This window comes from Lates calcarifer, linkage group LG8, assembly GCF_001640805.2.
Source record: "Lates calcarifer isolate ASB-BC8 linkage group LG8, TLL_Latcal_v3, whole genome shotgun sequence".
In the NCBI taxonomy this organism is placed as follows: Eukaryota; Metazoa; Chordata; class Actinopteri; family Centropomidae; genus Lates; species Lates calcarifer.
Window position 1 is genome coordinate 7,235,194 of NC_066840.1, and position 144,179 is coordinate 7,379,372.

Consider the following 144,179-nt stretch of genomic DNA (forward strand, 5'->3'; position numbering starts at 1 on the left):
TCTTCCAGAGTCAGCAGGTTTCCCTCAAGTTCTTCGAGAATGTGCTTCTTAATTTCATGCACAGTCACATTTTTAAGCAGGTGCTTCAGCTCCCTGGTAACGACACCCACACAGGAAGACTGCAGTGGAGAAATGACAGGGTATTGTCAGGTTATCGTGTCAAACAACATGCAGTACCATCACAAACTGAGCTCAACACATTGAGAAGAAACAAAGCTTGGTCCAGACCATTTAGATGGTGTTAAAATGCAACACTTACCACAAGTTGATAGTTAATCAGTGGCATTTTCACCTCCTCTGGCTGTGGGAAGAAAATATTAATTTCATTAATGTACTAAACACTGGGGGACCACTAATTGACAGATTATTACATTAACAGTAATTGAGAGTGAAGAGTTTCACAGCAGGCACATGACAGTGTAAAATGAAATAAAGCATTACAGTATCAATGCATTATACTTACATGTGTGAGTTTATTGGCTCTGTAGAGGTTATGGAGTTCCCCCAGTCCTTGTATAATCTCCTGGTTCACATTAATACTGTTGCAGAGGTGCCACAGGACAACAAGAGCAAATATACACTTCATCATACTGCAGCGTTGTCTCTCTCACTCTTCCTTCACAGTCTCTTTTTGTTTTCTTAAGTGTGACTTCTGATGTGATTGGTATCTGTCCTTTGCGTTTATATACAGTAAAAAAAAGGAAGTCAGTGATGTCAGCATTATACACCTCCGTGGAAATGCAAATTACTCAGTTTTTTTATGCAACGCAAGGTGCAAATTGCACATCACAAAGTTATAACAGATTGGGCTATTTACTTTTTTAAAAAAATTTAATTACAGTTAGAATTAGAAACCAGGGCTGACAGTCTTCCACAAGTAGGTGAATGTTAAACAAATAGATTAATTTGCTGTGTTTTCAAACCTAAAGAAAGTGAGCGCTCTCTCTGCTGACATCATGGCAGGAAGTGGTGACCATATGAGCTCATTCACTGGATTAGTGCAAGAGATGTTCCCATTAGGTCAATACTGTGAACAGCAAATATATATGTGCACCACACCTAAGGGATAATATATCTACACAATGAACTGATTGCAATAGATACCTGCCCACCAATATAACTGTAAGAAGTGAACTTGAAGTGACTGAATTGGTGGTCTTGACCAGAGGAAGTATGATCGAAAGCACAATATTGCATCTTAGAGGGAAAGTATTACAATGGGCAACCCCTCAGCTTTTCCCCCTTCCTCGCTCTTAAAACATCTTCATGACTCAGTTTCAGTGATCAGGAGAACATAGCTCATGATTGTCTGTCAGACTGCTATGGGCAGAAATATGTTCATATTTCAATCTTAAATGTTGCTGGTCAGATTTAGTTTTCAGTGCAGTTATTCAAATTCAATAATATTCAAATTATTATTCAAATTCAAATTATGTGATTCACACTCAGTTTTATTAATGCAGTTATTCAAGTTGAGCAAATCAAATTAAAATACAGATGAGTCAAGTTCAATTTCTAGTGACACATATTACTATCTATAGACCAAGTACTTATTAATCGAGGGTGATGTCATAGTTTCTGTCTCTGATGTCCAGTGGGTGACTAATGCTGATGAGATATGTCAATTCTAAATATGTAATTTCAACCACAGGGTGGGAGGCATATGGGGAGATCCCCTGTGCTGAGTGTGACTTGTAAAGTCATGTGTAGTTTAAATTGGCACAGCTTCGCTGGGTAAGTCATATGAAGCTGAGAACACGTTCAGTGTCTAATTGCTTTTTATTTGATTGAATATATTTAATAAACCAAATGTGCAGTCTGCTCTGATACTTCCTGTAAACATGTCTCATGTTTGCAGACATGTTAGTGTGAGTGTTACATACATATTTGCACATCTTGTGCACATTCACAGACTGACACTCAGATTAATGAAGCTATAAACATAGAGGAAGTACCATCGATGCAGGCCTTATCTGACCCCAGTGAGTCCTATAAGTCTCACATCATGTGAGTTGGGTTGTAGGCGCCATGTCCCAGTTCAGCATCCTCTTGCACTGCACACTGTGTTTGTTGCAGTTCATACAGGTTAACATATCAGGTTCAGGTTTAATGTTTGGCAACCAATCTATAGGTAAATAATGTCATGTTCACAATGTGAGTATGTCTTCATTCCATTAACACGGCCTCAGGCAACAAAAACAACAAGCGTGTAAAATGTGTAAGATGGATACAATCTTGTACACAATCCATATCAGACTGTACAATATCAGTTTGTGGCATGTCCGGTTGTGCAATGAATGAGCAGCACTGCAATGTAAATAGAAAACAGAGCAGTGACGCACCATAATCTTACGTCATCCATCTCATCCATCAGTTTAGTTTGTGTGTATGCTGGTTTGTTTTTACATTTTTGTCCAAAAAATGTTTTTTAAATTGGTGTTTATGAAATGTTACACTGGCCAGTGTATTTGGTGTCACTACATGGCATATTCTTGATATATTCTGGTTACACTCATTTTGTCTCCCAGTACAAGGTGGACAATCGTTTGGGATTGACGTCCAAAGATTCTAAGTTTTTAAGTCCTGAATGTCAGCTTTAATATCAGACAACCCACCACAGCACAATATAAATGGGCCTTCCAGCAACTTGACCTACCATCTCACCTACACTGACCTTTACCTGGAATTCTCTCAGCCCATGCATAGGACATCAGCCTCCACATTAGTCTTGCCTGAAATGTGCTTGACTTCAGTGATGTATGGCTCCCACACAAGGCCCCATATGAACACACCAGAAAAACTATAGCTATAGGACTAAAGCCTCCTTCTCAGTGGTTGAACACATTTGGTAATGTTTAGAATAGTATGCCTCTTATCTTCGGTAACCATCTCCAGACTGAAGGACAACAGCTCTGACCCCTGCACGACACACATCCACAACAAGAGAAAATAGCAAGCTACAGTCCAGAGTGTTACTAAAGACTGGGGTTTGATCAAAGTGAACTCCTTCGTTTGACTTGTTTGCCAACTACATCCGAAGGCAAAAGTGTTTATAGCCTGCCATCATAGAGAGGTAGGCTTTCATAAAATCATCAGTGTTTCCCATACATACAGTGGAACATTGGTAATGTAGCATCTATCATGTGTGGCGTTTAGGGGACATCTGTAAATTGCAGCTACAGAAAATTCCCTGGGTTACGCTCTCCCACTCTAAACCACACAAGCCTCTGCATGTACATCGGTTACATGCCCCGCCTCCCAATCGACATGCATATTAAATTGTCCGGTTCAGAAAGGTACCAAAATAGGTGCAGCCTCCTCAAATCTGCAATGGAAAAGTGCGGTGGGAGGGGGGTTTTAGACACTCTTTCAACAAATACAGTTGAAGCATACAGATGCCTTTTTGGCGGCAACATTGGAGGCAAACAAAGATAAAAACTAGACATACCCAAGTACCACATGAGCTGTGTTTGAATGGAGTAGGCCGGCTCACCTCTTATCCCACATACATAATTTTACCCTTTCCAGACTCACATTTTGGCAAACTGTCTACTGATACTGATGTCAACTGATACTGATGTTGTTCAGTGGACGTCACCATGAACATGCTGAAAGTATTTTAAGATAGGCATTGAGATAGGCATTAATCAAACTGCACGTGGCCTTCCTTTAAATAACTGAGAATTACTCCTCTTGCTTGAGTATTATACAGCTTGGTGGTGATGATAAAAATGTGAACATGGTAAACATTACTAAACATCAGCAGTTAGCATTGTCATGAGTTTGTTAACACGCTGCCTCACATGGCTGTAGACTCAGTCTTGTTTAGGGCCTGTCTGACAGCTTTATACTACTTTCTGTTATCTATTGTTGAAACTGCTGGACTCTCACATATTTATATTTCTATATTTAAAGGTGCTATACGCATGTTTTCTCTATCGCTATATAGCCAACATTAACAGCTGTTTACATATCAGTCTAGAAGAAACATTGGTATTGCTGTCTACCACTGTCTCCAGTGTTGGAAAGCCAATGTTAACTCTTGTTTGGCCTCTATTTCTATCACTTTTCTTCTACTGAAGTTAGCATGCTAACCAGTTAGCCCCGGCCCGTCCTGTCTCATAATACCACTTTTCGATAGTGAGTCACTGTAGCGTCCAGTCTGCCCTCAGTCCAGAATGAGAGGATGAGGAAGTAGCGCTAATCAGAGGAAGTTTTCTAACCCCCGTCTTTAATGCAACAATAGCTGAAGCTCTCTGTAAGTAAACAGCAATGCTAACGCTGGCTATGTAGTGATAGCAAAAACTTACATATTGCACCTTTAACTACTTTCTTTTTTTTTTCTTCCCTCTGTTACTATTTGTTGTTACCACCATGTCACAGTTTTTACAGAGGCATCACAGTGTTACATAATACTCCAATTACTGTACATTGTTGGGAACCCTGCAAAACAATTTTATCTTATACAGAGACTCAGATGTTGGCAGGCTTTGACAGACTAATTAAATGTTTACCTGAATATTTTTGACAGATGAAACTCAGTTTAAGCAATTTTAATAGTATCTGCTAAATTCTTAAATCACTGTGATTTCCAAAATTGCATCCAGACTCTGAGGATTAATTTAAGGTTCATGCTTGAAGAATGGCCAGTTGTTTTTATAAATGTATTGATTCACTCCCTGGAAGTAGACCAAATTAGATGAGGATGACTGAAACTTGTCTAAGTGAAACTCACAAAGGCAGTCAGATGAAAGAACAACACAGAAAGTGCAGTGTCATTAAAATTAGTTTCTAAATTTACAGAGTGCTGTAACTTGACCATAGTTTGACCTTTCTTCATATTAGAACAAGTCATTTTGAGTGAATAATCTGATGCTGTACTGAAAACCAGATCAGGTTAGTGTTGCTGTGGTGAGCAGAGGTAAAAGAGGATATAGTCAAAAAAGAAACCACCATTTGATTTGAATCTTTACCCAATTTCTAAAAATATATTCAGAAATCTCCCAACTACATTTCTCCAAAAGGTTACCAACTGTATTTCTTTAGATGTTTGTGGAGCTGTGACTTCATGACTCACACTGCATCAAGTGTGTGGCTGTGGTTGCACCATTTTGCAGCTGTCATCATGGAAGTTACTGAGGTGCTTTTGTCTGTAACACCATCAGTTAGATATGTGTGCAGGTGTCAGTCTCTGGATGATTGAGGGGAACATCGCTTTTCTTATATGCACAGGAGGGGAATCTTCGCACAGAGGAAAAGCAGCCGAAAAGACAGAAAAATCTACAGCCGTCAGTCTGCCATCACAATTCCAGGACTAAGTTCCGCAGCTAATTCTTAACTCAAATATGCACATAAGTGCTGTTTTCTTTAGTTTTGTTGACTTTGCAAGTGTTGATCAGAAACCCGATAAAGCTTGAAGCTGACTGCTCAAGAGTACCAGTGGGCACTGATGCCCCAGAGACCCCCTGTGCTACCTTAAGAAGGTGTCACAATTGTTTCTTGTTCTGATGTCTTCAAAGTGAAGACGTGTTTATTAAACCTTTCAACTCTCACATACATATTATCTCACACGGTGGCCTCTGACATCTCGGGCCTGTTCAGCAATTCATCCATGGTGATGGCTGTAGACAAACACTCATACATTCATGGTGCTTCTTAACACTGACCGGTGACATCACCACCTCACACTGATCACTGATCATGTATGTGGTTGGACTTTCTGCTCATGTGGGAAACTCTCGCTGCTCACCCCTGTGCGCAGAGGAGATTCACAGAGGAAAAGACCTTTACCCTTATGTATGCAGTTTTAGCTCATGGAGGAAATAGGGGCCTGTGTGTTGTATTGCTTGTAAATGTAAATGTGGGTGAACCTGAGACTGCTGACTATGAGTGTGGAAAAAAGTTTGGTCAACTCATGAGAGATCGTGTTTGATAAAACATGAATCTTACATTTCCGTTGAAACAACTTAACTTTGAGCTTGGCACATTCAAAACTTAACTCATTACTGGATGGATTTTAAAGCTATTTACCCAGAAAGTACAGGGCTGTAAACGTGTTTGTAGAAAAACATGATTCCTGGAAAGTCTGCTTCACACCTTACCTGTTTGGTGTGTCACAGTGCGTGCTGTCTACTTACTGACAAAAACAACACAATAATCCAAGTTTGATTGTGTGTGTGTGTGTGAAGCTTTAACACCTTTTTTATTCACCATAATGTTACAGGGTTATTCCAAAAGATAACGGCTTTAAATTATGAATAGTTTACTGATAAAGAGAAGGAACGTAGGACATTGAAAACTTAAGAGAATATTACATACGTATTAGCACATAATGTGGAGTCCTACAGGCAAAGGGAGACAGAAGCCACGTGGCGTTGAGTTCGTTGTTTTCAAAATGAGTACAGCTCGGAGTGTATGGTTACGCGCCTGACAGAAGCTTATTTTCTTGTTTGTTTGTTCAGTTTAGCCCATGGTTAGTGGGCACAGTAGCACGAGTTAAAGGTATTTAATGAGGAGTTTTCTAGCCTCCAAAATGACAGTGACTTTTTGCCACTGAATAGGAGTAAAAACCAAAGTCATGTTCCAGCATTTCAGAAAAAACAATGAGAGAAACCGTCAGTGATGTTAATTTGTCACTCATATGTATTTCCACATTACTGGACCAAGACCATTACTGGAATTTTCTTAATTGCAGGGAGAAACTGGAGCATCAGGCGTATGACTGTAAGGTTCAGCATGCTGAATCTGAGAGGAGAAAGTAACTACCACTGAGGTGCTGTTGAGCAAGACTATTAACCCTGAAGTGCCCAGTAGCCAGTTCTGTAGTGAGTTGTACTCACTCATGTGAGTGTGATAAGGTCAAAATTTTAACAAGAAAATCTAAAAATCAAAATCAGAAATCTTTTCACTTTTACTGAATTGAGTTTTTTCAGTCATCAAATGCGTATCAGCCAGTTAATTGTTTCAGTCACTTACCCATCACATCTCTAGTAATCATATATACTGTTTGGACATGAATGGTGCAACATACACAGAGAAACAACAGGGCTAAGGAGAATGAGCCATTTAATTCAGTGTTCCTCCCAGGATCCAGTTCTGCCAATATGAAGGTATTTCTCCTGGGATAATTCATGAAGGTCAAAACTCCAAGACTTGTAGTATATAGAACAACTTTATTGTTATACCAAAATGTTTTGGCTTGTGGCCTTCATCAGGGTCATCATAAAACATACTTAAAGACAACATTTAAATAGGATAAGTATGAAGCAGCAAAATTAAAAACAAACAATCATATGCATCCACATACGTATCAGCCAATGGGGTTCTTACATATATACGGGCTCAGCATGTAGATATGTAGCTTTAGGCCATTCTTCCCAGGCTTGCAGAGCTAGGAGGAGTGTCCAACAGAGGACATGGTGAAACCATGGTCCATAAGCTGGAGAAGTGATGTAGCATAGCCCCACTTTAAAAACACTTTTAGAAAATGCTATAAATCGACAGAGTAACAACATACGTACACCTTTTGTTGGAGCAACAGAGTTTCTTGTATCAATAAAATACATCAACAAAAAGCTCAATATTAGCTTACCTTTGGATGATCAAAAACAATCCACAAAATAGACACAAAATTGCAGCATCTCAGGCCAAAACAAAAGAAGTGTTTCAAATGTATTTTTTTTATTTTTTTTATTTGTATTTTTTTTATTTTTAATTATTAATTTTTAGACCTTATATTATATTATATTTAAAGTTCAATTTGCACTTTAATTTCAGTTTGCATGTGTTTCCAGTCCCTTATTTTTTAATCTTGATTTGCGTTACATTATGTGTTATCATAATATCTTTGTGGCAGCTGCATACACCACAGACTTCCTTTGAAGGCTTAGCTGCATGCATATTTGTGCTTTTATCTCATTTTGAACCAAAGATAAAAACTAAAAAAAGAACGTTTCATTTCAGATGTTTTAACACTGACAGAACATTGGAAGAATATGACACATAGATTATGAAGTACTGATACATGTAATAGATATGAAGAAACCCAAATTAAACCGTTAGACTCCCTGTTAGTGCTTTTAAATCATTTCTGAAAGTTGTGATGTAATATTTTTACCTGTGCTATTGTAATATGATAATCTAAGAGTAATTATAGTCCTAGTAGTAACTAGGACTATATACTATTATAAAGTAGTAGTCTAGTAACTTATTTTGTCATTATTTGTCACTGATCAGCTGCACCAGCAGTGCACACTGAGCAGGACTTCATTCATTTTCTCTAGCCCCACCAAGTGTGAACATCATCTAGCAATGAAACATCAGCACACTCTCAGGCTTATCTGTGGCAGTAGATGTTTCTCAAACAGAGAAGGCCCTTTGGAAAATTAAATGAACATTAACAAACAGCCACTTGTTTTGATCACGTTAACAGCTTCTAACACTCCAGCTGATAAGGTCCCTGTATTTCACATCACAGTCCATTGTGATAGAATCGTGTTTTTAAGGCTGTAAAAGTGTTTTTAGCCCTTTTCCTTCAATGCTTTCAGTGTAATGATCAATCCTCCAGCGTCACGGAGCTGAAACTCCTCCTCCACTCCATCATCATGTGGCTGCTCCTCCTCAGCAGCTTGGACTAAGTCCTCTTCATCCTCATAATCATCCCTCTCCTCATCTTCCTCAAAGTCATCTGGATAGTCACCTTGTTCTGAAATGTCAGGAACCTCTGGAAATACTGTAAGAGAGAAAGAAGCTGCTGAGTCATTCACCACTGAGCTACCTAAGAAAAATTTATACCAGGATTGAAAGGTTTTGTTTTGATCACACAATGGCTTCTATATCTCGAAACTCATTGTAAAACTATCACATGTTCATCAAAAGGCACAAAGGTTAAAAATATATAATACGTTTTTTTTTTTTAATGTATGACAAAACATTTTAAAAACTTGTAGGATGTTTTATTTTTGCATTGATTAATAAGTGAAATAACTTCTTTTTTGTAGAAAATATATTATAAATCAGACTAAAAGGACAAAATAAGGGTATTTTTCATTAAATCTTGTTGGTTTTTTCCCAACAGGTCAAAACTGGACTTTCATATTGCTTGTTTTGTCCAACCAACTGTCAAAAACTCAAAAGTGAATCAAAAAATGTTCACATTTTTGCTTGACAGATGACTTTTGATTACTATTGTCACTATTTGGGAGCTTGTTCAACAAGTCTCATAAGGTTTCATCAAAAAGCAAAACTAATCTTGAGATCAAAGCATTTTGAGGCATCTAATATTTACATTCTGTAATGCCAGAGCGTAGTGCTAATAAAACAGAGAAACAAAAAAACATTAGAAAACTACACTTTTTATGTGCAATATATTATCCAAGATTAAACCTGTGGTTCCTAACTTTTTTGTCCTGTGATCTCTTACAAAAAAAGCAGAAGCTAAACTTAAACCTTGACACTTCTCTCATTGTGTTGGTTTCATTTTATGGCCAAAAGGAGTAGAAATATCCAGTATTTCACAAATAAGCAAAGATTAGGGAAATCCTGAAAATGAATAGGAAAGTTTTGTTTTTCATCTTTCCTACAGCATCAATCATCTCATGACCTCCCTGATTTACCTTGTGGCTCTCTGGAGGGTGCCAACCCAGGCTTGGGAACCACTCAACTAAAAACTACTTAACTGGGTGTAAATAAGTCTTAAATTGCTTCACTTTGACCAGCTACAACAGAATAAAACATGGGAAAATAAAGCCCGGGTTCAGAAATACTGGAGCGATCCTTTAGCTGAAGGAGCTGACTGCTTCTTCCACCACTTTTAGGATGTTTCACTTCATGTTCCCAGCAGTACATTACCAGTGGGCTCAGCAGAATCGCTCCTCATCGGAGAACCTGGGTGTTCGCTGTGTTCCTCCAGAGAGGACACACTTTCATCCTCATCAAAGTCCTCAGGATAGTGGCAGTCACACTGTTTTTGTCCTGCAGCACACAAATAATCACAATCTTCATCCTGCCCCACATCACTGAGACTGCCCTCCATGGTGTGTGTTTTCTCCTCTATATTAATGTCACAGCTCTCCCCTTTAGATTCAGTCACAGGGGCACAGTCTGTTTCTCTGTGTGAGATATTCTTTAGGTGATCCTGCACATAGGCACTGCTGAGTATACAGGCAGCACTTGGCCTGTTTTCTGGCTGAAGGCAGAGCATCCTTTTTATCAAGGAGGAGGTGTTGTCCGAGTATATGTAAGGCACGGGGTCGAACTCCCCTTTGGTGATCTTGTACAGCAGACTCAGGAGGTTTGAGGCTGCAAACGGTGGTCTGAGAGCACAGACCTCATACAGCAGACAGCCAAGAGCCCAGATATCGGACTTGGAGCTGTATGGGACGTCCTGGCAAAGCTCAGGACTGAGGTAGCTGGGTGTCCCAACACATGTGGAGGCCATGTCAGCTGTGTTGTTCATTACTTTGGATATCCCAAAGTCCCCTAATTTTACCACACCTTGCTTTGTGAGCAGCACATTTGAGGTCTTTATGTCCCTGTGTAGTATTTTAGCCCTGTGTACATAATTTACAGCCACAGTCACCTGCACGAACCACCCCATCACAATATCCTCTGTGAAAAACTCCCCCGGCTTCCTCTCTTTCACTTTGTCATCTAATGTCCCACCATCACAATAGTTCATCACAATGTAAATAAATCCATCGTCTGAGTTCACAAAGGCATCGCTACATGTCACAATATGAGGGTGCTCCAACCTCCTGATGATCTCAGCCTCCTGGAGGACAGCTCTGTGTGTTTTCGCCGCCCTCCCTTCCTCCACTTTCACCCTCTTGACTGCGTGCAGGCTCCTCCGCTCTACATGCCTCATGAGGAAGACGTCTGCCGCTCCTCCTCGGCCCAAACACAAAATCCTCTCGTACTTCTCCATGTTTTGTCGTGGGGAGTCGACAATCAAGGTCGTTTTGAATAAGCCGTAAAAAAAAACAACAACAAAACTGTCGGGGTACGAAGGCACTTTACAACGAAAGACAGCTGTCAACACACGTTTGTGTACAGTGTCGTCGCCATGGTAACAGTCTCGCGCTGAAAGCTGTGAAACTGGATAGGACCAGAGAGTTGAAACTGTACTTTACCTTTGGTTGCTAATAGTTTTATCGCTAACTCCAACTGTTTAAAAGTTACACATACATGGAAATGAGGTGAATGGTTTTTATGGTTTTTGTGCCAGAGGGTTTTTTTCCCCTTTGTATTCATGTATGTATTGCTTGCACGGTTTTTACACAACCTTTTATTTGTTTTAGCATTAATGTTTCCATTTGTATTGCAATGGATACCATTATGGCATGTATGATATATGGCTACTACGCAGGACAAGTCATTCCTACTATGCATGCATGCAGAGTTGCGTAGCACAAATATCTGGGCCCCATATGCAGTCTCAGCGGGTCCACTTTAAAGATAACCATTGCCAGGCCTCCATAAATGGATAACTGATGGATAACTGTATCAGAAAAACCCATACATCTGTGATGGTAATCAGTAATGACGTGTTTTAAAGTCTGCACTATCTGAACCTATTTCGCCATCTTCTCTCAACACACTGTGATTATTGTTATTGTTATTGACGCTGTCAGTGTGAGATTTTACATTTTTTCCCCATCAGTTTTCCATCTCTCCATTTTAACCTGAGTATAAAACATTGTGCAATCCATCTTACTCTGCTTTCCCAGAGGATTACTGTATTATTGTATTGAATAATAAAAGAAAACCAGATGAGACCTCACTGGAACCATCTTTTACATTCTTATTTATTTTATTTGCAGAATTATAGTAAATTAGTTTCCAACAACTGCTAACCCAGACTGCTGCAACATACTGTTGAAGTGGCTTAATAAAACTTCAGAAACCCAAAGGCTCAATCTATAGACAAACAGAACAGAGTATTAACACTGAAAACTCAGTATTAGACTGTGGCTCTCAAAATAATTTACTGGCATAACACAGAAGTGGTGTTAACAGCTCAGTCTGAATTATTAAACTTTTCAGATGCTGCTGGAAGTTTAGTAGAACTAAGCAAAACACTACTAATGTTTCAGAAGTCATGACTGTGTGTTAGACACATTTGGAAAATTGAATAATACTGTAAAATACTTATTATGTACAATAAAACCATGAAATTACTTTTGGTAACACCTTTCTGAACTCATCTTGTGTGACATCATCAGCGACATGAGAAGATGGTGTCAATGACCCTTCAGCTGACTCACTCTCTGTGGGTGTTTCTGAAACAGAGCTGCTTCATTTATCATCAACTATTATAATATTAGCTGGCTGTGACACATACCGGTATTAAACTATTCTGAAATACTGCTACCAAGTTGTATCTACAAGAACACGTGTATCAGCTGTTGTCCTCATGATGGTTTTATGTCTTTTCTCCATAGCTTCATTTTACGTTGTAGTAAAAAGTTAGCATTAGAAGGGGGACAGTCCTCGGGACCTGTATTGTTTTAGATACAAGAGATGGTCTGTCAAACTGTTTATTCAGCCAACAGTAACAGTTTGCTTACTGTGCTAATAATGTGAAAATCAAAAACATTATAGATAAAAACAATAAATGAAAATAAATAAATAACACGTTCCTGCTAAATAAAGCAATATAGAATACATTTTAAGTAGGCTTGCATGTGAAGGCAGTATTATTCGTAGGTCTTGGAATGAACTTGAAACTGAATAGAAGGGAAGTTATATTTTCTTCATATGAGAAAAATAATGGCCCATTTGAGCTTCTTTTAAAATGTAACGTTTAAATATAAGGTATTTTTGTGAACTGCAACAAGGCTGTATCATTTCCGGCACTGGGAGGCGGTATTGACGGTAACTGGCTACAATCTGCCAGTAACAGACTAAAGAAGAAGAATCGTTCAAGCTTTCTGCGCATGTTACTGCGCATGTTAATCACAACATAGCATGAACGCATGCTATTAGTTTTCCTTATTCATTATTCTCTGAATTTCAGTATACTTTAATCTAAAATGCCACCAAAGGGTAAAGGTGGCAAAGGTGGTAAAGGTCAGTGGCCGTCAGTTATCTACTGTTTGTTTTGTGTTGTGTATCTTAAAGTCAGCCACATTTACCCGCCTGTCGCATACAACTGCAGTGTATGTTTCTGTCTAGTTATTTAATATCTCTCCAGGTCGTGCAGTACTGCTTGTTTTAATATCTTTGTCTGTTCCTGTTTCTGTTGTGTTGTCACGGTGTTGAACCTGGGGACTGTGTAGCAGCTGCTTCAGGAAGTGCAGACGCTGATAAGAAAGAAAAAGCACCCAAGGGAGGCACTTCAGTGAAGGTAATATTAATAGATGTATTTTTTTTTTTTTTATCTACAGCTGAATGCTTTAGTCAGATGTGATATACCGGGAAATTTAACCATCCGTCAACTGCCCTCTCCTACTTCCACTACGTCAGTTTTGAATGAGCTGGCTGTGCGGAGTTGAAGGTGTGAGCGTGTGGTTGAGTTGGTCTCAATTCTTGCACTTGAGCTTGATGACAACTGCGTGCAGCCTGTTGTCACCTTTCATCTAGAGCTTTCCCATCACTAGATAAGTTGAGAGGTAATGAAACTTGACATTAAAACTGAGAAAACAATCTCTCTTGAGATTGTGGTCCATGTGGACGTGGTTGCATCAGATAATTTCTGATTTATTAGCTGTGCATTCATGCTGTCACTAGATTCAGATTTGGTGACTGTGGAGGCCACTGAAGTTTACTTCATTGTCATGTTCAATGACAGTGTGACATGGTGCATTATCCCACTGGAAGCAGCCATTTGAAGATGGGTAAATTGTGGCCATAAGGGCATTCACATTGTCAGCAGTAATACTCAGACAGTATTCATATATGATTGATTGAGGGGGCACAGACTGTGCCTAGAAAACATTTCCCACACCATTACACCACCACCACCTGCCTGGACTATTGATACAAGGTCATGTTGGGTCCCTGGTTCATGCTGTTGATGTCAAATTCTGACCCTACCACCTGCATGCCTCAGCAGAAATCCAGATTCATCACACCAGGCTGTATTTTTCCAGTCTTGCAGTCCAGTTTCTGAGTCTGTGTCCTCTGCAGACTCAGATTTCTGTTCTTGGCTGACAGGAGCGGAACCTGACATTGTTCTCTGTTGTTGTAGCTCATCAACCTTTGACGTGTTCTGAGATGCTTTTCTGCTCACCACAGTTGTAAAGACTGGTTTTCTGAGTTACAGTCCGTCTGTCCTCTCTCATTAACAAGGTGTTTGAGAACTGCTGCTCACTGGATGATTTTTTTCCCCACACCATTTTGAGTAAACTCTAGAGACTGTTGTGTGTGTATATCCCAGGTGATCAGCAGTTTCAGAAATACTCAGCCCATCTGTCATCAACAATCATGTCACAGCCAAAGTCACTGAGATTTTCCTCATTCTGATATTTGTTGTGAAGCTCCAGACCTCTATCTGTGCTGATTTTGTGCATTGTATTGCTGACCATGTGATTTGCTGATTAGACAATTGCATGAATAAGCAGGTGCACAGGAGTTTCTAAGTGCTCAGTGAGTGTGTATTTGCTAACTTATGCTGCAAATTGGCACTATATAAATATATATTTTTTTAATTAAAATTTTCAAAGTTTACAGTCATATTAAATACCTATAGTTTGCATTTCATCCATTGTTTATTCCTGAAAGCCTAACTGTGTATTTATGGTTTGTGTTCTCCAGGTTCGGCATATTCTCTGTGAAAAACATGGAAAATGCATGGAGGCGATGGAGAAACTGAAAGCTGGGGTCCGCTTCAGTGAAGTAGCATCACAATACAGTGAAGACAAAGCTAGACAAGGAGTAAGAACATGTTTACATAATCACTTATACGCTTTTGGTCAGGTTCGACTCCTTTACTGCTCTTTTATTACTTCATTCAAATGATCTATTAACTGCAGTGATGGTCTCTTTGTGTTGCTGGGTTAACATTTGGGTGTGGGTAAGGGCGTTGTTAGACACCTAAACTTCATAATGAGTCCTCAAGGGTGATGAATTCCAGACTGATAAATGATTTATTCATTCATGTGTTATTTTCCCCCAACCCTCTTACGGTTAGATGTCAGTGGAGATTAAGAGTATTTTCAGCCTTTGTTGCTCAGTCACTTTTTCCTTTAACCACATTAGATGCTTACTGTGTGTTTTTTCTCATGACGGTTACGTTGATGACAGGGTGATCTGGGGTGGATGACGCGAGGATCGATGGTCGGACCTTTCCAGGATGCAGCATTTGCCCTCCCTGTCAGTTCCATGGATAAACCTGTCTACACAGACCCTCCTGTCAAGACTAAGTTTGGGTACCACATCATTATGGTAGAAGGAAAAAAGTGACCTGGGATGGCACAACATTTGAATTTTCACAGTTTGCTATATGGTAAAACTGATGACTTCCTGATTTCACACCATCATGTTTTGCTAAATGTTTATGAAAACAAAATGGTCTTGTTTTGAAATACCATCAGGTTTGTCTTTGTTAAACGTACTGACAATTTAACCTGAAGGTATATTTCTACATTCACATAATCACCTGGGTTCTCCTTTTCAGTTTAATAAAGTTTGTGGAACTCAAACCACAAATGGAAAAAAATGCATTGTCATTCATGTAGTACACCATGTGTGTTTGTGTGTGTGAGTGTGATAAAGACTTAGTGGAGGAAATGCTGGCCTCACTAACGACAACATCTGCTTTAAAATCTCTCATAAAGGGCACACACATGCACACAGTTAATCTGCTGATTATTTTTCTCAATCTCTTTCATTTGGTCTATGAAGTGTTGGAGAAGGGTGATGTCATCAAATTGTTTTGTTTTGTCCAACTAACTCTAACCTGAGGATGTTCAGGAAACTATCACATAAAGACAAAGAAAAGCAACATATAAGGCTCACAGTCAAGAAGTCGTCAAACTAGTGCATGTGAGTGAAATAGTTTATTTTTAAAAAGTAGTTGATTGTTTTTCTGTTGATCATCTAATAAATAAACTATTAATCAGCTAATTTTTCAGCACTTGGAGGCACTGTATCACCTGATACAGACCTCATTAATCTGCATCACTGAAACACTGCTACCACTTTCCTTTAAGGCCCTGGTTCCAGTTACAATCTGTTAGTCATGTTTGGGAGCACGATTACAATAACGCAGGTCGGTGCGGTGACATCCGGACGGCTAGGCGGCGCAAGCCCGCTGAGGCTGTGACAGCGCGGACCGCACCGGGAAAAGGCAGTTGACGTTGTTACGCCTTGCTAGATGATTGGCGAGGTAAGATGGCGGCGCCAGAGGAGCCAGAATTATCCCAGGCGCAGACCGAAAAACTCCTCCAGTTTCAGGTAGACAGACTAAATTCAGCACTAACACGTGTCCATTTGAAACCTCATATGTTAATGTGTTACCGTTGATAGTGAATCACTGTAAACAGGACAAATCGTGCCCGTTAAAGCGCTTTTTGCACTGTCAACTTCGGTAACGTTACCCCCAGCCCCCCTAACGTTACCCGTCAACTGGAGTCACAGCTAACGTTAGCTAAGCTAGCTAACATTAGCTACCCTAGCTAACAAGTTAGCACACTTTAAAGGCCATGGGTGGACTTAAATAGCATAACGTTTGTTATATTTTACGTAAAGACATATATCCAACCCAGATTTGTTCATCAAGATCACCCGTGCTGCGTTTTTGATGTAATTTTTGACTTTACGTCAACTTGGCTAACGTTAGGTTTCCACTGACGCTCCCTTAAACACTTGCTGAGTTAACATTAGCAGAGCAGTCATGATCGGGCTGTCACCGAAGTTTCTCAACGACACAACTGTTTTAAGATAAGCTAAATTAAATTGTCAATATTATGACAATAAGAGTGATGCAGCTTTCCTCACCCTTTGTAGCCCGTTGTACCTCTTAGTTTTCCCACTGTAAAGTTAGCTGTTAAAAGCACTCGATATTTTGGACACCTAGCTAACCTTAAATGATGCCTTGAGTCAACGATTTTTTCCTCTGTTGACGTTAAGGTTGAGGAAATGTAGCTGCGTAACTAAGGAGTAGTTAATCAGCTATACTAATAATCTCATCCTCAGCTTTTGACAACCGAGTTAGTTTCGTTTTGTATGATTATTGCAAACTTTTTTCCATGAGGAACTTGACACAGCAAAGCAGTAGCATGTGAGCTACGGGAGGAAGCACTGGCTGAACGTGTACAAACGTACTTTTCTGCCTTTCTGAGCAACCTGAGGCCTTGAGTCTCTCTGTCTTTTGTTGTCTAACAGGACCTAACTGGGTTGGAGTCAATGGACCAATGTCGTCGAACATTAGAGCAGCATAATTGGAACATAGAGGTAAAGTCTTAATCTGTTTACATTTTGATACCCATACAGATTATTTGAACTGTGCTGGTTTGCTCTGATTCATCTGCCACTCTTGATTTATTGAAGGACTTGACTAAAGTATGATGGCCTTAACTGTGTGTGTTTCAGGCTGCAGTACAAGACAGACTTAATGAGCAGGAAGGAGTGCCCAGTGTGTTTAACCCTCCACCATCCAGACCATTACAGGTCAATACAGCAGACCATAGAGTATATAGTTACATCGTGTCAAGGCCACAACCCAGGGTAGGTCTGCAGGCTTTCATATTTGTGCTCATCAGTAAGTTAGGTGTCTGTGTGTTCATTTTAATTCCCTTGAACTGTTACTGCTGAAAACCTAGAAACACCATGATATCTTGTTTTGTTTGTTTGTTTGTTATTTTAAATAAATTGTATTTGTTCTTCTTATCAGGGGTTACTAGGATGGAGTTACTACTTGATAATGCTACCATTCAGATTTACATATTACACACTTCTGGACATATTCAGGTAATTAAAGCTCACTGATATAAACTTGTAACTGCTGGATAGAGGAAGGTAACTGATGGCCAGCATGTCTTTTTCTTCAAGGTTTGCCCTGCGGTTCATCAGACCAGATCCTCGTGGTCGCGTGACAGACCCTGTCGGAGATGTTGTGTCTTTCATTCATAGTTTTGAGGAGAAGTATGGTCAGGCACACCCTGTATTTTACCAGGGAACATACAGCCAGGTAAGTTCAGGCTCATGCAGTGCAAATATCCCAGAAACACACGTTTTTTTCTGCTGTGAATCAAGTTCAGTCATTCAACAAGATAAAACTGCAACATGTTGTATTGTTTTGTTTACTGTGGTGCATGTAGGCACTGAATGATGCCAAACGGGAGCTCCGCTACCTATTAGTGTACCTTCACGGGGATGATCATCAAGACACGGATGAGTTTTGCCGGTATAATACTTAATTTTTTTTTATACCTACATCAGAGTTTATTTTTACTCACGGTTTGGTTTTGGTTTTTGCTACATGTTTGAAAGCATATTTATATATGAATGTAGCCTTGGTGTTTCCTAACCATGTACACACAAACACTCTGTTCTTTGTTAAATTGTTTGTTCTGTGCTACTGATCTCTTACCTTGTAGCTCCACATTATGTACAGAAGAGGTCATAACCTTCCTCAACACACGAATGCTCTTTTGGGCATGCTCAACCAGCAAGCCTGAGGGCTACAGAGGTATGCAAATTTATTGTTATTTAACTCACCAGTTGTTGTGAATCAGCTGTTATTGTAACATTGGTTACTAGTGATCATGAAAAAGTCCTGTAAGAAACAGGTCTGAGACAAAGTCAAAGTAGAGGAAGTCTGAAAGTCATTCATGTTTTCATTCTCAGGTTTTGATGTCTTCATTGAGAACTCAGGACTTTGGCACATAAAACTTTTAAAACCATTGGCATGCTAGCTACCACAAGGTCCTACTGGGATATAGTTTGTTGAATGAATGCAATAAAATGCGTAGTAATAGCAGCTCTGTGGAATCCGAGAGATTTGACTATAGAATATTTGGGTGTGTTTCAGTGTCCCAAGCATTGCGCGAAAACACCTATCCATTCCTGGCCATGATAATGCTGAAGGACCGCAAGATGACAGTGGTGGGGCGGCTCGAGGGCCTGATTCAGCCAGAGGACCTCATCAATCAGCTCACCTTCATCATGGATGCCAACCAAACATATCTGATGTCAGAGCGCCTTGAACGGTATGGGAAATCCATAAATTTTATTTTAGATTATTTTTATGTCAGACATTTAATCTCACTTAATGGAAGGTACATGTTCTCCTGGTTTTGATTGAAGTTCTAAAGTATGACTGTCTGGAACAGTTTGACTTCATTTTCTGTTTAATGATCACACTCTGCTAGTGTATCACAATGGGTAAATTGTACACAGCTAATGCTAATCACTTATATTTTTGTGTCAGAGAGGAGAGGAACCAGACCCAAGTGCTAAGGCAGCAGCAGGATGAGGCTTATCTGGCCTCCCTCCGTGCCGACCAGGAGAAGGACCGAAAGAAAAGGGAGGAGCAGGAGCAGCGCAGGCAAGAGGAGGAGAAGGTCCGACAGAGTGCACTTGCTGAGGAGCGGAGACGAAGAGTGAGTCTTATTTTCCATTTATTGCGAAATGCCAATTTAGACACAGAGCCCTTAACTGATCTTTTTTTTTTAACAACATAAAAGTCTTTCTTTCCGATTCATGTTGTTACTTGTTGTATGACTCCAGACACTCGAAGAGGAGAAGGAGAGGAAGTCAGAATGTCTTCCTCCAGAGCCGCCTGCAGATGATCCAGAGAGTGTCAAAATAGTGTTTAAGCTTCCCAATGATACACGAGTAGAGAGACGATTCCTCTTTGGGCAGTCTCTGACAGTGAGTACCAGAGTTATCAAGACTTTGCTTTCCAGGTTGACCCTGGTTGATTTATCTCATCCAGTGGTTTTCAGTAGGTTTGACTATGAAATAAGATTTATGTCAAAGCTAAAAACAAATTTTAACCATTGGATTTCAAGCCATGTGCTTTGTATGGAATATTAGCTAGATTTTCATTACAGCCTAACACCACATCATATAATAATGTTACTGTTGGGCTGGAACAAAACCCTGCACTATCAAAGCATGCTGTCCATGGCAAATGATTTCACACCATTGTTAAGAAGTATGTTCATCTAATACAGACTTGGTCCAGACTTATTCTCTTCGCTGACTTGTCTCATCTGTTTAATAATTAATTACCCTTTCATTTGCCTTTTAATTTCACAGGTAATATACGACTTCCTTTTCTCTTTGAAAGAAACCCCGGAGAAGTTTCAGATAGTTACAAACTTCCCTCGCCGAGTCTTGCCCTGCCTCCCGACTGAAGAGCAGCCCAACCCACCCACACTGAAAGAGGCAGGACTCAGCCGCTCCGAGGTCCTTTTTGTTCAGGACCTTACGGACGATTAATAGATGACATACCTCCTCTACGTGGAAACACATTTTCCTTCGATGCCCACCCACCCCACCCTTTTTTTTCCCTTTTACTTCTTTTGTTAAATGGCCATAATGCACAAGGGATCATTGAGATAAAATCCTGACCTGGAAAAATTAAAACCACCCTGCATCCAGTCCTTCATTGGTTGTGTTTACAGGGTTCCCAATAGCCTGGAAAGTCTTGAATTTTATCAAATAAATATTTCTTGAAGTCCTTCCTTGAACTCATCTTTGTACCCATGTGGAGAAAGAAGTTTGTTTTCCATTGTCTGTACTAGTTACCAGTTAATTCTTGTCTTTCCTCACCAGTAATTGTTGCAGCAACGGATTAATCATCTACTGAAATATATACTGAAACAGTAGCATAGCTTTGTGCAAAACCAGAACCACATCCCAAATTAGTTCATGTCAACTGGGCAACTGAGGAAGGCAGGTTGTAGTAATACCTACTGATATACACAGGATGCAGCATGGAAAGGTATGGATTTCTACGATGGTGTGAATGCCTTGGCTATTTTTTCTTTGTCAAAGACTTGATGTTTGCTCCATTTGTCCCAATTCAACACCCTTTTTGCCTTAAGTTTACACATGCTTCCTCCACAGTGACTGACAAGCACAGAACTGGTCTTAAGTTTGGTTTGGTGCAGCTGTGATTGTTAATTCATGTGGTGTAGAGAGCAAATGTACTACTTCAGCGAGCAGGTTGGTGGATTTGGACATAGAGGAAATATGGGAACCCTGTTTTAAATGAGCCATGACCTGTACATAAGTTAGATATTTAAAACCCAAATTTACCTTGACTCCTTATTTTTGTTGTTTTTTTTGTTTTGTTTGTTTTTTTGTTTTTTGACTCATCTGTGTCATAAAATGACCAAATGCAGGTTGGTTACTATGTAAAGCAGACTGCCTCAAGCTCATGAAGTTTAAAAAGACAATATTTAACAGAGGCCACAGCTTTTACATGTGGCTTTATCTAGTATAGTACAAGTCTGCCCATAGTGTGCCTGTGGTTACTCATAGATGCCTGTTTTGCCTGTAACATCTAAATGGGCTCATGTAAAGATGTAATTTTCCAACTATAAATTAAAAACATTTTAAAAACGCGGTTTTATTGAGAATGTACGACTTTGCTTGTTTGTGACGATCAGATGATTTCATGAGTTGGAACACATTCACAGGAGAGACTAGTTTTGTTAAGTGGGATATTTTAAGCACTTTTGAGACTCAACAGTTTTCACCAGAACAACATTTAAAGTAGGTTAGTGTCATAAGTACTGCAGCGTAACCTTTCAAATGAGACAAGTGTGATATTGGTATACATCATACATTTATTAGTGAACAACCCTCTCAGATCAGCCACAACAATTGAAAAAAAATATGATTGCACTACTTGGTAAAGCATAACTAGCAACTTTCATTTAAAAAAAGTACAAATCTTAAAAATTTCAAACAGTATACAGATGTATATATAATACACTAACTAGTTATGTTAAATGCTACAAACAATATGATTCCAATGGAATGAAAAATTATAACATTAATAAGAACCATTTCCTATATATAATATATATTAGTTGTTTTCTTCCCCCCCACCCCCCTCAATACAAACATGGAAAAAATGAGGTAACTGTAAATGTGCAAGTACCAAAGCAAAATATCTGCCTAACACAGAACACATGCCCCTGGCTCTGTTGGCGGGTGGGTAGTCTGGTGTTCAGGCAAGGGCCCCTAGAGGCCAGGGAGAGTAAGAACAGTAAACCACTATCCCACCACAGCAAAAAATCATTGGTAAACAATAAATGGCATCTACGGAGCAATCAATCACAAATCCTAAATAAATTTTAGCTGCTTATTGGAACACATTTTTGCACCACACAAGCTGTGAGATTATTCAATAACTCTTAACAGAAAGACTACAAGACTCTATTCTCAGTTGTCATTAAAAATTACCTCATTACCTAGGCCTTAATGGGAGGGTCTCTTTTTATTTAAGAGGGTAGCTGGATATTGTCAATTAAATATTTACTCCAAAAATAATAGTGCTAACATCAACATGAATTAAGGTATCTATATGTGAACAATACATTTTAAGATATTGATACACTGAGAGGAAGAGCCTGATAGGCAGGTACAGTACTACACTGAAATAAGTATGACAACACTTTATTCTTTTTTTAATCCCTTAAACTATATTGTTTTTCACTGACATTGTTTAGGGGTATTAGTATAACATGCTTTAAGAATACATGGGATCCATGACAAACTATTGCATTCACGCAAGTGAGTTTTCATACCTAAAAGCAGAACATCTAGCACCTTTTCACTATGGCTTTTGATAAACTACAGTAGTTTCAGAGCATGTTATTTTCAGTCGTTAGGGCAATAACAGTAACACAATGTATGTAAGAATTTCTGGATTCAAGACCAGTTTTTTTTTTCTATAAAATGAAGTTAGCGCAATAAAATCTTGTAGTCATTCAGTTCTATTACAAATGTGTGCAGTACAATGCATGGCAGTTATCAGCTGAGCGTTAAGATCCAAACCCCCAGAACCCAAAGCCAACTAGAGCTAAAAATTAGTTGGGATCTGGTTGACGAGCATGCATATTGTGCACCATTAAATAGGTCCCCACCAGATTTTGAGATACCCTCCACTATAACACACTTGTTTAACTTTTTTTTAAGTCATGCAAACACCTCTGAAGTAGATTTGGGAGTGAATTAGGTAGGATAGTGTGCACTGCCGCACATTTAGAAATGGGATCACAACCGCTATGTCTCAACATATGGTTTGAGTACAAGAACAAAAGTTAAACAGGTTTGAATAATACACTTGTAATGAGTTGCAGTGTACATTGCCTCTTTTCAGTGAATATTAATAACATATTTACTGATCTTTTTTCTTGCATGCCTGTCTTTAAATGATGTAATATCTACTATTTCAGACAAAACAGAATATTATAATTGATTACATTAAATTATTTATGGTCCGAGGAAAACGACCAAACTAAATTCAGATATACCCTTTTCATGGCATCCTTTCCATTTGAAATGGACTGTTCTCCTTTATTTTTTTATATACCGAGAGGCCCTGAGTGATTTTTTTTTAAACTTACAATATATGCCAGCGAATAGATATGTACACATAGGTTAATTCTCAAAGCTGTGGGTTTAACTCATTAAATGGCTTCTTTTTTTTCTCAAAGGTGGCACACACGTCAAAGACTCACATTCACTTAAGAAACAAAAGTAAAGAAAAAGGCAAGATCCCTTTTCACATAAAAGCAAAGGTTACAACTGCCTGTTAGTGCTTACTGGGGCAGTTAAGAGACAAGAGTGAATTCAAAGCACAAGTTCATTTGTTGCTCTTCTCCCTCCCACCCCAAATATATCCTGTTTTTTCTTCTTTTTTTTTTTTAGTGTGAACACAAGCAGGGAACTAGAAGTCTAACAGTGTTTCTACACTACTGAACACTCCAGCTCTGTGTCATTTGAAGGCCATCCTGATCACTGTGGGATACAGACAGCTGGCATAACGTGGAGTGTCACCAGTGACTTCTACAAGGGTTTTCAACATTCTTCTGTCTTCAAACGTTTATCTAAAAGCATTCACACTTAAGCTATACATACAGTTGCTCTTTTACAACACCATTACCATGGCCTAAGACATTGACCTGACCAAGTTACCAGAATATAACACATACCATACACAAACATTGTTAGTGCTCCAACTGTTTCCTTCAATGTATTTTCTCTAGAAGATAAAACCAATAAATAAACCTTTTTTTAAAAAACGGCATACTTTTAAAACAAGTGGAAATGACAAAGTATTTTCAGGATTAGTAATAGGTTTGTGCTTGTCAAGGTCATAAGAAGGCAGATCTGAAATCTTGAACAGTAGGCTATATCTGTATATTGGATTTGGCTCACAAACAAAGAAATAAATAGCCCAGTCTACAAGGGCAAGAAAATGTTCATTTAAAACTCGCCACTCACTGCACATATTGCTTTCTGCATAGGCCTCCAGAGCTCTATGGCATCAGCACAGCCTTCAGACGAGGACTCCCATCCTTAAAACGCAGTCAGGGTGGAACCACATGCTAGTCTTCCCTCATGGCGCTTTCTGAATAAGCAAGCAGTTCTTTTAGTATGCTTCTTTGTCTCTTCTTTTTCTTAAATTTGATAATTTTGGTGGCAATGCTTGATTAAAATATTGCTAGTCTGAATCAACAGTTCATGCAAATCCTAGCATGCTGCCCTGTATCCAGTGGTTACACAATGCATTGGGTCTGTGAACAGGACAAACGCACACGCGCACACACACACATACATACACACACACACACACACAATATGCACTCACACATACACACTTGCCAGAGGAACAATGCTGACATGGAGGGTGGATGTAGCACTTGTGCAGTTATGCCAGATGACCTCGAAAAGACGCAGTCCATTAATCCATGACTGCTTTTGTACAGATCTGTGTTCCAGAGTGGATTATCTGGGGTAGAGGATACCCCACAGTTGCATGTCCCATCACTGCAGTCCATAACCTCAGGCTTAACAGAATCTGCATTTAACCACAGCAAGTCACACTTTCACAATAGCACTGGCAAAATCTAAAAACAAATAAGGGGTAAAACTGTTAAAATGATCGATACATTATTGCAGAACATACATTATTAACAAGTCACTTTGCCCAACACCTACGCAAACATGCATCTATGATGGTCAGGCGTCGCCTCCAAACACAGATACCCATGTGGAAGTATTCCCATTATTTTTCTGCTAATTGCACAAGGTGTCCAGCCTATGATCCTCCAGGCTCCTGACTCACCTCTTCCGATGCAGGATGCCCACTATTCATGAACACCACAACCAAATCCACTAAAGAAAAATGAAACCCTGTAAACAAAAGCAGCAAATAATGCATTGTAGGGAAAATCTTTGGAATCTGCAACAAGGGGGCAGAGATAGAACTGTCTGGCGATCCCAGATCTCTGGCTATAGGCTGCAATAGGCAGTGGGTTTCATGAGACTCAGACAATGAAGCACAGCAGAGGTACAACAGGCTCCAGAAACAATCCTGGATTGCTTATTATTTAGGAAGGGGGCAGGAGTGGTGGGTTGGTAAGCTATATTTACTGGAGGACGCAGGTTAGGTGGCAGGTGTCCCCAGCTTTGGGACAGACTCTGGTGTGTGCAGCTTTCCAGTTCAGCACTCAGAGACAGTTCTCACTCCACCTCCCGGTGTACGTCCGAGGCATCAGCTCGGCAGATAGGACAAGTGCGATTGGTCTGGAAGGAAAGCACAAAGTACAGTAAGTATAAAAACAACAACTACTGTATAGATACAACAGTGCTCATCCAAAAACAATGAGAACATTTTTCTACCATTGTTAAAAGTGGCATCAACTTACCTTTAACCATTTATCCACACACTTGGCGTGGAATTCGTGGTTACACGGTAATACCCGAAGTAGCTGCCTACACTCAAAGTCACTAAAGCACACAACACACCTGAGAAGAAGAAGGGGAAAAAACGACCAGGATGTTGATACATCTATATGGACTGAATGTAGGTAGTTTGTTTCATGAAGGTAAGAAAAAGGCTTACAGCGTTTGTTCAGATAGATGATTCTCTGAGTTGAATCTGTAGGACGGAAGTTGCTCTATGTCTGCTTTTGTGAGTCCACGCGGCTTCGCTTCGCCCAACCTCTCTGCTAGATTCAGCAATGCCTACACGGAGACAGAGGAAAGATGACGCTGATTAAATTTGGACTCTGTTAGGATATTCATTACTTAAAATGTCATGATACTGACACACACCTCCACATCATTTTAGACACACCTTTAACCTCGGAGACAAAATAGTGGAAAAAAGACGGCGGTAACGTTTCCTTAAAAAATGTCTGGTGTTTTCTCTATCTTTTAGAATTTTTGACCAGATATAAAAAAAATTACTTTACTGTTCATGTAAATCCATACATTTTATATGAATTCTCAGCGTAAAGAGCTTCTATCCTTTGGTGTATACTTAATGTGTTTAAAAAAAAAAAAAAAAAAAAAAAAGCTTAATGGTGGCCTAATTTTGTTTTCCATCTTAACCACCACACCAACCTCATAGTTCTCCATCTCCACATCATCCACATCCAGGTCTAGACTGATGGCTGGGCCCACTGCTGTTGGAGGCACAGGAAGCATTGACCTGAGCAGAGAAAGAGAGACATAACATATTGAGCAAACTTTCACTATGATTGAACCTGTTAAGACATTTTACATTCAAGTAAATAACTGCATGATTAAAACTTCAGTACTTCATAAACAGAGTGCTTTTACTGCAGGTACTCACAAGAAGTAAGGGAGGAAGCCTGGGTAGTAAGATGGAGGGGGTGGAGGAGGGGGGAGAGGTTGCTGCAACCGGTATCTCTGTCCACTCACTCGCCGGGGCAACATGTGGGGATATGGCTGCAAAGAAACAAACACGCAGAAATGAATGAAATCATGTAAAATACATGTTTGTGATTAACATGAACTATTTCCTTTAATTGTTCTTTATGATGATAGACAGTTCAAGAAAAGTCTGACTGCAAAGTGACTGAAAAACCCTTAACAACATACACACATACAAGAGCAACTTTAAAGTAATATGACACTTGACAACATTTTTTTTTTTTTTTTTTTTGGTAGCAAGTAGTGTGTGGGATTACAATTTCAAAGACACTAATTACATTACAGTTTTACGTTTAAGCTACAAGTGTTGAATGTAGATGACAAAGTTGTTGAAAGGCACGTTTGATGAGGCTGTGCTGAGCAACAGCAAGTAATGTAACTAACTAGCTAGCTAGCTGAGTATGGCTACTCTTAAGCTTACTTTTTCAACACTTGTTTCTTTATTTTTCCAAAATGAATTAGGCTTATACAACTACAATGACATTTTGACCTGCCAAAGTAAAAAAAGCACAAGAGTAATGATCCATTCAGGCAATTACTGCATTGCAATGTAGCAGTTACTGAAATGAGTTACATCTGTGTTTGATAGGTTACAATTTCTATGGTGAAAAGGGTCTATTTAACTTTACTTAACCTATTACCCCCTGCTTATATGCACCCCAGATGAGAGACACTCTTGTCCCCCATCCACTACATAGCTGCCTTTGAGCAAGTTAGTTAAGCCCAGACTACTGTGTTGAGATGCTCAGTGGCCAACTGTTAGAGAATGTAATTAATGTGACATGGACCTGGATATGCAACATAAAAGCTAGATGGATGGAATTAAGACTGATAAATTAATTAAAGTTAATTAAGTCTTTGTAAAAAAATGGACACTTGCCCATTGGGAGATGATAAGCTTCCTAAGTATTGTGACATTTTTTGCCATCAGTCTGATGGTGCTGACTGAAACGCAACAAAAAAAAGAACTGAGCAGCCTTGTGCACAGTTCACTGTCAAAACAACCCCACTTTTAATTTATAAGCGTGTAACTTCTCTAGACAAACTCACAATCAGATACAACAATGTTTTATAACCAACATTACTGCCTGTGCCAGGCAAGGAAAAAGGTTAAGACTTCTCTAAATCTAATTTCAAACATTTTAATACCCTCCAAGGCATTTTAAAGGAAACTACCGTTAATTCAGTGCTTTTTAAGACTTGTCGGGAGCTGCAGATGCCCTGTGAACTAGGAAGCCTCACGCTAAAAAGAGACGTAAATGCACTGTCAATCTCTCTGAGAAATAAAGATCCCAAAATGTCTGAGAGGCTGTCTTACCACTCCAAAGGGAAGCTCCTGATGCAGAGGCTCTTGAGGAAGATACTGCAGGGGCAGAGAAGGAGGCAGCGCTGGTGGGTGATGAGAGGGAGGGTAGGAGAAGGTCCCTAATGGGTGCTGGTCCCCTCTTAGGTCAACTTCATTCTCTACCCTCTGTAGAGGCTGAGAGAGAAATGCAAATTAACAAACAAGTGATTACATTCTATGTACACTATGTATTCTATGTACATTCTATGTACTCTGTTGTCATTGACAAAGATGTGTATACAGCCAACTACTCACCATGCGTGGGTGCTGAGGCTGTAAAGGGACAAACTGGCTCAAAGGAGTAAGGTGCGGCGGCTGGTGGGGGGGTACAGATGGGGTTGGGTGCAATACAAAATGTTCGCTGGAGATCAGGGGTGGAAAGGCTTGATAAGACACTGGCATATGCTGCATGGTACATGCCTGTATGAGCTGAGGAGAGGAAAAAAAACACAAGAAGAGACATACATTTATGTAAGCCCATTTTCTTTTTGGGTTTTTGTTTATATCAACACTTTGAAGCAGCCTCTACCTAACCAAAGGAAATGAGCTACTTATATTCACAGTAAGACAGTTATAATGAAAGCATGTTGTAAGCATGTAGTGAACAGAAGCGATGCATTACATAAAACCAGAGCACTCAAAGTATTGCCACCACACCACACTGGTTATTCTGTCTGTTCGCACAAATAACAAACTCGATGTACAACAGAATCATATTTTTGTGGCTTATAACTGTTGCTGCTAATAACTGTGCCAACATCAAGACTACATCACAAATCCTGCATAGTAACAGCAGCAGCTCATTTGTTAGTCATGAACAGTGACAGATTGCATGGCTGGTATGGTGTGCTACATGGATGCCACTGACATTTGGGCTCTTCCTTTTCAAACTCACAGGAGGAGGAAGGCAGCAGAGCAGAGAGAGCTGTCCGCTGAACATTACCGAGCATGCTGGGAGCTGCTGAGTGTTGCACCCTGGAAGGGGCTGCCCGGTGTGGATGGGAAATCCGTGGGTCGTCACCGTTGTAACAGTGTATGATATCGGAACTGATCCCTGGTGCATCTTTTAAGAAAAGAAGTGGGGAGGGGGAGATTGGGTGACTCCACAATCTGCCTAAAACAGAAGCCTGTCTGCCAAAAAGAAGTCATTACACACAACTACACAACATCCTGCATGTTTCATATTAAATCTGCACAACACTACTACACTTGGTCAGGCAAGAAAGCAAAAAATATTCAGTAATGTTGTGACTTCTTTACCCACCAGGTTGCTCTGGTTCTTTTACCTGGTCATGTAGATCCACCATGATGGGGCTCTGCTGAGGCAGGTGAGCAGCAGGGTGAAGCATGCGTGGTGGTGTGCTGGTGTGGCTGTATTGTCTGGACTCATCTAAAGGAACCTGTTGGTGATGCTGGGAGAAAAGCAGATGATGGAAGTTCTCATCCTGGACCAGTGAAGTGTGCAGTACAGGTCTGTCTCGTCTCCCCCACTGGCGTCTCACTGGTGGGCTGTGAGATCATATAGAAAAAAATAATCACTGCTTCAGATACTTAAATCCCTCTAAATCCTCTGAACTTACCAGGTAAATGGACGGTATTTTGTTTCTTTATAATGAGCTCTCAATTGCTGAAGTCTACATACACAGCTGCTTTTCCATACAGACCATTTAAATGTGTTTAAATATAAAAATCTTTGTTAAAGAAGTGAAAATACAAAAAAGAAAAGTAAATTCAGTCATCTAACACTGCAAGCTAATCAGAGTCACAAGACTGGTTAAGTGATATACTGTTTTTCCATCTTGAAAAGAATGAAGTATGATGTATCAGTTCGAGCATATGACACTAATTATTAGCACAGTCTTGGTAGACACTACAGAACAATATTTTCCTTTGAAATCTTACATATCCTGTGGGGAAACAAGCAAGTCATATTTTTGAGTGTTTAGTACATCAGCATGATGTTGCAGTGGTGGCCCACGGTGCTTGAAAAATTCTCATTTCAATGATGAAAGGTGCATATTGCGTTTCTTTTCTCCCTATGGCTAAGGCAACATGAGTCACACTCAAAGCTGACATTTGGTTGACAAAAGTATCCCAATTTTAATCGTTAGATACAAATACAACAAAATACATAAAATCTATCTTCAAAAGAAAAAAATATCTTCAGCCGAGATTTTACCTTCTCCTGAGGTGCACTGGGGCGTTGCAGGGCTCTCCAAGGAACCTCCTCGGGTTTAAGGGGGCTGTTGGTGGCAGCCTATTTACTGCTATTTCCCATGGTCGCATTGGTGACGTCGTGCAGACGAGTCACACTCTGGGAAAGGAAAGCGTACAGTGGAGGCACTTGTATGTTGCCTCTGATTGTCTTAACCCTGCAAAAACACAACAAATAGGGTAATTAACAATTTTACTTCTTATGCTAAAGAGCTTAGTGTACTATGTCCTTTATCTATGAACTGAGCACGCAATCTACTCATTATGGAAAAAGAATCATGGTTTTCCAACAGGATTATACCAGATAACAACTTAAATGTGTACAGAGCTAGGCACATTTTAACAAGCTGCATCAAAAATTCTGACTTTCAGATACGCATTCTACCACACAAACCCCACTGGAATTATCATGTAAAATGTAATTACATAATTACATGCTAATAAAATGAAGACTGAAAAAATAGTAAAGTTTAATAGTTTGTCATTTCTCTGAGGAGCACTCAAGGTACTTTGGTGACAACTCCTCTACTTTGCAGTCTAGGCTAAATCTTAACTGATCCAATTTTAAATCAGCTGTGGCCCAAATCTCCTAAATTTCAGAATATAAGAAAGAGAAATAAACATTTGTGAACTTGTATTTCACTGAAACAAAAAAAGCATGTGGGCACGTTTTTGTTCAGGGAATTTAATATTCATTGAATCACACATTTCACTGCTACATTTTGGTTTCACTGACCTTATTTAGGCTTTTTACGTTTTATCGGAAATGGCCTAGATTTCAAACAGCATTTAGGTACACGCATTAGCACACTTCTCCATATTTATATGGTGCTAGCATTCTCTACATGCATGAACACACAACAGGTCTGTGAGCCCAGTTCACTAGCATTTCGAGATTCCTTTTGACAAAGAAAAGCTGCAAATCCAAAAACAGTAGTCCTTCAAGTCCGGGGGTAATTTTTCTGGATCAAATTGAATTTCACATTGCCTTTTCTTTTTTGTGAGATGACATTTTGCCTCCCATGAAGACTGCTTGGTGTCATGCTAAAATGTTTACCTTGTAAATGAGGAGAGAAATACGGGAAATACACTAGAAAAGGTTCATACAGGTTTACAACATATAAAACAGCGTTATCACCAACTGTAAGTGAGTATTTTGTCTGCTACAGGTGCCTAAATAGACGGATCGAGATCCAGGCCATTTACGACTAAATTCAAGTCATGTCCAATGAAGAGTCACAAACGTTGTCCAGGTGAACATATTATGTACTTTACATCTTTGATATTAGGGTATCACAAAGATTTTACCATTACATGTGTAGAGCTTTACCAAAACGTTAAATATAGTGTATTCAGAGGTGTTTAGTGACAGTATAATTAGCACAATGTATTCGGGGACAGAATAAATAGGGGTCGCTGTAGTCTGCCTGAACAAAAACATGGAAAGCCATGTGCTCAAAAGACAAAGCAACAACAAAAGATGTGGTAGGCAAGCGGGACCGCTCGCTACCATGCACTTCAGGAGGCCGTTGTGCCGTTACACCGTTTCTTACAAATATTGTGCAATGCACAGATCACTGCAAAAATGTGAAAACTTGTCGTTGTGGCAGCCACTGGTTCCTCACTACCAGGGCAAATTCGACGTCCCCTGTTGAAGGAGAGCTGCTAACTTTAGCCAAGCTAGGCTAACGCTTTGTCCAAACATAGCAGGGCTCAGCTGCAGATGTCTAGCGAGCTATTTAGCCAGAATGCTAATAAATGGTTAGGACATTTGCTTAGCTATCACTGTGTATTCTCTCCATGTAGCTAACACGTTACAGCACAGACAGAGACCAGCATTTGTACGGACACGTTTAGCTATGCGAGTTGACCAACAACAACACAGCCCACATCTTACTTTCTTAGCTAGTTTGCTTGCTCGGTGAGGAGGGGAGATGGCAGGTGTTTCAGTCTCCGAAACGTCGTGTCCCATCAAGTTATCCTTGCATGTAACCGCCTCTAACCGACCACCATCACCGGGCCGTGGCTGATGTTAACTGACTATCAACCGACTGCGTCCGACAGATTTTTGACAATGTCCCCGACGGAGCTGCTATTAGCTTGCTAACGCTAGCCAGCTAACACAACGCTTCCAACTACTGCATAGGAAATCCGTTTTCTCCAGAAACTGTAAGACGTCCTGTCCGTTAACAGCAGCGTGTACCTGAGCTGGAGATACCGTTAAACGTGTAAAAGGAAAACGTTAGCGACACAGCGACAGAAAACATTCCTTGGCGCGTGTATGTTCCTTGAAATGCATTGTTATGACGAAACCACGCCCCCTTTTCCGAGCGACCAATCAACGCGCAGCAAACACAGACAGCAGACATCCAGACAGTCTTGGCTACAATGTTTCAAAACGAGCAGTTCCTGTTGTTGTTTGTAGTTTATAAACAATGAGCCTCCCTGAGACGTAACAGGCTCACCAAAAACCTGTGAAAAACATTAACTAACATCCACAATCTCGATGGTAATCCTAATGAAAGAATTAATAAGTACTACTTTATTTTTTTGTCTGTCCTTACTATATCTTGCCACCTATAGCATGGACAGGTACGGTGCTGCTTTTGAAACTTCAGGTGCATTTTGTTGATAATATTTCTTTATTCAAGTCATATTTTGAATGCAGGGCTTTGACTTGTGCTGTAGTATTTTTATAGCGTGGTATTGTTACTTTTACTTGAAATGATGAAAACAATGATTCCACTACTGACTGTCATTATATGCACAATGCAGCCTCGTCAGAAAAGCTGTCTACGCATCAAACTTTATACAAATTAAGAACTTTGTCTAACATTTAGTCATTTGAGCATCATCAACCTGAAAAGTTTGGAATTCCCCAACTAAAGCATCTCTTTTGTGGCAACGCTTGAAAAACAAAAACATTAGTGACCCATCTCAACCAAAAGTAAAATTGCATTTTAATTCATTACATTCACCCCCCATACCCTGAGTGTTTATTTGTAGAACATACAGCTTTACTGTAGTTCTGTAACTCCACTGTGGTCTGTTTTGACTCCCACTGGAGGCCACAGTGTCCTACTGTAGACTACCCAGTCTGGTTATGTAATATTGCACTTGCATGATCAAGTGAGAAACATCCTCCATCAGCTATTGCTCGAAATTCCCCATTTATATCTTTGCAGGATAGCGAATGCAGCCGTAAAAGATTTGATGTGATGCTGCGCTTAGAAATGATCAAGCTTTATTAGGCCTGATAGGTTACCTGTCAGGCCCAGTTTGTCCAGTAAGAGTTAATAAATAATGTCTTCGTCTGTTTTGGCTGCTTCACTGCAAAACATTTGAGCATATCTAGTTTTCTGAATGGATCCAAAAGTAGGCATCAAATGAAAAGCTGACTAAGGAAGGGAGCGGGGGTACGCAACACAGACTAAATGTAAACATTACAACATCGCACTCGGTAGCAGCAAAACAAGGAGGGGCTGGAGGTTGAGCAGGATGACAGCCCTAATAACCCGTCTAACCATCTACCGTAAACACGCACCGTAAATCTCCAAAATTCAACCGAGACGAAGCAAAAACAAGAGGAGCAGTGTAGTTACCTGATTGTTAATATGCAAACATCTGATCACTGATATTTTCCTTGAAATGTTCACATCTCGTTAGGCTAAGTGCGGCATCCTATGGTCAGCTGTTCCCGTGTGGAACATTCCGTGGATTTCACCACTGCTGCAAAAAAGGTGCTAAACATCAGACTCTCGTATTATCACCACATTCTGTCTAAATGTTGCGCGGGTTTGTGGTTTTGCTACACCCGAGATTAATTCCGTAGTCGCCACTCTTTGGTTTTGAGAATGGCAATCCAGCCCCACGGTTGTTTTGGGTTTCTGCAGTTCCCTGTTACACCCCCATTTCTGCGTATTTCCAGAGCAGGGAGCATACGCCGTGCTGCCATTTTTACCGTAATGGACAGAAAAAAAGTGCCAGTGTCTGTTTGACTCGAAAGTTCAGGGTCGCCTATGATAAGGGTTCATTTGTATTCTGGGAAGAAGTACTCCGTATCTTTATTTAATTAAATGCCGTAATACCACAGTGTAAAATACTCCGTTGCAAGTAAAAATCTTCTAAGAATAAAAAAAAGAGTACAGAATCTTTTACCAGCTTAAAGTATCAGAATTAAACATAGTTTATCATTGGCTTATTATGATTAAGCATGTTGTACAATAAAACACCACTATAATGTTGTAGCTGGTCTAGTACAGCTAATTCTGCCTTCTTTACTGGGAAATTATTCATCATATTTTGATGATCATATGTTTGTACAGCTGTCACATAAATGTAGCAGGGTCAAAAGGAGTATAAAGAGTGGAGTGGAGTATAAAGAAGCAGAAAGTGAAAGTAAGCAGACCAAACTTGAGTAAGTAAAGTACTTATTTATTTACCCCACTGCTCCTAAGTTTGTATAGTAGATTAATAAACGATTAATACGATGAGTCAAAATTCGCCATTGAAAAAAGTACTAGACATTCTACCCTTTATAGGTATGAACTCACTTTATGATTATATTTGGGTATGCCACACAATTAGAGGAACCCCGTAGATGCTTTTTTAATACAGAACTTACATTATTTTTCACACATGCCCAAAATGAAGAGACATTAACATGGTTAAAGTTTAAGAGATTATTCTACAGTGGGTTTTGTGTGTATGTGTATGTGTGTGTGTGTGTGTGATTTCCTTTTCTTTTGAAAGATAAATGTCCTCACATGAGGTCATTATAACCTATGTGGAAAACAAGCATAATAGTGGAAGGAGAAACATGGAAAGAGGCCAAAAGACAGATTAAAAATGAAGAGAACAAACAGAAGAGAAAAATATTTAATATTATTATATTTATTTATTTAAAAGTATACAAAAATACAACTGAGAAAGTAAGGTAATAAATGAAAAAGGGTGGGTAAAGGAAAGTACACTAGATTTTATAAATGATAACAGACACAGTAACAACGAACATGTGTGTTGTGTGAGACTGAATGTCACACTGATGTAAAAAATTAACCATTATTATCATTATTTATTGCACTTTGATTGCATTATGCTATCAATCTCATAAAATCTCACAAAATCTTACAAAATCATGTTTCTTAAGTCACAAGCAAGTATGTGTCATTACTTATCAGGACTTATTCTTATCATCTTGTCTGTGTGGGAAAAACAGACACCCTGAGATCATGCAGTCATTAAAGTTAGATCTTTTTTTTTTCAACTCAGATTCTGTTTACTGTTTACTGGAATTGCTATGGCAGTGTTTTATTATGCTCCCGCCCATCTATTTATTCCCATCGCTGGATCAGCAGTGGAAATGTTGTTTGAAACTGTAAGTCATAAACCAAAGTCTAATTGGACAAGATTGAGGAACAGATTTCTGGGATGTCTGTCATCGATATCCAGAGGGAGTAAACTTTAAATGATAATATTGCTGTGATTTATTAGCACATTACCTTTGGTTGTTAACCTCTTCATAATTTGTTCAGCTATCTAAATGACTTTTCAGTCACACACAAACCATGATCCTTAGAACTGATTTTTATTTTAAAAAGCATACTTTTCACCAATCTGACCCACTTTTATTCTTTTTCTAACATTTGACACATTTGAGTTATTTGAACAAATAAACACCATTGTCCTGTTTTTATGCAGTAAAGGGACACTACCTCTATTTCTTACTTTAATTCCCAGCCAGTAAATTGAAATTATCCTACTTCAGCTAACTGGTGATACACTGACCTTTCTCTAGCACCACACTGAGGTTGACATTTGACATTTTGAGTGAAATGTCTCAACAGATATTTGAATGGATTAGCATGAAATTTGATATATTCTTGTTGCCCACAAGATAAACTGTAATAACATTGGTGATGCTTTCAGGCTTAGATTCCATTTAGCCTCAGCTGTGCTAGTCCTAATTTTGTTGTCCTAAATGTTTGCATGATAACATGTTAGATGGTTAACACCTACTTGGTATCAACATGTTAGAATTGTAACTGTCACCATGTTAGCACACTGACATTAGCATTTATCTAAAGTGCTTAGCCCAAAGAGTCACTACTGTAGACTCATATTCTTGTCATACACGGAGACACCACTTTTATTTCATTTTAATTCATTTGTAGCACTGGTGAACTACTTTCCTCTGTAGCTAATGGAAGGTCCTCAAGTTGTCACAAGTTCTGAAGTAATTTTGTCTCTATTGAACCAAAAATTCTGTAAAAAGTTATGTTCGGCCTGCCTGGCTAGCAGTCTAACCTCAAATGGCGGACCATAAATAAACTCAACAACTATTGGATTGATTACCATGAAATTTCATACAGACAATTGTGGTTCTTGGATGATGCATTTAGTTGACTTTGGTGATCCCCCGACTTTTCATTTAGGCAACCACAAGTTGACATTTGCATAAAACAGCAAATGTCAACCTGTTAAATAAATAAATAAAATTTCAGATATTCATGTCCCCCTCAAGATGAACTGTGACTTTTCCAAGTTCCAGGTTAAATTTCTGAACCACATACTTGAAAAACTAATCACACTCCTCATCTTTACTTTGTTAGCAGCAAATGTTAATTTGCTAACTGACTTGCTAAACTTAGATGGTAACCTTGGTATAAAAAAAACCCAAAAAACTTCAGCATGTTAGCATAATCACTATGAGCATGTTAGCATGCTTATGTTAGTGTAGCTCAAAGCACTGCTGTTTCTATGTACAGCCTCACAGAGCCTCTAGTGTGACTTATTAAAATGAGTATCCCTTTTAAAATGTCACTTCTCTCTCTTTAGCGCAGTTAGTGGCTGAAAATTGCACCTTTCAATTATATTTTTCATGGAAGAAAGAATCATTTACTGTACATGTTTAGCTTTCTAAGTGAGTCATTTGTACTGTCATTCTATAAAACCCATTTAAAACAAGCAAATGCAAAAAAATACACTGGTCAGAGTAAAGAGCTGTAGTGTTGTACTTTTGTTTTGAGACTGATTATGAATGAAGCCTGTGGGTACAAGAGAAGATAATCCTTTGTGTGATGCCCTTTAATTAGGGAGGAAGGCTGCGGGGGCTTTATTGTGAAGAGCTCATTAGAGAGGTGCATAAAATCTGTGCTTTCTGAAAAAGGCATCGGTCCAATGATTGCTTCTGATGAGACACGTTTTAGAAAGGCCCCCGGGTCACATTGGGTTTCTCAATGGAGGCAGAGAGACTGTTGTTGTTACCTTGACAACGGAAGCACCCATTCAGACAAAAAAAGCTGTTCACATGCTACTGGGGTTCGGGTATTGGTGACCCAGTATGCCATGATGCCATGTGTTCCTGGTGACAGGGCTGGCCAGCCAATGATGGGACCCGTCTCTATTACTACCCAGGCTTGGACAGCCATGTGTGAGAGCAAACAACGGGTGGAAAGTTGATCAATTTAACTTTTTGCAATCAGTAAGATGCTTTTGGATGTTTTGTGTAACAAATAAAGACAAGGAGGAGGTTAAGTACAGCGTTACTGGCAGTGTGTTAGCATATGTGTTAATCATTTATATTTACAACTGAGATGGCAATCACTGGGAGGAAGAGGAACCAAAGGTCTCATCCGGACATCAGTAAAGGAGAAGCTTCCCTGCGAATGTCGTCTGGTAAGTCTAACTGCGACATTTTAAAATTAGATTTATGCTTTTAAAGTTTTAGGTTTTCGCTTTTAGTGATTGTATAGCTCAGTGAGGATCTAGACGAAACAAATGTGATATATGTGTATTTAAATGTGCTGATATTGAACAGACAGGAAATATATATATCTTTTGGTGTGGTAAGCTAAAGTTTATACTTGTCTTTAATGAATTACAGATTAGAGTGGTATAATTCATGGGGCATGGAGACACCAAAGTGATTCATCCTCAGAAATCACAGCATTAAAAATCTGTTTTATTCTCATATATTAGAAATTGATCATTGTTCATGACATCCAAAACCTGCCACAAGTGCCGATTTCACCTTTTTTCAATCCTTATACCAGGTACAAACCGTGGAACCGGTAGAAAAATCCCTAAAAAGCTTAAAATAGCCTTTATCATTCATATAAAGACTCATTCATATAAGCTCAAGGATCATTAAATCCTTAAAGGCCAATTAAAATGTTCAGACTGAACCATGAATATCAAATGGTAAAATTTACAACTTGACCTTGTTGAAGATTAGCTTAAGTTGTTTTTACTGCTTAAATTCAATTCATGCACATTTACCTTAACTTTAATATTAAAAGTTTAAGTTAAGTTCTGTTCTAAAGTGAATGTAAGGGGAAACTGCAAAATGTCCTCAGACGTTCTTAGAATTTTTACGTTTGTGTGTTTTATTAAAATGTTTAATTATCTGCTGTTCAAGTTCTTATTACATTTGAAACATGTGTAACTGTATTTTCTTTTAGTTCATAATGTAGTCTTCACTGAACTACCTGTGCTTCTCTTACCTATAACTTATACCTACACTTTATCTGTAAGTAGCTGTAAGTAAAATGTAATTTTAACAGTAAAGAGGAACTCACACAGGGTGGAAAGCTTACGTTGCTCTGCTTTCTCTGTAAATGAAACTTTCCGACATATCAGGGCTCCACTGAGTGATGTCACAGCAGGTGCTCTCACCATCTTTTATGATGTTATTAATTTGGGTGTGCTCAAAAGTTCAATATGCAGTTAAATTTTAACCCAGAAAAATCAGGGCAAGAGCAGTTTTCAGCTCTGTTGATTCCAAGGTAACTTCAATTTATATTGTCCATCTGCAAAACTGAACACCTCTTACATAACAAGTTAATTTAATTGATTTTGGTGTTGTGCCCTGAGAGATAAAATGTGAATGTAACATAATTTTGAATGATATAGATTGGAGAAAATTCCCACATCTAGGAATCTAAGATAATGTTGATGTTGGTCTGTCAGTCGTCCACTTGTCCAGACTGAAATATCTCAACAACTACTGGATAGATTACCACTCACTTTTGTATAGACATTCATGGCCCTCAGTGCATGACTGAATCTGGTGTACTGCAGACTTTTCACCTGACACCACAAGTTTGAGTTTTTAGATACATGTCTTGACATCTATTGGATGGATTATTGTAAACAGATGGTAAGATGGTGAACATGGTAAACATTACACTGAGCTACTAAATAGTAGCATGTTAGCATCAAAGATGTTAGCATTGTCATTGTGACCAACTTAGCATGTAGCTCATACCCCTCTGGATTTACAACCAAATTATTTTTCTTATAAGATTTCTCTTCCTTTTCATTTACAGACATGGAGGGGATCACAGGAAGTATTCTACTGCTGTGCCTTATCAGCTTAGCTAATGGTGAGTATTCAGTTAATTTGATTACAATTTTGTCATTATGGCTTTACTTCACTGCCTAACACTAAAATACTTTGTGTCTCTGCAGCAAATACCAGTCCTGTAATCTCCTCTGTTCTTTTCAATGTGTGTGAAGACATCCCCATAGGTATACATGTCTGTGAAATACTGAAAACATGTTTCACTTTTGTGATATTATGTCTAAAAAAACGACATATTTTGCATTTCATGTTCCACTGATGCTGCTTTCACAGGGCAAACTGCCTTTACTATACAGGCAACAGACACAGAGAATGACCCACTGACGTATGTACTCACTGGGCCCAATGCTGTATTCTTCAGTGTTGCCTTAAACACTGGGATTGTAACAGTTGAGAGAAAACTGGATAGAGAGGTATGGTGGGGTGGAGATTCAGACCCTTCAGTTGTTAACAACTTCATTTTGGTTATACATGTGCTTTGTCAAATCATTTATTGTTTTTATTTTTTTTATTATAGAGCGCCGATGTAATGCAGCTTGGAGTCGAAGTGTCTGATGGTATCAGTGTTGTAAGTGAAGTGTAATTTAGTGTTAATCATTCAATTCATATCAGTTTGTTCATTATATTCATAGAGTGCATCATGCAATGTCTTTCAGACACCAGGACTATTAACTATAGTGATATTAGAGGCCAACGACAACAAACCCATATTTCAGGCAGCTTCATATGACGCTGAAGTTGCAGAGGTAAGTCAAACATATTTGACTTGATCACTCTTGGAGCCTTTTTCATAGTTGTCAGTTTTTCTACTCTAGCATGTTATGCTGTTAGTATGTACAGTATTATGTCTGTTTAACCATGTCAAAATTAGTGTATTTGGTGGATAATGCTGAGAGATATTTCTGTATTTAATTCTCTCTCTCTCTTTTTTTTTATCCCCCAAATTAATCAGAATACAGCTATAGGTACATCTTTGTTTACAGTGCTTGCCACTGATGCAGACACTGGAACTGCTGGTGTTGTTCAGTACAGCATTGATGAAGTAAGCTTAATAAATTAGTTCATTAAAATTATGTTGCAATGTTCCACAAATGTTATTAAAACTTTCACCTGCACTCTGTTTTCTAGGTTACTCCACCTGATGGCACCAGTCTGTTCAGCATTGTGAAAGCAACTGGTGAAGTCAGATTAGCAGGACAGTTGAATTATACTGCAAAGAGCACTTTCTACCGGCTTAAGATTAGGGCGTTTGTGAGTATTATGTTCCTAGCTGAGTTTGGGTTTTATCTATTTGCCCTTAATGAAACTAATCATGATTAAGAAAAAGTCTAACTTAAAACTCAAATATGTGACATAGATGAGATTGATACTCTCATGTCTGTGGGCCAACAATTAGCTTAGCTTAGCATAAAAACTGGAAAGAGAGGGAAACAGCTAGCTTGTACTTGAAACCTCTTGTCATTTTCAGATTTTTTTTTTTTTTTTTTTTGCCGTTTTCAGTCTTTATGCTAAGCTAAGCTAACCATCTCCTGGCTGTAGCTTCATACTAAACAGATATGAGAGTGGTATTACTCTTCTCATCTAACTCTCAGCAAGAAATTGAATTTGAAGTATTCCACTATCTGGGACTGATCCCTGAAGTAATTAATTTGATATTCATGCAGTATAGTTGATTTTCAAATGTTGTGTAATTTTTAAATATCATGTTTTGTTATTGTTTGTTATATTACTAAGTTTTTCCCCCAGTCGTCTTCTCCTTGCACAGTTATGCTCTATGCTTTGGTCGTGGTTTCATGCGCACAAAATGTATTTCAATAACATTTCAATTCTAAAGATTTCAATTAATTAGAATGTTTCTTAATGTTTCAATAATTATTAATGTAGCAAATAAAATCTTCTAGCACAGATTGCCTAACGCTTTTGAATTTCAGCAGCTTTGTTTCTCTCATAACAGGATGGTGTGGCCCAGTGTCATGGTCAACCTGCAAACTTCTCAAGCTTTGCTTTTTCCTTCATTACGGTTGTGGATGTCCCAGACCTTGACCCACAGTTCATCAATCTTCCCTATGTAGGGAGAGTTGAGGAAAATTCTCCTGTGGTGAGTGCTGATGGATTCTACTCAGGGTGCTGCATCTGAAATGTTGACATTAATTTTCAAAGAGTGATTGAAAAGGAAATGAAGGTTTTACTATCAATATTCATCAGGTGTGTTCCACCATTCACATGTCTTTGCGTGACATCTGCTTATCAATGTAATGTACACGCAGCTATGTGAGTTTCCATTTTGTTTGTTTGTAAATGAGGAGACTTCAACGTTTCATAAAATCTTTTTTTTTTCTTTACCAGGGCTCACCTGTGTTTAAAGTGACTGCTATAGACCAAGACACAGGAGTCAATGATGCTATAATCTATACCATTGAAGGTCAGCCTCAACCACTTGTTGTGACAATATGTTGTTTGCAGTGAGTGAGCAAGTGAGAAATGTTTTTGTTTTTTCCACATTGTTTAACAGATTCAACTGCTGATGGCCTGTTTGAAATTTCAAGAGATAGTGGCCAAATATCTGTGTCTTCAGCCATTGACAGAGAAGTTACTGGTGATACTGTTACCCTGACTGTAAAGGTACAGTTGTTTTTTTTTTCCTCATTACTAACAAATAATATATTATATAAATATAACAAACTAGTGCATGGTATAATATGTTGTAGTAGTAAGTATTACAGTGAGTGTACACAGTTAAATGGTGACAAAAGTTTAGCTTTTTTATTTTACCTTACCTAACATTTATGTTCCATTATTTGAAGGAATAGTTCAACATTTTGGGACATACATTTATTTGGTTTCTTGTTGAGAGTTAGACAAGAAGATTGATACCTCATATGAGTATGCTAAAAATGAAGCTCTTGAAAAGGGGGTTGAGCACAAGGGGATGAATGCAGGGTCAAATGAGGATTTATACTGGACACAGAGCAGAGGGTGTGATGGCAAGGAACCCAGAATGAGGCTCACCATAGGGGCAGCATCTTGATGAGGCTTCATAACTTCAGCGTCTCCTCCTCTTGGTTCCTGTAATGAGAGAGGAGGAGGTGAGGAAGCAGATAATTGAGTTGCGAGGGAGGGTTGTGAGAACAAGGTTATAGACACACCTGTAAAAGTACATAGACACAGGAAATTGGATTAGAGTGAAGTGTGATCTTTTCTCCTGAAGTTAAAATGACTTTTTATAGCATTTATGACACAACCAGCCCTCTCTCAGTCACAAACCACCATCAGATTATTTGTTGAAGTTTCTGCCCTTGTTTTCACTCTGAGAAGAAGAGGTGGACAACACTCTGAACTGAAGAAGAAGTGAACAGTGTAGAAGTAAAAGAGTAAGTGCGATAAGCAAAAACTCACATTGTAACAGGAGTGTGATGATTCCAAAACCGAGACCAAAGCCACGATACAAACACTTGCAATCTCATATCACGATACAGGAAGATGGAACCATCACATCCCGACCCAAGCCGCTGCTCTCATTACTTTACTACTGGAACAAAACTCATTTTTTAATTTCACAATTAACCCTGTAATGCATGTAAATCATATAATTAGGATTCTATTTAAAGTTGTATATTTAATATTACACATTACAGCTATGTTATAGTCTTACAACTGTGTGTGTCACACTATCATTTTTGTCTAATTATGATCAAGTGACAAAATAAAACAAAAAAAATAAACGTCTAACCTGAACTGTGTGGTGGGTGAGTTTAGAAGATTGTTACACCCCAGTGTTGTAACTAATGTAATATACAGCCTGCTGCCAGTTATGTGTTACACTGCTTTAGCTTGATGCGTTATGTTGAGTGAAGGGTGCAATTCGTACTGCATATGACAAGTCCTCTTGACTTTTGAGAGCCTATTTAATTGAGAACATCTATTTTTGGAAAATCTTGAGATGAATAAATGATTCTACTTTGATCTATTTTAGGCCACTGAGTCCAAGTCAAGCATCAATGGGAGGCCAGCCAACACCACAGCAAGTGTACAGATCAACATCATTGACATCAATGACAACAAGCCAGAGTTTTACAAGTGTGGCCCAGAGGACTGTGTGAAGGCCACGCAGTTTACAGGAGAGGTCACTGAGCACTCGTTGGGGTCTGTTCCAATCAACATGATGGTCAAAGATCTCGATAAGGTAAAAAAAATAAATAAAATAAAATCACATTCCCTGAGATGCATGTATGGTAAGTGAGTTACATGAATGATCAGGCATGAATCATCTCTGTTACATTTTCACAGATTCCCCACACTATTGAACTATCCCTGGAGGGACCTGACAAGGACGTGTTTTCTGTGGAACCTTCATTTATGTCATCAGATAGCTTGGTTCAGCTTCTGGTCAAGCAGCCCGAAGTACTGGATTTTGAAGAAAAACAGCAAATGACTCTAGAGGTTAGAAAAATGACATGAATCACTAATAATAATTTTGGAGACAACTTTTAGTTATTATATTTGTGTTTTACCAGTCTGAGGTGTTTCCTGTGCTTGTGTAATGGTGCAGGTGGTTGCAGTTGACAAGGAAAAACCCAGCTTCCGCTCCACTGCTTCAGTTACTATTAACATCAAGGATGCCAACGACAACAGCCCCAAGTTCCTCAATGACACTTACAAGCTGACGGTGGCTGAGCACTCTCCTGTTGGGACAACAGTGGCCACGATTACTGTAAGTCCTCACCAATCCTTTTTCTCACTCATACAGTTTGAGCTTACATGTAAGAAAGTCTTGACATTATATTTTTTTTCCCCCTAGGCAGAGGATCCTGATACGATGGATCAAGGCAAAATCACCTACAGACTTCTCCCAGATAGCATGTATGTACTCAAATCAAACTATGGCTATTGTGGTTATCTGAATGTAGCTACTGTGTGCTTTTTGCTGCCATGTTTACTGCGACAACACCACTGAACAGTCTGTGCCTGTGTTTCCAGACTGCCGTATTTTGACGTGAAGCCAAACACGGGCGTAGTTTACGTGAAAAGTGAAACTCTGCTGGATCGCGAGATCCGATCACTGTATTCAGCGACTCTGCAGGCCAGAGACACCAGCGGCAAGCCCGGCACCACAGTGCTGGAGATCACCGTGACTGACATCAATGACAAGCATCCAGTCTTCAACAGAGACTCTTACCTGGTGTTTGTGAAGGAGGGAGCACAGTTTAACATTAAGATAGAGGTAAATGTGATAGAACAGTGAACAACTGTAAACATTTCCATGTCATGGGTGTTAATGATGTAACAGGATTTCTTATTTATTGAAAGGATGTTTTTCATGATTTGGATGTGGAGCTCCCCTTTGATGCTACAGCATAGACAATAGAGTCAATTCTTCCAACGTTAAGGGCCATTTCAGCATGACAGTGCTCCTGAGCACAAAGCCTAAAGCCTAAGCCCTGTGTGTGTGTGTGAGTGCGCGTGGAAGAGGTAATGGGGTTTCCATATGAATGTTCATCCAATTTGTAGCACATTTTTACTGTGTACAGAGTCCTGAACTCCACCCTATGAACCCTTAGAGTGACCTGGACAGTGTGTGTTTGTGCTGGGCCTTTTCGCCCACAAGCAATAGCCCAGTTTCACTAATACTCTTGTAGCTAAATGGGAGCAAACGCCTGCAGCCAGTTTCCAAAATCTTGTGGAAAGCCATTCCAGAGGAGTGAATTATAGCAGCATATTAATCCCCATAGTTTTGGAATTAAATGTTTACTAACTATCCATTTCTCGTAATGTCTCTCATTTGGACAGGCCACAGATGTTGATGACCCCGAAACAGTAAACAGCCAAATTGTGTATGGAATTGTGCCGAGCAAGTACAGTGGTAACTTCATCATCGACCCAAGCACTGGTGTGTTGAGAAACAAAGGCGTGCTGGATCGTGAGGCCCTGGACCCGAAGCTGAACGGGGAGATCAAAATCAATGTGACTGCTACTGACAAAGGAACTCCTCCATTGTCTTCTGAGGTTACAGTCATTATCAATATAGAGGTAAGACTTGAACAGTTTATAGTGAATCATGGTTGTCATGTGGCTTCTGGTGCTGCCACCCCTGGTGAGGATGATAACTGTTGATGTTTTCATTTGATGCAGGATGTCAATGACAACACCCCAAGCTTTGAACCCCCCACTTACAAATTCTCTGTTAAAGAAGGAAATAAGGGTCAGTATTTAAATTTGCAAATGGCTTTCAAATGTTCAGAACTGTCTGACTGGACTTTAATCTTATTTTTCTACTGAAATCAGGTGCATTCGTGGGCTCTGTTTACGCTGAGGATATGGACCAAACCACAGAGTATAACCGCATTTCTTTCAGCATCATTGATGGAAGCTTTGGCAGCTTCATCATTCGCACCTTTGCGGATGGGGAGAAATACAGGGGAAACATCACCGTGGATCCCGACATTGAGTTGGACTATGAGAGCCCTCACAAGCAATTCAGACTGCAGGTAGAAGCAACAGATCTGGAGCAGAGGAAGGCTGTAGCGATGGTGGAGGTGGACGTGTTGGACGTGAACGACGAGAGGCCCGAATTCAAACCGACACCGCCCGTGACGGTGAAAGAGAACACCACCATCAGTGGGGCTGTTGGGAGTTTCACAGCGCAGGACAAAGACGGAAACCACTCGCTCGTGTACGAGCTGGAATCCATCCAGTGCAGATGCAACGGCTCTATGAATCCCTTGCAACTGGTTTATCCTCGATCCAACAGGGGAGGTCAGACTCAACCCGAAGTACAAGGTGGACTATGAACTTTGTGACCAGGTGGTGGTGGAGGCTCAGGTGGTGGATGAGTACACAGAGAAGGGAGAGAACAACAGTGTCACACCAGGTCAGAACTGGGTCGTTTAGGAATAACAAAAGCATAAGAGCGTCAAATACCCCCACCCCACACACACACACACACACACGTTGGTTCACTGTGTTTTTCTTTGATCTCTTTCAGGACAAATGGTGATCAACATAGAAGACATAAATGACAACGCTCCAGAATTCATTGCGACCGATTCAGTGTTTGGTGAGTGTATATACTGTGGCCCCTGTACTTTGGAACCACTGATTCAAAGGGTCATACTCACCTGAAAGTCATTTATACCAAAAAACTTTCATTCCCCTTTGTACCAGAGTAAAAATTGCAAATGTACAACCCTGGGGCTAAACGAATCTGTTTTCTTTGTACTTTAGTTGTGGTATCAGAAACAGCAAGTAAAGGGACATCGGTCGCAGGAGTCACTGTGAGTATGAAAAAAAAACATATGACTGACATGATTTCAGCTTGTTAACAAGTTATGTGATGAGATGCCCAGACACTCTTTGTATCTCACATTGCTCTCAGGCTATAGATCGTGACACTGGCGTTAACAGGGAGATGGAGTTTAAAGTAACAAAGGTCCAATTTGAAGACACCAACAATCACACCAGCTCCATCAGGATGCTGTTTGAGGCCATAACCACACAGCAAAAGGATATTTTTGTTGGGATTATTCAGTGAGTACAAAGTCATCCATCAGCATTGTATTAGTAAACCTCAATCTGCTCTTAACTTTTGTTTGGATTGTCATCACAAGAGCACTCATTGATGGATTTTTGAAGGAGACTAACTGACACAGGCCAAAAGGCTCAAAAGGCCCAAAGGGCAGAGGGAGGGCCTCGATCAGATGTTGTTTGAAGTTACTGTTAATATCTCTTGTTGGAAAGTCAGTGAAACAGCTACAAATGGACGCAAAACAGCTACATATAGATAAATTAAAAATAAAAAGAGATGAAAAGTAACCTCAAAGATATTCAAAATGTTCACAAAGAGATGTACCATTAACACAAGACAGAACTGAGCAAAAAAGAAACATACAAAACAATCAAGAGACACAGAGGAGATGCAAAATTTAGCTGAAAACGACCCTAAAATATCATGAAGTAACAAAAAATGACAGCAGTGAGACAAAAGAAATGACTACAGATGGATGGAAAACATGAATAAAGGAAAATACCAAATCATCACAAAAATAATCATAAATATCTGAGGTGGGAGGCCTTCATGTCTGTGACTCTTGTCTCATACTGCTGTTCTCATGATTTCTTCAACTTTCCACAGAACTACTGAAGCACTTGAACTGTCACTGAAAGGTAAATATTTGGTAACAGTAACTGCAAGTGATAGTGGCGGCTTCTCAAGCAGCACCTGTACTGGAGGTGAGTGACTGAAATCACACAGCTGAATTTACATTAATGTCTGTCTTTATAAGCACCAGAGGGACATATGTTAATGCTTCTGTGTTAATGCTTCTGTTCTTATTCTATCGCAGATTTTCACAGTTGATGAGTCGTACAGAGTTGAACTTCAGTTTACAAGATCTGTAGCTGAAGTTGAACAAGATAAAGATAAAATCATCAGGTATGCATTTCTCCAGGCCATACTGTGTTTTAGTAAAGTTTTAATCTGGTGATAGAGAACTGAAGCATTTTTCTAGCTCTTTTCTCACTGAGGACTTAGTATTTTCTCTGATCTCTGTATTTCCAGGTCTCTTACTGCTGCCACTAAGGCAGCTGTCTCAGTTTTTGCAATCAAGAATGACAGTCCTGAAGCATCCAGGCAAGTTCTCACTCACACCACCTCCTACTTGAAATCACCTTACATCAAAATATATTAGAGATCCTGATCATAAATCACTGGTACAGAAACTCCAAAAATAATCTCAAGCTCCTCACTTGAATACATAGACTGTTCTTGTCCACTAGGTGGTGCCAGTGCACCTGTAAACAATCACATTGTTGAGGATAACTTATTTGACGATGATAGTTGATGATAATTGAAGCAACACAAGATGATTTAGATTTTAGATTTAAAAGGTATATCTGTTGATTTAGGTTCATTACATTAACTGTGTGAATGCACTGTATTCTTCTCTCAGGGCCTCAGAGGTCACTGTGATGGTGGCATATTTTGTCTACACCAACGGGACAGCTCTTACCTCTAATCAAGTGGAAAAGATGCTCTCTGATCCTGATCATTTTCCTGAACTGGTAGACCTTGGCCTCAGGTACATTGTAAGTATGAGCAGTTTTAAAGTTTCATTTTCGGTAAGCTTTTCTGTCATATTATGCTTTCTTTACGTCACATCAGCAACTTAATTACAACAGCTTTACATTCCTCTTCTGAACCTTTGGAGTAGTTTTCCGTCACTTCTTTCCCCCACTGCTGTATTTGCCTAATTTTCCACTGTACATTTTTTCTTTTCTGTGGGACATTGAGTCCCTGAAAAAGATTCCATGTTAAACTAGAGCAGGAAGTACATCTGCAAGAGTTCTGTTAACTGCAGTACTTTATGTTTTTTTTTTTCGTTCTTCAGTAGAAATCACTGATGCAAGTAAACTGGACACAAATGAGGGAAATCTGTTTTGTTTCCAGATTGTTGCAAATGTGCAACATAATCACTGGAACCTAAAATTAATTTCTCTAACTCTGCTGTGCAGTCGTACATTAAATGTAGTTAATATATTTTATTTTGCTCTCTGAGATTTGCTTTACTGAACTGATGCTAAAAAAAATACACATACACTGTACCTCTATGACAAATAGGATTCCCTAGTGTGTTTTGTCAATAAGTATCCTACATAAGTTATTGTAAATAAAAGTAGATTTATATAAAATAATGTACAGAGGACCCTATTAGTTAGGTCAGGGAAGATAAAATGTACTTTTTTTGTTTGTTTGTTTTGTGCCATTTTAAGGAAATATGTATGAATATAATGTATTCATGCTAAATGTTAAATGTTTAATAAAAGGTTAAATAAAATGAATAAAAGTTAATCATTCACCAATATGAATAAAACAAATAATTATTATAGTAAACTACTGTACTGTATTTTGAAAATGGATGAATGAGCTTATAGCAACAAGTTTAAATGAAACCTTACAGGTTTACAGACAGCAATATACTAAAGACAGATTTCTTACTTCGGTTTCAGGGGACGGGTCCTGTGGTCGAGCCGGACACAGATCCTTTAAAGTACATCCTGCCGGGGATGGTGGGAGGCCTCATCATCGTGCTGGCTGTCCTCACTATTTCTCTGTTGTGCACTCGCAGAAAGTAAGAAAAGGAATTAGGAATAAAGTTAGGAACAGGACCGAAACATACTGTCTATCCCAGTAAAGACACACATCCCAGTTTCAAAAATGCCATTGATGTAAAAACATTTGTGATAGGTACAGTGTCTGTTTACTTATCAACTCACTTCATACAACAGCTACAAGAGGAAGCTGAAGGCAGCTAAAGCCATGAACTCTGCAGCCATGGTGACGTCTGACAACCAGAAAAGTGGTTCTGTGGTACCTGGAACCAACAAGTACACGATGGAGGGGTGAGGACACAACAGCACATGCATTAACAGAGGAATATCAGTTACTGAATGAACAATAGAAAATGTAACTTCCTTCTGACTTTATTAATGTCATTATTCCCTGACAGGGCCAATCCTGTTCTCAACCTCAACATTGACACGACCATGGTCCTAGACTTGGACGAGGAGAGCTCAGATGTGGACAAAGTCAGGTAAAAACAACCTCTCCTGACGACCATGGCTATCTCCTCCGTCTGCTGAGAGCAGCTATTAGCTCTGTCACCACAGACTGATAAGGTGATGGCTCACAGTGACACGCAACCTGACTTTCCACTCACAGCACACAGCAGGTGCTGGTTAATAAACTGGGATGGTTTCCAGGTGAACATTTTGTCACAGTGTGCTCACTACAGCATGTTGTGACAGAGAGCTGGCTCTCAGCTCCATCAGTGCCACATGACCTTTATTTAAATCAAAAACATGAACACTGATTTGAGAAGAAAGCATCATCCTCCTGAGATGATTTACTGTGCATATTAGGATTATTTTGATCCCTTTTTTTCTCCGTCACTAAAGCCTCAACTCCCTGGACTACAGTGAAGAAATGACCAGTCCTGGAAGGGACACAAAATCTACCATGGTGAGTTCTGGTTTTTTTTTTTTTTTTTTTTTTTATCCACCCCCTTTTTAACTTTTGATTAGAATGTGGTCTAATTTTAAAACTTGCCTGCTCCTCATTAGCAATGGATCCGGGAGGAGGAGGAGGAGGAGGAGGACAGCAGCTCACCAGAGTACATTGAGCCTCTGGGTGCAGCACTGGCCCAGCGGGGAGAGAAGAAAGACAAGCCCGACAAGGGTTTTGATAACCCGGCATTTGACACTACAGACCTGTGATGGAAATCATGAGGAGAGAGGCACCAAGGCCTCAAGTGGACACATGTTGCTTCTCTGTAATCAGGCTGACACAAACCATAAATCAAACATATTTACAATGTTGCAGGAAGTCTTCACGTAGCCTTCTGTTCTCACCAATGGTAATTTATTACTGAGATTCTTGTGTGGATTTTGCACAAGATTTGTGGTATCTAAAGTCATGAGTTTGCTTTGCCTAAACATTCAATTCAAGGGAAAACAAAAAGGAAAACCAAAATGGGAGATGTAACTCTGTAAAAACTATATAACTATATAATACTGTTATACCACTGCTTTGATTGCTGAGTTTTTAAAAATTCATTTCAAAAAACACATTTCTTCAGTCCATTAAATATGAAACCACAGCCAGGACACAATTAGCTTAGTTTAGCATAGCATGATAACTTCAAGCAGGGGAGAGACAGGTAGCCTGGTTCTGTCCAGAGATGAAAAAAGGAAGAAATCAGCCTGCCAGCAACTGCGCAAGAACACCTCAAAAAACAAAAAAACAAAAAACAAAAAAACAAAACACCAATCCAAACAAAAGCAGATTTGGAGACAGAGTCTAGTTGTTTATTTTCCAGTCTGTATGCTGAGATAAGCTCAGAAAACTAGCTTCATATTTACAGATGAGAGTGGTATTAATCTTCTCATCGGATAAAAGGCATACTTCCCTAAATGTCAAACTCTTATCTTTGCATAAATGCCATCTAGACTGTCTATCTGTGGAGAAGCAAACAAAACAATTGTTTGTTGCACATGTGAATCACTTTATTTTGTTCATATATTAAGCAGTGGTTTAAAAACTGTTTGGTTTGCTTTGAAAGAAACTGTATTATAAGTTATGCCAGGACACAAATGCAAATTTTTGTTGCAGCTGATGCTACTAGAAAGGAAATTTTTAAAAAGTGGAAAACAAAAGAATATTGTAATATTGCATAATGTCAGTATGTGAATGAAATCTTTATTTATGATTGTGTGTCAGCCTAAAGGTTTATCCTTGTGCGTGTTTAATTTGTTAGTATTTGCTTGGGGTTTGAGATACTTACTGAAATAAAATCTCATGCAGTGTGACTTTGTAACAAGCAATGGATTGAAAAGATGATTTCACTGTTTACAGACATCTAAATGAATGTATCATAAGTGCAATCTGTGAATAAAATAATTTTCAAATGTGGATTTTAGCCTACTTTTATGAAGTTAATGTATGACCACCAACATCACTGACACTGTAACAACCTCTGAATTAAAACACATTTAAAGTAAGTTTCATCACATAAGTTACAACTGAATCACTTATTATGGCAATAAAATACATAAGAAGTCAGAAACATGTCATTACTTTTCTAAAATGATCATGATTGTGCTCGTCATCAGTACATTTTTATACTTTTCACAATACAAACAAGTTATTGTGCCAAATCTAAAAGCAGAATATAAGACATACAAAAGCCTGCAGTAATGGTAGGGACTCCTCTCACACACAGATCAAGGCAACATTTAAATCAAGTCAAATTTCCATACATCCAAAACAAAAAGACCCACAGATTGTATTAAGAGACCACAAGGTCATAAATCATAAATAAAAACTGACACTCTGCTGTTGTCTCTTTCTGGGTCGGAGCTGTTAAGTGTTAAGCTTTCTAGCAACCAGGAGAAGGATAGCTGGTTGCCATGGCTTCATATTGTCTGAGGTGCATGAAGAGAGAAAGAAAAAGCATCAATAGCTGTAAAGACTCAGTGGACAATTGAATGGTCTGGGTGAAAAACATTAAAGGAGAAGAGCTAACAATGACACTGACATATCACCTATCACCCTCATTTTCCCAAACATAGAGTCCATTAATCTGTCAGTCTGTACAGCCAGAAGTCCAAGGAAATTTGTGAAAAAGAGAAATCCAAGAAAAAAGAAACAAACAAAAAACCCCATCTCATATGGCTGATTCGCAGTGATGAATGCGCCACGATAGAAACTCTATATTAAATGCTTTTGTGCTTCTTTTGTTTTGTGTGAGGACGTGATTTCCTTCTCACATTTTCAAGACAATGTCATGTTGACATAAATCAGTGAGCATCACAGCCACATATGTCAGATGTTGTGTGATTTTCCAGCACAGATTTTTTTTTTTACCCTCAACCAGCTTGTTGCTTTACTCTTGTGTCACTCGGTGGTGTGAGCTCTGGAGCAACAGTGCGGCTGCTGCATGTTCTCCATCAGCAGACGGAAGGGGTTCCTCCTGCGTCGGCTCACCTTCCCGTCCCGCCCCCCTCTCTTGCCAGCCCGGCCTTTTCCTGACCCAGAACCCCCCTGAGTGGACTCTGGGGGGGAGAGGGGGGTGGCTGAGGGGTTGAGGGGAGGAGGGGGAGGCATGGAGGGCTGCCTTTTCTGCTTCTTCACCTGTTTCTCCAGGTGTTTCTGGATGGCTGAGCCCAGCACGGCCACTTCCACCACCGCCCCGTACACCTCCCACGTCATCCCTTTCTCGTCCCAGCTCACCTCCTGCACAGGCTCCTCACATTTCTCCTCGCCTTTCTCCTTACAATTTATTGCCTCCATTTTGTCCTCTTCAGCTGCTTCCACTTTTTTCTCCCCCTCTTTAAGCACTTCTTCTTTCTCCTCCTCAACCTGTTCCTTTTTCTCCTCTTCCTCCTCCACTATCTTCTCCTCTGTGCTAACCTCCTTCCTGATCTCGGGAAAAGTTGTGACGGTGGGCGTTCTCGGGGTCATGGGTGCCGTAGCGACAGAGCGAAACTCCACCTGTTGACCCACCTGCAGCTCAGCATCTTTGGTCTCTGCACCCACAGCCCCACATTTCCCAAACGAGTTTGGGAAGTAGAAAGCATGGTCCCCCTCAGGAGGGGTCATAGGGCTGGTGGCTGCAGACTGACACTGCACCACCTCCAGGCTCACCTGTGTGCGGATGTTGTGGCAGCCAAAGGGAGCTGGAGATTCAGGGACGGGAGGTTTTGCGTCTTTGTTTTCTCTGACCTCTGAACTGTCAGATTTTACAATGGTTTTTGGTTGATCACTAGCAGGAGCAGATGACTCTTCACTTTTGTTCTGTGGAGGATTTGTGTTTGAGATGTCCTCTACCTGATCAGGAGCAGGCGTTTCTGTGGAGATCTCTTCCTCCCCATCCTCCCTCTTTACATCACTCTTGTTTTCACTGAGTTCCTCATATTCATCAATCTTGACCATCTCTGGCTCAACAGAATAAGAAGACAACTCAGCCCTCTCCTCTTCTTCCTCCTCATTATTGCCATAGTGGGTGACCAGGATTGTGATGTCCTGATCCATGCTTCCCATCCTCTGCTGCTTACACTGCTGATTACTATCCTCCAGAGTTACTTGTGACTCTATTAACCCAGCAGCTGGGCAACTATCAGAGCTCTCTGGAGTTGCATTTGAGCGGAAACCTTCAGTCAGCTCCTCTGATGTAGTTAATTTCAAAGCTGCGGTTATCTCTGACTCGGCCTCTGCTGGACTTTTCATAGCAGGGAAACTCTCCATTTGGCCGTTCTCCCTCTGCTCCTCACTCATTTTCACTTTCTCCCTGTTCTGCACCGTCTCCCTCCCGATAAGCTCTGGGAAAGCAGTAGTTGATGGCGTCTTTGGGGTCATGGGGGACGTGGCCACGGAACAGAACTCCACCTGCTGACCCACCTGCAACTCAGCATCTTTAGCATCAGTACCCACACCTCTGGTTTTCCCAAAAGAGCTCGGGAAGAAGAAGGAATGGCCACCCTCTGGGGGGGTCATGGGGCTGGTGGCTGCGGAGCGACACTGGACCACCTCCAGGCTCACCTGTGTGCGCATGTGGTGCTGCCCGAAAGGAGCTGGGGAATGTAAGTCAGGGGAACGTGGGTCGAAGGGGTCTGGGGTTGATGGCACAGGAACCGAGATACTCTCAATTTCTTGACTCATGTTTTTATCCGTGGAGCTTTCCCTCTGATTTCCAGCATCTCCATCTCCATCATTTAGGTATTCATTAGAGACTGTCATGTTGTTATGTGTGGCTGTTGCTGTTTTATCAGCTTCAGGTTGTTGTGTCAGAGGTATGGCGTCAGTCTGAGTACAGTCTTTAACTCGTATAGAGTCAGTGTCAGTATCGCTATCCCCTCTTGAAAGCACTTGATCTTTGGATATTGGATTCTTGCCTCCCTCCTCAGCGTAGCTGGCATTAGTGAGTAGTTTTGGCTGATAGTCCCCTTGAGTTGTTGACTCTTGACTCGTGTTTATCTGAGGTCCCTCAGGCGCAGCGCTGCCATCTGAGCCACCTGGACACTCTCCATCATCTGTCTTCTCACGAGGCTGGTGGTCCTCTCTGAGACCTCTCATCTGATCCTTAAGACTTCCCATTCTGCCTCTACATAAAAGTGGTAGAAGTACCTGCAGGGCACAACACGGCAATGACACACTGTTTGTGCAATTTGTAATCAGTAACTATAACAACAAGCCCCAGCATGCATGGCGGATAAATGATGGTTTGTTTTTGTTATAAAAATATTCTGTCGTACGGCACTCATGTCAAGTATCCAAACGTTAACATGTAACACAAGTTACATCACTGCCAGCACTTAATGGAAATTATTCATGTTCATTTTAGTATCTCACTCTAATCTGGAATATTAACTATCATCAAACATTTCACTGCATTTTAAATGTCAAATATACAGCTTGATTATGATTCAGACCTTGCTACTCTAAAAATACATTTACATAGATCACATTCAAATCCTGTTTTAGTTCATAATCACATAAAACGAAAGGCATGCACAGGAATCCACAGTACTTGTCAAATTTCTAACTAAGAAACAAACATGATAAAACAAACTGAAGAAAATCACGAGTCAAAGACATACCTCAGCAGTCCAAGTCAGTCTGAAGTCTCTCCATAACTCACTCTCAGATTTGGGTCAAACGTCGCAAATCTCAGCGTTGATCGAGACCCACATCTGTCCGCACAACTCCCCTGTTGATTGATACTGATTGCAGTGGCTACAGGTTTGTCTCTAGAAGAATCTATCTTAGGCAATCCTCGCTCTTTAAGCTGTGGCTGTGTCTATTGAAAAGCTTCACATTTCCAGTTTCCCTGGAAACCACGGTCGGGTTCTGCCAGTGAGTGGTAATGTAATGACAAAATCTCTGTTCAGCTCTCTAATCATCAGTAAATCATAGTAATTAACTCCAGGTTCTCATAGCAACACAAAGGCAACTCTGTGCAAAGAGATAAACCTGTGAATTGGCTTTGCTGGAGAAATTTTAGAAGAGGTATAAATTAGTGATAAAAGCTTTCATGTCAATACAGGTGATCAGTATCAGGGCTTCTGAAGGGATGTGCAGAACAGGGATTTCTCTTCTTCATCATCAGTCAGTTTTTACGTAAGACTGTGAGCGTCTGTGAAGGCCACATTTGTTTGACCACTCTCAGCGTAAAGAAATCAGTGATAAATTGTAATTAAAAGCAGGCTGGTCACATAAAAAAAGACGCTTCCTCTGAACCAAATTAGGTTTGTGGAGGCAGATTATCACAGGCTCATTTACAGGACCAGAAAAATGATGCAAACTCAGGTCTTGAGGAGGAAATTTGTGAAATATTAGTACTGCTGCAACTGTGAAAGTACATGAAAGACAACAGGGGATATCAGCTGAAGGAGCCTGGAGGAAGCAGAGCTGTGCCTCCCACACAAACGCACACTTGTAAACCACCACGTCTTTCATACTCAGCCTGCCCCCCCCCAACCCCTCCGCTTTGTGACATGTATTTCTCCAGAGCCTCAGTAATTCGGCTCGCCTCGAGTAATTGTGTGGGACCGAGGATGTTTATATTTCTTTCATTTCTGAGAATCTTTCCTTTCTTGGTTTTACTGTAGCAGTGGGCTGCAGCTTTGGCCAGAACACGGTGTACTGACAGAAGTATTCTCACCATTAATTCAAAAGCCTCCACCAATCCCCGGCCGCCGCAGAGTTCTGTTGCCTAGCAACCGCGTAGTGTGATGGAGGGAGGTGTGCTGCTGAGGGCCAAGGTAGACAGCTCTGATCACATTCTCATCAGGAGCCATCAGCCTGCCAAAGGCCATCTTCTCAGCAATGTGTTGGTAATAATGACCATGGTGATTCATTGATGAGCGCTCTCCACAAACAGGATGCATCACAGACACAGTGCTTTTGCAGCTACTAACAGTGTTATTCCTACTGTATGTGGCAGGATATCACATTTTACAAACCTGAGAAACATGTTGGTATCTGTTTTTATTTCCCAAAATAGTCACATATAATGAAATGCATAATAAGTAAGTAAACACAAATGGAAAAAGAGGTAAGAGGAAAATTTAAAAAAGACAATTTATAAAGATTTCCTTTGGAATGTTAGTTGTGTGGAGATTTCCTGATGCCAACGTACTGTCATTCCAACATTAACTACTTGTCTTCAACCTATGGATGATCAGACAAGTTGGTTCCAGTGTTTCAGCTTGAATAGTTCATATTCTAAGGATCATTTGGTCTCCAGTTTCTGTCCAAACTCCTTGATGGCGCCCGTGGCCTTGTCCGCAGCTTTTTCTATGGCTGCTTGAGTCTGTTTGCTGGCTTCTTGAGCAGCTTCAGAAAGTCAGAGCGAAGCAGAAGAGAAATATTCAGGAATTTAAACAGCATAAAACTTCTGTTATCAACTCACATGCACAATGATGAGTGGAAGTATATGTTTATGTATCTAAAAAAAAGCCTCCTGTGATCTCTAAAACCACACACACACACGCACACACACATATACACACACACACACACACACAGCTTTACAGTAATTCCAGTATCTCTTATGTTTCCAACTCTAAAAGATGTGTAAAGTTTTTGGATAATTTTTCATTTCGTTTTAGGAGCTCATGTTTCATTGACCAATAAACATTTCATTTGGGAGCAATATTTTTTATCCTCCGACAGCCTGACTCTGCCCTTTAGATCTTCTTTGCTCAAAATTATAAGTCCCCTCTCACATCATGACGCTTCAAAGACAGAGGAATGTGCACATTACCTGCGCTGGCTGTTTCTCTGGAGGAGTCTGCCACCTGCTGTACGGCTTCTTGAGCTGCCTGCACTGAAAACACATCACAGGGACTTACAGTGACACCTTTGCTTAAACTCCACCATTTTAAACAGTTGTAAAAAGATTAAAAAAAAACAAAACAAAACATGAATCATTAACAAATAAACAAATCATTGTGAAAATTTCAAGGTTTGTATCAGACCTTACATGATGCCCTGTGCCATCTTATTGCTGTAGTTGTGTACCTGCACTGTCTGTGACTCCTTTCGCAGCTGAGTGGCTCGTGCCTTTTAGGCTCTCAAAGGACTTCTTGAACGAGGCCATGGCTCCCGTCTTTGTCCCTGCAGCGTCCACACATCAGTCTGAGCCGACAGTGACGGGAGCGGCTGTTTAATACCCTCTGTTCGAGCCAGACACTACAGAGCCTGCACGTTCCAGCCGGATTAATCCAAACAAAACCAGCCTTAAGAGGCCCGATCCGACTGGCATCCCAACTATGGCAGCATCCTGCCAGGGGCCAGACCCTGCTCAGCAGATTCTACACATCCTGTAAATCAAACCCTCCAGACAAGAGTGAGCAAAAAGGGGAAGCATGCGAGGACGATGCATAATAAATCCTCATTTAGATCAACAAGGCAGAAACGCTGAACTGGTTACAAGAGATTTAAAAATGAGTGAGTTTACACATCATCAAACAACACTAACAAATGGTTTCTTTTTTTACTTTTTATTTACAGAGGATTTGTATGTCTGGCTTAACACATAAACCTTAATATTGACAAGTCCTGCAATTTAAAGCACATATTGATATGACAACCATTATGATTTCAAGACATAATATATTGACTTGTTAAAATCTTCAGTACACACAAACACACGCACACACAAACATGTATACTCTGTCCATTTCTAACAGATAGTTTACTGGAATGATCACAAGCAACTATAAAGATACAATGTAAAAAACTCTTACTTCAAAAACATCCAAATTAATTTCCAAAGAAATGCAAAAAGAAAAGAAAAACCCACAAACAGGCATTGTCGACACTTAAGGGGATATTATTGTATTCATATCTGCTTGCAACCGGACATATTTATTTTTTCCACTCCCAATGTCTCATTGGAAGATGATGAACATCTATTGCACGTTTCTAAATACAAGATACACACAAGTACAAAGTCACAAGCCCTGGCTCTGGTCTCATTTCATTGGGAGGGAATCAAGGAAATGAGACTGAGAGGACAAATCCTACATCTCAATAAATACCTACACCCAACACATTACATTAATAACATGACATTTACAATATATAATAATAAAAGATTTGTCTTGAAGGAAGAACATTTTTCAGTGGGAATGCTTGTCTTTTTTGTTGTTTTTTGCAACGGGGGTATAATTGTAATAGTTTCAGCATTTGTCCTTTTTATTATTAGAAATATTATTGTGCTGCTGGTTGGATGGTGGCTTGGACTGATGCTTTTACGCTTCTGGCTCGTAGTCCTGGCTCTCCTGGGGAGAGAGGAACAGATTTTAAGGGACAGGAAGGTCACATCTGCAGCACAGAGAAGCTCCTGATTAAATCCATCAGTAAGACTTTAATTAAAACTTAATCACATGCAATGCAACTTAAATCACATTAAGAGGAATATGTATGACACGAGAGCTTATGGTAACACATGATAGCTCTCTGCTGAAGGTAATGATGTCACTCCATCGCAGCTGAGCTCCTCTGCTGGTTCAGTGTCTCTCTACAGCCTGCAGGGGGCAGCATGAGTCTATGGCAGCTTCAAGGACGTGTCGTGAGCACATTCCCATCATCCTTGTAAAACTGCACACACCTCCTCCTCACACATGATCATGAATAAATAAATAAATAAATAAATAAATAAATAAATAACAGCCTCCAGGAATATGCAATAGTCTTAGGTCATCTGTTGTAGTCACAAAACCAAGTGCAATACTGGCTGAGATGGATTTTTATCTCCAAATCCTTCCTGAGAAAGGCTCAGTTCACTCTGCAGCACTCAGACTCCATATTTACAGCAATGCAGGGAGACCCTGACATTACCCACAATGCAAGGAGGCAGAGAGCGTCATCACCACACCCATTCAGACAGAGCTCGCACAGTCGCTGGTGTAGCAAAAGGTGGGGGAGGGGAAAAGAGATGCGGAGGAGTGGAAGAGAGATGGAGGAGGACATGGATGATACAACCTTCTGCCTCTGAGAAATTCACTTTTCATTTACATCTCAGGATATATCTTCGACTGATTAATGCAATAATCCATTGATGGAGGCTGTAAGTGGGAACGAAGAGAAAATCCCAGCAAATGCACTGAATAAATTGAAGATCACATCATGTAAAATCTCATCTTAAATCTCCACTGAAGCTGATTCTGAATATGTTAATATTAAGCTATTTATAGCTATAACATAACTGGTGCAGTGTTTAAATCATTATATATATGAATAAAATGATCTTTTTCAAGATTATATGCACTGAGGGATATTTTTATATACTATTAGAGCTATTTAAAATCTGTTTTAAAAGCAATGGGTTCTGCACAGTTTGTCTCGCCCCTGACAGCCAAATTCCAAAAATAACCATCTGTGTCAGACCGCACACACCGACACACACGCCCAACGCTCTGTGTAGGTAGGTGGTGCTATATTCACTGTACTCGCTATGTGGCAATTGGCTTGTTAAACCCTCTGTTTTCATTTCCAGAGATGAGAAGAATTACCTCAGCAGTGAGCTGTAGTGTTTGTGTGGGGCATAAGTGGAGGGCAAGTGTGGAGTGCTATTGAAATGCAATACAGCTAAAATGTGTAACCATGCAGAGCTGGTGAATAGAGATGAGGCTCCATCTACTGTAAGTGAATGGACTCATCCTGGCCTATAGTCCGCAGCTTTACGGTTTTTATCTTTTAAACAAGCTTTTCACATGACAAAATACAACGATAAAATCATAAATTTCAACTGCTGAGATGTGAGATTCTGTAATATAGAGCAGACGTGCGTTTGGTGTCGTGTAGGCTGATTACCTGCTGGGTCTCATCATATGTCTCCCCTTCTGGCTCCAGCATTGCCTCTCCCTGGCCCTCCATGGCCTCCTGCCCATATTCCTCAGGCTGCAGAGACACAGAGAGAGAGAGATGAGGAAGAAACGAAAGATCCACAGTAACAGAAGCACACATTCTGGTTGATTCTACTTGAATTTTTAACCTGTTTCCCAAATTGTGACTCTCTCTGTACAACACAATAAACTAAATGATATTCCCATCAGCCTCAGCTGTCCTTTTTGTGTTTAGTGCCACAAAGCAAATGTTAGCATGCTTCCATGTTAAACTAAGGTGGTGCAGATGAAAAATATCAAACCTGTTAAACACCAGCATGTTAGCATTGGCATTATAAGCCAATGTTAGCATATAGCTCACTCCAGAGGTGCATACATGGCTGTAGACTCTTTGTCTCATTCAGAGATCACCAGGTATTTCAGATGTCTAACAAATATATAGTTTTATTTTCAAAAAGAGGATAAAAAATTCCCTAAAAACAGCCCCAAACTGTAGTTTTCAGCAAATGTTTAGTTTCAATTGTCCACACAGATGTACTGTATATTGTGCATTTGTTGGGGACTATTTTCAGCTGTGGACCAATACACATTAGATAATTTAGTGAGTATTTAAAATAGAGGGATGTTTATGGGATTTAAAAACAGCATGTGTGTTCATGGAAATGAAGGAACTGCACTGATAAGTTTTCATTTCTACACAGGCAATACTTGATAGCAGATCAATTCGTTATTAGTTTTGGTCTTTTGATGGCTATTATTGACAGCAAGAGAAATTACCAGCCTTCTTCTTTAATACTTAAGGTAGGACTTAAAATCCAGTAGCTTGACACCTTGACATTATGTCTTAACCATACTGTGTCTCCCTCTGAGAGCTCTCTGAAGCTCTCCATCATCCCTTCACCTGCTACAACGAGCCCTGAAAACAAAGCTAGTGGGTCACCACACATTTATTTTTAAACCCAGCACTAATCAAGTCAATTAGGTCAGAGAAGAACAGACCATAATCCTGTGTGCTGTATCAAGCTGGTGTTATTGCTGTAAGCCCACCAACACGATTTGCATGGCCTTGAACGCTACACAATGGCAAAACACCACAAAGACACCTAATCAGACGGATCATTGCCTGAGAAAAAGTGAACATGAAAAAGGCTGTTGATGTGATTATAGCAGAGGGGAAAGATAAGTTGTGTGTCCGATTGGTCACACATTTGAATTCAGTTGAGACTCAAACACAAGAGAAGCCTTATGTTCAGACTGTGTAGCACAAATCTCTCTAAAACAATATTTGAAATTATGTTCTTAAAGCATTCTAAGTTTAATATCTTATTATATGAATGGCTGTGTAAGTGCAGCTTTAAAGTGCAAAATACTGGTCAAATAAAATAGCTGCAGGATAAAGTTTAACAGAGTGAGTAAAAAGCCTGGCACAAGCTGAAACCAAACCAAAAAGTAGCTCTGCATGTGTGATAACAAAGTCAACAGTTTAACAGTCTGTTGTCAGGGTGTTGAAATGAGTAATTTTATCACTCAGACAGTGCCTTCCAGAAGCCTATTAGAGCAGGCTGTCAGATTTACTAGATTAGTGAGTGAGTGGAGAGGGTCCAACTTGGAAGGGTGAAGGCTTGGGACAGGACGAGGACCTCCCTGTTTCACTGACAGTCCGACAGAGATAGACGAAATGTCAACACGCCAACAGTGCATGAATGGGTCACTCAAGTAAACTGAATGTGCATCACTCAAAATTATATGTTGGTTTTTCCATGTTCCTCTCTCCTCGCACCTCTAGGACCACAGTGTGTATTAACTGATGTAAGCAGAGGTCATCCAGGGGGCAGGGTACAATAATGGAAAAGCTGTGTGTTGAGGAGAGCTGACAGTCCCACAGAGAGATTGTTCAGGTCATTTAAAGGCACCTGAACATTAAAACAGGCTGAGGGCTTATTACAGAGTCAAGGCAATCATGTGTATAGTGCAGGCTGGAACAACCATTCATCCTCAAGAACCATTAGCTGCTGTATTTTCATTAAACATAAATGAAGGAATTATTTTTGTTTAATTATACCTGTCAATCACAACTCTACTTACACTACTTACTACGTGAAAAAAATCTGTGCTGACAGCTAAGGAATAAAATAGATGAAACACAGACTTTGTTTTGGAACGTCATGCAGATTTATCAGCCGTATAAACCTGGCTCTGCTACAACCACGATCCTGTCCAGACTTTAATGAACACAACGTACAAGAAGCTGCCAACTGTAAGTGAGTCTTGGATCTGGAACAGAGATTTCTTTTTCTCTTTCACTTGTTCTAAGGCTCAAATAAGAATAACAGCAAGATGTTGCACTGTTACCATGCATGTACTAGGCAGTTATTTGTAGTCATTTCATCAGTCATGTAGTTAAGAGGGCATGCCACTGATTTTTATGGATGTTTGTTTAAGTTTAGATTACTTGTCAGAAGGAATATTGCTCAGTGTGTGAAAACATTTTTTTTCTGTGGCTCTGTGTTTGAAAAAGTAACCCTGATGATGTCATCAACAACCCCAAAGATGTATTATTATTATTATTATTATTATTATTATTATCTGTGAGTACCCCAAATTTATGAAAGTGTAATACTATATTGCTGGAGTGCCCTGTTAAATAAACTGCTTTCTTTCTTTTCATTTTGAAGCATTAACATGCCTTTTAAACACATCTTGAAGTTGTATTTTGTAAATCTGCAAAATCAAGCAAAACTGACAAACAATTCACTGGTTCCATCTTCTCAAATGTAGGATTTTTTGCTTTTCTGTATTTTTGTTGATGACTTTTGTTGCTACTTTAGTATTTTTCAAATGTTCTTTAGACAACAGATAACTGACAGATTTACCAATAATAAAAAAATAATATGTTGTTGCAGCTCTAGTTGTTTACACTACAACACCGCATCATCAGTACATTAGAAAGTATACGTATATAAAAGTATACTGACCAACAACATTGTTCAGATCCAACTCATTTCCTGTACAGCAGGTGTCAGTGAACACATTCCAAACACAATGAAACAGTGTGCAGACTTCATCATGTGTGCTAGCAGGGAGCTGATGACTGTAATATTGTACATACATTCATGTCAGTGGGGAACTCGTCCTTCTTCACAAGGCCAGTGGCAGCAGCGATGTTCCCCATAGCCCCAGTGGTCTTCTCAGCCACTGTAGAGTCACACATAAACATCATGTACACACACACACACACATACGTGTAACATTATCTCAGCAGATTCTGGAGACAAATTAAAAGTGTACACATGATCTTAGCCCTTTCAATTCACTATTGTACATAATAAGCACTTAGACTTTTCCTCCTGCAACACACAAACCCTCCCCCATCACCATAATGACGTTGCCATTTCCCAGTTAGAAGTTCCTTGTCACTATAATGAAACTAATCTTCTTACTCCAACAGTAATGATGTTAAGGTTTGATAAATGGAGGTAAAATCTCACCTGTGCCCACGCTGTCTTTGGCCTTGTTACCTGAATTAACAAAAAAAGAAATGAGTTAAAAAAGGTGAAGGTTCTTTTGCAAAGTACCATTTGACATTCTAATTTTTGAAATAAGTTTGTGTGTGTGTGTAGACAAAAGGAATTTTACAAGTTCCTAAAAAACTACAAAAACACTAGTACCATTCATTCAGAGTGAAATGAACGAAGAATCCATGCAGTCTGAATATCAGGCTGCCTTGTACTTTGCTGAATTACATTCAAGTGACTTGCTCTTTCACCAGCCTGACAAGTCAACTGTCATCTACCTGACAGTGTGATTCATGACACATCGATGCTACAGTAGGCCAACACGATGAAAAGCTGTATTAATTCAGTGTTACAGCGCTGCAGCCTCCTGTTCATAACTACTCAACACGACAAACTGTGAAATGAAACTGACATAATCAACTTTGAACCCGGACTATCGACTAATTGGTTTTTATATAAGTCCAGAAATAAATGTGCTGAAACGAGTGTCACAACTCGTGGAACTCTCGACTGCTCTGGTTCTGTGCTCTCACTGTGAGCTGCAGCCTCTCATCTTGAGATTTTGTAGGAAATTGCGTTTAGGATTCACAACTTACCACAGCTTTGCCAGAACAACAGAGCAGTCATAGCTTCTGCACTGGGCTTTCTTGGTTCTTTTTTTGCGAGGAGTCATTAAACTTAGTGGCTGACTTAAACCACAACCACGGCATTGTTCAGCTCTCTGACCTTTGGCAGATCTCATCCATCTACACTGTACTCCATCGAGCTATTTGGGCAATCTACTGTGTGCCCACTGGTCCTGATCACTCAAGCCTTGTCATCCTCTCCACTGTGCAGCAGTCACATGCCTTATTGGTCCCTGAGGGCCTTTTAAAAGCCAACTGAGGAGAGACGAAATGATGATGAAGTACGGAATCGTCTCTACAAAAGGCGAGCCTCAAAGCAAAGCATACATCTAAGGAATGCATCCATTTAAACATTGACTTTGGTGAAATGCTGGAACACAAATGGATGATATTGCTAAAAGACATTAGAAGTATAACTAGAACAAATGACTTCAGATATTTTAAAGTGTCTCTAGAAACAACCTTTGAACCAGCGTTGTCTGTAACATTTTCTTTTAACAAATAATCAGATTTACCGATCCCGTTTTTGAAAAAAGTGTTTTAGTAAACATTTCTTATAGTTATAAGTATCAAATTTGCAAAAGGAAAAAAGTCTAGTGGTATTGACTTTTAAATGAGGACAAAGAGTCTTGATTCATCAACACACAAAATAAGCCTAATTTAACATGTAAATTCTCTATTAAATGTAGTACATTATTATCATTCATAATAAACATTAGCATCAAAATTAATGATATAACCAAAACAGATAACTAATATTGTAATTATTTTGTCATGCAATTTGAGGCTGTAGCCATTATTTAGAAAATATTAGCAGCAGCAATAATTAAACTGTAGAAACGAGCTGCCAAATACTGACACTGATATGGTGTCAGTGCAAGGTTTCACAAAAGTAATTACATTGCTTTTTAATTGGCAGTGTATAAATACTCCATCGTGTCATAGTAGGCTACAGATATGCTCTCTGAATGAGACTGCTGTGACATTAAATGGCATCTAGTACAGCAGGGTTTTCTCATTTCCGCCTCTCCTCCTTGACTTACTTAGGCTGGCTGCTCAGCTCAGCTGGGTGGGCGGTCTGCAGCAGCAGCAGCAGCTGTCAAAAGGTGGGCCACAGACCTATCAGATCACTCTCACCCCTCCTCCAAGAGGGGCCTTCAAGCAAATCATACGCAGCTTTCTAGGGCACCACCACGCTCAACAAGCAGCACGCAGAAGCATGCAGATGTCACAGAAATGCTTCTTTCTCTCTCTGTGTACAACAGGCAAAAGGCAAGATGAGGCGTAGCACGCACAGGATGAAACCGAGCCTGAGCATGTTGTGACATGTTTAGCTGTGCCGATGAGTGATGGAGACATGGTGCTAAATATGACGGGTAATTGGATTCTATCTTATTACAGACAGATCTGACAACTTCTCCTCAAAGACTCGACATCTCTTGAATACACTCAAAACACACGGTCACTGAATCGACCGTACGAGCTGGTGACTGTAGAGCTACCAGGAGGGGGGTGGCAGTGGAAATTTGGGCCCTTTGACAACAGTTCATCTACTGACAACATAAATATCTGTAATGCCTGGCATGTTCCAGGGCCTCTGCCCAGCTCTGGGTCCCCTGAGTCACCAGCCCTCCTCCCACTCACCCCTAACAGACCGACTGGAGGGTAACAAGCAGAAAATATTTATCATAAACAACATGGTGACATTTGTCAGTATGAATAAATGGTAACTGAAACATATGAAATCATATTAAATAGGATGAAACAAGTCATTTTATTACATCCAGCTGTGTGGTATGTGACCTGTTTAGAGATGGAACAATTAGTCTATTAATGGCTTAGCTGATTAATAGACAATTAATCTGCAACTATTTTGATTATTTCTTAATAGTTAAAATCATTTTTCAAACATCCAGCCTTTCAGTTATGAGGATTTTGCTTTTTTTTGTCTTTTGTAACTGTAAATATTTGTGTTGTGGACTGTCGAATAGGACAAAACAAGCAACAAACAATCTGAGGATGTCTGACAGATGTGATGAACGAGTCAGTGAATAATCAGTCAACGATCAAGAAAATAATCTACATATTAATACACAATAAAAAGATTCCTTAGTTGCACCGCTCAACATATTATAATTAAAACTAGGTAACTAAGGTTCTCTGAATTATGTTTGATACTATTTTGTTCAACATTTGAATTTACTGAGTTTGACACAACAACTGGCTAGCATTGGTTATCATGGCATTAAATTTTCATTATTTCATAATGATTTGACACCATTAAAGAATAATCCTGAATTATTGCCCAGCAACACAGATAATTAAATTATGCATAGCACTGCCTTTACAAGTGAAGCATAACAGAAACTGAACTGGAATATGACGACTGTGAAAGTTGTGAAACATGAGATGATCAAAGAGACTGAGACAATGTTTTTTGTTTTTGTTTCTATTGTACCCTTGCCCAGCTGCTGTTTCAGGTGTCTGTTGACCTCCATCCTATGTGTGTTTATTCAAATAATGATTTACAGCAACTCATATAGATTGGGTCAATAGTCTCAGCCACGTATGTGGCAACTGCACTTTAGAATCATGAGACAGAGGCATTAATCTATGTCTAAAGTGTAATGGTGTAATATTTACAAATTAGGCAGCAGTGAAAAGGACTAAAGCAGAGGCCTTTAGCCTGTTTGTCTCCAGGGGGTGACTGCAGGCTTAGACTGTTTTACAATCTGCTCCCATCCAATGCATGGACATGTGGTAAGAGCTGCTCCCACCATCCCGCTGCCCCACCCCCACCCCTGTTCCCATCTCCTGCCTGTAGCCCAGTCAAGTTTGGGAGAGGGCATAAGGACATTCAGAGCCTCATATCACACCATCTACCTCAAAACAACTCTGTATCCCAGTGGATCCTTTTTGAAACAACCAACATTTATTGGAGCAAGTGCTAGATTACTGATTTTTATATGATGAGAAAAACAGCTGATCATTTATATACAGCATCAGCCTGCATTAGTAAAACAAGATATTGATCAGCTGACAGCCTGACTGATTCGTCAAATTACTGCTGCTATAATAAACTAGACTGAATTTAACGGGGAAGGGGAGCAATCAGTTGTACTCTACCATTGTCATTTTAACCACAGATTCAGTCCAATTAAATAAATATGTTTATGCAGAGGAAACCATGAAGGTGTAATATTGCCACCTAATTGTATTATGTTGAATACAGAGGTTAAAAACTAAGCAGTACATGCAACTCGCTGGTTTCGTCCATGTATGAAAAAAAGCAGGATTGTGCCATTTATCCACCCAGTGAGGGAAGTTACTGTATAATTTAACCATTTGTTTCAGGGCATATGGAAATGCTGCATGGGCTAAATCATGAAATATTCTCTCTGCTTGTTCGTTGCTGCTCCTGCATGAAGCAGGAACGTTAGCAGTCTCAGTGGGCCTGTGTGTGATGTGCATGCAAATAACCTACAAACAGAGATTTGTGATCATCTTACCTACAAACATGACGCCTTCTTTAGTCTTCTCGGCTGCGACTGCAACTCCTTCCTTGGTCTTCTCTGCAGCCACAGCCATCCCCTCTTTTGCTTTAGACAAACCCTTCATAAACACATCCATCTTGGCCGAGCTACTGTGGAGAGATGGACCATAGGTGCTGTCAGTCACCATCACTGCTGTCACTGTGTACACACGTGGTTTTTAGCTCATATATATGCGTGGCTGACATTTAATGGCTCGTACTATTAACGAGAAACTTCCTGTAGATTACCTTAATCTATTTCTACGAGGCTCTGTGGATTTCAGTAACATAGGACCATACGTCTTGCTAAGAGAAGGCAGCACCGCCTCCTGTGGCAGATCCCGCCAGCTGCAGTCCAGCCATCAGGCTGTAGTAAAAACCCTGTGTTCACTCATGCATTCAACCCCGTTTTCACATCCTCGTCAATGCATTAAATATTTAAAGGCAAAAAGATTTCAATGAAATGGTTAATTGTGGAGGCGCTCATTAATTATTGCTCGCCTGTAATGCTACTCTCGGTGGCAGCGAGTTGACAGGACTGCGCCTGGGAAAAAAAAAGCGCAGGCCTTTACATGGCACTGTACAGCACATTATACTAGAAGGTGGCATTTATTGCGAGAGCTACACTACGTTGCTGGGGGAAGGGAAGCACGATGTCCACTGTGATATCTGCACGCATCACTGTTTTAACGTAGAATTCTGCGTGGATGTAATCTGAGCCTGTCCGATCACACGCAGGGAAACATTTTGATAAAACACACCGGGCTGCAGACTAACAGCTCGATTTCTGTTCTCGCATCAGACACCAGTCCTTCAGAGTCCCATCCTGGATGTTGCTGGTCAAGCCTTTAATTACGATGTCCACCATTTCTCACGTTTGCATTCGTGCCTGACTGACTATCTTTGCCTGTGCATCATCTTCCGCACACATTTAATGACAAACCGATGTATATGTATAGATATGTGTATACAGGAATGTGGGTTACGAGCTTTAAGTTATTTTAGGCACGCTGCAAACCAGTGCCTTCCAATGACGACGCTTACATGCATGGTCCTCAAATGGTGGTGACCTCTATATGCTTTAAAAATAGCAATAATAAATGATTATAGAAAAAAAAAAGAGTCCTTACCTATTTACAAATAGCCTTCGACTTGTCCCCTTATGATTCTGTCGCACAGTCGAGTCAAACTATCGTCTAAATGGGAGATATCTTCAAATGATCACTAGGTGGGCCTTCCTCGGGCTGATCTCCACCAACAGGGACGGCCCCCTTCACAGTGCGGCTGAGACTATCACGTCCTCCCCCCCCTCCCTCTCCCCCGCCCTCCCCTCTCTTGCTCCACCATCGCTGGCTCCCACCACTATTGATCAGCCCCCCCCCCCCAGATGTCAACTGGTGGACCGAGGAAAATAAGCGTAACAGGGGCACACCACGTCATCTTGTCCCTTTTCCATTGCAGCATTTATTCCTGGTGTCCATATTGAAAGATTATGAATCATGGCTGTAAGAGCTCTGGACACAGTCCCACCATGAACGTTACATTTTCTTAGGCAGTGTGGGTGCAATTATCACTCCTATTTGTGACCTTTTATCAAATAAAATAATGCTAGAATGACCTCTGCCTTCAGCCTACTTGGCTGATGGGCTCTTGTGGACTCCATTTTAGATTTAACTTTTCTACCCAACACTCCATATTGCTCTGAAAACTGGTACCACTTTCTCTTGCTTTATCATCAAGAAATATAACCACTATCCTATAAAGTATGATCTATTGTAGTTTACCGCATCTTTAATTTCAACTGCCCCAATTAGCCAGTTAGCTCAAGGGTCTGTGATGGGAGACATTTAAAACCAGTCATCACAAGTATGTATTTGTAATGTGCCAATGCTGACATGCTTAGAACCAAACATGAGATGTGAGGGTGATACCATCTTTTGGAAGAGATGGGGGTGGGTTACTTTAGCGTGATGTTGTGCTATATATTGATTTTTTTGTTTACCAGCAAGTGAAGTAAATTCATGCTGCTTATTGAAGATAAGCATGCACAGTCACACCAAATAATAATTATTCATTAAAACCTCAAAAAAGAATAGAGAATACTAGATGGACTATAAAATGTCCCACGCTAAGTTTTGGTCTTTAAAGTAACCAGGCGATTTCTATTTTGCGTATTTAACTGCAATTCAGTGCCGTGCGGTCACGATCCGTGAGTTTGTCGTGTATTATTTTACGACTGCATCGAACGTGCCTCAACCAATCAGAACAGAGGATCAGCTCAGATGAAATCACGATGTTCCCCGAGTAAAATATCGAACATTCCATGAGGCCATGCTGCTTTCACCAGCCCTAAAAAATCGGAGAGGACTAAAACATAGATTAAATAGTGTTAATACTGCTGTCGCTGGACACTGCACGTTTTCCCACGTTTCACTGATCTGATTTGCAGCCTGGCCGAGGGGTTAAGTACCACCCCCTCCTTTTTACCCTCGTCTGACGTATGTGCAGTGACGCAATCCTCGTTGTAGTGGGCGAGTGATTGCGAAATCCCCCCCACCCCCCCGAGTTTGAGGAAATCCCAGATAGCTACATCTCCTTGAATTGTCCTGTCCTGTCTTATCTGGTCTCTATGAGCATGAGTAGACAGGCTGCTGCTCAGGCTCGGCATGGATCCGGCGATTGTGTGTTATGTCCTCATAGGAGGTAACATACAAAAGTGTAACCACCATGATGTCCTACCAGAGAAAAATGTAGCTTACTCTGTGGGTTTGTGGGGCAGCAAAGCATAACCCACCACAGTGACCTTATTTCTCATCCTGCCATCAATTACATACTACTTAGTATGATTTGCTGGTGACCACAAATTCATTTTATCTCAGCCTTGAACAGTGAATCAAGCCTCATCCTCCACCAGCCAGGAACTGTCCACGGTGCTGAAATGAAGTGTGTCTCTGTCCATAGTGCTGATCTGCTCCAGCAGACATTAGACAGCCCAGCAGGAAAAGGAGCAAGACAAAAGGAGCAGTAACATCTTCCATTAACACATGGCAAGATGACTTCACACTTTACACATATTACTGTAAATCCAGTTGTCTTTTAAAACCTGCTGTCAGCTGAGGGCAACAGTAGATAAATATACTTCACTGGTCTCCTCACTGACACCATTGTACTTCTAAGACACATCTGCCCTCTTGTGGTGTTTTATAGTAATGGCCTGCTGATCGTTCATATACATTTACAGCATCTTTCACTGAAATTGCTTATGAATTTTAAATGTAGGAGCTCTTTATGAGACCACAACATGTCCTTATAATAACAGAGGTACTCTTAAATTGGTTTCTAGCAAACATGTTGTACTTCATCTGAGGATCTTTTGTTAAAAAAAGGAGTATTCACAGCATCATTGTCAAATTCATCTCATTAATATGAACAACAACATCAGTGTTCATTTCAGTAAAACCCATTGCAGTTAAAAAAAATGAGTGGGGAAATGTTTTTACATGCAGTTTAATTTAAAGCACACTGAGTTTTCTTTTAATGAAAGAGGCTATACAAATAAAATAGCCCTGCCTAGACCTGAGCAAGTTAAGGAATAACCAATGTTTTAAAAATGCCACCATTTCATTAGCCCCAGTTACTCTCCCATGCACTTGTTTTTTTCTTTTAACAAGCTGACATGTTTGGAAAGCTGAGTAGGAGAAAAATATTTATTGTAATGAAATATTTTCAATTAAAAGTGTGATCATGGAACATGTTGGTTAAATAGATATTTGAACATTCTGTTTTTTTCAGCTAAAAACGAAACTAAGAAACTAAGCAAGTGGAGTTTTTTTTTTTTTTTTTTTTTTTTTTTTACACTGAGTGATCACAAGTGAAACATGCTGTTTTGATGTACTGTAGTTAGATCTGTTTCAGGCAGGATGCTGTGCAGCTGACCTCACGCAGAGCTTTTTCACAATCACTGGATGCAGCTGAGCCTCAGCCACAGCAAGCAGCAGGAGGACTGAAGATTCACTGAGCAGTAGGCTTCTCTCTTCAAAGGAAAGTACATAGTGTATGGCCAAAAAGTTGGTCATGTGAAAGATGCCAAATCTAGTGACACATTAGCTAAAAGTATAACAGGTTTCAAGTCATTAGGTTACGTATGTTCCCTTTAACATTGTATGTCAGTTACTTAGTAAAAGCTGTTCACTTTGATACACTTAACAGGTATTAGCTTCAGACAACAACTGTTATATCATACTGATGTCTCAGAATTGGTTTCCAGTAACAAAAAATACCTCAAGGGGGATTTTCAGGTTTAGTTTATCATGTTGCATCTTAATCAGTGCAGCTTTTACAGCCACATTCAGACCAGTATTAATAACATGGATTTCACAACCTGCAGTTGAGGTGACTAATGACTGTGGGAGTAAATGTTGAAATGGATCCCGAGATTGAGAACCTGTAATGCAGCTAGACATGAAAATACACACACAAGTGCCCTTCATGTACCTTCATTTAAAACTAGAGGTAAGCTGGGACTCTGTAGCATTAACCCAAATACAATGCATGCTGGGAAATAAGTCATAATGACAACGATTTTATAAAAATAGTGTAATGTCATATAAGCTAATAAGCTAAGGAATGCTTGTAATGTAATGGTGAGTTACAGCGTGGTAATGTAAATATTTGCTGATGAGCTGATTAAAGATCTGACTGATCATACGCTAAATCACTATCATTTTAGTTCAACTGATTATTTTCATCATCCACCTGCGGCACTAAGTTTGTTTTCAAGTTGAGTTTAATTTATGATAAAAAAGAATAATTTCTGAATATACTAACACTGGTTCAAATCTTGCAAATAAGAGAATTAGTGGAATAAAAACACATAAAATTATGAATTCTGAATGATTTTTCAGGCCCTTTAATCATAATGTTTATAGATATCTTCAAAAGTAATTAAAGTTTATTTAATTTAGTTTCAGTGGTAAAGTTTTAAAGTTTTAAAGAATTACAGGAATTATTCCAGTAAACAAATCACAGTTGGAGTTGGACTTGGCTCCCCTTGGTGAAAAATTCCTAAAACCCCTCCAGTAAACTGCCTTTTAATGAAAAGTACCTTGTAAAGCCTCCTCTCAGCAGGTTTACCTTATTTGAATTAGAGGAGCTTGCTGTTTGCTGCTAATAAGGGTCCAGTGTTCAGCCTTTGAGAACTTGGTTTTCCAATCCATTTAACAAATACCCATTTACAACACTACATTAACTTGCACAACACTTTGAAGGAAGCAGCTCTCATCTTGAGCTGCAGCATATTCATGGAAAATTGAATAATCTGCTTCTTAACCTCCAGTGTTTGCCAAATATATGCTCAGTGGTCCACATCAGAGGATTATGGTTGCACAGGTTGCTGCCCAAAAGTTTAAGTGTGAATAAGTAGCACAGCATTTCTGGAGTAGACTGTAGACTGCAAGCTCCATAGACTGAGCAGGCCAAAAATAAAGGTGAGTCACCACACGTTATATTCTGGGAAATAAATTGTGAAATAAAATGTCCCCTGTGTGCAGTTCCAAAATCGCTGGCACAGTCAGATTTCTCAGCCTCAGTTGGGTAGTGGTCCCTTTCAGCCCCCAGTGAACCTGCCTTTATCTATCACAGCTTCTTCTTTATGACCTGAGCTCCTGCATGATGCTTTCCCTTTTACAGATCCATTGAGTGGAGTCAGTCAGTCACGGCGAGCATTATATAATTCCAATCAATCTGAGTTATAAAATCTTGACATAGGCCGAGGCCGCGCTACAGCTGAAATTTACAGCTGTTTAGACTGCAAGTCATTTCTCCATGGCATGTGCATACACACTGCATATGGCTTGTGGAGCTGAGTGAAAATAAAAACCCTGCCTGTGAGAGACTTCAAATCTGAGTTTTACTCCCTCTTTGAAGCAATCACGAATGATTGGGTACATCTACTGCATCAGATGGCTTTAATATTCTTTAGTCTGCCATAAACTGGGTGGAGGGGGGGAGAGCCTGCTTGCTGCAGGTCTTTGAGTAGAAAACATTCTTGACATTTTTAAGAATGATGAATAAACTGGCAGCAAACTGAAGTAGCCCTGAACACCTCTAGGTGGCAGCAAAGACTGTTTATCTTCTCAAAGGGTGCAATTACTATTCACAGCACTAACCAGGGTACATATCAACCCAGGACATACATGAATCGATTCAGTTTAATATATACCCACGGTCGCTCAGAATGAAATATTTACTTGTATATGACACTTCTCCAGGGCTTGAGTGCGGCTGTTATTAGATGTAGCAGAATGCTGCTGTCATCACCTTGAACAGTCTTAGCTCTGTGTGTCTCCCTGCATGTGTCCGACCAGCAAGTTTAGCATCCACATCCAAGATGGCTCAAGAAGAAATGCTGTCTCACTATCAAGATGCTGAGAGGAAAAGCAAAATCTGTATATGTGTTTTCATGGCACACACTGCAGCCTAATCTCACTGTCACAATCTTACATAATGTGTGTGTCTGTTTTACAGCTCTTGGAGAGGATTTGTGCAGTTATTTGTTTTCTTTATTATCATTATTGCTATTATTGTTATTAGACGTCTGAATGTGTCATAATGGTAACACTGTGATCTCTCCATATCTCTTAAGAATACATCCATGCTTTTAATAATGCGTGTTAATTTATGTAACCTTTGTTGTTAACATATTTGTTTTCCCGATCCTTTATCCACTGTATACATTACACACAGTGTGGGCATGTCTATAGCCTACTGATGGAACTATCCTTTGGGTATAATAACGGATGTACTAAAATTAAAGGCATTATGCAAATTGTACATACAAAGTGCTCAAAGCTATTCTCCATCTTCTTTATGCATGCAGGCTTAATTCAATGAATCTGTGTGAGAGCACTTTCACCAGTGATTGAACTCCATATACAGCACCTGAATGTAAGCCAAGCTATACAGATTAACAATGTGACATACTGGAAGCAATATTACAATTATGTCATAGCAATTTGTTAAACTGTCTCAAGGCTGACCGCATGAACAGAAAGATAACTTATGGTTTTTGTGTGCCGGCATGTGTGTGTGTGTTTGTCTGAATTTGCTCCTTACAGGAAAAGGTTGCCCATTTCTCTTTTATTTGTCAGTTTTCGGCAGTTATATAAACCCATCGCAGCTGGCTGGTTGCCTGCACAATTGACTGCTATTAATGTTGATGCATAATTGCATTACATAATGTGTTGTGCTGTCTTTTTAGAGGAGTCAAACAGCTGTGGCTATTGGCTGTTGCTGCTGTGCACAGAGTCAAACACTCTCCTCTAGTGCACTGCCAGACAACAGCCTAATCATAAATGGGAGCTGTCACAGGTCATTGTCAATTTTAAGCCATATCAATGGGGCTTTTGTAACTGCTACACTTCTTCAATATATTTTGTCAATGAATTGTAAGATTTTAAGTCCAGGGAGATTTGATTCATTTATATTCTTTTATCAGACCGCCGCTAATTTAAACACAGCAGTCGTACAATGTCATCAGTGACAGACAGAGAAATCAATCTCTGTTATAGAGAGAGAGAGAGAGGGAGAGAGAGAGGGGTGGAAGGAGAGGCGAACATTTGCTGCGACTGACTCTGCCTGCAGGTTCCCCAGCAGATGGTAGTGCAGCATCGCAGAGGAGCTTCTTTCAGGACAGGATGAAAATGGTGCAGGAGACGAGCTGTCTGAAAATGAACGCTGCAGATTCTGAGGTACGAACCTTAATGGGATAATGGGGTAATATCTTACCTACACCATCATTGTGCAAGGCAGCACATTTAAAAAAAAGAAAAAAGACAGAATCACGAATGACAGCAGTATATCTTTCAACATCTCCCATATGGTGTACCCAGGGGGACGATTAAAAGTGGAGCACATGGATAGCCAGGGTGCAATGAATGTATGCGCGCATGGCTGCAGTTTTGAATCCAGTCACTTACGTAAATGAATCCAGGATTGAGTGCGATCATAATATTCAAACTGCAGATTAAATACTTGATACGGCAGGAGCAGAGACATGCAGTTGGGTTTACAGAAAGCAAACAAAGAGGGGAGCAAATATCAAATGTGCTCAAATGTGACAAGTCAAAAGTGTCTACAAGGGCTTCATTTGCATCACAAAGAGCATATTTTACAGGGGGATTTGTGATTTTTGTGTCATCAAACATAGCTTTTTTGTGCATAGTGCTAGCATGTGAAATACAGGTATTCTGATGCCAAATATAAAGCACCCTCTACCTGTTACAAGGCTGCAACACTTTGCTATTTCAGATTTGGCCTTTTCAAATTTGCCATGCAGTAAGTGCGATTTGAAGTGAGATCAAACTGGCTGATTCATGAGAGTTTCCAATTGCCTCTGCCCCTAAACACAAAGTCAAGTATTGTCTCTGTGCTGTATTGCATGCCATTTGGGAAATATCTTGTCTTTTAGCTCTATATTGGATGGGCGCAGATAGACTCACACTCTCAAAAGTGCTTGAAGAAAGTGTGGTGAAGGAAGTTTGTCACACTGTAGCAAAAGCACAAAATAGGCTCAGAACAGCGAGTGGCCATACATAACAATGCAGCATTTTCGGTGCTCACCAAAATGGAAGTAGAAGGCAGGATGTCATGCTCCAGTGACGGGAGTTCAGGGCAAAATTCATTAACAAGAACAGAGGAGTTTTTGAGGTGAAACATATCTCGCCATACATGTTTCTGACAAAATATATCAGTGCTGGAAACATCAGCCAGCAAGTTCTGAGGCAGGGCTGTATCCTTTGAAGTTGTGTAAAACGGCTCTCATCAGATGAGAGCTCTGCAGACTGAGACATCCAGCATATAAAAAAAATTGCTGTGATTGGAAACCTGGTAAGCTAATGAGTTTGCACTTCTATCTTCTCAATTTGTACAGGCTTTTGTGCCAAGGCCTTTGAGGCTTTTCTGTGCCAAGTCTTGTAATAGTGTTCTCATTGTTCGCCTGAGAATCTGACACTTTTTCATGAAACTTAGGGGGGGAATCCATCGCTAAACTTTTTTCACATGGGAAAGACAAGGAGGCCGAAGAAAATCACTGTGAATTATGGATATTGCTGCAGTGAAATTAAGATGACAAAGAAATGGCAGAAAAAAAGAATCCCGTCTTAAAAAGGCTCCAAAGGGTGGATATTTCACAACTGCATCTGAGCTGCAATGCGGCGTAACAAGTCATAAGTAGTTCTTGTTAAAGACTTATGAAACCATATTGCTCATTCCTCCTTCGCTCTCTCCTTGTGTCAGCCTAAGAGACTGAACTCCTGCAATCTTATAGGCAATAACCATCTGTTATTATTAGCTATTGGCTCCTCAAATTATGTGTATATTAGAGTCTCATTCCTCCTGTCAGAGTTGTTGCTATAGGAGTGAGATTATTTAAGGCTAGTTGTGTAGTAGTCATCTCCCTCTCTCTCTTTGTTTTTGTCTCTGTCTTAGCAAACTGCATAACTATCAGATAAATGAGCTACAAATGAGAGAGGGGGTTTTTTTACACTTGGGAGTTGTTCAAATTATTGGGAGGGCAGTGACCACAGTGCTTATTTGAGCTTAAGATGCAGGCTGTTGAGATTTGCTGGGAGTGAATCTAGAGGCTGGTTGAGTCTTCAGGCATGTCCAATGCTATTCATTCAACCATTAATGCCTGAGAGGAGACCAGAGGAAACATTACAGCCCTCAGATCAACTCTGAGGCAGCGAGCCCAGAGTCCCTTTCCTCCTCAAACTCACTGCTTCTTTTGCCCAGCCATGGTAAAAATCCAATAATTCTTACACATGACAAGACAGTAAAGAAGCCTCTCCACAGATTTACTCATATATATTCTATAGGTCAAACATCCTCAAAGCAGCTTAATGAGATTTTGAAGAGAAAATTAAAACAAATGACTTGAATGTATGAATTCCTCTGTACAGTTCAGGAGTACAGTACAAGCAGACCACCCACCTCTCTCTGTAATTCATAGGCGCACACACACACAAACACGCACACAGTAATTCTATGAGGCTCAAGGTTGTCGTGCTTATTGAATATATCAACTTAACCACTGATGTCATTGATCAAAAAGCCAATTCCAGTTCTATTATTGTGTTAGAGGGTAAAACAATTGCCAAATGACTTTGTAAGGTGCACTCACTTGGTAAACAGATCTGAGATCCATTAAAGCCTTGGAGATTATCAAGCCTCAGTCCAACAATTTGTGGAGATTGCTCTAAACACCTTGCTGGTGACCTTCCTCGTCCAGTTGAAAGTCAATGGGAAATGTGGCAAGGAGCCCGCCAGCACCACAAGTGCCCCAGCACTTTAATTACAGCACACCTCGACGGACGGCTATTTCCCTGTCCCAACGTCTCCCTTATATAACCATGTGTCCCTATCAATACCTTGGACCCACTCATACAGCCCAGATGTGCTATAGGCTTAACAGCCCCCACGATACTGCTGGCCACACTTAATCAGGGTATCTTTGCTCCATGATAGATACGGCATAGCACGAACTCCATCTCATGAATATTAATGTCGGGACTTTACTCGTGCTTTGTGGTTTACTGTAGCTGCCTCTCTCTGACCTCGGAGTGAGGAACGTGGATGTTTTCCATGTGCTTAATCATAATGCACAGTGCCTACTGCATTGATAGGTTAATGTACCCAGGAGGATCAATGCAGTCTCGAGGACGTCTAGTACAACAGACATTTAAAGGTTCGGGAAAGGCTTTAACAATGAGTGCAGTCTGTCTATGTTAGGATCTCGATCCAGCTTAATTAAATGGGGTTGTGTAAGGTCTGGTGACTGGTGTGATGAGTTACTGTAGATAATTGCCGAAAGCAACTGTTCTAAAGAATGCAAATTCAACCAAGAGCTCATTAAAAGCACATAAACAATATTTTCTACTGATTTTTGAAAACCTATTCCTAAAGATCAGCGTCAGTTCAATACTTTCTGAGAAACAGGCGCTATAATGAATGTTTATAAGCTATGGGGGTCCTAAATCAGATTAAACTCAAAGCTGTCTTGAAGTGGTTTCCATCACAATTATATAATGTTGTAGTGATTTTTAGGATATGTGAAGATATCTGAGCCAGATCCCTGAATAACACTGACTGGAAAGGGATCAACATTCGAAGCATTTTTGTATTGGTAATCCCCATAAAACTTTATGCAAATCTGCCTGGAAAAAAAAAGGATAGGCTTTTTGCCTGACACAGAAAACTCAGCAATAATTGAAAAACAAGTCAGAAAGTATTTTTATCCCTCTGTGTCACGATAATGTTTTCTATCTGGTATTTGTAGGGAGTGTATGTGGACTGCAAACATGAGAAGGTGTTTTTTTTTAGCACTTTTTTACTTTGTAAAATAACACTGGGTTACTGTATCTTTGTCCTCTGAAGGGGAAAAAAGCCTCTGCGTGGATACAGAGAAAAACATTTGCTCCCAATGAATAAATAATGAAAGGAAATGAGGTGCTTGCATTAATTTGCAAAGCATAAAATGCAGAAAATTTTCACAGAGTTTTAAGCCAAGGTTTTTGGGAGATCATTTACCTCACGGCATGGTGTTACAATATGTAGCCAAATATAGCAGCACTTTAGTGAGGAAACTTTAAAAATGCAGTGTATTTGACAGTAAATGAAATGGAAAACATTCTACAACCTTTTTATTTTTAAAGGACTGGAGCTGAATCCAAATGTAGAGAATAGCTGAGTATGTTATTAAATACCATATATATTAAATGGGTAATATAAATGTATATAGAAATGTAGAAATATGAACATTTTACTCTGAATCTATACATCTTACCTTTTACACATGGCCATGCTCATCATATTTATACATGACAGCTTTGCTTACATTCACTGTTATCGTGACACTATATTTCCTCTCCTGCTGCACAGCTGATGAGGACAGTACTCACTCAATTTACAGAAGGCCGTTGAGCATCTGCCGGCCAATTGTCTCTTTTATTTCCCAGTGTCTGGCGAGCCACAGCAGAGCTTTACGGTCCAAGAACTGGAAGGCTGCTGTCTTTTCTTGGTGGAGACCTGAAAGCAAACACAGTCGTGTGCCAGTGACTGGCCAGTGCGACATGGTCATTTATCTAGAGAGGACAAGCCATATTGTAAATCCGACTGTAAAGATGTTGGATTAGATCTCTCACTAAACAGCTCTGCAGAATAATAATTAATATGCAGCCCAGGGCTTGTGTCTTAGCAGGGGTCCCTACCTATGGTGACAGAGCAGAAACGCCCCGCAGCAGACCTGAGTTCATTTACCTCCTATATTAAATTATCTCGCTCTGAACAACCGGCTTTGTTCCTGTACTTGAGTGCTGAGGAATATCTTTCTTAGCACTATCTGGAGAAGAAATCCTGATAATGTAGGTAAACATTTTAACATCCTTTTCTTGGCAAGGAATTGAGCGAGCAGAATAAATAATAAGAGCAATGATCTGTCCCACATGGAAAATTATTTGTGACTATGAAGTATTACATCACTTAACGGTAAGACTTAGGAGAAAAAAAAAAACTTAATTAGCGCCTCCAGAGAGCAGAAACAGATCCAAGATTTCAAGGGTAACACTCAGCCAAAATCTCAGCCAATATATTATCTCTCACATTAGTTGGTACTCCGCTGCAAGAGAGCACTCTTTTCATTTAGAGATATACAATATGGCAGGCGCTGATGAATAAATGTAAGTCCTGGTCGTAAGCCCAAGTATTTTCCATGTTTAATTAACCAAACTGCCATCAAGCTACTCATACTCTACTTTTACCCGAGTCAGGCTTGTATCATACCACCATTATGTGTGTAGAGCTGCATTTTATATCAGAAGGTAGAGGAAGGCTCTTTGTTTTCTATTATTTTTAAAGGGGAAGAAATTCTATGGTGTGTGGTGACCTTTTCAAAGAGGGGCTTCTGAGGCTTAGATGTGTTTCAAACTTGTGAAATAAGATTGAGCCATACAGCTCCTGGTTGGCGCTGAAGGTCTTAATTGGCATGTGATTGCCTGTCATGAGTCATCACAGGAATGCTGGATGTTTTTCAATGTTGCTCGCTGTGTGCAAACACATGGGTCCAACAGATGGCAACATTGTTCCTTCTTCACCAGAACAGGTTACTTGGCGATCTGCCAGTGAGGTATGGGTGCATCGACAAACCCTCCAAAATAAAAACAGCCATCAAATACAAGTGTGGGCGATGACGATGTGACTAATTGTTGCCATGGTGATCTGGTCTTTGAGATAACGTCTGACGGTAAGGGAAAAGGAGCCAGCCCGTACAGAGAGCAGAGGAGAAAATGAGAAAGGAAAGGGTAGGAGAGGAGAGGGGGAGATGAAGAGGGTGAAAAAAGAGGAGCACTAATGTTCCATGTGGGAGAAGAGAAAGGAGAGAAGCGACCCTATAATGTAAGGTCAATTCAATGTCCCCCAGTCGATTCAGCGATGTAAATACCTTTCAATTCATTTATTCAAGAACTGGCTTCATCCTTTGAGACCATCACTTCTCATTTTACAATTACTAGTGTTCAAAATGGATTTGAACCAAGCCCCGGTCACCATCACCAAGGTTATTACTAGTAGTAGGGGTCTGTCTCTCTGTTTTGTGTAGGAGCTCAGTGATATCTCACACACTGTTCAGATAAAAGAGCTGAGGGGTTCTTTTACCTAACCTTAATTTTTTTTTTTTTTATTCTTAAAACAGCAGGGAAATGTAGGCCTATCCAAAATGATTACAGTTCCAGACAAAAAGCTCTTTCGCACTTGTCTTTTAAAAGTAAAAAATTACATGCTCATGTATTTCTTTTCCAGAAAAAAGGGATTTATACCTGCCATGAGCTGCAGTCTGTGGGATGTACTTATCCCTTCAATCACCTTTCGTCAGGCTTTGTCTATGACCGAGGCAGCATGGCTGGCGCGCGCGCGTGTGTGTTGTTTGCTCAAGCAGTGTTACCCAACAGCGAGTGCCGAGTCAGTGTCTGCTGTGTTTATGTTGTGCCAGGGAGAGAAGCCTGGCCGCAGACTGTTGCATCAGCCCTTCCTTTTGTTTAACAGGACAATGAATACTGGAAAATGCAAGACAGAGAAAGTGAAGGGGGGCAAAAAAAAAGAGAGAGCATGAAAAGAAAGAGCCTCTTCATTTCAACAGCATAACATCATCCTGCCTCTTTGTTAAAAAATCAAACTAATCCAGTTTTCCCCATGGTCAAGGTCAGCCCTTTAATAAGGCAGATATAAATCACCACTGAGTTCATATTTCCCCTCGGTGCTATCTGAGACCCTGCAGTACTGTTGTGTTATGTATTATCACATGGGAGCTGCCAGTGGTGTGGCAAACTATGCTGAGCTGTGGCTTGTCACAGCGCTGTGTGTCATATGACAACCTGCTACCTGGCAATAGTTTCCACTGGGGCTCAGCGATAAGAGGGGTGCTGCAGATAAGATGTCTCCTATTCTGGATGTGCCAGGAGCCCATGCCATTTACAAGGGAGGAACTGATCATTTTTAAAGCAGTGTTAGGACTGCCAGGACTCTGTTTCACAGCACAAGCTGGATTTGTTTTTCACAGCATGAAACAGCCTTTGTAGTGTGTTTGATGTCACTCACCAAAAATGTCATTAACGACAGAAATTTCAAGTTGCCATTGCTGCCATCTTTTTTAGTGACGACCGGTGAATAGCAGCCACCACTGTACGTGACTAATCATTACTCACGCCTCCGACTGCAGTGTGCCTGATAACGACGCAGGAATGTGGATTTGTCTTCACTCCCACACAGGCTGTTGCTAAATGACAGTGAAGTGACGAGTCCTGACGATTCTGACATGATACATGTCGTCTTTCACCGGGCAAAATTCGTCAGTAACGCTCGTCACTGTGCCACTTGTCACGGTGCTCCTGCTACTCATCTCTGTGCCTGTCATTGTGATGTTACACACAACAAAAAAAGACGACCCCATTCCCTGTTCCCCTAAATTCTTCTAACTGGATCTTCTCATGTCCTATGTAATATAAAAAGCCTCTACTCTGTACATTTTCTAATGCAGAAAAATTGTTGCAAATGTTTTTTTTTTTTTTTCCCCAGCCACATCATGCTGGGATAGAATGGTGTTTTTGTCATGTAATGTACCCCTGGCTGTGCTCTCTGCTCTCTCCCTGTGTTTACAGGACAGTTTGTTTCTGCAACAACCTCTCAGCAGGAGTGTGTTAAATTAGTGGGGCGTGTGTGTGAGTGTGTGTTTGTGTATCTGCAGGCCTGTGTGGGCAAATGTGCATCAGGCTGTTTTCCTGTGTCTGTGCGTATATACTTTCTTGTGTGCTTGGCGTAAGCTTAAACCAGGCGGTTGCGAGGAACTCCACCTAATAGCAATCAGCTAAGGCTTCATTAAAATGTAAATTCTATCCGAGCCTCTTGTGAGTCTTTACTGTGCCTCCAAAATAACTGCACAAAGGCCTTCTGGGGACTTAACGTATGATCTAATCTGTGTGTCTTATTCGAAACCTCCCTTTCCTTCTTTCTATGCAAGCAGAATCGGAGAGCCCTGTCTGATTTGGGGGGAACAGAACACTTAGAACCGATGCCTGGCCGGCTTTCAGACCGTCCCGCTTTCAGTGTTTGTTTGCTTTTCAAGAGCAGCACAAAGCTAATTAGACAGCTGGTGTTGAGCCAATTTGTGTCCCTCAGTCTGTTGTTTACCCACTTTTTGCATAATGCAGACGTGATTGTTGACATTGTATGATGCTGCTACATGGCCACAAGTGGCCATTCGGTTTATTTTTCCTTGGTGTTGCCTGAGTGACAGGAAGCTGGACTTTCTTGGTGTGCGGAGGAACATGTGGGTTGATTGTGTATCTTTGTGTTCTAAGCGCTTATTCATTCACAATTAAGACCTATACACACTAACCGCCCATAAGAGGAGAATGATGAAACAATGGTCCATGGGCAGAATTGAACCATTGAGGAAATAGCACTGTGTATGGCATGCATCTTAAACATCAGTCTACTAGGGTTCCCGTGAGAATGACATTTCACCCAAATTAATCTGAAACTGAAATTTATAGACTTACTAAATCTGTGAGGACCTATCCAACTATCAAAAATTTAATCATCTACATTTATGGGAGAGATTTTACTCCATAGTAAAGTCAGTGAGGGGCCTTCCTGTCAAATACCATAATTTAATTTGGTTGTGATACTTATTTTGTGGCTTATATTTTAGTACATTACATTGGTAATATTTTGAATATATTTACAATTATTTTTCCACTGTAATATTGCTACTTTTGCTTGCACTTTACTGAATATAGCTTGAAAATAATAATCATTCTATGTGCCAAAGCTGCTGGATTAAATAAATGCAGGCAGTAAGAGTTGGAAGGAAAAATTATGTGCTTGACTGCTTAGCGTTCACATGGAAACTTGAAGGGAAAAAATACTTGAGTGAGATGCTTAAGTTCTGACTTTGCCAACATCTCACTGATAGGTATTAAATCAATACATATTGACATGTGACATCCGTCCAGTCTTTATGGCCTCTTACCCTGTTTAGCGTCTCTAGGGGCTGTAGCCTATAGGTGTTATACATTCTGCACAGGTCACCAGTATATCACAGGACCAACATGTATAGACAAACACATTCACAACCGCTACATTCAATCAAAGGCCTCCAATTCACAAGAAATGCAGGTCTTTGGACTGTCAGAGGAAAAAGGAGCAACAGGATGAAACCCACGCAGATAACAAGGAGAACATGCAAACTCCCCACAGAGGGGCCCCAGCTGGTCGGGTCGGGCTCTTGCTGTGAAGCGACAGCACAAACCACTGAGCCACTGCTTCACACTCATGCAACAAGCGACACCGGCCAAATAAGTTTTTCAAAACATTTTGTCTCAATGCACTTTTACAGACTCAGCTGGAGATTGAATATTAAATGTAGTTTGTTGAATCAGATGTGGGTAAAAATCAGCATCAAAATAAGCTAAAGAATACTGAAATCTAATCTATGAAAACAGAATTATTCTTCTTGGTTGTCTTCCCCCAGGTGGTTTTTGTATTATGAATTGTTACGTTGCTATTTTCTAATATCATCTGCTGGCGAGATCTTATCATGGAAAAGCAGAGTATGTCATTACTTATGACAAAGGAATCATAAGGAACATTGCCCATCGTGTCATATCATTTAAACTGTTTGCAATGTATAAGGACAAACTGTCACATTTCTACTTTATCCACCTCCTCAATGACAAACTGGGCAGAGTCCTGAGTGTGTTCGATTAGAGGATGACACCACTTGGGAGTGATTAAAGTTTGATGAAGCAAGCATCTGCTCACAGTTAGAAAAGCTGTTTTGGGGGTTGTTGTACTGGTTCCTCTGCCCAAGTGACACAAAAAGTATTTTTAGCAGTTTGAAAATATAAGAATATAGGACTCTTATTTGCAACAGATTACACCAAGATTATTCCAGATTATGCATTCAACATGATACAAATGATAGCATGGTGTGCTTCTTAAAAACATGCAGCAGAAATTCATTGTTCAAGTGATCATACAGTGACCGAGAGGGAAAAAAGGCAGAAGATATTTGAATAAAAAGCAGATGTGAAAATTAGCCTAACAGCTTTCAATCATGTCGTACTTCAGGTAAGGATCTTTGAAGAACACTTCTGAAATTAGATGTATGATGGAGAGTGAATGAGTGAGAAACAAGAGGACTCAGAATGTTGAATCACATTAAGATAGCCTGTGTTTTATATTTCCTTTTAATAGCATAGCAATTCACAGGGCATACAGTCCTGGTAAGACTGTGTTTGTGGTACCAGATATTGACAATACGACCATACATACTGTCAGACAACAATTTTATCTATCAACAGAGGTCCTGTTTCTACTATCTCTAACACCATCTCTAACATCTCTGGGTGCCCTGTATTAGGCCACAGTGGGCAATGTTATATGCTCTTATGGCAACATTTCATAGATTTTCTATCAATGTCACAGAGTACTTTGGTTTTTAGGGTATTTACTTACATTTATTTACTTTTTTTTTATCCATTAACAATTTCTCAAATGATTTTTCTAGACAATGTATTACATCACAATCTATACTAATATTGTTATTTCACCCACATTGCCTATCCCTATTTCAGACTTGCATGAGAATAAACACACTAAAAATCAGAGGGTTAAAAACTAACCCAGTCTGACTCAATAAATGCAACAGTGGGCCAATTCTGCCCAGTAGCAATGGGTTGGCTTGACCTGATGTTAGTTTTATTTATTTATTTTTTCTATTATTGTTGAGTTACTGTATTAAAACAAGTTATCTGAGTACTGGGCTGGTACTACACTTACTCAAATTGGGTCAGTTTTGATACAGTGATTTTTTAGTGTGTAATTGTCTTAAAAAAAATTTATTATGTCAAGCTGATTTCAAATCGGTCATAATGACTGCAACAATAAAACTCCTTTAAAGATCTCTTAAAAAAAATAAAACTATATAAGCTATAAAGTCAGAATATACAGAGAATCATAATCATCCTCACACACCCGCTGAGACCGTCCTGCCAGACACCACGCTGCTGGGCTGGTTCAAAACTGTGAAATTTGTGACAACTAAAGCTAAATATGCATACAGAGTTTTCCCTCCAGTGAAAAGCTCGGTTGCATGAAGGCAGATCAAGAGGACTCTTTTTCTCAAAGGGTAGACCACAAGAAGCTTTTGAAGGCAACAAAAGTTTGTGTATGTATGTCATATTCTTTTTAGTGATATGTTGCTCTTTATTTGCTGCAGAAATACCATGGCTACTATTTTTCATTCCAACCTACAGGACAAACTCTTTGTCTTTGCATCAAGACTGACTTCAGTGTAACTGTGATTAATGAAGTGCAGTTGCACTGCTGCACACTCACCATTATGTAACATGCTGCATGGATACACATAGCGTGAGAATGCTGAATTTACTGTATGCAGGATGATAAACTGTAGGTAGTCTCCTGTATGTTGTACATGATGGCTGTCCTGCTGAACCAAGTGAACCAGTTATGTTCCTATGTTAGACACAAATTCACATTATTTTCACATTGCTGCACTTGATAAACCTTCTCTGTGTTTTCTAATTGATTATTGTTTTCATGAAATCAATTGTGCTTGAAAGGATTTTATATTTATCAGCAAAGAAGTAAAAATAAAAGCAAGCACCATTTTGTTTTGTGTGAGTCACCAAATGGATAAGATTAATAAGTAGTGTAGATTAATAAATAGTGAATAACGACTGCCCTGGACCAAAGCGTGCTTGGATAAAAGTTGGCATACTGAGCTGCAGAAAGCCTCAGACAAGGGAGTAATTGGTTTCTTTGGGACATGTGGCAGGGTGTCAATGGAAAGGTTAGAAGAGGCCATCAGACATGCAACTCCCCAGACCACGCCACCAGTGACAAGTTTTAAGAGCGTCTCATCATCTCCCATTCACATCATGTTTATCATTTCATCAATAGCTGTATGGCTATCAGGTGGCCTGGAAGAAATTAATGTCTGCAGGGGCTACTCTTCTGGAAACTTCCCTTTCCTCTCTACAGTAACTTTTGCTTTAAGTTTTTACATTTGATATAATTGCATGTACCACAGAAAAGGATCAAGAAGAAACTGAATAAAAGTTCAGTACAGAGGGGGTCACAGGCCAGCCAAGAGAAGAAAAAGCAATAACCCAAAAGTAATAAAGGATGCGCCACTCTAAAACTGGCTGTTTGCTGATTTGTTTGTGCTTGTGCCTTTTGGTGTGTGTTGGAGTGTGTGTGTGTGTGTGTGAGCTGATTTTCCTTTCATGCATCTCATCGTCAGATTGAATGAGATGAAAGCTATGTTTGGATGGCGAGCTCTTTGTTTAAATGTGACTCTTTATTTCCTTTGTCGGGAGGGGGGAAGTGAGATCGCGACCCTGTGCTTCTGTCAGTCATCCCTTCAGCCCAGAGGGGAGCAGTCTGTCTTCATCACGCAGGCCTTCCATCCACTGCTGTCCTTTTGTTTCAGACTCTATTCATAGATCATGAAAAGAGGGACATCTTTCACATTTCTCTCTACCCTCTTTAATCCTATTTTTGTCCTTGTGCAGCTTGATTAAGTTGTCATGTGTGAGGCTGTATCCTCTCGCTGCCTATTCTTCCTTGCAGTGTATTAATTATCACAATGGATGCATCTCATATACACACACACACACACACACACACACACAAACACACATACACAGCACCCTGGGGGGAGGCTGCAGGTAGGGTGCTCATGTCTCTTATCATCAACAAACAAAATCAATCAGTAATCATGTCCCTGGTGAGTGTCCTCTTACATCAAAGTGGGGTAAACTAGGCTTTGTGTGACAGAGAAGCACTGGGTTACTTTTATGTGTCTATATTTGCCCATGTGTTCATGTATCTGTGTGTACGTCTGCCTGGTCGCACTATATGCCTGTGTGAGCCATGTACAGTATCTGCTCCCAGAGTACTTAGCCAGAGGAGCTGTCTGCTGTTTGAATAAGGGCAGTCAGTCACCGGCACTAAAGAGAACATTCATCAAGCACTTTCACAGCTTACACCTGTTTCTGCTGGCTAAGACAGACAAGCTGGGACGGCTGCGATGCCACATCAGTCTCCACTCTCTCTCTCTCAAGTGTTCCTAAGGGGGCTATGTACACATATTGTTCCTGATGCTTTTCGCATTAGCTCCCCGCAATGACCATCACCATTTACAGGTAAATAAAGCTAACCTGCCCCGGCATGACAAGAGGCAAGCAAAACATGGCGGGATGCTTGTTATTAACGTCGCTAAATCACAAATTCGCCTGCGTCACTGTGGTAGTGGTGCGTTTCCAACAACATTACACCATCGTCATCTCTTACAGTTGACTTGTGCTTGACTTCACTGAGGGGGATCTGACCTCACAAACTGCCAGGGGTTGGATACAGTTGTTGCCAGTAACAGCAGGCATCCATGCCTGCTGCTCAGCCTTGTTAAACCCTACGACTATAGCACTGCTTAATTTCCTGCTAATATGACAGCTGTGTTCTAATCATGATAAAGGGCTGCCTGTGATGCGTGAGGACCCAGTGGCCTCACCTTGGTGCTCAAAGCGTTGCACCCTTTCAATACTCTGCCGCATCACCCATAATTGCCTAACGCTATTCTGACATGGCCACTCAGTGGAATTGGGCCTTTTCTAGCTTCACATATCACACTCCTCTTCTTTGGTGAGGAGGGTGTGTGTGTGTGTGTGTGTGTGTGTGTGTGTGTGTTTCTGTCACGATTTTTGGTGCTCACTTCAGAGTGTATTTCCTTATAAGGACAGGATATGGGCATTATTAGTGTGATCCATCAGAGGATATGCGTCACTCCTTCATATTTTCTTTCCTCACGCCTCAGGTTTTGATATTACACTCTTATCTTCTTGGCGGCCCTGTTGTCTGCTGTAGTGCAGGAAAAAAAAAAAAAAGACGGTTCTTTGCTCCTCTCACATGCAGCACGCATTCACGGCTTTATCGATTTCCTTTAAAATTGTATTTGCAGAAAACAGGAAGACTGTGGGCTTTAATATTTCCTACTCTCTGCAACACCTGGTCTGGGGTTGCTAGGTAACACGTTGCACGGCAGCGTTTGATGTGTGTGTGCTCTTTGCAAATGGCTTTGATCCTTAGCACACTGACAGACTCTCCACAGAGTTGCCTTCCCCTGGTAGTTTTGGCACCTCATCACACCATGGAGACTAAAATGTATCTGAAAGCTCCCAAGTGAAATGGAATACCTACCTTGTTAGGCAAAGTAGGAAAGGGAAGCTGTCCAGAAAAGTTTAAGCTTCTAAACTCTTTCCATTATGAACGCCACTGGACAGGCCAGGCAGTACCTCCAACTCATAAAGTCGTGTGACAAAAGATACTGTAGGTCTCTGAGAGCAAGAGCCTGCACTATGTTATCCACTTATCAAGGATTAAAAGATGCTGTTTAATATGATCAACATCTGAAGGAATCCCCATGTGAAATGCGTGTAATTAATATAGACTAAACAAAGGTCAAGTATGCTAATGACAGAATCCTTTAAATGTAATAAGATGAGGGATCTTGAACGTGAGACCTCACTATGTTGCAAGTAAATCATGACGATCTTTCCAAAACATTCCCAGCACATCATTCCAGTACTACCCTATGACATTTTATTTCTTCAGTGTAGGAAACTCTCATTCTGGTCCAAGAATGAGAAAATGCTTCGTTAGGGAGAAAAAAGTCTTTTTATAACTCACTTCACTGACAGAGGAACCCGTCAAATTTATTGCCTGAGAAAACACACGTTATAGTGTTTGTTTTGAAGCTGATGGGTAAAGTTTTACTAGAAAACCATTCTGAGGATAATCAAATCTTTTTAATGCATGATTTACAAACTTTACTGTTGTAGAGGCATACAAAACAGTATATATATTGCTGTTGTAAACAATGCCAGTCTTGAAGATCCAAGTTAATGTTACATTTTGTGTAAAATAATGTATTGATTGTCCAACAAAGCGAGCAAGATAAAGGGTAACTTTTGGCCTGTGATGAAACAAAAATCCAATATAAAGCAAGTGTAGAAATTAGAGTAAATCTGATCTCCATTTAATGGTAGCTTAGTGTTAACAAAACGAAAATACACACTTTACTACAGTGTCAAACCATGTGAACTAACTTGAAAAATGTAGTTTTGGGTCGGTATATTCTGAGGTCAAATAACTGTGTCCGAAATTAATCATCCTCGGTTTGCCATTTCCACACAGACCTGCACAACACTTAGATTTGGGCCAAAGAAGAGAAACAGAGAGAGAGAGAGAGAGAGGAAGAGAGTGAAATGTGTAGAGGTGTAGCGGCTGCATTCGGGGTTGTGTGAGGTTATTACAGGTTTGATTATTTAGTTCCACAGGGCAATTGGCTCAAATGAGGGCTGACAGCTTTGGAGGGCAGCAAACAGCTGGAGAGCTCATCTCTGCCAGCAGCCATATTAAGACCATTTCACTCCCAGGTGCATCAGCTGCTATGATCTGTGATTAAGGCATAACTAATGAAGAGCTGATGAAACTAATCAGGTGCCACCGCATCTGCGGACGCTTTCAAGATGCTGGAACTGTATCCTTTGGAGAGAAAGCAATGAATTAAGAATATAAAGTAGAAATCCAGCATTAAAAACAGTTTTTACAAGCTCTTCATATTGTCATTGTCCTATAAAAGACTAATAACAGCACAGTGAGCCCATCTGTCACAGCCATTTGAATAAGTGCCAGTATATGTCAATATAGTGTCACAAGTGTCACTCCACCTTATTTACTAATTCATATCTGTAACCTAGCAACCAATCAACAGCTAGCAGCTAGGCAACACACACACAAACTGGTGTCACTGATATGTACCTCTGTGTGTGAACACAGTGAGCAGCAGTCCCTCTCATGTAATACTGCTTCATTGTTAACTTGAATTTAAAGGAAATCCTAAACTCCAGTGCTAGATTGAAACTATCTTTTGAATTCGTTATTTCGTGGGTGGGGTTGGATTTGGCTGAAGTCCAGGTGCATCAATTTTTAAGCATTAACAGTTACCGCAAAACGATGTCAAAGCCTGGTGGAAATGAATTGACATAATCTGTCCGTAGTGCAATATGGATGAGCAACCACTCACCGTGGCAAAAGAAAATTTGGCCCGATGTAATGCACAACGTGGGTGTTCGGACCCCTGAGCAACTTGTAATTGCATTTCATAATGGTTATTTCTTCCTCCTTACTCTTCTCTCTCGGAACATGGAAGATAATAGAGACTGCATAGAGGGGGGGGATGATAAGGTATTTACTAGGGTTCAAAAGATTTGTGCAATTTCACCTGAAAATAGCATTGTGACTTTGATGTAACCGAACCGTCATTTGGCAGGTAGGGAGCCCATAACACACACTGATAGTAGCAGTAGCTTTCATTCATCATTTAATTCTTCGGAGATGTCTCATCAGCCTGTCACCTGTTGTTGCTGGCGGTAAAAAACAATGAATGATGAATTACAGAATTCAATTAGGTGACAGCAGCTGTCACCCAGGCTAGTTAAACTATTTGCAGTACTAATCCCGAGAAAATCTGCAGAGAGTCTCTGGCTCTTTTATTTTCCAGTGCTGCTTGTGGCCTAGGCTCCTGTTGACAAACGCTACATCATTGTAGAGGACAGGAAGCTGAATTGCATCTCAAGGCTGTTTCCATGTAATATTCATTGTCATCTGAGAACACAGCGGCCTCAAGTTTTAGATCAAAAGCATTTCTATTCAGCAACAAGGGAAAGCACTTGAGTGTGGAGGAGGAATTCACAAAACGCCTTGGTCTGTCTTTGATATTTTAGTTTTCTATTGGACCTTTGCTAGTACAGGAGTAAAGTCCGTGGACTGTTGTGCTAATAACAAAGAACTGCACCTTTGGGGAGTTACAGCATTTAGCGGCAGGAAGTTGGATGATTCATCAATCAGGCTTAGTGATACTTAAAGGGGGAATATTTAGTTTCAGGTTCTGCACTGAGTGAAATGTACATTATGCGTACATGAAGCAGAAGCATTAATCTTCTTTCCTGGCATAGTGTTGCTTGTTGATGTCATTTCTTTGCACATTCCTAATGCTGCTATCCATTCAACCACAGTAATGCAGCTCAACATATATAGTATCTAAAGTCAAAATGTGTTATAATTGTGATCTCAGACAAGTAATCAATGTGTACGAACAGAAGCAATTTAATCCTGAAGAGGCAGAGACTAAAACTGGGGCACTAACAAGAGGAACAGAGATTTTACAGTGATGAATCATAGTGTATTTTTTCCTGAGATCTTCATTTCATTTTGCTTCATCACAATATGTGATACTGGTATTTTGTGCACAATGTCAGCCACTCACTCATTGTCAGCTGTCACAGTTGCTACCAGTCCTCAGAGTCGTCTCGCTGACATTTTCAAGAGAATCTCAACTCCTTTGCCTCAAGCTACAACTAGAGATATCTAAATTTAGGCCACAGTATGTGAAAATCATGTGAATTATGGGTTTAAATTAGTTGTTTCTCTAATTTGTTTAGACTAAATACCATTTTAGAGCCTATACATGACTCTTGCATTCCCCAACAAATGGACAATCTTATCTTTGTATCCGCATACATACAGTACCAATGCATTGATTTCATCCTCCATGGTAATGCTTAATCTGATGCAAGATGTAAAGTACTTTTCTTTTGCATAAAATTCCTTCAAAGGAATTTACATTATAGACTCAGTAGTCTAATTTAAGACTCTGATGACGAGATAAAGCACATTAATTTCTTCACCAACAGGATTTTCTTTCAACATCCATTTCTTCCTCCCACATATGTGCACATGTTGAAGTGATATATTGAAGTCCAACCAGTTCATTAAATATCCATTCTTAATTTCCTGAGCTTGAACAGATAGCCAGCCTATTACATATTTAGTTGACTCCACTGCTGCACAGCAGAGAAATCAATCTGCAGGGAGGTACAGTAGCCAATGTGAGGACCCCTTACCACATTTATACATGTTTTATTACTTTTCTCTCACAATTGATCAGGAACTCTTTTGATTAACACTCACAGGGCCTCTTTTATAATACTCAAAAAGACATCAGAAACAGCTGGCACCCAAGATGAATGGGTTCTGAAGTGTCATTGTACAAAGAGATACCAGCTCCAAGCCCAGCTGGAAGATCAAAAGAATCTCAAGAATTTGATGAATCTTCAGTCTGGACAGTGCATGCATTTTCATAAGACTACAAACATACTTCTGTATTTGTTTAGCGCACCACTGAACATAATTTATTCATTATTCAGACTCGCAATAATGATGCAAATGCTGTTTTTTTGAGGTAGTGGTCAGAATAAATGCAAGAAAATCATCAGATACTCTTTCAGATAGCTTTTCCCAGTAGCAAACAGCCTGACATCATAGCAGATGATGACAGCATCTTCACAACCCATGTTTAAGCTCAGGATACACAGTACATGCTCCTCCGCAAGAAGAGAGCAGCAGAAAACACAGCTTTGTTTTTTTTTTTTTTTTTTGTTTTTTTTTACTTTTGAGCATGCTATGATTTGCATGTGAAAGGAAATGTTTATTTTGAGATCCAACAGTAAACAGATTCCACAGCAGTAAACACAAGTGTTTAACTTCTCTGAATACCAGCACAGAAATCATGTATCATACATTAAGACATTAAGCAAGGCATAGGTTCGGGATAAAATTACACAAGTTATTCGAGAGAGGCTTTACTGGAATGGAGAAAACACATGAGAAAGCAGCAGATTACATGTACAAAAAATACAAGTGACTGATGGTGCACTAATGAGAAACAAGAAGCATTATTATGATTTAGCTTGTGGAAAAGACAGTCGATTCTTTTGAGCTGCTGAGCACACCAAGGTCTAAAGTACTGATGATGCTCTAAAGTGTTAGATTGATAGGATACTTAGTCCCTGAGTGAAACACACCATTTATAAACAGCCTGAGTACAGCACGTCCCTGACAGCAAAAACTCACCTAATAATCCTTGAAACCTGGGACAACCTGACTACTGCGCTTCAATGCCAAATAAATGCTTTGGAATGGGCCTGAAACTGCCTTATGGTTTTATTTATTTTATTTTATGAGGTTACTTTTACACAGTACATTTGTCTTTTTACATTACTGCTTGTGCAAGATATTTGTCTTTTCCTTTGGCTACATAAATACCACGAGGTTATTTACTGTATAACATGGTATAATACCAGCTCATTGAAGGAGAGGTAGAAGGTGAAAGTTAAATCATCTGGGATATTTGTGTTCCAGATGATTCATGAATTCAGTCTGAATGAGGGGCCATCTGTAGGATTGATAAGTATGTGTGTCAGGGGAAGATCCTGTCTTTTTGCCTTTGCAGTGCATGTAACATGCTTACTCCCAGAGTTTAATTCTGCACTTCACCAAGTCCTGAGGGATAGTGGAAGGCCAACTGTTGTTGCATCTCACTTCCTTCTCTGTGGGGAAAGTGGGGTTATGTAGATAAGCTCGCGTTCCACTTTGGTCGGTTCATCCGGTGTAACACCAACTATGTGGAGGATATAAAGTAATGCCCTGGCAAACCCTGGCAGTTCAGCTTAGAGAGCCTAGAGAAAAGAGGTTAATGGGAGCTCCTCACATTCATACGCTAGTATCTAATGAGTGTGTTAGGCTGAAACACAGTTATCATCAATGGCATCTCTCAATGAAAGTCATTTGAATAATTCCAAGATGCAGTTTTACTCCTGCGAGAGCGAATGTGAGTGTTGCCAGGCAATCAGCCCTCCTAGCAGTGAAAGCTGTGGTAATAATATGCACGATCCAAAGGGACAAAGACTGTTTCGACAGAGCTTGCCCTGAGCTGGATTTACAAAGCAAGCAAACAGTGGATTGCATGACTCAAGAGTCAGGTATGTGCCATGTGTAATGTATGTAATGTATGCACAGGGCAGTCAGGCTGCTTTGCTGCTTAAGCGCAAGAGAGGAAAAAAAGTCTATGTCAAAAGCAACAGCTTTTTAAGACAGGTTAAGAGCCTTATGAGTACACACAAAATTAGGATATAATATAACATTTACCCTGGCTGGCAACTGGTTCAGAAGGTATGAGCCGACAGTGCATGAAAGTCAAATATTATCTTGGCAAAGCACAGAGCCAAGAACAGGGCAGTTTTAAGATACCACAAGCAGACCTGCTGAATCCAGTAGTTCAAAAGGGGACACATATTGTATATCTACCAATAAGGACAGATCCCAAGAGAGTGTGATCACATTGAACTGGTGTTGACCAATGTATGCCTTTCATCCACAGTGTGCCCTGGGTGACAATCCATCAATATCAATGAAGTAAACACAGGCAGCTGCCGAATAAACTGCGATGGTAGATAAGAGAAGGCTGGTAAGCTGTAATTTTTAGATAAATCATTTCCTAATGGAAAGATGCTAATAGCATGTAAATGTGTGGGAAAATTACAACCCTGTTATATGGAATTAAATAGGCAAGAAGTGAGCACTAACATTAAAGATTGTAATAATGGATGATAACAAATGAGATCAGTTCTGACTTATGTGACCCTCAGGGAGTTTACTATTCCTATAAATGGCTCCTCCGGAATTCCTCACCAGGTTTTGAATATATTACTACATGATGTGAAATTTTTACTCTTTTTAATTATCTATATATAGGAAATTCTACAATAAATATACATATATTTGTGCAGCCTATAAAATGTTAGCATGTTCATATAGTTCTGTAAATTACATTTGACATAATTTCAAGTAAATGTATAATCAGATAACTATAAAATCAGCGGTGGTGGAAAGTAACTAAGCATATTTAATTATTTTATATTTAAAGTACAATTCTGATAATAATATGTGATAATAATCCATTTTTGTAGCTCTACCCCAACTTGGAATAAGGTACATTTTCCCCATGGTGTGCTGAACAGGTATCTCAACTGTTTATATGAAGAGCTGTCCAGTTCTGCCAGTCTGTGCCTGGATAGAGACAGCTGTGCTGGTGCCAGATTGAAGGAATGACTTCATGAGCATGGTAGGTCTTTAGCTGTGATGTTGACAAGTGCACAGATGCTGTAAGAGCTGACAGATTTGTCAAATGACTATTCAATAAATCCAACTCTGTGAACAAGGCCAAGAAATACAGCAGGAACTCAAGAGTTACAGGAGCTTCAGCTTATCACTAAAAGTTAGAATTTTCAGAGTTCAACATAAAGTGAAGTGACGGGGGGAAGGAAGTTAGCACGAGCCGTGTTTGCTGCTGCACTGGATGGGGCAGCAGGCCAAGCTACTCTGAAGGAATTCACACCTCTGTAGCACAGTGAGAAAGATGGGGGCTGAGCTGCCATCTGCAACTTATCTGGAGTCCTGCGTCTCTTTGAGCGAGGTAGGTTAGAGCTCTCTCGTCAAAGGGATCACAACCTGATGCGAGCAGGGCTGTCTGCTGAATTGGGATGGGACTTAACTGTCGCAGTGAAAGCAGGCTGAGGACTGCACAGAGGCTAGTGTGGTCAAAAAGGGTTGAGCCTAACTTGTCCAGCATTTCACTACAAGCGGAGCTAGCTCTTTGTACATCACCGCACTCACACCTCTCATCCAGAGAAAGCCAGCTGCGCTGTTCAGCGCTTTAGAAAAAATATCAAAGCACTGCTGTAGGTATTTATTTCCCGTGTGGATGCAGTGGCAGTGAAAAGGGGGGGTGTTACACACAGCTTGTTGGACATTTGCCAAGCTGACACAGACCAAGCAGATGGAGAGTGTGCCCAATGAGGAGAGGTTGAAGTAACAACCTGAACACAAGCTGCCTAAACTTACTTGTGCTGCCTGCCTGGCGAGTCATACAAAATGACATTGCTGGCTTGCAGCAAACATCTAAGCACAGCAGAGCACCGGCAGCAACAAAAGGTCAGCAACAGAAACCAAACTCACTCTCTAGTAATACAGAGGAACGACTTCATCACAGCTGAAAATAGCACTGTGGAAACTTAAAATCAGGGCTACAGCTGATAATCCTTTTCATTAGAAATTAATCTGACAGTTATTTTCTTGATTTATCAATTAATTATTTGCTCATTAAGATGTCAGAACATAAAATACTGCCTGATAAAATTTTCAAGAGTCAAAGATGATGTCGTCAAATCAAATGCCTCGTTTTGTCCAACCCCCCCCCCAAATAAATACATAAATAAATAAATACGTTTGTGATGATATGACACTAAAAAAGCTGAATATCCTCATAATGGAAAAGTTGGAACCACAAAATCTTTTTGGCAATTTGCTAAAAAAAAATAACAAAACAAATAAGACACTTAAAAGATTCTCAGAATAGTTACTGAATGATTTACTGTCAAGTGATTGATTGACTAATCACTGCAGTTTTCCTTTACATCAGTCAGGGCGCCACAGGTTTTTGCATTTTAGCCAGATCATATTCTTTTTCATATGCTATGATATGGATTTTCTTGGTAAGGGAAAAGAATTTGCTCTGTATACATATGGTATTTGTGTCTCTTAAAGTATAACTTGCAGTTTAGCCTACTCAGTTATTTTCCTGAAAGGAAACTCCATTTTATCTTTTCCTAATATGTGCGCATGCATGTATGCATGATGCTCCTGTGGGTTAGAAAGCTCTCGATATATGACCCGGATTATGAGGATGTTACGTCTTGCCTGAGAGCCAGTTCTGCTTCAACTGAGTGATTTAGCCCTTGGTAGTTGTCAACTGTGCTTCTAAAAGGCTTAATATACATTTACGACAACCTTCTCGTTTTATATACTCCGCGGGCTGTGTATTGGAGTGAGAGTATGATTTTGACAGATGGAGGAGGAAAAAAAAAATCTGAAGAACTTCCCTTGGGGACATCTTAAGGGGATTCATTTCATTCTTTGACTGCATTTCTAAACAGAGAGAAATGCAATGAGATGACACATCAAACATTATCATGGAGAGTTAAAAGTTGAGTTAAGCTCTTTATGTCTACCTCTCTGATTTGAAGTTTTGTTGAAATCCTTCCAGTGAACTCATTCATGCTTCATTTTGATGTGACTGTTCTCTATCAAATGAGCATTGTCTTTCTTGCTTCCTTAGATCTCATGTTTCACTTCAATAAGTGTATTGAATCACCATTATCACATATCTAAGAAAGCTTTCGTCTTCCATTCCCTCTGAAAATACCTCTATTTATTACTATGGTAACCTTGAGTTGCAACAGGAAGCATAGTGTTGCATTTTCGGGCCTCCATAGAGGATATCAATCAGCCATAGTCGACTAATAACTTGTGCAGCATTTATCTTCGTGTCAAAAAAGGGAGGAGAGAGAAATGATGAAGGGAGACAACCTCTAGAGCTGTTCACATTACAGCATGGATTTCCACAGCCCTCAGGCTAAGGGGGAATGTCAAAGGGGGGAATTTGAAAAGAAGTGGAGAGTGGAGGGAATAAAGGCAGGGTCTTGAGATGGCATGCCAAACAGTGAATGGAGCTGAGACCTTTTGAAAAGTCAGACAGTTAACTTCTGACTGATTCACTTCATCTCCATCGGCATTGTTTATTTATGTGGCAGATGGGTTGCATAAATTTCATTGTGGACCTCACCGTTATAAACCTAACTCAATTAGCCAGCCGGGGTGTTAGCAGACACTTAGCCGGATCCATCGCAGCAAATCACAATGGGCAGATGGGTGATATTTTTCATTTTTGGTGGCTAAGGCTCAAACCCATTATTTTTCCTTGTTTGTGTGAGTGCCTGACTCATTGAATAATCAGTTTGATTAATAAAACCAGTCTCCCTAGGCATAATGTTTTTGGCTCACACTGTGATGTGGGACCTGGTGTCTCTGTAGAAGAGAGTCAGCCTCTCTAGTTCACTATGTGTTCATGTGCTGAGTGAATTCTTATTGTTTTTATCCTCTAACATTGTAACGAATAATATGACAAATTTATCATTAATTCAGATGAACTTAGCTCATCACATCATGTTTTCTCCACCTGTTGCCTTTTGTCTTCCTCTTCTAACCCCTCATTACTCTTCTTCACTCCTGCCTCCACATTTCCCTTCCCATTGTCCACTTACCTGTGTCCTCTTCAATCGATCTCTCTTTCACTTTTCATCATTTCTCTCTCTCATTTCAAATATTTCTCACGTCCCCACTTCATCTACATACCAGCCTCCTCTCCCCGCCTCCTCATCCATCGCTCACTTCATATCTCCCTCTTTCTCTCCCTGCCAGTGAGCCCACCCTGGCAGCCTTGGCCCTCTTAAATGCATCATTTCTTCCGAGAGATATCCTTCTGCACTGACCTCTGTGCTAGCTGGCTGCCTGCCATCTCCACTCAATGGACTCATCAATCCATCTTGGTTCTTGGATGGCCTTGATTTTATTGTCTCACACAGCCCTCTGTCATCCTGTTCATCTCTCATCCTTAATGTCATCCTTTCAGATTTTAACATGTCTGCATTTTCTGAGCACACAGCGTTTGATTACATTGAGCTGGAATGGCAGAGTCCAGGTGGGCTATTGTTGTCAAGTCCTTGCTGGGGCAACGGACATGCAGGCAAGGATGTGCCTTTTTTTTTTTTTTGCAGAATTAATCATTGGGTTGAGGAGCAGCGGCTACTTTGAAACTCGATTTATTTTTCTACTCATTATTACTGATGATTGATTGGACGCTTTAATGCACTGATGCTTTACGTTAAACGATGCTTGCACATATTTATCCATCATGTTAAGCTGCCAAACTTGCAGGCGTTGTAGAAGAACAATAACATTGCTGATTTGGTGCATTACACCTGCTCCTCCAGTACAGGCTTCATGATGAAAACTATAGAGACTCTACGACCTGCCTCATGTGACCAACAGACACAGATGAAGGTGTCGATTGGCCATTTGTTGGTAGCTTTGTTAACTTGTCCACTAGAGGAAGGTGAACGGAGAAGCTTGTAACACAGCTCTCCTTAAAAATGTTGAATAATAAAGGGAAAAGTTTGTCAAGCGTGTTAATCAACCTGACACCTTTTTTATTCTTTCACCTCTGTTAAGTTTTGACTCATTGTGACTGAACAATGCAAATAACTCTAAATACAAAAACTGATCATGAGAGAAACAGACTTGTGGCATGCTTACCTCCCTCCAAAATATGAGATTATGTCCATTATGAATGATCATACAAACATAATTTCTAGTTGATCAGAGTTTGAAAGACACAATGAAGAATCCTCTCACAGTCCCAGCTAAATACTTCCAGCCACTCTAGAGAGATATAAGATGACACCTTAATGCCTTTGTAATTATCAGACAACAAACATTATTTTTAATAAAGAATTCCAACTAAACTCTGTCCTTTCTGTCGTTTTTTTAAAAATTAACAACCCGTATAACAACACTGTTAAACCCACAGCCAGTGTGGTCTGTGAGTTAACACTGTAACAGCTCACACAGCCAATTGCGGTCAGCCAGCAATGAACAGAGCTTGCTAGCGATAGTGCTAGCTCAGCTACCCACCGTTGATCATGTGGCTCTCGTTTTGCAGGTCGTAGCAGTGGTTTGAGAATCTCCTTGAAAACTCTACTCTGAGGAGCAAGATCAAGGGTCAATTGCAGATGAGACTTGCCACATAATGGACAGTGTTTAAGCATTAGTTAAGATCAACACTCAACACGGACTGAGTATGCATTATGAATTTCTATCTACTTTCTTTCTGATTGCTCGTTCAAATTCCCCCTTTTCTCTCCTCTCTGGGTGAGTGAGGAGAATGAATAAATGCATGACCATTCACGCCTTGTTCCTTATTTGCTGAGAAATGCCTTTATGAGGCAATTGCAGATCAATATGTGCTTTGCCACGCTACCTACAGGACAAGTTACGGGCAGGTCTGGGAGTTTTCTGTTATATATGGACATGCTAAATGTCAGTCATGCTTCCCCAGCTCTCCAAGGCCATTATGAGCATTTGCTCGGCACTATTTATAGAGAGCCTCAGCATGTTTAGTCATGAAACACCTGACCCTTTAAATCAGAGCCCACTGAATTGAGCATTAGAAACTTGCTTGTTTCATGTTTTTTCACCTCCTCAGCTGCAATATGAGGCGAGTGAAATTTCTATAATAGAGTTAGAAAAATGTGAATTTTAAAATGTGTCCCTATAACCTTCACCTTTATCTCTCGCCTGTCTTTCATCACATTCTTTACCTGTCCCCCCTTTCAAATATGCCTTGTTTTCCTTCCCCTGAAAGTGCTCCAGCTCCTGGCACCGCTGCCTCACAAAAACACAGCACGCACACACAGGCTTGTGTTTGTGTTTCTGCCTACGACTGAACCCTCAGGTTCAGACCTTACTACCCATATATTCCATTTTTCCCGCAACCCCACTGCGCTAAGCAAACTTCACAGCCAAGGAACAGAGACAGAGGGCACTTACTGCTTGCACACTCCAAAGAGAGCCTCCTTTGCTTTTAGCTTGATTCAAATCGGGCTCACTCATAAAATTATTTAAAATGTGCTCTTGGCATTTTAACACCCACTTTCTATTTGAATTTGACTACACTTTTCAGTGGAAATAAATGGCAATAATAAAAGTTGCATATTATCACACTCAAATGTGTTTTTCTGAGGGTTGCATGAAAAATCTATGAAAAGCAGAGTTACTTAAAAATGAAATCACAATTTGCTGCAGATGCATTGCAATGGTTTTGTAATCACCCTGTTGCTGTTTTTTTCTGCCTACAAAGGCAAAATGGCATTTAATTGCTACTGCAAATGTACATCTGTGTGCCTGTGAATATAAATGAGACTGCTCGGGCCTCTTGTTCTCATGGTAACACAAGTAGGATGTGATGTGCTGATTGACCTTGGGGGTGTGGAGTTTCCTTTTTTCACACAAATTTAGCAGCAAGGTAGGTCTCTGGGCGTCTGCACGGCAACAGTTTTGCTGTTTGTGATGGTGAACTGTCAGATGTTGCTGTTTCTGTTAGCTCATTTTCTTTGACTGCATATAAATTTAAAGAGGTCTAAACTGTTTATGTAATGTGAAAACAAGTCTGTCAGAAAAAGAAATTGCATTCATTTCATTCACTGCACTTATCTTATTAGGAAATGACTGCAACCATTCAGGTGATCATTGTGTAATGTTTCAATTTACACAGGCAATGCATTACAATGATACATGGATCAGTGTGTGTTGCTATGGTTGTGTGTCAGCAGGCCTGTGGGGGGCACTCCAGCACTTTCTCCTTCGTCTCCCGCTCGCTTCCCTCCATCTCCACTTTTTCTCAGCTCTCCCTCTCCATTCTCTGTCTTCCTTTTGTTCTGCGACTCTATCACTCCCCACTCTTCCTCTCTCTCTTTCTCGTACTAATGCGCTCTCTCATCGCTGCTTCTCTTTGCTCCCTCTCTTTTTCTCTCTCACACCCTCTCTCAAGTTCTTCCTCCTCTCGCTACACTATTTCACTTTTGGTAGACACCCATTTTCTCTCCTTCACTCCCTCTTTCTTCCTTGTCCCCCGTGCTCATTTCTGTTGTCTGTCTGCCACTTCCCTTTTTTGTGTTGGATTTTTAATCGATACTGAACCCTCTTCTGCCTTCAAATCCACATGAAATAAAATGTACACACATTACCACCAAGCCATAAGTGGCTTGACCTTCTTTCTGTTGCACCTATTTCTCATTCATTGCATTTCCATACTGCAGCAGGGTATAATTAGTATGGCTATCCATACAAGAGCATTATCAGGTTGCTGTTAGATGGAAAAAAAATAATGATGGGAGTCTGATGACACAGGACATTCTTTTTTTTCCTGCAAATTTCCAGCGAATGATAGAGAGTTTGACGTCAGCTCATCAGTCATTCCACAGATTCTTGTTCGTTCAACGTGTTTAATCCTTGGGCAGCTCTGAAAAGATAACTGGCCATCAAATTAAGGGAATACATTTATGTTAAGTTGTCAGAAATATGAAATGTGCCGGATGTTTTGAGAAATATTAAAGAGGAGGTTCATGATCCAGTCTCTTCCTCTCTCTTTTTGGAAGGACTGAAGAGGACGGAAATATTTAATCATTTTTGCTTTTGTTTCAAATCATTTGCGGATTCACAAACAACTGCCCAGTCATTTAATCTTGTTGGAGCTCCAGGCTTAAAAGTGTCTTCTCAAGTAGACAGATATTTATCTAAAAAATGTCACCGTGCCAAGTGTATTCATTCATGCCAGGAGTTGTAATCGAGTTGACAACATCTGCACTCCAGGGATTAAGCGAAAGAACAGCAAAATGCTGGGGTAGATTGGGCAAATCATATTCAATCTCCCTGCCTGTGGATAAATAGAGTCATTTTAAAGTTTGATGTGACTTTCCTTTGTGCAAACGAACTGTCAGCTATACCTACAGCACCCAATTTATTTCATTAAAACATTATTGATTTCTCCTTTGTCACAAATTATAATAAAAAGCAGGCCATGTCAAGAGATGGTAATTAATGATTAGCCCTTATATGTATTACTTTGTCAGGAAATGACTGATGGCCGCTTGATGGCTGATGGCCATGACCTTGACTGGGGAAATTACCACCGTGGGGGCAGACCAAGGAGATAGGTTGCATGAAGCAGCCATTTCTTAATGATGGTGTTATATCATATCATAGCATATGGCTTCATGCCCCAAGAACACACAGATAATTAATTTTAAACCACTTCTCCAAGTTTAATTTCACCAGGATCCACAGACTAACGCAAATAATTCAGTGATTAATCAATGATCGGTTCATCTCTGTTAATAATTTCATTGGTTAAAATATAGTAACCAACAACATAAAAGACGAGGAACATGTAGTGGACACTGCCAGAAAATGAACTGTGGGTGTAGTATGGGGCTGCATCACTAAGTGGTGCTTCTGTCTTTTCAATGAGATGGGGCTGCATATTGGTGTATGCTAACCGCGCTCCTCCTCGACTGCCCTATGTAGATGAAATGTAGCCACTTTGCTGTAAAAAAAACAACATCCTACCAAGTTGTTCCATGGCAGCTGTCTTAGCTTAGCTGTCTTTAGCTAGACAGAGGCTCATGCTAATACTGCATTCACACCATATAGGATGGATGCTACAGATAGAATCCCATGTTAACAGCCTGCTAGTGTTCATGTCATCCAGGCTGGTGGATTATTAAAAAGCTTGTTGGATGCAGATTAAAATACTGTGCACTGACATCAAAACATCATATCCTTTAAATCTGGTTACATTGGGGCGTCTGTGGCTCAGGAGGTAGAGCGGGTTTCCCATTAATCAGAAGGTCACTGGTTCAATCTCCGACACCTCCTGACAGTGTGCCAAAGTGCTGAAACGGTCAGATAAATCAGAGTTTTCATTAGAATCCCAGTTGTACTAGTGACTTGGAAGTTGAAGACTGGTAATTTACAATAACTCCAATATGACATGAACATGACGTAATGCTGAACTACAAGATTCAACAGAACAAGCTGCTCAATCAACACAACTGCTGGCTTCACAGGGCTAGCTGACATTTTGGACAAGCAATACTTTCCAACAACATTAGAAACAAAAGTCATGAACTTTCTGAGCAAATCCCATCTATTGGTGGAGATGACACGTTTAAAGATGGTATGCTTATCTTCAGTATAACCAGTAAGGATGAAGTCTGTTGTAAAATATTTCACTTTTTGACAGTTATTTAAAACTAAGAAAATGAGGTTTGACTATCTATTATAACTATACTGCAAGTGCTATGTCTGCCCAATGAGTTTAGTCTCATCTAATTTATGTCCTCCAATGAAGCCTGGAGATTGTGCAATGTTATTTGCCACATTTAATATTCTGAAGTTGTCTGGAAATTAGTTGAATATCGATAAAAGGAAGCTGGAGAACCACAATGAAATGCCTTAAGGGAAAGTCTTGTGTTTAAAAATTGAAATATGTTTATTTACCTAATTTATTTGAACTGGTAGTGATGGTGGAAAAACTGGCATTTTGTGTTGCACCAACCAACCAACTATCGATTGCTAACAAGTCAAAGAATGGATTAGGAAATTCTCTGAAATTTGCAGCCCTCCTTGATATGTTAGAGATAGATTAGATCTGTTAATAAGAATGGATGATAATTTCATCTGAATATCTCAAACACAGTTTCAGCACTCTGGAGACAGTTCAGTAATATCAGCAGTTTGGGGTCCAGTTATGAGAATAATTTATAATGTACACAACAGTTCATGTAATTAAGAACAAGACAGGATAAGTAATTTGGAGACTTTACTCCTCCGCTAATTTAGACAAACTCACTATGGGGTTGTCATTTAATTAATGAGAGGCTTTCACAAATCTGTAACTGGTGATTTGATACACAGTGATCTATCATCAATCTATTTCCACAGGAAAAACAGAAAAGAAAAGGAATATTCATCATTTATAATATGTAAATGATCATTAACCACATGCAATGCTCAATTTGCAAAAGAAAAGAGACCCAGAAAATCGAGAGAGGGGCAATCCTGCACGGTGGTTAACATGGACGAGTCCCAGAATACGGATCAAGTGGTGAAAGCGTCAGAGGTGGATAATGTCCGCCATGAAGAGAGGGATTATTTTGTCAAAGCATGGATCGCCTGCCAATACACAGGCCTATACCCACATGGTGAGGGGCTTAGACAAAAGCATTGAGACATTATTTTCAGGTTATCACTGTGCTTCATTTCGGGCAGAGAGGAGGGAATGTCGGCTCAAATTAGTGGATCACAAAGTGCATTTCAAACAGCCTTCATATTGAGATGTTGGATAAGAGAGAATCAAACACAGTGTGTGTCCTGTTTGATTTTATACAACTTTTCATCATGTGAAATTATTTCACTAGCTTTTAGCCTCAAGTACAATGCCAACACCACCCACTGTGCAGGCAGTGCTGCCGTAAGAAGTAAATAAGTGTTTAGACAACCCTGATGCTGGCAAATTCAATAAACTTAAATCAATCAGCTCCACATCTGCTTCAGTATTACTAAAGAACACTATATGACTATATTACTATGACTATATTTCCTCTATAGTGCAATATGAACAGGTGGGCAATTTATGAATATATGTATTTGAAATATTTTTGTATTCTAGCGAGTAATTACTTATTCCTAAGCTGTAGCATTCCATTTAGTGTGAACTGCACTTGCACACACAGTATTATTCATGCACCTACACGTGTATCTATGAATATATCAGACACACACACACACACACACACATTTGGAGGGGATGGGTAAGAGGTGGTAGGTACTCTCCAGCAGACAAGTATAATCTCTTCTATAAATCTGTAGCAGAGCTGCTCTGCTCCGAGCAGCTTATCCAAAGTCCAGCCACATGAGTAGGAGGCTCTTGTACAACAAAATGTCACAAAGCAAACATTACATTTACCAAAACGCAGCTTTTCCTCGGCTGTAGCATTTGCTGCTATTATATGCAATTTAAGTCGGAGTAGAAATTACTGAGGTCAACGGAACCCCCCATTAAATGAATGACAGTTCTGGGAATCTAAAAGCAAGGGAGACCCCTGTTACTGGGGGGCTGTTTGTTAAATAACCCTCTTCAAGCATTTTTCTCATAAATTGAACCACATGGGGGGTAATGGAACAGATTCTTTGACACAGCGTGAATTTAATTTTTAAGTCTTTGAATGCTAGTTTAATTTTAAACTGCGTTAAACCACATCTATACATTCAGACTGAACCTCCATCAGCTCTTTTTAATCCTTCATTTGGGTCATACGAGCAGCAACGAGAAGCCAGCAGCAGATTTACAATTAGAGGCTCCTACAATTAAATGCATTTGAATTATATTCCTCCGGAAAATGGCAAGAGCACAACACTTAACTGATTGTCTTCTTGTTCAACACTCCCAGTTTCATCTATTAGTGGTAGGATTTCTCTTCTCATATGCTTTGTTAAAATAAAATCAATTATCTGTGATTAAAACAATCCAGCAGCCGCCGGTCCCTAAAGCAGGAGGTGATTTAGAATTATCTGTCAGCTATGTTAGAGGAGAGATGGCAGGACGCCATCCTCGTGTGGTGATGAATCTGGTGGAATACCAATGGAACAGAAAAAGCTGCAGCTCAGAGAGCGAGAGAGAGGGAGAGCAGGGATATTTCTGCTACACAGAAGCAAGAGAGCCTCACGTTTTCTGTGCTGCAGTCCCAAAAACCATGCAAGAGAAATCGAAAGTTTCAAGTTCATCATACTTATTTTGTGTTTTCTCTGCCCTCTCTGTGAAATGACCCTCTCTGAGTTCACCCTACATCTGTCATAAGAGGCTATATTCCTGTCTCCCCCATAAAAGGTTGACCAGCCCCCCCCCATCCTCCCCCTCCCTCTCCTCTCCTCCTCTCTTTACTAAAATTGCAGCAGCTATACTATGCTACTATACTATCACTTGTAACTCACACTGAGACAAAAAAGCCTTCTGGGTAACATCGTTTGAATGTGCCCAGCTCAAACAGACTCCCAGAACCAACAGTTCGCACAAATCTCACAGTCAGTCCTTATTATTGTGGAGTGCTGAGCAGCTCCAAATAGTCGACATTCTCTGCAAACCCCTGCAGCACAGTGAATCAATGAGCCAAAAGTACATAAAGATTGTGCCAATGTCCCAGCCACAAATCAAAGCTTTATGGCTTCATATCAACAAATTTTCTCATCTAAATTGGTTGTGGAGCTCTCTAAAACTTGAAGAAGTTGGTCACTTGGACTTCACTTTCTGTAAACTCTGAGACAAACAAAGCATTTCATTTGATGTACAACTGATAAAACTGCAGTGATGCTGGCACATAAATACTATTAGCTGCTAATCATTCAGGACACTGAGTAAGTGCTAAGCAAATCAAAGTCCTCAAACAAAAGTCTAGTCATATTTATTTTGTCATCTACTAAACAACAAACCTGTGGTTATTCATGATATTAAATCTGAATCCTTTAGAGCCAAGCCACATGAACAGCAAGGCTGAGTGGAAGGGAGTCAGGGCTTCTTCAAAGTCTAATTGAAAGAAATGCATTTCAGCAGGGCTCTTAGCTGTCCTGCCTTTTAGTTGAAAGTCTGGGCTCTGAAGCCAGCAGGTAGGCTTTTACACTTCTCATGGTTAGCTCATTAGCTAAGCTGCCTCCGCCAGACAGAGCCGGAGCTCTGAAAACATGCCAACAATCAAAGTCAGGACCAGCCAAAGTGACTTTATTGGCAAGCAGCTATACAGTACAGTATGTGTGTTCACACCATGATAGTTGGCTTAGATATGGATGCTGTGTCTCCGCTCAACGCCTAGTTGTAAGAGCTTCAGGCTAACTTGGCAAGATTTAGTGTAGATGTAGAGGATATGTTCTTGCATGGGAGAAATTCCCTATAAGACCATTTTCCAGCTACAGATTATTTTGCAAATTCACACTACTTGTCTCTGCACCAGCCAGCTCCCTGAGTGATGATAGGGTTATTTTCTGATCATCCCTGTGACCTCTAGGTCTTTAGTTCAGTTGAGTTTTCTCAACATTGTGAACTTCGCTGCACAGTGTTACTTTCCCCTGGTATAGCTGAAGAATGTTTTTTTTTTTTTTTTTTGAGAGAGAGAGATGGGATTTTGCCAGTAACGACAGAAGTCATTTTGCATTTATTGTGCCCACTGTAAAGTTATGTAAACAGAAAATAGTACTGCTTTCTCAATTAGGTGGAACAGCAGAATGAATGACTCTTTAATGGATATGACTTCCCTATCTTGCTTTCCCTCAGCACAAAGAGATTTGTTACACAGAATCTAATTTATTTCAAATGCGAACCTTACGATTAATAGACAGCAGCAAAACAATTATAATCCACACAAGTGACGTTTTTTAAACGGCTGGCTGTAATGAATATCCAGTGTCAACAACTTAATTTGCTTTTTCATCCACCGAGTGCTAACCATGTGAGTAATAGATTAGCTTTGTGGCACAACTGGTGATGTGCAAAATGTTTTTATTCAATTATCGAATGAAAAGAAATTCCATAAGAGACAACATAAACTGTCTGTTGACATCAAAGTTAAGCCAATAGCTCTGTGGCTTGATTTTAACAGGATATGGTAATTTGTCCAGCTACTAGGAGTCTTGTAATTTGCTGTCTTAACTTAATTTGTCGTGCAATTTAACAAGGTGATGCTTCTGTCTGTGAATTTTGATGTGTCTTCAGCTGATGAAACATGTGTTAAGCCTCATTACTTGTGCAGACTCTGTAGACTTGATATTCTTGAGACAAATTCCATCCATAAAATTTTTAGACAGGGACCGTCTGACCCATGGCCTGCCCCGGACAATAACAAGGTCTCTGGTGCTGCTGAAGCTGAGTAGCCATGGACAGCCTTTGTGCTGTATCTCATTATCAAATTGGCTCCTCTTCCTCTTCTCTCCTGTAACGCAGCATGCAGAGAATTTCTGTGCTCTCTGCATGATTCCCGAATGTCACTCGATCTGGGATACGAGCCTGCCAGTTATACTGCAAGCGGAGGGATCCCTCTCATTTCCTCTCTTAGTAATGCATACAATGAGTAGCTGTGGCCAGTTGCATACAATGAGTAGTATTGGCTAAGGAGTAAACACTTTCAAGACAAAGCCTTGGAAATGGTGACTCACTTGTAGTCAGCCGCTTAAAGTCCAGACATTATCACGATGCCCACCTCTTTTATTCTGGCAGACGGAGGCACCGCCAGGACCAGAATAGCTCACTGAGAAGTGGCCAAGAGTGATGGAAAAGTCTCAGTGGCACAGTGTGTTTGTGTTGTCAAAACAAAAACAGAAATTGATGAAATGTAGGTGCAAAAAATAACAATAGCCAGTCCTGAAAAAGAAGGAACATTACGAGAAGAGAACAGCTCATTAGCTGCAACGGTTTTGGCTGTTCAAAACAATGTGTCACTACACGTTTCAAAATGACATCCTGCTGAGACAAACAGACAACATTTCTCTCCTGTCGCTGTGCTGAAGTCAGAAGAAACATAAAGCCATACAGACAGCATAATCTTCAAGGCTTCAGTATCTCCCTCCCTCTGAAAACTGTTTTTTTCTTTTCTTTTCAAATAATGTAAGCACTTTATCTATATGTACACGTACAGTGCTTATAGGCTCACGTAAGAAGCTTTAATTCAGCACATTTTAATGCGACTGAGGCAACTATCATTTTATACAAAACAAACAAGGATATAAATAAATAACTGAATACCATCGGACTAGTTCAAAGCAGTGCGTTCTAACCTCGGCTCTCTGATCGAGGAACATGAAAAGGGGTCCCAGGAGATGGTGGGTTTCACATACCAGCGTGATTTATGGTCTACCATAACAAATCAACAAGTTTAACTTTAATTGTTTTCTTTGATGGGAGGTGGGGGTAGTTAATACAGAGCAATGATTGATGGCACAGAGCACCATGTTTGGCTCGGCACTTTGTCTTTTGCAGTGCAGCTCAGGAATTGAACCAGTTGATAGAAGCAATTAATTTGAAGGGGGGGATTTTTTTAGATTTAGGAAATATACAGGTTCTAAAAATATCCTGCAAATTGTGCCATTGCTGTGTCATAAAATTGAAGTGTTTGATGTCCCACAATGCCTTTGTATTTTTAAATTTTTAATTAACATGGGTATATACCTGCATGCATTTACATTAGTACTGGAACGTTCATGAAACTTCATCTGAGTAGCTGACATTTCATATGGTTTAATAAAGTTAGCTTCTGTTTAAGCTACATTAGTTTGCTAAGTAATTGAGACAACCATTTAATTAAATGCTTTGCTGATGATGCTTCTCTTGGAATAGTGGCTGTTAACCATTAATCAGTGGTGCACACCTAATTTACAAGGACAACAGTGCAGGAATGGGGCCTGCACAGGAGAGGAAATGGTCACGCCGTTACTTTAAATCACCATTAGTAATTAGTGAAGCTAGTGACACCAGCAGCACCGAAGATATATTGTGATTACACTCAATCACGGGATAAAAATAACATCTATAGGGGATATCACAGCTGATCAGCCCTCCATAGATCATAGTGGAGTGCTTTAAACAGTCTTTCTCTGTGATAACTGTAGCCATGTGGTCTAAAGGTGCCTCTGAGTGTTCCACAGAGTAACCTTGCAGCTCCTGCCAGTAACTCAGAGCATGTCAGAGTAGGTCTATTTATTTTTTGCATTTGTTCCAGCCTTCTGGCGACTGATGCAATAGACTGTAGATGATTTACTTCTGTTGATTATTGAATCATAGAGGAAGAAAAAAAAAAGCCTTGCCCAGAAAGCTACGCCTGAGTTTTAATTAAGTTTGGACAAAAACCAGTCTTTCCTCAGTCAATTCATAAAAATGACCTTCATTGTGAATTACAGTAATGAAATATGATGAGCACAGCTTGAGAGCGTTGATTCTACACCAAACAGAGGGGTTGGAAAAAGAATGACTGTGGGTCTGTGAGTGAGGCTGCACAGAAAGTTTCTGTTGTTACAATGGCTACACAATGCATACCGAAACTGCAAAGACAATAAATCAAACGTAATTGATTGCAATACTGTCTTGGAGTGTTTTTGCAAGCATCAATCACATTTACAATGAATTACAAGGACTGCTGCAAATGCTTATGATGCAGAGCAAACTGGGATGGACTGACCACAACAAACAAATTATATTGTTGTGTTTGGTGTGAGGAAGGTGAACAGCACAAGAACAATGGTTCATCAAGTTCAGATTCAAATTAAAAAGAAGACAAATGATTAATACAATGAAAATCAGTCACATCATCTGATTAGACAGACAAATTAAATCCCACATCCTCATTTACAAATAATATATCAACACTTAAATGAGCAACAAGGCATAAAGAACATTTGGTCATTTTATTTTACTTCCCAAATTAAGTCACTAATGATGTTTTATACAAAACTCTTAAAGCACTGATTAAAAGGAAATAGGACAAAAATCATACATGAATACTTCTGAGAGCTGCTTCAAAAGATTATGCTCTATGGCTGCTTCATTAGGCAACCTTAATCTACAGCACCAGGTACAAACAACTTTTAAAGGACTAGTTCAACATTGTGTAAATTTCTGTTTTGTGAAAGTTCTCACAGCTGTGCAGTATGTAGCAACAACCAACATCAGGTTTGCTTAGCTTTGCACAAAGACTGGAAACAAAGGGAAACAGCAAGCCTGGCTCTGTCAAAAGGTTATTAAATCCACCTTAGAGCACCTCTAAATCTCCCCAGTCAACTTGTTATATCTTGTTTTTAGTCCATACAAATACTTAAGTGTAAAAGTGACAATTTGCCATTTTACCGGGGCTAAAGCTGTAGACTATTTCTTGATTTATTTTTTTAATAAACGCTGTACCCCTCTTTCCACAAGAACAAGTAAACACCACACATAAAACAAATAACAGTACATCTGCTGTGTGCACTTGCTCTACAAATTCTAAGACATCTTTTGCGTCTGGTGCATCAAATTATATAATTTACACTAAAAATACAAGAGCAGCCCTGGCATAAGAGACCTATTTAGTTTGGACACAGGGCACAACCAGCAATGACATAAAACAACAGCATACCCCAGATTTTACAACACATTAAATCCCTCATCAATGGGCCAAGGCAGAGGTGGAAATGCACATGGACAGTATGAATGAGCCTGTACCGTTCTAGAGGAGGTTTGACATAAAAACCTTCAGACGATTTCACTCACTCTGGGTCACCAAGCCAACCTAGTGGGACCTCTATTATCAACATACCCCACCTCAAAGTCACACTCATTTTGGCTCATCATGGCCCCCCACCATCTTTCCTCCCACCCTGTCCTCCTCACCTACAGTCCTGGTTTCACCAATTCTACAGTTGCAAATCGTTCCAGCTTTAAAGTATAAAAGGAAATATAAACGTTAAATGGATCCTGTTTTACTAAATATCAATCAACCCATATCTTTATTAACCATGAATCAAATGACAACATGCATTGTAAATGGGTTGGTTGTAGTGACGAAACCCACAAAGAGCTATCAACCAACTCTACAGTTTCCCTCACTTTTACTGAGCATTTTAGCTTAACAACTACTAATTTTGTTGCCACCTGGATCTCAAGCATCATGTTGGGCACCAACCATCAAAAAACCACATAAAGAGAAGAAAAGTACAAGAATAAAGAATTGATGTGGGCTAACAAGCTGAGTGGCTACATATTCTTTGTCACCTGAACAAAATGTGGTTCAGACAATGGTTCCTTCTCTTTGTCTGTAGGTTGTGTCTGTTCAGTTGTTTCTAAACACAATGCATGTGGCAGGGTCAAAGGCTGGTGAAAACTGCTAATCTGTGTTTTGATTATCAATTTTGTGAACAGGCAGATGCAAGTAAAAAGAAATAGCTTTGTTCTCTCCTCTCCCAAAATGAGCTCTTGTCTGAGGTTGGCCATCCTCTTTTCTCAGCCCTCTCCTCTTTTCTGCTCCCTTTTTAAGTCCGGACCTCGGTACATTCTTCCTTGCTCCAAAGACTCACCGAGGCTCCCTTTGTGAGTGTTAAATGATGCATGCAAATGCAAATAAACCCATGGACATCTCAGAATATTGGTCCTCAACCCAGAGGGAATGAGCAGTGCAGGACAGACTTTTCCTACTTCTAGAGGGAATCATTTTCAACCCCTTTCCCCAGGTTGGAAAAATACATACATAAAATCAGATCAGCTGCAGAAACCAATTACCCCTCCCTCTCCGATTCCTCCGCACAACAAACTCTTTTATTGATCTGGTGATAATTACCTCAGTCACATCATAAAGCACCTGGAACAGATTGGTGGCTCAAATTATCGATTACCCCCGGGCTACCCTTCGTCATTCATTGTATTGCCGCTATACATTACTTGATGAGATCTGCTTTGCCGAGCTTTTCCCCTGCATTTCTCATAGGTGCTGCGCAGAGATACATTGACAAAGGGGTTTGGTGGTCAAATGCATGCTTTCAAAGTCATTTGTCATCTTCTCTTAGTCTTCAGGTTATCCTGTGTGCCACCCCGAACCAAGGTTAACCTACAGTACATTGACAGTTAGCTGATACCCGCACCTCCTACCCAGCACCACAAAAACACTGTTTTAATCTAAAACAGTTTTTGGTCCAAAAATGACCTTTCATTCCTGGTTGTAACCTGGGGCCTGCCCTGGCAAGCACCAGCTGTGTCTAATGCTTCATTACACACCTTCCTTGAGGCATGTGAGTGCGTGACCCTGAAACCTCTGCCCACTAGCCACACGTACGTCCACTAGCTAACTCCCCGACCACAGTCACAACAACACTCTGACCTCCACCGAGGCCAGTACATTTTGTCGGCAATAAATAATGAGGGTGGAATTTTGGCTCCAGCACTTTTTTTTCTCTTGTCTCTCAATATTTCACAAAGCTTACTAGAAGGTGCCTGTATTATTTTACAAGCCTTAATTTTTTATAGATCACCATGGCAGCTTGTCATAAGTCTCCCTCAGCTTGTTTCCGTTGAAAAGAGAACAACAAGACGACACACAGGAGATGTTCTGCTTTGTTACTGAGTCGGTCTTGGCTTTGTGCTTGTCTGGTTATCAGAAGAACAATGGCTCCTGGCATTTCCCCGGATTCCTCTTTCTTCAAACGCAATGAAAATACATCAGGATCTGAACCAAAAATGGCTACACAACTTACAAAGTGAAGTCTGTGCGTATAAGTGGTTGTTTTTCACATGCTCTCCTTTTATTTGCTAACATGGTAGACTTTGAGTATCATTGACTGGCAACCTAATGAACTTGTTTCAATGTTGACTGGAGGACAAACCTTTATTTTTATTAAAATACAGTTCTACTAGATTCATTACAACTGGATTAATCAGTAGGTCAACCACAGGGAGCTACTTTTAAGAAGTAATTCCACAACATGTTGCATTTTGACAAAAGGTCAATAATAGAAAAAGTGATCCCAGGATATGCAATTACTGTATTTTGTAAGTGGGTTGTATTTTGCTAGGATCCAATGAAAAACAAATTTTTGAAAATGAATGATTGCTGTGATGTAATCTCTTGTGTACAGTAACAAGCTTATCAGATGAATAGTTTATAATAAATAGCTTCTCATGTGTTTTATGTATGAATGCCATCCTGACAAGTGCCTTAATTATAGGACTGAAAGATACCAAATGATTTTCACTGTGACAGCATTATTTATTCTTAATACCTTTTCAGCCACAGAAGTCACACTGAGAACTAGAGCATAATCTACCATCCAAAATAAAACCACATGATTAGCTGCAGAGAGAGTGTATGCAGCCTCTATAGAAACAGCACAAACATGTGATTTAAATGAAAGTAGGACTCCTATTATGTTCCTATAAAACCACGTGTTCCTTTACATTATTCTGTAAGGAGTAATAGGATCATATTATACAACAAATAGGCAATATTGGGCAACATTCTAATTAGATGAAATCCTCTATTGTAAAAAAAAAAAAAAAAAACATGCACACAATTGTGTTGTTGATTAATCTATCATCCTCCATTCATCAACACTAATTCTATTTTCTCCTCCAACTCTGCAGCTTCTCATATTCAATACAGGAGAAACTTAATATCAGAGGGCAGGAATCAGCCTGTTACAGCACCAACGGGAGAGTGCGGCTCTCTCTGTGCACAAGGTGCCGCCTGCAGGAAAGGTTGTCGAGGATAGCAAGCTCACCTTAGCCATCTGCAGTGAACCAAACTGGCTCTGGGCAGGTGTTCAACATGGCCAGGTGGAAAGCAGCTGACACAGACATAGCCCCCCCCCACACACACGCTATTTGTCACTGTAAATAACAATTGTTTCTTCAATATTAGAATTGGACAGGAGTGAGAGTCCAGCCAGTCTTCCTCATTCTCCTCTAATTTAGGCAATTAAAAAGAAAGGTCATGTGCAGAAACAGATGGCCAAACTTTAACTGTGTGCTGAATCTGGAGGCCGAGAGAGACAATTGGCATTTTACATTCACCATTCACACACTCAGGATATATGGCAGACAGACAGTAAATGGCCAAATGACTACCAGTTTTATTTACTGGAGTGTATTTTTATGCAAAGATCGTGTTGCAGAAAATCTCTCGGGAGGCTTTCTGTTCTCGTGTGAACTACATGTTGTTCATACTTGCTTGCATGTTAAACTTGTTGACATTTTGATCCCTCCTGGCTATACTATATTTCATAGCTTTCCATCCTCCTGCAACATACATCCTCAATAAAGTGAAATAAGATTAATAAGCCTACTGATATTCAGCTGTTCTGCTTCTTTAAGATGATGTGCTGCCAAACGGAGTGTCAAACTGTTTTTCCAAGTCAGTGTTTCCTTTAATCGGTCACTGCAGAAGGAACTACTGTAGCCTAAACAATGGAAAAGACAACTATAAAACCAACTGAGGCTGCATCTGGGAGAAGAAAGGATACATTTTCTGTGCTCAGGGACAGGACAATTAAAGTAAAATAAAGTCTGCTAAAGTTAAAACAGCCTGGTGAACCTCCCCAGAGTAACGTAGGAAGCTCGTGTAGGCAGTAAGGTGGGGAGGAACAGCAAACAGAATGTTGTCACACTTTCACTCCCTATGGAGCCGAGCTAAAAGGAGCTGAGACATGGATCTGGAAACAGTACACTGCCTCCAGCTTCTGCTATTTTCTATCGCAATGTTTGTGAAATTCCTGCTGATGAGGTGATTATACTGGAACATGTGCTGTTTTTAGTCTGACTAGTTACTGACAGTGGTTAATGTCTATGCAGGTAAAGATATTTTGATCTAGTGTTGAAAAACTGAGAGGAGCAGATACAGTAGCTGGCCCGGCAAGGTGTTGTTTAGTACTGGGATTTGTTTGGGGGTTGGTGGAAAATGTGTGTGTACTTTTATTCTAACATCTGACCCCATTGTACATACAGATGCACTCTCCAAACAGTATTTGCTCTAGGGATTTTGGGGAGGGGAAAGGGTCTTTTAGCCAACATCCACTGTCCATGGTTGTTAAGGTTCAGTGGGTCTTTTGAAGTGAAAAGAGAGTGCAGAGTGTATGCACTGCGACAGACAATTTTGTTTCAGCGCGTTCATCATTTCACCTAATAACACCACTGCTATTGGATGGATGCAAGATGAAAGTTTTCTCCATACTTCAAAACCTACAGAAGAAACACTGTGTCTGTATACAGAATGTTAAGATCCCAGGAAAAGAGTTTTACTGAAGGCTTGTGAAGCCATTCTGATGTGCCTTTGGGGAATGTTAACTTTTCCACTTTATGGAGCATTTGACAACACTTACTGGGAGTGCCAGGAGTGTTTTTAATGGCAGGTGCCACTTGGGTGCCTATGCATTGAGTAGGATCATGTCATCTGCTACTACAAAAAGTGTACGTATTTATTAGGGTGTGTGTGTGTGTGTGTTGACAGTAATCTCTGTGAACAAGCCACAGTTTGCTATACGAGTATATACACCTCTCCACACACCAAAACTGACTATGGCTTCACACTATACAAAACAGCAAGCTAATCAAACTGTCCTGTCAAAAACCTGCAGTCAGTAGAGCTCCAAAACAGCATGAATGCTCAGGCCCAAAGAGAGTGATAACCTGGTAACTGTGCCTCCAAAGTCAGCAGATGGTGAATAGATGACTAGATGAGCAGCCAAGAGTCTTTTCAACACCACAGACAGTAACAAGTTAGAAACATTTCTCCCCACCACAGGATACTTAACTTGGCAAAGATAAACAGCATCTGCTTTGTTCTGTGAGTTACAGGAAATGTGATACCTTGTAAATAAAGTCATGGTTTTGAGTGAGGAATTCTTGAAAGTTGTAAGATGACTTCACTAAGGCTGGTGGATATTTATCTAGTTTCCCAGTGATACCGTAACAAAGACATTTCATTTTATGTCCAGCAGCATCCAACTGCCATTTGGCCAAATTTATAAAGAGATGGTTACAGTCAGAGACATTACCAAGAACACTGCATACATGAAAACACTGTGCTTTGCTTACATTGTGTGTAACATTGATATTATGACTGTATGATATCTATATGCTGATGGCAAAGTGTCTTATTGTATGGAAACTCACTGGTGGCATTTTAATACACATGATCATTAATTCCTTAAAGAGATGCAGTCAGAACACAATATATGAAATGCGTCTGATGCTCTATTATAATAATATTTTCATGTGTTGGAGTTAATTTACTGATAATGTGTCCGTAATGAAGACCACTCTTTATGCACGAAAAAAAAGTGTTGTGTTCAAAACACTTGCAAACCAGTTTTGTTCCGTTCTTTGCACATAGTCAGAGTCTTACCAACTCTAACCGAAAAAACTTTGCCATAAAAGTAAAAAGGAATTTTAAAGAAGTTTATCAATATTGAAAGGGAAGTGTTTAATTTAGAAGTTGAAGCCAAAAAGGCATTTTTTCCCCTTATCTCCCCTGGAGTGTCTGGAGTGAGGGAAAAAAAAAAAAAAAACAGGCTTGGATTGCAATAAGAGAGGCAGTGATGCTGCGTCTCTGTCACCATGAAGTGTGCACTTCTGCTGATGTTAATTAATACGGTAGAGTCAGATATGGAAATTAAGGTGCACCCTATTGATGGCTATGAGTGCAAACGAGGCCAACTTTAAAGCTGCACGGTGAGATAGTTTGTTTTGTGATCAACTTTTTATTGCTGTTTTTACGTTCTTAGCACCTGCAAAATGAAAGTGCAGAATCACTATACGATAACACATCTACTGTAATTGATACATCTGACCTGCATATAAACAGTAAGACTGAGTCTCATTAACCTTCTCAGATTGAGAAGAAAGTTGCCTGTTTCCTCAGCTACATGTTCAGCATAGATAGGCTAAAAAAAGACTGGGAAGTGAAGTGACTGGTGAAGAAAGTAGAGCATGTAGGCAGCTGAAGACCTGGCTAAAAGAGTTGGTGGATGAAACCAGGACTTTATTAAATTTAAATTCAAATCAGAAAGGTGGCAAGAAACATGATTCCAGTGGGATGATAATATTGCTCCATGTCCCATTTGTAAGTAAATAAATAAAAAACATAGCTGAGACTATATTGCAGATATAGATTTTTTTTTTTTTTTTTTTTTTTAACAAAGATACATAACATGGAAAACATTTTTGATGAGCGTATGTTAAACTGTATTATGTGACCAATGCGCTTTGACAAAATCTAGTTGGTGCTCCCCCTCTGGACCATTAATGTAATGGTGATACTGTTTCTAAATTACCTAAAAAATAAAATTTCTTTTCACTTAGCCAACACACTTGCTGATATAGTTGCAATAAGCTGCCAACTTAATAGTCTGGCTCTGAATAAGTATAAAACATTTTGTACTGATTGTGTTTCTAATGTTCCAATTACATTTAGTCAAAGTTTGGCTAGATCATGTTCACACTGAGGGATTTCAGAATATTGAATATGAGCAGTTTGAGGCAGTTCTAGATTTGTTCCCGTAGTTAGAACAAATTCAAATAAGACCTAATTAATTAATCCAACCATTGTCTGTAATATGAACATGTATGTGTTTAAGCACAGATTTGTGTGTTAACCTGGTCAGAACCAATGCACACCTGTGTCCCCAGTTTGATGAGAATCATAGTGAATCTTAATTAATGGAGGAATGAAACACCAGGTCCAGGGGCTTTAAAAAATGACATCCTTTGATAATATGTGGGCATTACTCTTACAGTTGGAGAAAGTAATTTGGAAGAGTAGTTTATTAGCCCTCTGCCCTTTCGGCCAGATATGACCTTGCAAGCCCCTGTACCAGAGGACCAGCTGCAATCCATGATTCATTTAACACCTTCTGGGCCTCTAGGAGCACTCAGAGCACATGCACTGTTGATTAAACGCTTTGTGGAAAAAATCATATTTAAAGCATACGCCACATGAAAATTAATGATAACCAGCCAAGCAGCAGAACACAGTACAGAAGAGCCATGATGGGAAATTTATGAGAGATTCACTCCAATTTACAATTTATTCTGTAATCATCACAATGCTTCTTCCATATACAGCATAATGTAACGCACATGTGTGAGTGGGTGGAATTATAAGGAATCTGAGTAGGCTACTCACAAAATGATATAAATGTCATTACAGTGCATTCAAGCAGGAAATCTAGCACAGGGAACTAGAGATTAGCCGCTGGGTGGGAACGCTCCACATATGCCCATAAGAGGCTAACAGAGTCAGTGAGTGAATGAATGGGTGATTGAGCAAACACTACTGAAGTTTTTGTATGGCTCTGAATCTAGTATGAAATTTAGCTAAGGGTCTGCACATTTTCGAACTAGGGCACAGTGAATTTCAAAGGAATCTGCAATGCCCTGCTTACTGCCTTAAGTGAAAAAAGAAAAACAGTACTGTGTATAAGTAATACTGCCAAAAGTAATGCTGTAATTTCTATTTATCTATTTGCCTCTTGTTGCTAATGTCTGTCACAGCCTCTCTGTCAACCCCTGCGACTCTGTATGTTCTGAAAAATATCTTCCATTTCACCTGAAGCTTGTTCTTGCAGGAACACTGCACATCTTGGACTCGACACAACATCACCAGCAGCTTGTTGATGGAAGCAATCCATCATGTGGGAGTTCAAGGGTTATACACCAGGTGTGTGCTTCACGGTCACGCTCCCAGATCTAACACCCTGCCCCCCATCTGTCCTAGACCTTCTACAAGTGTCATTTTGCATCTGGCTGGCTGACAGCTGAGTTTATTAATTCAACTGCACAACGTTACCTCTGTTATAGTTCTTTTAAAAGGTAACTCTGCCAAAATTGGGGTTTTAATTATGTTTTTGTTTATGATACAAGACAGATCCATCTGTTTTGTGAATACTCACTACACCGGTTCTCAGTGACAAATGCTGCAGATTTTGTGCCAAATTACCTGTGCTGACTCGAGATGCAAAAACTCAGACTCAGTGTCCTATTTGCAAAACCAAGGCAAGTAAATGTACTTTGTGCTAATTACCAAATATCAGCTTGCTAAATGTAACAGTGACAATGGTAGATGTGACACCTGTTAGCATCAGCATGTCAGCATTGTTCGCTGTTAGCATGCTGACATTAGCATTTAGCTCAGAGCAGTCTAACCTCATACCGCTGCAAATATGTCCGTAAACTCTTTTTTATTGGTTGGACTCAAACATACAAACATACAAAGTGATATCCACACACACAGGCTGACATTTACTGCATGGTTGCATTGATTCTCACAATGAGATTTCGCCTATATCATAAGCTTTGTATGAAGTTGAAATTTAAAGGCTGCTGCTCATTATTTAACAGACTGTATTACCACTTAGGTATTCTGCTCTTATCGCTGGAGAGCAGCATCATAACCTTCAGGCACAGTCTGTGACATCCACACCACATCTGTATCTGTTGTTTTTCTCGTTGCATTTATGAATCTGGCATTTATTTGTTGAAGACTTCTGAGATTAACAGTTCAACAGAAATAGATCTAAGACATATTTATCTCTGTCTGTTCTATTAAATATTCACATGCCGGTGTCTTTATAGCTACATATTCTATGCATGAGCTTGTGACTGAATTGCAAATGCCCTCTACATTAAAGCGTTTTGCTGCAATTATACTATGAAATCCACATCTGAATGAAAAACTAATGAATCACTCTTTGATGTTCTAAGATTGGGTACGCCAGGGTGCATACATGCATGTACACATGTGCTTGTTAGTGCTTGAGTTTGCATGTCTGCTAATACAAAAGATGTTTAATCTGTCTAAAAATAAATGCTTAGTGCTACTGCAAGAAGTCATAACCTGTGCTGATGATGAGTCAAAACATACTGTATTGGTCTTTTCTATTATGCATACAAAAGAAGTGACAGCTACCTTAGTGTTTGTCAAGTTCTTGTCAGCTAAGAATTTGTCACATAATTTAACAAGTGCTTGCTTTTTGTATTCAGTACAAACATCTCTAATATTTTGGCAACATGCATATAAATGACAAAAGGTTTAGAAGAAACATGTTTTAAAACATTTGTTTGCAGTATTAGATAAACAATTAAGACACAAAGAGCACTAACACATAATGATAATGTCATCTCATTCACTATACTGCAATTTAAATGTGATGTAAAAAAGTTAAAAGGGACAGCATTATGGGAAAAAAAAAGGGTTCTTGGGTTGACTGTTGCCGTCGGAGATGTAATTTAAGTGATAATGATAATTTGAGGCAATGGCTCATGAATAATACCCATATTTGGGGTAATGGTCAAACAGATTTTCAGAATGAGAATGAGAGGTTGACACAAAATGACTTTTGGTGAAACACATTTGCAGAGATATTTAGGAAAATACAAAAGGCTGGAAAATACTGTCCCCACATACTGCGTATGTGGATGTGAAATAATAATGTGTTTGTTAGAAAAAAAATTGTATGAATTGGTAAATTGTCATAAACAAAGCATCTATGTGAGGGTTGATGAGGTTGTACCTGCGTGATTAAATAGCTCAATGTCTTTGTAAAGAGTAAATCAACACTGAATCACATTGGGAGGAAAATGCTGCTGCATTGCTCTCATCCAAGTTTACATGTGCTTCAACTGATCATTTCCAGCTTTTATTCCAGCTGCCTCTGACTTAGTTTTTCTGGCTCACCTGTACCTGCACCTGAATAGTCACAGACATGTTTTTAAGGTCAGAATTTCCATGAAAAAGACTCAGGGTAGGGGCAGTATCCTAGTGGTGGCAGGAAAGAGATGGAGGAGAAATTACTTTGCAGTCACAATATACTGACCTGTTACTAAAATGACTGTTGCTAAATTATAATGTTACCCCACCACCACCAACGCATGTCAGTCAACCCTCTGACATCTGATGTAACAGCAATAAACCAAGCATCTATTTAAGGCTATTTGTCAGTGCTTCAACATGCACCTCAGTGTATTTTGGTGCTGTAGCTGAAAGTAGGGTTGGGCAATTGATCAAAAAGTTATCAAAACTGACATTATGACTTGAACAGACCTAATTTCAGTCGTGTCAGTCTGAGGGATAAATTCATTCTTTCGCAAGCTGCTGCCTAATCCACCCTAAGGTACAACAAACCTAACCCTGTCTACACGACCAGTCTGAGTTTGCTGTGTGGTCTCATTTCATTATTTGTGTTGGACATGCAGGTGTGCTGGCTATCGCAGCAGAGTCAGGTCAGCAGTAAGCTGTAAATGTAACGGTAAATGTTCATTTGTCAGAAAATAAATAAATGCTACAGCCCCTTCACAACCAAGCAGAGGTCCTAATTTTTGTTTACCAGCAGCTGAGTACAGGTGTGGAAGAGAACCCTGAAGGTAGCTGCAGCAGTCTGGAGGTGCCTCCCCTGTGCTTTCCAGCCAGTTTGGAGGCTGAAGCAGGTCATTTCAGGCACAGCAGTCTAGAGTCTTGAGTTGCTTTAGCAAACAAATACCTACAATCCATGATTTTCTGTTTTTGGTTGAGTACAACAAATTATCAGAGGGGCCACTGCAGGGACAGATAATCTTGAGCACAGATGTGTGCAATAAGATATAAGTTTTATTCAGCATTACTGAGGTATATTTTGGTAATTGGTAATCGCCCGGCCCTAGCTGACATGGTCCAGTATATATACTGACAGAAGACTGCAGCATGTAAAGCATATTTTAGAAGTGGCACGTGAAGACATGAGAGGATGTCAATAAACATACGGTCTGCCTTGGGTAACACGAACTGAAGTAACAGCACGTCCACATGAGCTGGAAATGTTTCAGCTTGAAAGAGAAGTTTGTGCTTATCCCAGAGGCTTTGTGACTTCAGTTACAGTTCATGAATGTACAGAGACAAGATGAGAAATTGAGGGGGTATGGAGGAAAAGAAGTGAAGTTTCTGGAAAGTTCTGAGATCATTCAGTAGCTGAGCTGTCACAGGCGGGCACAGGTAAACTCTGCACACACTGTGACCAATAAACACAGACTGAACAATCTTTTCACTGGACAAATTCAACAAACGTGAAATCTATTAGCCTATTACAATTTCTCTAGGTAGGACCTATTAAACTGGTAAGCATGGTATGTAAATGTACTAACTGCTTTCTGACTAACCTGCTCTCTCACATTTATGTATGTACATACAAGGCATAGAGAGACACACACAGAAACAGAAATACACAGTCAAATACAATGAATTGACTTAACTAAAGCAATTAGGGGGAGAGAAGTCGCAGACCAGGCCAAAACCCATCTCACCATGCTAGTTCCAGCTGCTTGGCTATTGACAATATTGACCAGAGCTCTGTCAGACACAACTGAGTAGCTGTTTGCAGCCGATTGTATGTGTGTTGCAGTGAGAAATAAGTTGCTTTCTATAAATTATACTGCAATCAGCAGAGTGTCGATCAAGAGCTGTGTACCTCTCTCCCACAGCCTGTATTTGCCTCAGAGCGTTGTGGTATTGAATGCATCTTCTTATTTAAGTCATTTAAAATGTCGTTAAGGATGATTTTAGAAAGAACTACAGAGTGACATGAGGAGCTGTATGAGTGTGTCTGTGTCCGAGTGCACATGTGAGGGAGTGGCAGGGAGAGACACTGAAAGAGGGTTTTGTTTGGTTGTTTGTACTTATACTTATGTTGGGAATAAGTGGAAGAATTGTATTTATGGGGGGTTTGTGCTGCTTGAGCAGACATTAATAATTGAAATGTGTTGGCTTTGGGTTTTTGTGTTAAGATTTTACTAACAAAATTATTGTAGGATTGGAGGTTATAATAAGGTTGTACAAGTGGATCAGGAGAGCTCAGTACACTGACATTATGACAAAACACAATCAGATGAATAAATCTCCTTCATCACTTTGATGACATGCATCACACTTGGAAAAAAAATGCAGCAAATAAGTTCAACTTGAAGAAATAATGAAACCTGTTCAACAGTTTGAAAACATGTGTGGCATAAAGAAATGCCCCAAAAATCAATACAAACAAACTAGCAGAAAAAGAGCATTAAAAAGTGACAAACACACAAGCCAACACCTTAAAAATAAAAATTGTTGTCATCAACAAACATCTTTGTTGGTGAACAACATATTCATTCACTTTTATTGTTCTGTTGAACAAACAGCGTTCTCTGTTTGCTTGTGTTTTCTGTTTTAACAAGGTGTTACTGCATGCTGTGTTTTCAAAGTGGAGACGTTTTCTTCATTTGCTTATGCTTTATGTGTTAGCGCCTGTTTTCTTAATTTGCAGTGGGTTGAGCTCTTTTGGCCGCCATAGTTTTGAAATGTCAAATTCAATTAAATAAGTTAAACCATATATCTAATTAGAAGTATTAATATCTTCACAAATAAATGTATTATACTGTTCACTTGTCACGCTGTGTGCACACACAGTTCCTAAAATCCCCTTTTTGCCTAAAGCTGGCTGTCTTAGAGCTTCCAGGATGATTTGGGGTGTATACATTTGCTGTGGGTGTCTGTCACATGGGCTTGGCCATGGTTTGCCAGTTGCAGTTACCATATTTCTTCATTTTCAGATTAACTTCCTCTGTCCATGTCTTCAGTGCCCGTGGTGGCTTTATGTTACCACCGCCTCAGGCTGAATGTCGTCTCAACAGCCCATCAAATTGAGTGACAAGCGCTGGCCTAACCTGCACACCTGAGGGGACGAATAAAGGACTCACAATGCACTTTGTAGCCTCAAGGTGAAAAGATGCATTTTGAAGCCTTCAGGAATTTAATAGTTTTTTTCCTTTTTCCTTAAGACTGATTTTTGAATTACTATAAAGGGACTAGTAATACTTGTATGTCTTGTTATTTTGCAGACGCTTTATGCAATCAGTTGTAAGAGTGATCTTACATGAGGACCAATTGTACAAAAGTGACTACTTTTTAGGCATTTTAAACTCAGAAAATAACAAATCCAAACAAGACAAATAAACAAAGAGATAGTTATATTTTTGCAGAAACCTTAGATTCAGAAAGCAGTAACTTCAGTGGCTCTCTGGTCACTGACCATGACTTGTGTACTATTATTTGTTGTGTTCTATGTTGTATATTTTCCACAAGATTACACTGTTGTTTGTTCCACTGTGAGAGCACACAGAATTGATAAGCAAATGTTTCCTTTGTTTCCAGCCATCCATAAACTTAAATTGGATTTTTGATGGTCAACTGTTGATCTGATTAGTGCCTATTTTGTACTTTTCAAAACCACTTCCCATATCTGAAGTAAAAGCCCATGATTAAACTCAAGGCAGCTACTTTTTTAGCAGCTGAAGTTCAAACCCATTTTCTTGTGGATTTTATGTGTCTGCACCAAGGCATGGGAAGTGTTTCTTAGTGAGATTTAGCCATCATTAAATAAGAGTGAATCACTACTATTACAGTATGTAGACATTTTATTCATTAAAGCCTCTAATCACTGAGAATAATTAAACTGATAATAATGGCACTTTTTAATCTGTAAAATGAAAAATAAGGTCTTATCTTTTTAAAGCAGGAAACATTTTAATGAAATTATGAAGTGGTGTTAGATCAATCTAAGTGTGCAGTTTTTAGAAATGCTACTTCAGTATCTGTATGTGCCATTTTTGATGTGACTAAAAGCATAATTTTTGTTTCAGATGTCTGTGGCTTTATGAAGTTACTGTTAAATTTAGATTATCTCGAGTTTTTGTCATCGTGATTACAATCCCCACATTAACCCCAGTCATTATGTGTCTCCAGCTTAGCATCTGCGTGCTGATAAGTCCTAAAGACTTTGAACTAAACCTTGTTTGGGTTGTATCATTAAGGGTGCCATATAATGTTAGTTACAGTAATGCACATGAACTTCTATTGAACCAACACTTGACATTATTACATTTATACATATTTTCTGAGTTGAATAATAATATAATAATATTATCTGAACATGCCCACGAGTGGATTATAATCCATGTACAGTGATTAGTTAAATAATCCCTACCCTAGTAATTAGGGTAGAAATTAATGAAATTTGGTCATGCATTTTAATTAAGATTATATGAGCACATCTTAAAGAGAGGCCAAACAACCAGTTCATATGGTCAACATAATTACACACTGTGTTAACATGTTAATAAAACATGGACAGACGTGCAGCTGTTAGCAGCCACTGCTGATAAGGGGTATATTCATGCATTTTTGTGTTTTTTTTTCTTCTTAATTTTGAATGATTCCAATGTTTTGGGAATTGAGATCACATGGAGCTATAGTTGTTAGATGTCAGGAACAAAGCTTGACAGCAGAAAAGTTATCAGATATATAAATATTATGGTTAGATGCAACAATAAAGATACATGCCCCTGCAAGGCTACTCGAGCAGTTAAATATACCCTGTGCTGTGAGGATGAGGAGGATATACAATGGGTTCACACTATTGCACTGGCAGTAATATGTCATGAAAGAAAAAGAAGACTTTTAGCAATTGAGCATGGAAATAAACACTACAGATTTCAAAATGTTCCAAAACATATGCTCTGCAAAAATGCACTCTACACACACACACACACACACACACACACAAAGCATTTTGATGGGTAAATAGAAACTTTGTCTACAAGAAAAACCCCATGGAGCTTTTTTAATGCTCAAAGTTCTTTATCAGACAACTCTTCGAAATCTAAAACCACAGAGTACGAGAACTTCTCAGCAAATATTCAGGGGGTTTCACATCAGTGTGAGGCATATGTATGGAAACATAAACGTTATTTATACACAGGGAATTATGGGTAAAACCATTAGAGTCTATGAAAAATGAAAGATGGTGCATAGCTTTCACCATCCTCACTGATTGGAGTGGTAATCCTCAGTAAAAACCTTTTTCCTTCTTAGTTTTTACCCACGTTGTTTTATATGGTCATAAGGAGTGCTAGTATCTTAGCAGTAAAATTAGAAAGTAAAAGTCTGCATGGTACAGTACGTACAGCTCAGACTGCATGAATAAGCACTTTCAGTATGACAAATTAATGCCCCTGTCTGACCATCATTAAAAAGGAATATGGAGCATGATATATAGAACAGCATGAATATTTCCTGCAGCCTTTCAGCCATCTTCAATTGAAGAAGGTACTGAGACCTTTACATTTCTTCTCAGAGCAGGATTTAACAATGCACAGTGAGAAAACATAAACATCACTTCAGTGTCAGTGTCTGCTGAATGTGTCTCAATGTGCACAGAGCAAAGTACTGCCTTATCAATTCATTTTACCATGGCAACCGCCCCTTTCTCGGGGCTACTTTGAGTACAACTGCAATAAAAAAAAACAGTTGGACCTCAGATCCTCCCACTTAGGCCTTGAAAGGTTCCTCTAATTAATACTCTTTTCATGATCAAAGTGAGACTGGATAGACACAAGGTTTAGCCCGAGTCATTGTGTCTCCTCAGCATGGAATCAGCCAGAGTGACAGACTGGAGTTTGTTTTCCATTTTGTACTTAAAGAGGGCGATGTGATAGGAGCACGCACACACACACAAAACAGGACACTTACACAACAAAGGGCAAAACAAAACAGGACACTCAGCATGCCATCCACACACAAGTAATGTTTTGGCATCCAAATAACACATTTATGCTAATAACATGTATTAATCACTGTTGTTCCAATACATAGATCAACAGTGTAAATTAACACTGTTGAAAAATATCAACAGTGAATGCTGAAGCTTCCTATCTACTATTACTCATACATAATTGCAGCTTGCATCAAATTAGAGGGGATGCAAATGCTTACACTGTGCCAAGAAAGTCTCAAATATAGATGTGTTTTTTTGTTTGCTTGCTTTTTTTACAGGATAGAACATCGTCTCCCTGATAAAAAAAAGTGTGTAATTTATTGAATCATGGCAACAGGAAGCTTCTGTCCAATTTTGCTGCTTCCTTTAGATGTACCTCTGACATGTGAAAAATATCACCCCCTGGAATTTTTATTAAAAATTGATCTTTGACTGTTTGTAGCCTAAAATGTCTGTGTTCATTACCCGAGGTGTTTTTCAGCTAAATGGAACAATGTTCTGGTACGACGACTCAGTGCTCAAAGGATTTCTGGCTCTTCACTGCAGACCCCCACCGACCTGCGGTGCTCTGCATATCCTATTCCCACAAAGAGTGATCTCAGTGTCGGTCACTACGTCCAAATCCAAGTGTGCGCTGGCAAATCTGTTCACCTCAGGGAAAGTTGCCTCAGGGAAAATTGCCTCAGGGGGAAGTGCACACAGTTGTTATTCCTGTCTGTCTCCATTATGTGAGATTTAAAGCCGCTGTACCTTGTTTACATCCCTGTCAAAAAATATGGCTGCTGCACCGTTTCTCCTCTGAAAAGGGTCTGAACAACATTTGTGTTAATCAAACCCAACAGTGTGTTGTGATTATGTGTGTACATGTTTGAGTAATCTGATGCCAAGACTTAATGGTTGCAGTGAATTGAGCCTTTTGTGTCATTTTCCTTTGAGCAATTAAGTGTCAATTGTTAGTTCCACTCCTTTCTAGAGGAGACTTGAACAGATGTACAAGTATAGTTGGAGATGAAGTGTTTCAGACTGGAGGGAAACTCTCAAAAGGCTTCAGTGATATTATGCATACCAGGAGATGATACATGGGTCACAGAGGCTGTTGCAGGGCTGTCTCGACATTTCATTATTGATATACAGGAGTAACAACCTGGGTATTATCCTAACCTCTATTAACTATTCATAGAGTAAGCACACATCTTTGTAGCTGGATGAAAGAAGCAGGAGTGTCATCTGTAATGCGTGAGGGTGTGTGGACGCAGTGATCGCATGCCTCTGCCAGCATGCCTCGCTCACATATTGTCTTGGCTTTGAAGGCGAGCTGTCATGCATGTTTGATCACAGGCAAAAACAGACACTCAGAAGAAGTCCCACAATCTTGGCACACAAGCAAGCCATGCATTTTCTAGAGCAGTGAAATCACATTTCTTCCTTATGAAAATGTTGATCCTCTGCCATTTCTCCACTTGCATGCAATATTTGCTAATGACCAAAGACACCTACAGAAACAGCCTGAGAATAGAAGGGCTCCTCCTCAACATCTGCTCCCTCCATCTCTCAGAGGGTTCCCAGGAGATCTGAGTGACTAGATCCCTTCCTCCTTTCCACCCATCCTCCCCACTATTTACTTTAAGGGCACACTGAAGGAGCAGGTTGTCCTGGTAACAAGTGTGGAGAAATTCAGAAATGACACACACAAATACTTTATTACTGTCTACGACTGAGCCAAGTAACGGACGGCACAGTTGGGGTCGGATCTGTCTGGAAGCCAATCATCTGGAAGCCAATTGTGGAGTCCTTTCTCCGGAACAGCATTCAATTAATGAGCTGAAAATCAAACAAACATGGATGCTGTAAACAGGATACTGTGAGCCTGGTAGCATCTTGAAATATAAACCTAGCTGTCTGACAGTCTACACGCATGTGCTGAATGTCAGAGCTTTCCACCAGCACATGAAGGTATCACGTCAACAAACTCTTCAAACAAAATATAGTAGATGGGAAAACATACAACAACTGCAGTACATTCTCGCCTGTCAAGCTGTCAGAAGAGCAGGAAAAACTTTACTTTGGCTGTTAGCATTTTTCAGATTGTGATTCAGATTTTGCTCCCCATTTCCTCTAACATCATATTTTACCTATTCTGATAACAGTTTCCACATGAAAATGAATTTTCTCTGTGGCAGAAAAACATGAAACAAGAACCAGAAGATACATACAACATCTGTATATCAAAATGAAAATGCTGGACACTTTGGGGCTGACACAGTGAGCTCACAAAGATATGAACTCATGAGCCTGGGCTAAAAACAACCCATAATGCAACACTCTTAGAGTAATAGGCTCACTTTGCACTTTTTTGCACATATTTTTCAAAAACATCAATCAGCAACAATCTTATAATCAGGCAAGTCTGCAGGAAAACAGTTGGACCTCAGAAAAAACACAATCATGTGTTTGTTTGTTTTTTTTTATTAAGTGGATAATCAGACTGTCTGCCCACACCTTGATAATTACCTGATCAGCCTACTTACATGCAACGTCTGAATCAGTTACTATAGACACAATATACCTGTTTGATACTAATACAGGTCTGTGAATGGAGGTGTGCTCTACGGATGGCAATATTCATTTGCCACTTTGTGAGCTTGAAATCAGCAAAGTTCTGAGATACTGAATATCAAATGTTTGACTTCTGAGCTGACAAAACTATTGTGAAGAAAGCCTGTATTTAAATCAGTGTGCAGGATGTGTGTAAAACATGTACTGCGTTTAACAGCATTCTAAGACATTTAGGAATGAGACCCATTTTAACTTGGAAGTTATTTCAGAGCAAGATATTTCTGCCAGCAAGCAGGAACACAAGTTTTAAGAGCATATGACCTCCAGTGGAAAAATGAGTTATACTGAGAAGTTTATATGTCCATTTTGATTTTGAATTTTCAATGTGACCTTTGGAATCCGACTGCTGTGAATCTAAGCTGCCGTTTTCATCGAAGGCACAAACTACAAACTCTGTAGAGCCACATTTCAAACCTACAGGAGATGTTTGGCGCTAAAAACCAATGACTTTATATAGAGATGAACAACAACATGACAGGTCCAAAAAGTGACACCAAAGTGGATCATCTCCAAGTGGATGGCTGCAGTGTAGGTCATAAACCCTGCCCCTGTGTCAGTGGATGGGACGTGGGTCAAAAAAAAAAAAAAAAATCTAATTATCACTCTGATGTATGTTTGAGTGTTTGGTTTTAATTAGTTATTAGATACTTTAAAAAAGCATGTTTGACTTCATGATTGATAGCTGTGACTGACTCGTGACTGGTTAGGTGGGTGGGAGGAAGTGGAGATGTGTCATCCATCTTCATATACAGTCAGTGCTAAAAACATATGCTTTTGGTGAAGTATTCCTTTCCATTAAATTGTAAAATGTACTTGAAGTCAATGCAGTGCAGAAAAACTGGAGTAATACCTTGTCTGTGTGTAGTGCAGCTCAGAGGTCTTGCTTCAATTGAACCAGTTGCTAACGTGCAGTTGCTGAACCATTCAGACATGTAAATAGTTGCACTATTCTCGGCAGGGGGAAATGAGGGCGTGGATAATTCGCTCAACTGTAATTCTAGGCAGCATTGTTCTAAATTTAGCGATGTTTCCCGGTTACAGAAACAGCAGGATTGCACCAGTTTTTTAATGTGCTATTTTGAAATTCAGGTATGGGACAAAAATAACTAGCAAATTTCTGGCTAAAGAATTTACATTTGCTGTCGAAAACCCAAGGCCACATACTGGCACTTAAGTTTGCATTGAGCTCTGAAGTCAAAGAGTCCAAACATGCTTCCTTCAAGGAAAAAGGGGTAGGTGGACTTACAGTATATAATTTCAAACACACAAAGCTATTTCTCTGTACTATGTAATCAGGTACATGCTTGAAAGAAGAAAGGGAATAATGGCACAGCAGTATGTGCAAACCAGTGATATACATCAAGAGACCCTTCAGCAAAAATGAAAAGAGAAGAAAAGGTTGTTGGAGAGATTGAAAAACCTCTTCAGACGCTGCCATTGTCGCTCGATGTTTTGCATGTGTTAAACTAGATTTAACAACATATTTCTTCTGGTGGTGCATTGCTGCTCGGCAAACTGAGATGAACAGTGGAGCATAATGTAATGTTGCCTGACGGACAGCGGTAATGGATAATAAATCCCAGGTTCAGGTGCTGTTTGATCATAAATCACACTCAGACTGTTGGCCAAAGTCAAATCCGTCAAGCTACAGTGCAACAGGGAGCACTAGGCTGGAGAAGTGCAAATAAATCCAATTTTGCTTAATGGTTTGTCTCCTAGACTGTCTCAGTATACAAAAGAATATTAAACAAACATAACTTCCATGGATACTTTGTCTTTATTAGGAAAAACATCATTGGTTCTTTGCAAGCTGGGTATAAAATAGTTCAAAAATTCTGCAAGTAAACACGAGCTGCACACTTTAATAGGAAAACTTTCACTACATGAAAACATACTCGTCTGCTATAATTTCAGTCTTTTTGATATATTTTTTATATCCGTCCAGATTCATGAGCCAGGGGGGTCCGGTGAATCAGAATGTATCATCTGCTCTGTGGCAGAAACCCAAGCAGCGGGAAGCAGTTGAAAGGTTCGCTAATATGATGTTTTGCTGCTTGTTTCTTTTACTGCAAGGTCATCATAAAGATAAAAATAATCCCCCGTGACAAATTTGTTTTCAAAAGGTTTCACTCTCCTTCTCTATCATCTGTGAGAAATACTGCCCGATAGTGCTGACTCCAATAGAATGCTTTGATCGGGGCCTGATGTATTACCCTGTCTTTCCTGTAATTCAAAGGCCTCCACCACTTGTTTTGGGGAAGAACATGAGAGTGTGAAATGGCCCCATGGGAATCCTACTTAGGGGCTTCTTTACTCCCAGACACATGTTGAGGCATGTCAAATTTCTAATCTGATGAAAACCTGCATGCAAACACTTGCCAATGAAAGGTAATTGTGCAAATGAAAATATGCAGCCCACTGGTAGGAGGGACCATTTATCAATGCAGGTTGATATTGCAGGCAGCAGTTAGCTTGTCCTGGCCAGTGTTCAAAATGAGATGAGAATCCTGGCAGTTGATGCTTCAAGCATTGTTGATAAATTTGTCCAGAATGTGATTGCACTCAACATGTAAGATATGGGACAGCAGAAATTATCCACTCACCGAGATATAATGACTTGCTGAACTATGGGGCTTTGTGTTCAGAGTCTAATGGAGCTTTTGAACAATGTTTACATTTTTAGCTTAGTCTCTCAGTCTCCATAAATTTGAACAGGGCAAACTACAGTGTATAAAGTAGACCTCAGAAGTTGGTCATCATTAATAACACACAACTTGTTCCCTGGCAATTTGCTACAAAGATAAGCTGGCTGATTTATACCAGAACTGGTTACAGAACGGCCAATTATGCAGCATGTCTGTAAGAGACACGGCCATATGTAATGAGCAACAGTTGAGATAGTAGGCCAAACCTGATTTATACATTATGTGAGCACTAACAAGCTGTCAGTGTACCTAACATGGACAATATATTCAGAAAACACTTAGCTGGAAAATATTTCTCTCTCTCTCTCTCTCTCTCTCTCTCTCTCTCTCTCTCTCTCTGTGTGTGTGTGTGTGTGCCTGTTAATTGGCTTTGTTTGGTTATAATTATATTTGTATATACTGAATGTGCATGAATGGGATTTTACTTTGCCAAGACAACATCTTAAGTGATAAAAACAAAACGCTCCAGTCAAAGCTCATTAAAATAGAAGGCAGATCCATTCAATGTTTCCACCACATCTTATCCCTTTTGTGCTAATGGCAAAATTATAGCACTGATACAAACTAATGGCTCCACAGACTTGACCTCTCTAGTGTTAGTCCTCCAAAATAAATTACGCCTCCTTTATATGTCTTGATGAAAAAGAGGATGGATCTTAAAGGTGCTTTGAAGTAAGAGTCAAGGACACAAGCATTTGCTTTTTGTTGATCAATATAATTTCGAAGCCACTTCCTCTTTAATGGCTGGCTGATCAAGGTCAGGAAAAAAATAAACCTTTGCACTGCAGTTTTATTGGAGATTAAATGGCAAAACTAAAAGTTAAAAAGGCTGAGAGCATGCTCAATGTTCCTTCAATTTAACAGTGTCTATTACACTACTGTTCCAGCAGTATAATTAGATGTAACCATCCCAAGCAGAAAGGTGCATTTTGATATCAGACAGTGCTTGGTTTACAATTATTATGCTATGATGCTAATCTCGTTTTTGAACAACCGTTACCTTCAAATACCTTCTGTTAAAACACGGCTGACTCATACTGCACCTCATCCTTCTGCCTTTAGACAAACACATGTTCTGGTTACTTGGTTTGCACGTTTTTTTTTTTTTTTTCCGCCAAATGCTTTCTACTGAGTATGTTTCCACAAGAAAAGACATTAACAGCCCACCTGATAGCTTCATGTGTGAAAATCTATTTGCTCAGAGTTCATGTGATGTTTCTAAAGTTTTGAAGCCCACAGACGTTTGTCACCTTATAATGCCTACTTTTCTTGTTCATGAACTTAATGGTTAAATTCAGAAACCAGAGACACATTCACCATTCAATAAAAAAGAGAGCAAGGTGACGCACCTTTCTGTTGCCTAGCAACAGTGTTTTCAGGGGTTAAACCACTTGAACACTAAGCGTAGTGTGTACTCGACCTCCCATGTAAAATACATGACCTGACTAGCTCCACGGTTTTATCTTCAAAATCCAGATCAGTTGACTGAGGACAAACAGGAGCAGAATGATGGTGTAATGTGCCTCTGTTTGATGTACACTATACTCTGCAGTGTTCAGGGCTGTATATTATGGTACATTGCACAGTAGTTATCTCCTTTCTTTTGTATGTTCTTGTTTATCTGTATTTTAAAGTCATATTTATGTATAGATATAGCATAGATATAATAGGGAAAAGTAGAGGTGGTCATAATGATGTCTTCAACACTATCATTTGTCATCTCCCACAAAAAAAAGTAGCATAATCTTATTTTTGCTTTTGTGTGTGTGCAAGATTTTTTTTTTTTTTTTTGTCTTACAAGGAACAGTGTTGACATTCAGGCATATTACCACATTTCCAATAACATCAGCAAACACAGCACCTGTAGTGGTACAGTGCAGTCAAACAGCACAGTGAAGAAATGCAGTTGTACTCTACACATGTCAGACGCATCTCAGTGTAGAAAGGCTAAACCCATAATCCATACAGAATTTTGCTTAGGTAAGCTTGACTCCACTTTAGAAAACAAACAACCAGAAACAAGAAAGCTACACTTGTATGGCAGGGAAACATTGATGTCTTGTAGAGTGATGGCAGCTTTGCCATGTAGACATATTGCAACGGCAAGCTTTTTGAGCAGGGCATTGCATGGAAGTAAATGGTTTTCAATCTTTCCTGACTCTAGACAAAATGGCTCTTTGAAATGTGCCAGACTGCAAGAAATGAAACATTGTACTTACATCTTAGGCTGTCTAAGATAACATTCACCTTGAAATAATTTTATGTTGTACTGTATATTTCACACTTGGAGAGCACATGCACTTAGAGAGAAATACTCGACAGCATAATAAAAGTCGTCCGGTCTCACAGGACCTCCTCTAAGAGAAGCTGTGGGTTCATGGCTTTTTCCTGCGCAGCTGTGGATTCACATCAGTCAAATTAAGGACACCACAGAAAAACAAGGTCACAACAAAGTCCAAAGAAAAATGGTTATGAAACCTCAAGAAAGAGCTAGCATGGATTCAGTCATGCAGCAGTAACTTTTTTTGACTAATGATTATTGGAAATAGCATTGCATACAAATCCATAATCTAATTAATTAACAAACACTGTATTTATAATTTATATTTTTGGCCGCAGACACTCTTATATAGGCTGACTTACGCTGAGTGAGCAGGTAAGCATTCAGGCATCCCCAGCACACTTTGACAGCACACATGCCTACTGATGGATGCATAATGGCTGTTGCAAGGACTGGCTATATGACCTTTCAGCTACAAGACGGTCTGTCTAACCACTTGGACTCTCCGCTACCACAACATCCATAAACCTTGGTAGAGGAATTTCTAGCTCAGTGAGCAACCAACCAAAAGTGTGCAGGATCGAAAGGTTGGCCAAGCAGCAGCACCGCAAGACCTCCCCAGAACTTGTGGTGCTGTCAGTAATGTGTTTCAGTGGACCTGACAACATACTCACGTAGTACTTATCTCCGAGAACATCATGACAAGAGGAGATAAGAGACTTGAATTCTGTCCTCATTTTCCAGTTCATTTTTCATTTCCCCCCACCCCTCTCTCCCTTCTTCACTCTCCTTTTCACCAGCGCTCTGTGGCGGATTGTTGAATTTCCCCTCCTCTAGCTATCATCCTCTACGAGTTGGCAGAATTTTTCACACAGCTTTTGGCCTGAGATCAGTGAAACACCTTGGGCACAGAACAAAATATAGAACCGGGACGTGGAGACAGACACAACCTCCCGCAGCAATCTCCTCCCAAGCAATTTTGATAGCAGGGGTGGCAGTGTGGGTTATTCCCTCTGTAATACACTATGAGGCCCTAAGCTTGTTCCCTGCACAGTAGAGAGCACTCGCTTCCCTCTGCATGACTCTCTCTTGACAGTCAGACAAACAGACATCCAATCTCCGGTTTGGATGATTACGCCACTATTGACCATGACCTTATCATTCATGTGTAATTTGTGTGAGAGAATTCACACACCGTTTTATGGCGGCAAAAAAGGCCAGGCCCCGCTTCTTTTTGGATGTCAACAAGGACGGGACAGAAACTTTCAGTGGCCTGTGGTGAGCATGTTTGCTTTATAGTTGGCCCTACAAGAAACTATATGGAAGAAAAACAGATCAATGTAAATCTGGGGACAGTTCCAAGAAATGGGTTTATCCGGATAACTTTGCCAAGTGATACCCAGAACCCCCCTCCCCCAATTCAGGGTCATGGTGTGTGTGATGTTACTAAGGAGAGTAGAGCTTACTCTTTACACCAGATCAGGCCTCTGGGTGGACATTTAGCCTAACATTTTTGTGCTTGTTTTTGTTTTGTTTTATGGTCCATGAGTTATTCCATTGATCAGGCTGATAACAGTGGCAGCCTTTCAGTGAAATATGAACTGCCAGAGAGAGCAGCTTAGCTTTCTCATTATTAAAATCCTTCAGGATCCATCTATGCCACTTTTGATGCCTTCTGCTTAGGACTCGTATTGACAGTCTATGTGCTTGAATCATGTTTATGTAGAGCAGACAGATCTGCTTGATGTGTTATTTAAGCTCGATCATCAGCTACTCCAAAGTATTCACAACAAGCAGAATCTGCTCTGTGATAGAAGATAAGAGATTTAATCCATGTCACACTAATGGGACAAAGGACGGGTTATAATTTACATTATCACATCTTCCATTGTTAACTAATGCAATTACCAATAACCTCTGATACTTGGACAAAAAAGTGGCGTCTCTCTGTAGCTGGCTCAGGCTCTAACAGGGAATGAGTTACACGGAGGAATGTTATTGTTTCAAAAAGGGGCTTTAAATTTGTGCCGCTGAATGCAAATGAATGCCTTTGAAGTACAGCGATCTTAGAAAATTAAAGATATCTTTTTTTTTTTTTTTTTGCTTGAATAAAACTGCAAGCAGCAGGAGCTGGCACAAGAGAGCTTAGATGAAATAAAGTATAAGACTGTTTAGTTAGTGGTCAAAAAACAAAAACAGCAACAATCTCACCTCATGAACCTTTTTAGACAAAGCTAAAAAGGAAGAGTTGGTAAGTAGTGTCAGTCTTTTTTGCATTAAAGAGCATATTTTTGTTATTGAAGAGGAACCTCTATCAGGGATGTGCAGGCAATTACACCAAATGCTCCCATGCATGAAATCCCAGCTGGTTGTTATTGATAAATTTCCAAACACCTCCAAAGACTTTTCAAATTACCTCTCTCCCTTATTAAAACTTTACTCATGCATTTCATTTTTTCTCCCCTCCTCCCCACCCCGTCCTTTTCTCTTTTTTTTCCAAGGGTATGTGCGAGCGTGTTTGTGTGATAGTGCAGGAGCAAGCAGGAAAATATGCTCAAGAGGGAGTGAGAGAGAGAGAGACAGAGGAGGAGGGATAAAAGTGAGGGGGAAAGCGAGAAAGAGAGGAAAAGAGAGAGAGACTGTATGTAGGATTGGAGTGCTGGACATACGAACAGACAGCATCCATTTATCTCCTCCTGGAGTACCAATGGGTAGGGCTTCATTATTAGTAGGGAAGCCATAAGCTGAACATATTTTGAGTCTCTTCTGTATTCAAGCAGCATACCTCTGCATTAACACAAGCCATTTCTCTTTACATGGCTGAATGAGATTCCCTTTAAAACCGTCTGAAGGTCAAATGAATTGCAATACTCCAAGGGTATAAGAAATCTCAAGTTCTCCTCCCTAAATATTCCCTTGCTTCCGTTTGGTGTCATCTCTCAAGGATAGATCTGCTTATTTGATTTGACATCTTAATTGCACTGAGTGGAGATGAATGGATTGCATAAATGCAAATGAATAAGTAAGAACAGTGGTTAAGTTATTTATTTCCTCTGGAGCAAAACAGCCTCTAACATATGAGGTGTGTTTTAAACCATTCAAAACAAGAATTCCACTTAGCCAGGCATGCCTTTTGTGCTCCAAACATATTAAAGACACAATTCAATTAGCAGACAATTGTAAAACCCACAACCCCCACCCCACCCCTGTAATCACACAGCACATTTACTATAAAAGAGGTGACAAGATGCTTTTACTGGCCCTTTCAACTCTTATTTCAATAAACCATTTATCTACACTGCCATAGGACAAATTTGTCTTTCCTCTCAACACACACTGAAAATCTCTGATTGTGTGAGATCTGTGCTGCGGCTTGTAAACAACCAACTGGCCATTCATGCAGGATTCCCAGTTTGGTTTGACAACCTCCACAGAGTGCTCAGACAGACCGCCACATTTTGTTGCCTCTATTGAACCTATCCTGCCCTCCAACCTAAGCCCAGAAGATAAGAACATCCCGCCCATGAACACATTTAAATGTAAATGTAGCTCCATGTGGAGGCCTTCATGAATAAAGACACAGTTCGAGCTGCGACAAGCCTTTATTACAGTGTAATTAATCATCTCATTGGGCTAGAGATTAATAGCGAGGGAAAATTAAATGCATCTTTGCACACTCTGCAGAGATTGATTTTGTAAGCCTCAGAAAAATAATGAAAGGTGCAATATGATCAAAATAAATGGCACTGCGTGTTGTTCGGTCCTCAAATATTTACAGGGCGTAAATATTTATCAGCAAAAGCGTTAAGAGACACAGAATACTGGCCATCAGGGCTACTTTAGAGAGGAGCACATTTCATCCTGATGGATGTTAACTTTCCCCCCCCTGAAAGCATAATAATGACACATGCTTTGATGTCAGAGCACTCCACAGATGCCTGGAAATGCTACATAAAACAGCAGCCCCTTTTTAACACTTCCTATATGTGTCACAAAGATGTACTCACAAGGCCCTGCCGGTAATGAATTACGTATTCCTCTCATGCACCCTGCCATCCACTCCTTAGAGACGCAGACATAAACCCATAGCTATAAAGTAAATGCATAGTAAGACCTCTCACCCCTATAGCGTACAGGCCACTGGGGGACCGCGGTGGCTCAGACAGCAGCAGAGGTAAGTGGCACCGGTGCCACGCAGCGACGCAAGGAGGCAGGCTGCCACTTCTGACTGGTCTGTGGGCTGCAGACGTGGGATGTAAGGCTGGATTAGTATGCATCGGCTGTCTCGAGTCACGGTGGGGCATGGTGTCTATTCTGACAAAGCACAGGTGGGAAGAGTGAGTGTGCTAACAAAAAGGCAGGTTTCCTTTGATGGTATAACACTCAGTCTGTCATCCAAACAATATGCCACTTGCTCTTTTTTTTCTTGTTGTGGAGGGTGGCAGTAGGAAATGGAGGTGATTGTTGAGTGAGATGTTAAAAGGAACATATGCATCTCTTGTGTGGAACAACAGACTCTAACAAAATGAACATGATGGATGGTTTTTTTATAATCCTTAATTTACTGGCTGAGTTCACTAAGAACATATTCTTATTCACGGTGACGACGCAGAGGATCAGTAGCAGAGAGAACAGGAGTAATACACAGCCGCATAGCTGGAAGCAATAATGGATTTTTCTTACCAGAAGCTACAACACCTGTGGCTTTAATCACAGAGCTGGATTTTTTACCTTTTGATGGTGATGACAAGGACACTGTTTACTAATATCATATTATTACTATTTTACTGTACATTTAGTATTGCAGCCACCAACAGCCAGCAGCCATACTGCAAACACTGCTCTTGGCGTTTGCCCATATCTTTAACTGCCTCTGCTGCTGGCTGCTTTGAGGCGATATTTTTATATTAGAGAGCTGCTCTGATTCATGTTTGACCTCCCTGCCACACCAGCCCTTTTGAACGCAGTGCTGGCAGAATAATAAATGCTCTTGTTGGTATAAAAATGGAGAAATTTCATGTCTGCGAGGATTAGAAAGTAAATTCATAAAATGTTCACGTAGATGTAATGTAAAAAGCATGAAGAAAGGCTACCACCGGATTGACAGTTAATGCCTCCACATCAGCTGAGGTGAAAGTGAAATTGGAATACTGAATTTTTTCCCTGTGAACACTTCACTTCAACTGATTTGCATGGCTTACGGTGTTTGAATCCTATTTTTATACTCAATGGTTTGTGTCTGTGTTGAGGAATATTTCCAGGTTTAATATGAATACACTGTATCGGGCATAAATCTATCAGCGTAAATGGGATTAAATATTTCACAATATTTTTCTGCTTCTTGAAGGTCATTGCTGACATTTTGCTGGTCAACAACCATGATGTCATCAAATAATGACAGGAACAATATGTTTCACCTTGCTTCCATCATCCCCAAAATGTATGCAATGTATAAAATCTATATTAAATGCCATGACTCATAAGCGACTGCTTGCTTCTAACAAAGGCAGACACCAGATTGCATGTCTCATCAATGGTGCACTCCATTTAACATGAGCTGACAGACAGATTGCAATTTGTTTTACACACACCCTTTATGACAGCGTCCTTTACCATCCAGCAAACATAATATCACGTAGGTACTTAGTGCAGAGTTTTTGCTGAATACATTTCCCCCTTGACCTTGAGACAAGGTGTCATATATTACGCTGTAACCCCCACAAAAATTAAATCTCTGTGTGTGTCCTTGTATCAATGATTAAAGTTACAGCTGTTGACGTTGTGTTGTTTAATTTGCTTGGTTGAAAATAATTACACGGCACCACTTGTGATTCCATCGCCAGTTAAATTCAAAGGACACAAGAGCAAGCAACGGATGGTATAATGCAGACTGTTCTGTGCTTTGTGGTACATGATTGCTCTACTAGCTGTTTTTATGATAAGGTCTCTGTAGCCCCCTGGCACCATCCACCCCACCATCCCCTCCTGCTCTACTGTTGATTCATGTGAAGGAGGTGACATCTTAAGGCACATACCTGCTGGGGGCGGCTCCTTGGATCTAATATTTTCCCTTCCATGTATACAATCCAGTGTTGTCAAGTTACATCAAGCTGCATTACTTCAGACCCATGCTCCTGCTGTGCACGGGCTCTGGTGTACAACTTATCCTTATCCCACTGCAAAAGCACTATGTTACGTTGTCAGATCACATTACGGTGGGCATATACAGTCATACATTAGTTACACGGGGGGTACAGCATCTTTGATTCCTACAGCTGCTCTTGGCTCCACAGGAGCCCCTTCTGCTCTATAAGCAAATGTGACCTGCCATCAGTAAACATCAAGTCGTGATAAACCATAGTGATCCGTGAACTGGTTACTTTGGTTATTCCCATCTTCTCTTCTGAGCATCTGACATCAAGGCTTTCGAGGAAAGGAATTCTTAAAGAGTTGTTCTTACAAGTGATGTTAGTTAGAAATAAATCTCAATACACACAACATCTTGTTGTATTTTGTAACTCTTAAAGCTGCCCTCATCAATAGCCCT

General features: G+C 39.9%; 7 protein-coding genes across 10 annotated transcripts; 3 read left to right on the forward strand and 4 right to left on the reverse strand.

Annotated features, from left to right (window-relative positions):
- Positions 1-7,173: 7,173 nt before the first annotated feature.
- Positions 7,174-11,039, reverse strand: nek12 (NIMA-related kinase 12). The gene is made up of 2 exons (XM_018675543.2): positions 9,850-11,039; positions 7,174-8,731 (listed from the first exon to the last, which is right to left on the reverse strand). The coding sequence occupies exons 1-2, from the start codon at positions 10,922-10,924 to the stop codon at positions 8,520-8,522; spliced, it is 1,287 nt and encodes a 428-aa protein (XP_018531059.1). The 5' UTR covers positions 10,925-11,039; the 3' UTR covers positions 7,174-8,519.
- Positions 11,040-12,900: 1,861 nt separating this feature from the next.
- pin4 (protein (peptidylprolyl cis/trans isomerase) NIMA-interacting, 4 (parvulin)) lies at positions 12,901-15,673 on the forward strand. 2 transcript variants are annotated; one of them, XM_018675551.2, is made up of 4 exons: positions 12,901-13,068; positions 13,281-13,345; positions 14,755-14,874; positions 15,244-15,673. In XM_018675551.2, exons 1-4 carry the CDS (start codon positions 13,032-13,034, stop codon positions 15,400-15,402), a joined length of 381 nt encoding a protein of 126 aa, XP_018531067.1. In that variant the 5' UTR covers positions 12,901-13,031; the 3' UTR covers positions 15,403-15,673. The 2 variants fall into 2 exon arrangements, with proteins under 2 accessions (XP_018531067.1, XP_018531066.1); XM_018675550.2 differs by having other exon boundaries at positions 12,902-13,068; positions 13,278-13,345; positions 15,244-15,672.
- Positions 15,674-16,251: 578 nt separating this feature from the next.
- faf2 (Fas associated factor family member 2) lies at positions 16,252-21,521 on the forward strand. The gene is made up of 11 exons (XM_018675544.2): positions 16,252-16,395; positions 17,326-17,394; positions 17,533-17,667; positions 17,834-17,910; positions 17,992-18,130; positions 18,261-18,346; positions 18,540-18,631; positions 18,974-19,151; positions 19,373-19,544; positions 19,672-19,815; positions 20,206-21,521. The coding sequence occupies exons 1-11, from the start codon at positions 16,333-16,335 to the stop codon at positions 20,386-20,388; spliced, it is 1,338 nt and encodes a 445-aa protein (XP_018531060.1). The 5' UTR covers positions 16,252-16,332; the 3' UTR covers positions 20,389-21,521.
- Positions 21,522-21,723: 202 nt separating this feature from the next.
- On the reverse strand, positions 21,724-34,354 carry rnf44 (ring finger protein 44). 3 transcript variants are annotated; one of them, XM_018675545.2, is made up of 11 exons: positions 34,033-34,354; positions 30,396-30,588; positions 29,503-29,725; positions 29,112-29,279; positions 28,472-28,645; positions 28,190-28,351; positions 26,771-26,886; positions 26,539-26,626; positions 26,036-26,157; positions 25,839-25,938; positions 21,724-25,716 (listed from the first exon to the last, which is right to left on the reverse strand). In XM_018675545.2, exons 2-11 carry the CDS (start codon positions 30,500-30,502, stop codon positions 25,654-25,656), a joined length of 1,323 nt encoding a protein of 440 aa, XP_018531061.1. In that variant the 5' UTR covers positions 30,503-30,588; positions 34,033-34,354; the 3' UTR covers positions 21,724-25,653. The 3 variants fall into 3 exon arrangements, with proteins under 3 accessions (XP_018531061.1, XP_018531062.1, XP_050928161.1); XM_018675546.2 differs by lacking the exon at positions 34,033-34,354 and adding an exon at positions 32,328-32,845; XM_051072204.1 differs by lacking the exon at positions 34,033-34,354 and adding an exon at positions 32,328-32,843 and having other exon boundaries at positions 29,160-29,279.
- A 3,656-nt stretch (positions 34,355-38,010) lies between these two features.
- Positions 38,011-52,257, forward strand: cdhr2 (cadherin related family member 2). The gene is given in 32 exon segments (XM_018675553.2): positions 38,011-38,107; positions 39,760-39,816; positions 39,902-39,961; positions 40,068-40,207; positions 40,312-40,362; positions 40,451-40,540; positions 40,747-40,836; positions 40,923-41,045; positions 41,749-41,892; positions 42,141-42,216; positions 42,307-42,416; positions 43,768-43,977; positions 44,082-44,234; positions 44,344-44,505; positions 44,593-44,654; positions 44,772-45,015; positions 45,582-45,821; positions 45,924-45,993; positions 46,077-46,510; positions 46,512-46,662; positions 46,777-46,848; positions 47,016-47,065; positions 47,167-47,318; positions 47,923-48,017; positions 48,132-48,222; positions 48,349-48,420; positions 48,740-48,875; positions 49,797-49,918; positions 50,076-50,189; positions 50,297-50,380; positions 50,745-50,808; positions 50,910-52,257. Coding segments are annotated over 32 exon segments (3,954 nt in total). The 5' UTR covers positions 38,011-38,025; the 3' UTR covers positions 51,063-52,257.
- LOC108882824 (G protein-regulated inducer of neurite outgrowth 1) lies at positions 51,650-56,406 on the reverse strand. Its single transcript, XM_018675552.2, has 2 exons — positions 55,944-56,406; positions 51,650-55,470 (listed from the first exon to the last, which is right to left on the reverse strand). The coding sequence occupies exon 2, from the start codon at positions 55,438-55,440 to the stop codon at positions 53,242-53,244; it is 2,199 nt and encodes a 732-aa protein (XP_018531068.1). The 5' UTR covers positions 55,441-55,470; positions 55,944-56,406; the 3' UTR covers positions 51,650-53,241.
- Positions 56,407-58,834: 2,428 nt separating this feature from the next.
- On the reverse strand, positions 58,835-70,165 carry sncb (synuclein, beta). Its single transcript, XM_018675554.2, has 6 exons — positions 70,003-70,165; positions 68,850-68,983; positions 64,688-64,717; positions 64,309-64,394; positions 61,168-61,254; positions 58,835-59,633 (listed from the first exon to the last, which is right to left on the reverse strand). The coding sequence occupies exons 2-6, from the start codon at positions 68,968-68,970 to the stop codon at positions 59,604-59,606; spliced, it is 354 nt and encodes a 117-aa protein (XP_018531070.1). The 5' UTR covers positions 68,971-68,983; positions 70,003-70,165; the 3' UTR covers positions 58,835-59,603.
- Between the last annotated feature and the right edge of the window lie 74,014 nt (positions 70,166-144,179).

Excerpts from the sequence above, each read along its gene's own strand:
- nek12 (XM_018675543.2), bottom strand. The coding sequence starts at position 10,924 with ATGGAGAAGTACGAGAGGATTTTGTGTTTGGGCCGAGGAGGAGCGGCA. Across the intron at positions 8,732-9,849 it reads CGATTCTGCTGAGCCCACTG|TATTTCCAGAGGTTCCTGAC; the intron begins GTAATGTACTGC and ends TCTCTCTTACAG.
- pin4 (XM_018675550.2), top strand. The coding sequence starts at position 13,032 with ATGCCACCAAAGGGTAAAGGTGGCAAAGGTGGTAAAG. Across the intron at positions 13,069-13,277 it reads AGGTGGCAAAGGTGGTAAAG|CAGCTGCTTCAGGAAGTGCA; the intron begins GTCAGTGGCCGT and ends GGGACTGTGTAG. Across the intron at positions 13,346-14,754 it reads AGGGAGGCACTTCAGTGAAG|GTTCGGCATATTCTCTGTGA; the intron begins GTAATATTAATA and ends TGTGTTCTCCAG.
- faf2 (XM_018675544.2), top strand. The coding sequence starts at position 16,333 with ATGGCGGCGCCAGAGGAGCCAGAATTATCCCAGGCGCAGACCGAAAAA. Across the intron at positions 17,911-17,991 it reads ACACTTCTGGACATATTCAG|GTTTGCCCTGCGGTTCATCA; the intron begins GTAATTAAAGCT and ends TTTTTCTTCAAG. Across the intron at positions 19,545-19,671 it reads CTGAGGAGCGGAGACGAAGA|ACACTCGAAGAGGAGAAGGA; the intron begins GTGAGTCTTATT and ends GTATGACTCCAG.
- rnf44 (XM_018675545.2), bottom strand. The coding sequence starts at position 30,502 with ATGCGACCATGGGAAATAGCAGTAAATAGGCTGCCACCAACAGCCCCC. Across the intron at positions 26,887-28,189 it reads AGGAGCTTCCCTTTGGAGTG|CCATATCCCCACATGTTGCC; the intron begins GTAAGACAGCCT and ends GTTTCTTTGCAG. Across the intron at positions 25,717-25,838 it reads GTGTGGATAAATGGTTAAAG|ACCAATCGCACTTGTCCTAT; the intron begins GTAAGTTGATGC and ends CTTTCCTTCCAG.
- LOC108882824 (XM_018675552.2), bottom strand. The coding sequence starts at position 55,440 with ATGGGAAGTCTTAAGGATCAGATGAGAGGTCTCAGAGAGGACCACCAG.
- sncb (XM_018675554.2), bottom strand. The coding sequence starts at position 68,970 with ATGGATGTGTTTATGAAGGGTTTGTCTAAAGCAAAAGAGGGGATGGCT. Across the intron at positions 64,718-68,849 it reads AGAAGGCGTCATGTTTGTAG|GTAACAAGGCCAAAGACAGC; the intron begins GTAAGATGATCA and ends TTGTTAATTCAG. Across the intron at positions 61,255-64,308 it reads AGTTCCCCACTGACATGAAT|CCTGAGGAATATGGGCAGGA; the intron begins GTATGTACAATA and ends GTGTCTCTGCAG.